Here is a 102,324-nt window from a genome sequence, read left to right on the forward strand (position 1 = left end):
ACCACCGATCAAGCAACATTATCGACAAACTTTAAAATCCCGTTGCCGCAGTAAGTAGCTATACATGCTCTCTCTCTTCTCTCTCTCCTCTCTCTCTCTCTCTTCTCTCTCTCTCCTCTCTCTCTCTCTCTCTCTCTCTCTCTCTCGTCTCTTCTCTCTCTCTCTCTCTCTCTCTCTCTCTCTCTCTCTCTCTCTCTCTCTCTCTCTCTCTCTCTCTCTCTCTCTCTCTCTCTCTCGGAGAGGATGAGGAGACAGGAGGAAGAGGAAAGAGATAGACAGGAGGATGAGGAGACAGGAGGAGAAGGTGAGAGAGGCAGAGTAAGTATATTTTAGTTGTTATAATCATCAACATTACTCTCTCAGCCACACACAACAACTCTCTCTCTCTCTCTCACACAACAACTATCTCTCTCTCTCTCTCTCACACACACACACACAACAACTCTCTCTCAATTCAATTCAATTCAATTCAAGGGCTTTATTGGCATGGGAAACATGTGTTAACATTGCCAAAGCAAGTGAGGTAGACAACATACAAAGTGAATATATAAAGTGAAAAACAACAAAAATTAACAGTAAACATTACACATACAGAAGTTTCAAAACAGTAAAGACATTACAAATGTCATATTATATATATATACAGTGTTCTAACAATGTACAAATGGCTAAAGGACACAAGATAAAATCAATAAGCATAAATATGGGTTGTATTTACAATGGTGTTTGTTCTTCACTGGTTGCCCTTTTCTCGTGGCAACAGGTCACAAATCTTGCTGCTGTGATGGCACACTGTGGAATTTCACCCAGTAGATATGGGAGTTTTTCAAAATTGGATTTGTTTTCTAATTCTTTGTGGATCTGTGTAATCTGAGGGAAATATGTCTCTCTAATATGGTCATACATTGGGCAGGAGGTTAGGAAGTGCAGCTCAGTTTCCACCTCATTTTGTGGGCAGTGAGCACATAGCCTGTCTTCTCTTGAGAGCCATGTCTGCCTACGGCGGCCTTTCTCAATAGCAAGGCTATGCTCACTGAGTCTGTACATAGTCAAGGCTTTCCTTAATTTGGGTCAGTCACAGTGGTCAGGTATTCTGCCGCTGTGTACTCTCTGTGTAGGGCCAAATAGCATTCTAGTTTGCTCTGTTTTTTTGTTAATTCTTTCCAATGTGTTAAGTAGTTATCTTTTTGTTTCTCATGATTTGGTTGGGTCTAATTGTGCTGCTGTCCTGGGGCTCTGTAGTGTGTGTTTGTGTTTGTGAACAGAGCCCCAGGACCAGCTTGCTTAGGGGACTCTTCTCCAGGTTCATCTCTCTGTAGGTGGATGGCTTTGTTATGGAAGGTTTGTGAATCGCTTCCTTTAGGTGGTTGTAGAATTTAACAGCTCTTTTCTGGATTTTGATAATTAGTGGGTATCGGCCTATTCTGCTCTGCATGCATTATTTGGTGTTCTACGTTGTACACGGAGGATATTTTTGCAGAATTCTGCGTGCAGAAACACACAACAACACACACACAACATCTCTATCTCTCTCTCACACACACACAACAACTCTCTCTCTCTCTCCTCTCTCTCTCTCTCTCACACACACAACACAACTCTCTCTCTCACCACACAACTCTCTCTCTCTCTCTCTCTCACACAACAACTCTCTCTCTCCCCTCGACACACACACACAACAACTCTCTCTCTCTCTCCTCTCTCTCTCTCTCACACAACAACTCTCTCTCATCTCACACACACACAACAACTCTCTCTCTCTTTCACACACACACACAACAACTCTCTCTCTCTCTCACACACACACAACAACTCTCTCTCTCTCTCTCTCTCTCTCTCCTCTCTCACACACACACAAACTCTCTCTCCTCCTCTCACACACACACAACAACCTCTACCTCTCTCCTCACACACAACAACTCTCTCTCTCTCTTCTCTCTCACACACAACAAACTCTCTCTCTCTCTCTCTCACACACAAACAACTCTCTCTCTCTCTCACACACACACAACATCTCTCTCTCTCTCTCACACACACACACACACAACAACTCTCTCTCTCTCTCTCTCTCTCTCTCTCTCTCTCTCCTCTCTCCTCACACACAACCTCTCTCTCTCTCTCTCTCTCTCTCTCTCTCTCACACAACAACTCTCTCTCTCTCTCTCTCTCTCACACACACAACAACTCTCTCTCTCTCTCTCTCACACACACACAACAACTGTCTCTCTCTCTCTCATACACACAACTCTCTCTCTCTCTCTCTCTCTCTCACACACAACAACTCTCTCTCTCTCTCCCACACACACAACATCTCTCTCTCTCTCTCTCTCACACACACAACACTCTCTCTCTCTCACAACCTCTCTCCTCTCTCACACAACCACTCGCTCTCTCTCTCTCTCTCTCTCTCTCTCTCTCTCTCTCACACACAACAACTCTCTCTCTCACACACAACAACTCTCTCTCTCTCTCTCTCTCTCTCACACACACAACATCTCTCTCTCTCTCGTCTCTCACACACACACAACAACTCTCCTCTCTCTCTCACACACAACAACTCTCTCTCTATCTCTCTCACACACACAACCTCTCCCCTCTCTCTCTCCTTCTCTCTCTCTCTCTCTACACGAACAAACTCTCTCTCTCTCTCTCTCACACAACAACTCTCTCTCTCTCTCTCTCTCACACACACACAACAACTCTCTCTCTCTCTCTCACACACACACAACAACTGTCTCTCTCTCTCTCACACACAACAACTCTCTCTCTCTCTCACACACAACAACTCTCTCTCTCTCTCTCTCTCTCACACACAACAACTCTCTCTCTCTCAGGAGAAGTAGAGGATGAGCAGACAGGAGGAAGAGGAGGGAGAGAGACAGGAGGATGAGCAGACAGTTGTTATAATCATCAACATTACTCTCTCAACCACACAACAACTGTAACGATTTCCCTTCCAACTACATTTTTAAAAACGTAAATATAATTACTGCACGTTGAGTAGAACTAGATTAGTGTGGTAAAACATGAGTATACATACTCACCCGACAGACATGTCCCGTCCTCTAACAACGATTCTGTACACAATAATACACATCATAGAGATATAATTAATTATTAGCAATGTGCACTTCCTGTACGGCAGACAGTTGATTCCAACATTTACTATTAGCAATGTGCACTTCCTGTATGGCAGACAGTTGATTCCTACATTAACTATTAGCAATGTGCACTTACTGTATGGCAGACAGTTGATTCCTACATGAACTATTAGCAATGTGCACTTACTGTATGGCAGACAGTTGATTCCAACATGAACTATTAGCAATGTGCACTTCCTGTACGGCAGACAGTTGATTCCTACATTAACTATTAGCAATGTGCACTTACTGTACGGCAGACAGTTGATTCCTACATTAACTATTAGCAATGTGCACTTACTGTATGGCAGACAGTTGATTCCTACATTAACTATTAGCAATGTGCACTTACTGTATGGCAGACAGTTGATTCCAACCTGAACTATTATCAATGTGCACTTCCTGTACGGCAGACAGTTGATTCCTACATTTACTATTAGCAATGTGCACTTCCTGTATGGCAGACAGTTGATTCCTACATTAACTATTAGCAATGTGCACTTCCTGTACGGCAGACAGTTGATTCCAACATTTACTATTAGCAATGCGCACTTCCTGTACGGCAGACAGTTGGATCCAACATTTACTATTAGCAATGCGCACTTCCTGTACGGCAGACAGTTGATTCCTACATTAACTATTAGCAATGTGCACTTCCTGTACGGCAGACAGTTGATTCCAACATTTACTATTAGCAATGCGCACTTCCTGTACGGCAGACAGTTGATTCCTACATTAACTATTAGCAATGTGCACTTCCTGTATGGCAGACAGTTGATTCCAGCATGAACTATTAGCAATGTGCACTTCCTGTACGGCAGACAGTTGATTCCTACATTAACTATTAGCAATGTGCACTTACTGTATGGCAGACAGTTGATTCCTACATTAACTATTAGCAATGTACACTTACTGTATGGCAGACAGTTGATTCCTACATTAACTATTAGCAATGTGCACTTACTGTATGGCAGACAGTTGATTCCTACATGAACTATTAGCAATGTGCACTTCCTGCATGGCAGACAGTTGATTCCTACATTAACTATTAGCAATGTGCACTTCCTGCACGGCAGACAGTTGATTCTTACATGATCTATTAGCAATGTGCACTTCCTGTATGGCAGACAGTTGATTCCTACATGATCTATTAGCAATGTGCACTTACTGTATGGCAGATGGTTGATGCCTACATGAACTATTAGCAATGTGCACTTCCTGTATGGCAGATGGTTGATGCCTACATGAACTATTAGCAATGTGCACTTCCTGTATGGCAGATGGTTGATGCCTACATGAACTATTAGCAATGTGCACTTACTGTATGGCAGATGGTTGATGCCTACATGAACTATTAGCAATGTGCACTTCCTGTATGGCAGATGGTTGATGCCTACATGAACTATTAGCAATGTGCACTTCCTGTATGGCAGATGGTTGATGCCTACATTTTCCTAAATTCATTGCACTTTTTTAAAACCAACCATAAAACCAACATCCCCATTAAAATCTCAATTTAAGCTAGACATATATGTTTTTTGTGTGCATTGGATGCGTCTCAAACCACCTATATTCTCCTGTCACGTTTAAAGATAGAGGTGCTTTTATAAGATCTAGAAAACAGTGGTTAGAAAAGAACAGCAGGTATATATTTAATTTGTAAAAGAGAAGAGGTCATCTGAATATGGTTAGGAGACTCAACATTGATGAGAAGATATGAACTGAACATGGTTAGGAGACTCAACATTGATGAGAAGATATGAACTGAACATGGTTAGGAGACTCAACATTGATGAGAAGATATGAACTGAACATGGTTAGGAGACTCAACATTGATGAGAAGATATGAACTGAACATGGTTAGGAGACTCAACATTGATGAGAAGAGGTGAACTGAACATGGTTAGGAGACTCAACATTGATGAGAAGATATGAACTGAACATGGTTAGGAGACTCAACATTGATGAGAAGAGGTGAACTGAACATGGTTAGGAGACTCAACATTGATGAGAAGAGGTGAACTGAACATGGTTAGGAGACTCAACATTGATGAGAAGAGGTGAACTGAACATGGTTAGGAGACTCAAAATTGATGAGAAGATATGAACTGAACATGGTTAGGAGACTCAACATTGATGAGAAGAGGTGAACTGAACATGGTTAGGAGACTCAACATTGATGAGAAGAGGTGAACTGAACATGGTTAGGAGACTCAACATTGATGAGAAGAGGTGAACTGAACATGGTTAGGAGACTCAACATTAATGAGAAGAGGTGAACTGAACATGGTTAGGAGACTCAACATTGATGAGAAGATATGAACTGAACATGGTTAGGAGACTCAACATTGATGAGAAGATATGAACTGAACATGGTTAGGAGACTCAACATTGATGAGAAGATATGAACTGAACATGGTTAGGAGACTCAACATTGATGAGAAGAGGTGAACTGAACATGGTTAGGAGACTCAACATTGATGAGAAGATATGAACTGAACATGGTTAGGAGACTCAACATTGATGAGAAGAGGTGAACTGAACATGGTTAGGAGACTCAACATTGATGAGAAGAGGTGAACTGAACATGGTTAGGAGACTCAAAATTGATGAGAAGATATGAACTGAACATGGTTAGGAGACTCAACATTGATGAGAAGAGGTGAACTGAACATGGTTAGGAGACTCAACATTGATGAGAAGAGGTGAACTGAACATGGTTAGGAGACTCAACATTAATGAGAAGAGGTGAACTGAACATGGTTAGGAGACTCAACATTAATGAGAAGAGGTGAACTGAACATGGTTAGGAGACTCAACATTGATGAGAAGAGGTGAACTGAACATGGTTAGGAGACTCAACATTAATGAGAAGATATGAACTGAACATGGTTAGGAGACTCAACATTGATGAGAAGAGGTGAACTGAACATGGTTAGGAGACTCAACATTAATGAGAAGAGGTGAACTGAACATGGTTAGAAGACTCAACATTAATGAGAAGAGGTGAACTGAACATGGTTAGGAGACTCAACATTGATGAGAAGAGGTGAACTGAACATGGTTAGGAGACTCAACATTGATGAGAAGAGGTGAACTGAACATGGTTAGGAGACTCAACATTGATGAGAAGAGGTGAACTGAACATGGTTAGGAGACTCAACATTAATGAGAAGAGGTGAACTGAACATGGTTAGGAGACTCAACATTGATGAGAAGATATGAACTGAACATGGTTAGGAGACTCAACATTGATGAGAAGATATGAACTGAACATGGTTAGGAGACTCAACATTGATGAGAAGATATGAACTGAACATGGTTAGGAGACTCAACATTGATGAGAAGAGGTGAACTGAACATGGTTAGGAGACTCAACATTGATGAGAAGATATGAACTGAACATGGTTAGGAGACTCAACATTGATGAGAAGAGGTGAACTGAACATGGTTAGGAGACTCAACATTGATGAGAAGAGGTGAACTGAACATGGTTAGGAGACTCAACATTGATGAGAAGAGGTGAACTGAACATGGTTAGGAGACTCAAAATTGATGAGAAGATATGAACTGAACATGGTTAGGAGACTCAACATTGATGAGAAGAGGTGAACTGAACATGGTTAGGAGACTCAACATTGATGAGAAGAGGTGAACTGAACATGGTTAGGAGACTCAACATTAATGAGAAGAGGTGAACTGAACATGGTTAGGAGACTCAACATTAATGAGAAGAGGTGAACTGAACATGGTTAGGAGACTCAACATTGATGAGAAGAGGTGAACTGAACATGGTTAGGAGACTCAACATTAATGAGAAGATATGAACTGAACATGGTTAGGAGACTCAACATTGATGAGAAGAGGTGAACTGAACATGGTTAGGAGACTCAACATTAATGAGAAGAGGTGAACTGAACATGGTTAGAAGACTCAACATTAATGAGAAGAGGTGAACTGAACATGGTTAGGAGACTCAACATTGATGAGAAGAGGTGAACTGAACATGGTTAGGAGACTCAACATTGATGAGAAGAGGTGAACTGAACATGGTTAGGAGACTCAACATTAATGAGAAGAGGTGAACTGAACATGGTTAGGAGACTCAACATTAATGAGAAGAGGTGAACTGAACATGGTTAGGAGACTCAACATTAATGAGAAGAGGTGAACTGAACATGGTTAGGAGACTCAACATTAATGAGAAGAGGTGAACTGACCATGGTTAGGAGACTCAACATTAATGAGAAGAGGTGAACTGAACATGGTTAGGAGTCACTGAGGATAATAAATCAATATTAGACTTCATTGCAAACGTTTAGAAGAATTGATACTAATATGATTCTTGCCTGATTTAATTCAAATCAATTATTCAGCTCCATTCCTGATGGCAATTCTGTTGATGAGGAATTCAATAATGTTTGCTGCGAAGATTTGACCACAAAGGAGATCAGATTTGATATCACACAGTTAAAAAATACCACATCCCCTGGTACTGATGGGCAAACCTCTAATTCTTACTTGTCACATTTAAGAAAGCCTTCGAAAAACGAGAGCTTCCAGCATCATTAAAATAAGGTGTTATAACTCTTATCCCTAAACTACATGAGGATACATTCTTTATTGATACTTGAAGCCCAATTACACTCAAAAACAAAGATAATATACTAGCTTCCATTCTAGCAAAATGCAAGATATCTGGATTTTTGAAAGAGCGTCAAACTTGATGGAATATAACGATTAATTAGATGACAACCCTGTAATTCTATTATTGGATTTCAAAAATGCATTTGATACTGTTAGTCATCATGAGTACATTTTTTAAACATTGGGACGCAGGCCATTTTTTAAACAAAGACCAGACATACGCTCTACAGTGAATTTTAAGACCACACATACGCTCTACAGTGAACTCTAAAAGACCACACATACGCTCTACAGTGAACTCTGTAAGACCACACATACGCTCTACAGTGAACTCTATAAGACCACACATACGCTCTACAGTGAACTCTAAAAGACCACACATACGCTCTACAGTGAACTCTAAAAGACCAGAAAGAGGGGAAGTGTCTAAAACAGGAGCTTGTTTACAAGAAAAGGTCCCTCAGACTCTGGTCTGTGTAGCCAGGGCTTCCCTATCTGTCTGCTCCTCAAGACAGGAGCACTGGGACCCTGTTCATTTGATCGGGTCCCAGAAATGTGATAGAAAGGGCCACTCCTCTCCACGCCCACGAGCAAAAGCTGAAGAATTTCGTTTTTTTTATTTTACATTTCAAAAATATGGCATCATAATTAGCACACATAAATAAACCATAACTGGCCTGCAGTATTTCTTATTGTCCTGTAGATGGTGTTGAAGAGATGAGGAGAGAGGTGGTGGAAAATAATAGGTGGAAGGGAAGAGAAGGGGAGAGAGGTGGTGGACAGAATAGGTGGACGAGAAGACAAGGGGACAGAGGTGGTGGACAGAATATGGAGAGAAGAGAGGCGGAACGGAGGGAGGTGCTGGATGGAATAAGAGGGAAGAGAGGAGGAGGGAGGTGCTGCAAGGAATAAGAGGGAAGAGAAGAGAGGCGGCGGGAGGTGCTGAATGGAATAAGAGGGAAGAGAAGAGAGGCGGAGGGAGGTGGTGGACAGAATAAGAGGGAAGAGAGGCGGAGGGAGGTGGTGGATGGAATAAGAGGGAAGAGAGGAGGAGGGAGGTGCTGGATGGAATAAGAGGGAAGAGAGGCGGAGGGAGGTGCTGGATGGAATAAGAGGGAAGAGAAGAAAGGCGGATGGAGGTGCTGGACAGAATAAGAGGAAAGAGAAGAAAGGCGGATGGAGGTGGTGGACAGAATAAGAGGGAAGAGAGGAGGACGGAGGTGCTGGATGGAATAGGAAGAAGAGAAGAGGGAAAGAGAAGAGGGGAAGAGGGAGGTGGAGGTGGAGGTGGAGGACAGAATAGGCGGTGCTGGTTTCAAAAAGGCCCACACTTCTGAAGGGGGATCTCAGTTACATTGCCTTGATTACCTGAGTCCTCCACTGAGGGAGTTTGATTAACCTGAACCGTGGTGCACCGGGCTTTGTCCCGTGACGTGAACGGATAAAAGGGGGAAATGAGGGGCATCTTTCTTAACTCTACGTGCATAACTTTCGTCACTTTTGTTGAAAGTGAGTCCCAGGAAGCAGCCTATTCCAAAACGAAAGCAATCACTTTTCACGCATGTTAACATAATTTTCATTAGCAGGTGGCTGAATCTCAACAGAGAAACCATCCGAGCGAGGAAAACACCCCTCTGTCTCAGGATGTGTAGCCCATGTGTCTGATGCCGTCTGGACCAGAATAGAATATATAACATGTTGCCGCCATAGCAGTTGATTGATGCCAGCAAGCATTTAGCCTCTCTTGATAAAAACATTATAAAATAATTAGCTAATCAGCGTTGAGCTGAAATGTGGGTTGTCCTGGTGCAGCAAAACAGCCCCAAGGGATACCCCAATCAAATCACATCCTAAGAAAAAGGTAATCTTCATTAAAAACGTGTCTGTTTCTGGTCTGTTTGTGTTGATGTCCTGCAGTAGCTAGCTTGTGTTGATGTCCTGCAGTAGCTAGCTTGTGTTGATGTCCTGCAGTAGCTAGCTTGTGTTGATGTCCTGCAGTAGCTAGCTTGTGTGGATATCCTGCAGTAGCTAGCTTGTGTTGATGTCCTGCAGTAGCTAGCTGGCTAACTTGGTCTGTTTGTGTTGATGTCCTGCAGTAGCTAGATTGTGTTGTTGTCCTGCAGTAGCTAGCTTGTGTTGATGTCCTGCAGTAGCTAGCTTGTGTTGATGTCCTGCAGTAGCTAGCTTGTGTTGATGTCCTGCAGTAGCTAGCTTGTGTTGACGTCCTGAAGTAGCTAGCTTGTGTTGATGTCCTGCAGTAGCTAGCTTGTGTTGATGTCCTGCAGTAGCTAGCTTGTGTTGATGTCCTGCAGTAGCTAGCTTGTGTTGATGTCCTGCAGTAGCTAGCTTGTGTTGATGTCCTGCAGTAGCTAGCTTGTGTTGATGTCCTGCAGTAGCTAGCTTGTGTGGATATCCTGCAGTAGCTAGCTTGTGTTGATGTCCTGCAGTAGCTAGCTGGCTAACTTGGTCTGTTTGTGTTGATGTCCTGCAGTAGCTAGATTGTGTTGTTGTCCTGCAGTAGCTAGCTTGTGTTGATGTCCTGCAGTAGCTAGCTTGTGTTGATGTCCTGCAGTAGCTAGCTTGTGTTGATGTCCTGCAGTAGCTAGCTTGTGTTGACGTCCTGCAGTAGCTAGCTTGTGTTGATGTCCTGCAGTAGCTAGCTTGTGTTGATGTCCTGCAGTAGCTAGCTTGTGTTGATGTCCTGCAGTAGCTAGCTTGTGTTGACATCCTGCAGTAGCTAGCTTGTGTTGATGTTCTGCAGTAGCTAGCTGGCTAACTTGGTCTGTTTGTGTTGATGTCCTGCAGTAGCTAGCTTGTGTTGATGTCCTGCAGTAGCTAGCTTGTGTTGATGTCCTGCAGTAGCTAGCTTGTGTTGATGACCTGCAGTAGCTAGCTTGTGTTGATGACCTGCAGTAGCTAGCTTGTGTTGATGTCCTGCAGTAGCTAGCTTGTGTTGATGTCCTGCAGTAGCTAGCTTGTGTTGATGTCCTGCAGTAGCTAGCTTGTGTTGATGTCCTGCAGTAGCTAGCTTGTGTTGATGTCCTGCAGTAGCTAGCTTGTGTTGATGACCTGCAGTAGCTAGCTTGTGTTGATGACCTGCAGTAGCTAGCTTGTGTTGATGTCCTGCAGTAGCTAGCTTGTGTTGATGTCCTGCAGTAGCTAGCTTGTGTTGATGTCCTGCAGTAGCTAGCTTGTGTTGATGTCCTGCAGTAGCTAGCTGGCTAATTTGGTCTGTTTGTGTTGATGTCCTGCAGTAGCTAGCTGGCTAACTTGCCATTTCCTAAGCCATGGATGGAGACTTAGTTTTGACTTAATTCTCTGTACAGGTATGAGGATTCTGTGTTATGCACTATAGCCCATTACCATATATGTGATTGAATATTATCTGCTGTTGGCTTGTTTGGATGTATGTATGTGTTATGCAACATAGCTGACTTGAAACATTGTTAACAGTTTCAGGGCAATGGGCCTTTCTCATGATGGAAAAATACAGAATAACATGAAGACAGGAACTGTGCAATGAGTTGGGGGGCACATTCAGAACGTAGTGTTGCGAGAACAAACTGTGTTTTGTTAGATAACAGGAACCAGGTGCCTGATAACTGCATATTCTACACAGCTACAGCGACTGACCGCTGAAGCGCTTAGGGGGCTGGGACCAGCCTCTGTGCCAACAATCAACGATAGGCTGGGTGAGTCTAAACCCCGCCCAGTCTCTACTCTGACAGGCCGGCTCGGAAGCAGGACCTTTTTCTGTCAGAGTATATTTATAATATATTTGTCAAGAACAAGTTAGTTCTCTGTTTGCCCTGCGAGGTGGGACAGAGAGCCCGTATATACGAAAATTGCATTTACCACTTATTGCTTAGCTAATAAAAAATACATAGCATACAAGCGGTGACTCATTGTCATATTTATCCTGATACCAGATTCGAATTGACGCAACTCTAACACAGATCAATGATTATGACAGCATTCTGATCTAACCATAAATTAATATGTTGTGCCACTTGGCCTGAGAATATTGGTCCTGCTTCCGAGCCGGCCTGTCAGAGTAGAGACTGGGCGGCAGGGTAGCCTAGTGGTTAGAGCGTTGGACTAGTAACCGGAAGGTTGTCAGTTCAAACCCCCGAGCTGACAAGGTACAAATCTGTCGTTCTGCCCCTGAACAGGCAGTTAACCCACTGTTCCCAGGCCGTCATTGAAAATAAGAATGTGTTCTTAACTGACTTGCCTGGTTAAATAAAGGTAAAATAAAAAAATAAAAAATAAAAATTGAAGTTCTATCTTAGCCTAGATGTAGCCTAGTAGGCTCACTTTAACTAGCTAGCTAACTTAGCTGGTTCATTGTTGCCAATGTGAGGAATTTAAGCTAGAAAGCATTTTAGCTAGGTAGCCTATGACAACAAAAAATGAAAGGTGTACTGTATGACAGAGTCATAGACCGTTTAGCCAACATGAAAGAGAGGAGGATGGCGTTGGCCTTCAACTAGTCTACAAGTAGGGCGAGTCAACATGTTTGTTTTACTTGTGCACACAGACAGAAATCAGTACCAAGGGAAGCCACGTGATATTTAGCAACCTTGATTGGACTAAATTGTTTTTGGTATCTTTAAGTGTGTTTTCTGTGTATTATACTATGCAGATGTAGTTTTCTTGATTTGATGATATTTAAATGTTTAAGTTAAAATGGTGCTGGAATAGCGGAGGCGGTGTTCCTGTTGTCTTTGTGTTGACTTGAGGTAACTTCATGGTTCTAAATCAGTAGTGGTTTAGTAAACTGTAGAAAACATGAACTTGCTGTACACTGTAAGACTGTTCTGTAATTTCAACAGTAAAACACTGTAGAATGCACAGTAAAATAACTTAAATGTGTTTTACAGCATTAATGCTGTAGATTGCACTGCATTTATTTCATTAAAAAAAAAACTTTATCTAACAAGGCAAGTGAGTTAAAGAACAAATTATTATTTTCAATGACAGCCTAGGAACTGGGTTAACGGCCTTGTTCAGGGGCAGAACGACAGATTTGTACCTTGTCAGCTCGGGGATTTGATCTTGTAACCTTTTGGTTACTAGTCCAACGCTCTAACCACTAGGATACCCTGCATCATGGGTAAAATTCTACTGTTGTTAACTGTAAATGTAAGCCTCCTATAAAAATGACTCTAACGTACTGTATTTCTTTACAGTAGTACCCGAACACTGCTGTAGTTGGCGGCGCCAAACGGTCTGTGGTTTGTGTGTCTGTGTGAGAGAGAAAGAGAGCTGAATCTCATAGATGAAACCAAGACTGTTCTCAGGGCAGCTCTGCCGGTTTTGACGAGCAGAAGATACTTTTCGTAGCAGGTTACGAAAATTAACGCAGCAGGTTAGGATAATTAGGTAAAGGTTAGGGAAAGCTAAAATACTAACAATGTCCCCGACGCGACTCGAATCTATTTACAACCAGGCCTGCCCTGAGAATAGACTTGATTTCCACTAATGCGATGCTCCTCGCCAAACGGTCTGTGAGGGAAGACTCATAAGAAAATTAGCTTTCTGTTCTACTCTAGCTATTTTATTGTTGTGGAAAAGTCGCCTAAATATTTTTGTGCAGCTGATTAGTATGTAGTAATTCCATATACTATATTCTTCTATATACGTACTGCAGGTTTTCTTAACTAAGCTACTAACTAGCTAGCTAACGATAGCTTGTTTGGATTGTGTTAGCTAACAGTAGCCAAGTTGAAATGTCAGTCTGTTGCATTGATCTTTCTTGTTGATCTTTCAGGTTTCTCTGTTGTTTCCCTGAATCACCCAGTGTGTTCTTCTTAAACCAGGCATGGAGGGTCTTCAAGATGCAATTCAACACCAATTGCCCGAGTTGGAGCATTTGGTGAGATCTTTGTCAGAGCATCTGAGGGCAAATGTTGTAGTGGAGAATATTAAAGACCTTGAATATGTTCAACCGGAAGATATAACAGACCATTTGACGCCGATATAGTGTCAGGAATTTCAACCAAAGAGGTGAGATCTTGATTGATGAATGTAACATATTTACATAATTGTTATGAAAAAGGGTGCCATCTAGAACGTAACATGGTTATTTGTCTGTCCCCATAAGAGAACCCTTTGAAGATCCCTTTCTGATTCCAGGTAACGTTACGTATAACCCTTTTGGTTCCAGGTAGAACTCTTCTGGGTTCCATGTAGAACCCTTTCCACGGAGGGTTCTACATGGAAACAAAAAGGGTTCTCCTATGGGGACAGCCAAAGAACCCTTTCGGAACACACACACACACACACACACACAAGGTTTAAAAGGTTCTGTAAATAGTTCATTTTTCCCCCCTCAAAATAAATGGTTTATGCTATGAGGGAGCGAGACAAATGTCATGGTCATTGTGCTGGTATGGAGTGCAGCACATAGCCTAAAAAAATGTATGTAATTTTTTTTAAGAAAATGAAGAAAGGATATTATCTGTAACAATGGATAGGACTCTTGTCCTCCTCCAAGCATCAGTGACCTCCAGGAACAGTGGCCTTTCCGTTTCACCAAGTTATGGCTCTGTGACCACTTCAAAACCCTCCCTGGCGTCGTGATTGACAGACGCCTGACTCAAGCTCTCCCGAACAAGAGTAAGAGAATTGTCAACATTTTTAAAAGCCAAAAGACCATTCTGCCATTCTTCTGTTGATGACCCACTTCAGAGAGGAGGACCAATCTCTGTTTCTCTTGGCAGATGTAAAGAATAGTGTTTTTAGACTTATAAAGTCGATATGATTAATGGTGTTTATACTCTACTATTACACATGATATGAATATTTTTAAGATGTATGTTTTGTGATTTTAGGTCACTGTAACTCTGGTTGATGTCGAGGTGCGAATTCCTTTGATTTCATATCCAACATTTTTATGCAAGTAAAGTCCAGGTCAGATAAAGAATGTTATGACAGGCATGGAAACAAACCAAATTCAAACAGAATTTGGGCAGGTAGTGTTCTCCTGGCATCCGCCAAACTCATATTCATCTGTCGGACTACCAGATGGTGAAGCTTGATTCAACACTCCAGAGAACGTGTTTCCACTGCTCCAGAGTCCACTGGCGATGAGCTTTACACCACTCCAGCCGACACTGTGCGTATGGTGATCTTAGGCTTGTGTACGGATGCTCGGCCATGGAAACCTATTTCATGAAGCTCCCGACGAACAGCTCCTGTGCTGACGTTGCTTCCAGAGGCCGTTTGGAACTCGGTAATGAGCGTTGTAACCGAGGACAGAGACGCAGCTCAGCTGTTGTTGCTCCTAGACGTTTCTACTTCACAATAACAGCACTTACAGTTGACCAGGGCAGCTCAAGCAGGGACGACATTTCAAGAACTGACTTGTTGGAAAGGTGTCATCCTATGACAGTGCCATGTTGAAAGTCACAGAGCTCTTCAGTAAGGCCATTCTACTGCCAATATTTGTCTATAGAGATTGCATGGCTGTCTGCTCGATTTTATAAATCTGTCAGCAATGTGTGGCTGAAATAGCCGAAACCACTAATTTGAAGGGGTGTCCACATACTTTTGTATATATAGTGTATATTTATTGAATATCTTATCAATTAGAATAGCCAATTTGGGTGCAATCAATTAGCTTAATTTCTCAGTGATCAAATTATATTCCCACCCCCCCCAAAAAGAAATTTGCCTGAAAACTAATCTTAACTTCAGAACAATCTGAGATGGTGAAATCCTATTCCTCGTGCTCTTTTGGGTCAGAACCACCCCAATTGAAATAAGCATCCATGCATTGATAACCTTCAAAAATGGCTGATACAGATCCTGCTGCTAACCACAATGGAGATGAGAATTTGTATCCCCACCCCAATACAGCCGAACTGACCAATGCTGATATCTTGCATCGAGACAATATTTCTTCTCTTCTGATCCTTTCTCTCTCCTTCTGTTGCCTCTCTTTCTCTCTCTTATCCTCTTCCTGTTTCTTCCTCTCCTCCTCCTCTTCGATCTTCATCTGGGCCTCCTGGTACATCTCATTGGTGTAGTGTTGTCCTCCATTCTTCTTCACCATCTCCTCTATCTTCTTCAGCAGCTCTGGGACCTGAGTGTTGTGTTTTCTCTTGTCATTGATTAGGGAGTGATATCTGCCCCCACAGATATTGATGAGTTTCCGTAACTCTTTGCTCTCAGCCAGAAACTCCTCCACTGATTTTCCCTTCAGTTGATCTCCATGAGTGAACAGCAAGATGGTGTACATTGAGGCTTCTTCTCCAAAGTTCTCCTGGATCCACTTAACAGTGTCCTGCTCCTCCTCTGTGAACCTTACCCCAAGTCTGATCACCAGCAGGAAGACGTGGGGTCCCGGGACTGACATGTAGATGGCCTTTTCTATTTCACTTTTCATTTCCGTATCAGTCAATTTTGTGTCAAAGAGTCCTGGTGTGTCAATCACATTGATCTTCTTTCCAGCCACCATTCCACTCTGCTTCATACAGTGTGAGGTAACAGACTCAGGGGAGGAGTCTTCTTTAAACCCCTCCCTCCCCAGGATGGTGTTTCCTGTTGCACTCTTCCCTGATCCAGTCTTCCCCACCAGAACTATCCTCAGGTCAGAGAGCTGCCCTGAAACTGGAAACAGACAAGAAGTGCTTGAGTTGATAGTGGCTTGATTAAAGGCTTCTGAAAACTGTGTGTGTGTGTGTGTGTACCTTGGCCTTGACCAGTGAGTGTCAACAGGAACAGAATCTTCAGAATCCTTCCTCTTCCTCGTTCCATTTCTATTACTGCAGCCAATCAAAAACATGGAAACAGATGATGACCTCATTACAAAATACAAAGTCCACATTTCTTCAGTGACTCATCTGGGAGTGTTTGGCAGAGGTCCAATGTTTACAGATGAGAATAAACTAAATTATATTGTTTTCTCAGCTATTTGACTTTCAAATGATAAACTATGAAACTACAAACTATAAAAAGAGTAATGTTATGTGGTATAACTGTTGTAAGACAAATTACATTCCTTAACAACGTAGCCTACATCAGGTGAACATAATGTAATGTACTATGGGGCGTATCAAATGACATTCTAAACATGGTTATTATTCTACCGCTGCCTGTCTGCTGCTGTTAAGACCAGATAAACCAGTTAGAGGTCGTGTTCCCATTACCATCAAACATCACATCTACTGTGTAGACAGACAGGAACAGTTCAGACAATAATTAAGTGGAATCATTATAACTGAAAACAGTGCTAAATGTGTAAATCAGGAGGTGTCAGAACACAAAGCATAGTGTTCCTCTGCTCAGATGTTGCTGACACCAGATCTTACAACACCTGGATAGGTATTTTACATATCCGCTAACCACATCATATGTTTAAGCAATCTATCAGTCAACCAATGGTTGATGCATGCAACCTCTAAGCAGTGGAATGTGACCTTAGTCAGTACTGACAAAAACCTGCAGGTGTTTCCCTCACAGCAACAACCTGCTATAAGATGGGTGTTGACCCAAGATCAGCCTCATTGAACAAGGTACAGTATACTACACTATCTCTGCACTAAACAAGGTACAGTATACTGCACTAATCAAGGTACAGTATACTACACTATCTCTGCACTAATCAAGGTACAGTATACTACACTATCTCTACACTAAACAAGGTACAGTATACTGCACTATCTCTACACTAAACAAGGTACAGCATACTACACTATCTCTGCACTAAACAAGGTACAGTATACTACACTATCTCTGCACTAATCAAGGTACAGTATACTACACTATCTCTACACTAAACAAGGTACAGTATACTGCACTATCTCTACACTAATCAAGGTACAGTATACTGCACTAATCAAGGTACAGTATACTGCACTAAACAAGGTCCAGTATACTACACTATCTCTGCACTAATCAAGGTACAGTATACTGCACTATCTCTGCACTAAACAAGGTACAGTATACTGCACTATCTCTACACTAAACAAGGTACAGTATACTGCACTATCTCTGCACTAAACAAGGTCCAGTATACTGCACTATCTCTGCACTAAACAAGGTCCAGTATACTGCACTATCTCTGCAATAAACAAGGTACAGTATACTGCACTATCTCTGCACTAAACAAGGTACAGTATACTACACTATCGCTACACTAAACAAGGTATAGTATAGTGCACTATCTCTGCACTAAACAAGGTACAGTATTCTGCACTAAACAAGGTACAGTATACTGCACTAAACAAGATACAGTATACTGCACTATCTCTGCACTAAACAAGGTACAGTATACTGCACTAAACAAGATACAGTATACTACACTATCTCTGCACTAAACAAGGTACAGTATTCTGCACTAAACAAGGTACAGTATACTGCACAATCTCTGCACTAAACAAGATACAGTATACTGCACTATCTCTGCACTAAACAAGATACAGTATACTGCACTAAACAAGATACAGTATACTGCACTAATCAAGGTACAATATACTGCACTAAACAAGGTACAGTATACTACACTCTCTGCACTAAACAAGGTACAGTATACTACACTATCTCTACACTAAACAAGGTACAGTATACTACACTATCTCTGCACTAAACAAGGTACAGTATACTACACTATCTCTGCACTAAACAAGGTACAGTATACTACACTATCTCTACACTAAACAAGGTACAGTATACTACACTATCTCTGCACTAAACAAGGTACAGTATACTACACTATCTCTACACTAAACAAGGTACAGTATACTACACTATCTCTGCACTAAACAAGGTACAGTATACTACACTATCTCTACACTAAACAAGGTACAGTATACTACACTATCTCTGCACTAAACAAGGTACAGTATACTGCACTATCTCTCCACTAAACAAGGTCCAGTATACTACACTATCTCTGCACTAAACAAGGTACAGTATACTACACTATCTCTACACTAAACAAGGTACAGTATACTGCACTATCTCTGCACTAAACAAGGTACAGTATACTACACTATCTCTATACTAAACAAGGTACAGTATACTACACTATCTCTACACTAAACAAGGTACAGTATACTACACTATCTCTACACTAAACAAGGTACAGTATACTACACTATCTCTACACTAAACAAGGTACAGTATACTACACTATCTCTACACTAAACAAGGTACAGTATACTACACTATCTCTACACTAAACAAGGTACAGTATACTGCACTATCTCTCCACTAAACAAGGTCCAGTATACTACACTATCTCTGCACTAAACAAGGTACAGTATACTACACTATCTCTGCACTAAACAAGGTACAGTATACTACACTATCTCTACACTAAACAAGGTACAGTATACTACACTATCTCTGCACTAAACAAGGTACAGTATACTACACTATCTCTGCACTAAACAAGGTACAGTATACTGCACTATCTCTACACTAAACAAGGTACAGTATACTACACTATCTCTGCACTAAACAAGGTACAGTATACTGCACTATCTCTACACTAAACAAGGTACAGTATACTACACTATCTCTGCACTAAACAAGGTACAGTATACTGCACTATCTCTGCACTAATCAAGGTAAATGTTTCAGGTAAAAGTCTAACCATGTTTCTCCTTTCACTGTTCTACAATGTTAAAACGTGTATAAATACAAACATACTGTAATCACATTATTAATTACACAAATGTTAACAGACCTGTTATCAATAAAATGTCTACTTAATATTGTACTACAGTTATTCAAGTAATGTTGAGTAGATTGTTGTACAACATTTAATTAGTAAGGTAGTTAAGTTGAATACTCACTTTTAGTGTTGCACAGATCTGTATATTGTTGTCACTGAGAGACCTGAAGCAGTGGTCCTGCTGGTTTTGCTTAGCAGATGCCCCAGGTGGGTGGAGATTTACCTTGAACTAATGGAATGGTCTAAAACTCATGCAAAACTAAAGTGCTGCACCTTACAATACCATTGTGCTGCAGTTTACGTTCTGTTAAGTTTCATTTTCCCAGCGCGTACTCAATTCTAGCCAATGAGAGAATGTTGCTAGGCAAACATTATTCTACTCAGGATAGGCTAAATCTGAATTTTGATTGGGTATCGGCTGTTCAACCTTGGCTGCTTGCCAGAATCATAAGATAGGCCACATCTTTGGATAAAGTGAAATGTGTTGGACACAGAAGTCTCCTGGGAGAAAAAAGGTTAAAAATGAATTTTGAATAGTAACTGTATAATGTAGTTGTAACTTTATAGTTGCCTAACCTGGTCCCAGATCTGTTTGTTCTCTTTCCAACTCCATTGATCACTATATACTGTAGTTGTCTAACCTGGTCCCAGATCTGTTTGTTCTCTTTCCAACTCCATAGATTACCAGAGCATGAGTCACAATACCCATAAAACCCAGTCAAACAGGGAAACGGTTCCAATCATTTTTCCACCATTCATTTTTCACATAGAGGATTTCAGAAACACTTAAAATGGTAACACTATACGGTCATAACCGTGTCAAAATATGTCTTAACAACTGACATAACCTGCCACAATATGGTCATTACACTGTCATACATATATATAGACCTATTGTGACATATCTTACATTATTTTATGACTGGTTATGACACCTACATAAGAGACAAACCCCACAGAACCTACCATTGTGCTGCTACAGTACCACCTTCTGATCTACCACTGGAGCTGCTACAGTACCACCTCCTGCACTACTACTGGTGCTGCTACAGTACCACCTTCTGAACTACCACTGGAGCTGCTACAGTACCACCTTCTGAACTACTACTGGTGCTGCTACAGTACCACCTTCTGAACTACTACTGGTGCTGCTTCAGTACCACCTTCTGAACTACTGCTGGTGCTGCTACAGTACCACCTTCTGAACTACTACTGGTGCTGCTTCAGTACCACCTTCTGAACTACTACTGGTGCTGCTACAGTACCACCTTCTGAACTACTACTGGTGCTGCTTCAGTACCACCTTCTGAACTACTGCTGGTGCTGCTACAGTACCACCTTCTGAACTACTACTGGTGCTGCTACAGTACCACCTTCTGAACTATTACTGGTGCTGCTACAGTACCACCTTCTGAACTACTACTGGTGCTGCTACCACCTTCTGAACTACTGGTGCTGCTACCACCTTCTGAACTACTGGTGCTGCTACCACCTTCTGATCTACTACTGGTGCTGCTACAGTACCACCTTCTGAACTACTACTGGTGCTGCTACAGTACCACCTTCTGAACTACTACTGGTGCTGCTACAGTACCACCTTCTGAACTACTACTGGTGCTGCTACCACCTTCTGAACTACTACTGGTGCTGCTACAGTACGACCTTCTGAACTACTACTGGTGCTGCTACAGTACCACCTTCTGAACTACTACTGGTGCTGCTACAGTACCACCTTCTGAACTACTACTGGTGCTGCTACAGTACCACCTTCTGAACTACTACTGGTAGGAATGGGAAAAAATTTCAGTCTCTCGATGTGCAAAACTGATAGAGACATACCCCAAGCGACTTACAGCTGTAATCGCAGCAAAAGGTGGCGCTACAAAGTATTAACTTAAGGGGGCCGAATAATTTTGCACGCCCAATTTTTCAGTTTTTGATTTGTTAAAAAAGTTTGAAATATCCAATAAATGTCGTTCCACTTCATGATTGTGTCCCACTTGTTGTTGATTCTTCACAAAAAAATACAGTTTTATATCTTTATGTTTGAAGCCTGAAATGTGGCAAAAGGTCGCTAAGTTCAAGGGGGCCGAATACTTTCGCAAGGCACTGTACATAAGAGGCTAAACCCACTGCAACAGGAACTACTACTGGTTCTGCTACCACCTTCAGAACAACTGCTGTTGCTGTCAACACACCATCTTAAACTCATTCTGCCTCCTGTTCCACTTCCCTGAACAAACAGACTTTAGCAGGAAAGAAAGAGTATATACATGAAGTGTAGAACAAGATCAATTCATTTTTGTATAGTCTTGGATGTCATGGTCGTTCACTGTATCAACAGATATGAGAACAAACCAAAACAAGTCTGGTGACTATAAACCTGCACCTTGAGTGTCACATGTAGAAAGTACACTGTATATCATGTGCATTACAGAAACTCTAAATAGTAGTGAACTAGGGTCCTGGTTAAAGTAGTGCACTAGGGACCTGGTTAAAGTAGTGCACTAGGGTCCTGGTTAAAGTAGTGCACTAGGGTCCTGGTCAAAGTAGTGCACTAGGGTCCTGGTTAAAGTAGTGCACTAGGGTCCTGGTTAAAGTAGTGCACTAGGGTCCTGGTTAAAGTAGTGCACTAGGGTCCTGGTTAAAGTAGTGCTATAGGGTCCTGGTTAAAGTAGTGCACTAGGGTCCTGGTAGAAAGTAGTGCACTAGGGTCCTGGTAGAAAGTAGTGCACTAGGGTCCTGGTTAAAGTAGTGCACTAGGGTCCTGATTAAAGTAGTGCACTAGGGGCCCGATTAAAGTAGTGCACTAGGGTCCTGATTAAAGTAGTGTACTAGGGTCCTGATTAAAGTAGTGCACTAGGGTCCTGTTAAAGTAGTGCACTAGGGTCCTGATTAAAGTAGTGCACTAGAGTCCTGATTAAAGTAGTGCACTAGGGTCCTGATTAAAGTAGTGCACTAGGGTCCCGATTAAAGTAGTGCACTAGGGTCCTGTTAAAGTAGTGCACTAGGGTCCTGATTAAAGTAGTGCACTAGGGTCCTGTTAAAGTAGTGCACTAGGGTCCTGATTAAAGTAGTGCACTAGGGTCCTATTAAAGTAGTGCACTAGGGTCCTGATTAAAGTAGTGCACTAGGGTCCTGTTAAAGTAGTGCACTAGGGTCCTGATTAAAGTAGTGCACTAAGGTCCTGGTTAAAGTAGTGCACTAGGGCGTTGATTAAAGTAGTGCACTAGTGCCCTGGTCAAAGTAGTGTACTAGTACCCTGGTCAAAGTAGTGCACTAGGGTCCTGATTAAAGTAGTGCACTAGGGTCCTGTTAAAGTAGGTCACTAGGGTCCTGATTAAAGTAGTGCACTAGGGTCCTGATTAAAGTAGTGCACTAAGGTCCTGGTTAAAGTAGTGCACTAGGGTCCTGGTAGAAAGTAGTGCACTAGGGTCCTGGTCAAAGTAGTGCACTAGGGTCCTAGTAGAAAGTAGTGCACTAGGGTCCTGGTAGAAAGTAGTGCACTAGGGGCCTGGTAGAAAGTAGTGCACTAGGGTCCTGGTAGAAAGTAGTGCACTAGGGTCCTGGTAGAAAGTAGTGCACTAGGGCCCTGGTCAAAGTAGTGCACTAGGGTCCTAGTAGAAAGTAGTGCACTAGGGTCCTGGTAGAAAGTAGTGCACTAGGGTCCTAGTAGAAAGTAGTGCACAAGGGTCCTGGTAGAAAGTAGTGCACTAGGGTCCTGGTAGAAAGTAGTGCACAAGGGTCCTGGTAGAAAGTAGTGCACTAGGGTCCTGGTCAAAGTAGTGTAAAGGGAATAAGGTGCCATTGGGAGAAACATCCCACATGTGCTGACGTGTTTCAGACAGTCCTTCCTATTTAGATACATGTCTCTTACCACAGCTGTATGAAACGTCTGCTTTGTTCTGAAGTCACCACCATGATGCACTGACTTCCCTCACAGTCCTTGTCATCACGAGTTGTGTTTTAATGAAATGACGTCCTTCTCATCACAAGGTGTGTTTGTAATGTGATTTCCAGTAAAAGTTGTGGCAACGTAGCCTGTGTACCCGGATCCTATTTCTTTGTGTGTAACAGTCAGTTTAGTTTATGAAACATTTGCTTAGTAACCGGACACCCACGTGATCTGTTGGACAAAACGTGATCTGTGATAGAGTTACTATATTTACACAACCCTTGTGATAAGGATTTATGTGAGGGTTTTTGAATCAGGAAAAATCCTCTTATCTTTTCAAGCTCATTAGTGATAGAATGTTCATATGTGACCCGATTCAAGAAGCTAGGCACTACTTCACAACTTCACTACTTCACCGCTTGTTTGGCAGAAATGCCTTAAAAACAAACTTGAATGCCATACGAGCCCAGTTGGTTTAGCCACGTAAAGAGCGAGGAACCTTCCCGCTAGTCATCATTGGCTGAGATAATGGATGGGCTGGATATGCCAAGAGATGAGTTCGGATTGGTCTGCCATGTAGCACCCTTCTGTCTATAACATGAGCTGCTCAGTATGTGAAGATACTGAGCAGATTTTTTTTAAAGATATGACGTTAGCAATGGGTTGATCTCAACAACATTGCTGCCTTGAATTCAGCAGGCGCTATAGACAAAGATCAGTGGGAAAAAGTTGTGATGGACTACTACTACGCTCATTGTGAACTGGAGTGACTTGACACAGGTTGTGATAAGAGTCACAGTGATAATAGTCATTGACTCAAAGCAGCATTTCAAACGTTGCTTGTTAGGGAAGGTAGTGGCAGGAACGTTGGAATGGTTTAGTCGGCTTCCTCAATAGTTGGTCCAGATGATTCACCGCCTGCAGGATCGGAGCCACCAGCACCAGGGAATCCACCAGTCATGCCTTCGGGCATACCACCAGCACCGGGGAATCCACCAGTCATGCCTTCGGGCATACCACCAGCACCGGGGAATCCACCAGTCTTGCCTTCAGGCATACCACCAGCACCGGGGAATCCACCAGTCTTGCCTTCAGGCATACCACCAGCACCGGGGAATCCACCAGTCTTGCCTTCAGGCATACCACCAGCACCAGTGAAACCACCAGCCTTGCCTTCAGGCATACCACCAGCACCGGGGAATCCACCAGTCTTGCCTTCGGGCATACCACCAGCACCAGTGAAACCACCAGCCTTGCCTTCAGGCATACCACCAGCACCGGGGAATCCACCAGTCATGCCTTCGGGCATACCACCAGCACCAGTGAATCCACCAGTCATGCCTTCGGGCATACCACCAGCATCAGTGAATTCACCAGTCATGCCTTCGTTCATACCACCAGCACCCTGGTACAACTTGGTGATGATTGGGTTGCACGCAATGTATAAATTGATGGTTCAGATTACAGGATGCCATATTTTTCCATATTCTGTTCCAGTTAAAGGGTTGTTCAGATTCAAATAGATCTGTGGACCATACTTTTTGAATGGTTAGCTCAGAATATGAGCTTTCCAATAATTGTTTATACATTTCTTATTTTTTAACTTTAACTTATTGAGGGTAGCCCAAATGAGACCAGGGTCACATTCCCAACGGTGCCTTGAATACAAACATTTTCTCCCAAACAGGAAGAAAAACTAACATGACAAATAGAACAAGGAGAATAAATATAAGCACAAAGAACAACCTCAACACCACAATGTCACCATACAAACCACCACAATCAATCGAAAGAACTGCAATCCGCCCACCGAGTGGCACAGCGGTCTAAAGCCCTTTATCACAGTGCTAGGGGTGTCGCTACAGACCCGGGTTCAATCCCAGGCTGTATCACAACTGGCTGTGATCGGGAGTCCCCATAGGATGGCACACAATAGGCTGGCATCGTCCGGGTGAGGGGAGGGTTTGGCCAGGGGGGGGGCTTTACTTGGCTCATCACGCTCTACTGACTCCTTGTGGCGGGTCGGGCGCATGCAGGTTAACCCGGTGGTCAGTTAAATAGTTTTTCCTCCGACACGTTGGTGCGGCTGGCTTCCGGGTGTTAAGAAGCGCGTTTTGGTGGGTCATGTTTCAGAGGACACATGACTCAACCTTTGCCTCCCGAGCCCATTGGGGAGTTGCAGCGATGAGACAAGATCGAAATTGTGGAGAAAAAAATTGTAAAATACAATCTTCATTGAAATAATTCAACACCAGAGTCCTAACCTGCACTAGACGCTCCAGGGAAACAAAATGCAAGGAATGTTGTGCTCTGTGCTCTGTGCTCTGTCCAGGTCTAAAACCTGATTGGTTCACATTAAGAATAGATGGGATTCTAAAACCTGATTGGATCACATTAAGAATAGATGGGATTCTAAAACCTGATTGGTTCACATTAAGAATAGAGTGGGAAGTTAAAAATGTTCTTAGTTGACAGTTGGCCAGGGATTATAGTACTTTGTGAAGGCAAGATCATTTTCAAATTGTTCGGTAGTTATGTAAGTCAGAAGGATGTCCTCCTTTATGTAGGGGGAGGACATGTCCTCCTTTATGTAGGGGGAGGACATGTCCTCCTTTATGTAGGGGGAGGACATGTCCTCCTTTATGTAGGGGGAGGACATGTCTTCCTTTATGTAGGGGGAGGACATGTCCTGCTTTATGTAGGGGGTGGACATGTCCTCCTTTATGTAGGGGGAGGACATGTCCTGCTTTATGTAGGGGGAGGACATGTCCTCCTTTATGTAGGGGGAGGACATGTCCTCCTTTATGTAGGGGGAGGACATGTCCTCCTTTATGTAGGGGGAGGACATGTCCTCCTTTATGTAGGGGGAGGACATGTCCTCCTTTATTTAGGGGGAGGACATGTCCTCCTTTATTTAGGGGGAGGACATGTCCTCCTTTATGTAGGGGGAGGACATGTCCTCCTTTATTTAGGGGGAGGACATGTCCTCCTTTATTTAGGGGGAGGACATGTCCTGCTTTATTTAGGGGGAGGACATGTCCTCCTTTATTTAGGGGGAGGACATGTCCTGCTTTATGTAGGGGGAGGACATGTCCTCCTTTATGTAGGGGGAGGACATGTCCTGCTTTATGTAGGGGGAGGACATGTCCTGCTTTATTTAGGGGGAGGACATGTCCTGCTTTACAGATCATAAGGACACCACCAGAAACAACTGTCAAGTTAAAATACATCGGTCAATGGTTCTGTGATAAGTGGTGCAGAGAGTAAAAAGGGATTATGTGAATCAGCTACGGATATTTTTTGTTTTTTCTTCAACTCTTTAACTTAGTACATCATAGACATTAAATGGGGAAATGAAGATAAAGTCTGTGAGTCTGTTAGTGTATCGTTCTCTACAAGGTCATGTGACCAGGAGACTCTCTATAGTAGAATGATATGCATTTTCAGAGATGATCCTTTCTAATAATTGAAGCAACATGGTTATTATGTAAATGTCGTCTAGTATGGGACCAGAGGCGGTCAAAATCTGCTGGCACAACAAGGGAGGGGGGGGGGGGTTGTTTACAATGTTTTACCACTTTACAGAAGTTAGCATATATAACATGTATGTTATAGAGATCAGTCCTTTCAGAAGTTAACATATATAACACGTATGTTATAGAGATCAGTCCTTTCAGAAGTTAACATATATAACACGTATGTTATAGAGATCAGTCCTTTCAGAAGTTAGCATATATAGCATGTATGTTATAGAGATCAGTCCTTTCAGAAGTTAACATATAACATATATAACACGTATGTTATAGAGATCAGTCCTTTCAGAAGTTAGCATATATAGCACGTATGTTATAGAGATAGGTCCTTTCAGAAGTTAACATATATAACACGTATGTTATAGAGATCAGTCCTTTCAGGAGCCCCAGATCATTTATTTATAAATCCCAACATTGGATGGTTCGGTAGTTGGGTTTCCCAAGGGACTCTACAGGCCACCATACCTGACCTGAGTTGTAAATATAAACAAAAAGAGTTGCCTGGTAATGGGAATGTTCTCAAACCATTACAGTCCATGATATCGGCATGGTTACAGATTCCACCCTCCAGATTCCACCCTCCAGATAACAAGTCATTAGTGTGAAATAATACCCAACATCTGATCTGAGGCTTTTGACCATTATTTGTTCTTAGTCATTGTTGGGTTAAAATTGGATCCAGATCACATGTTTGGTACTATATTTATTGAATAGTATATGAATCCTAAAGAGCTGCCTGGTAATGGGAATGTATCTGGTAATGTGTGTGTATCTGGTAATGTGTATGTATCTGGTAATGTCTATGTATCTGGTAATGTGTATGTATCTGGTAATGTGTATGTATCTGGTAATGTATATATATCTAGTAATGTGTATGTATCTGGTAATGTGTATGTATCTGGTAATGTGTATGTATCTGGTAATGTCTATGTATCTGGTAATGTGTATGTATCTGGTAATGTGTATGTATCTGGTAATGTGTATGTATCTGGTAATGTGTGTGTATCTGGTAATGTGTATGTATCTGGTAATGTGTATGTATCTTCCAAATCTTGGAATGTTCTCAAACCATTACTGTCCATGATATCGGCATGGTTACAGATTCCACATTAGGACCATTGGGGAGATGCAAATGGCCGCCCTCCAGATAACAAGTCATTAGTGTGAAATAATACCCAACATCTGATCTGAGGCTTTTGACCATTCTTTGTTCTTAGTCATTGTTGGGGAAAAATTGGATCCAGATCAGATGTTGGGTACTATATTTATTGAATAGTATATGAATCCTATCAATTAAAATGTCAAATTTGGGCACAATAAATTTAATTTATTTATTAAATGTCTCAGAGATCAAATTCTATGTATATTATATAACACAATAATTCATCTTAATTTCAAAACAATCTGAGATGGTGGATGTGGACATCTTATTTCTCCTTGTCTTCTGAGGTGAAATAGGTGTCCATGCACTGATAGCCTTTAACAGCGGCTAATGCAGCCCCTGCTGTTAACGACCATGGAGAGCTGAACATGGCTCCCAACCCCAATGCAGCCATACTGGCAAACGCTGACCACTTGCACTCATTCAATTTCTCTTCTCTTCTTCTTCTTTCTTCCTCCTCCTGTCTCCTCTCTCTGTCTCTCTCCTTCTTCTCCTGTTTCTTCCTCTCCTCCTCCTCTTCGATCTTCATCTGGGCCTCCTGGTACATCTCGTTGGTGTAGTGTTTTCCCCCATTCTTCTTCACCATCTCCTCTATCTTCTTCAGCAGCTCTGTGACCTGAGTGTTGTGTTTTCTCTTGTCATTGTTTAGGGAGTGATATCTCCCCCCACAGATATTGATGAGTTTCCGTAACTCTTTGCTCTCAGCCAGAAACTCTTCCACTGATTTCCCCTCTAGTTGATCTTCATGTGTGAACAGAATGATGGTGTACATTGAGGCTTCTTCTCCAAAGTTCTTCTGGATCCACTTCACAGTGTTCCTCTCCTCCTTTGTAAACCTCCCCAGTCTGATCACCAGCAGGAAGGCGTGAGGTCCTGGGACTGACATTTCTATACACCTGACTATTTCACTTTTCATCTCTTCTTTAGACATTGTTGTGTCATAGAGTCCCGGGGTGTCGATGACATCAATCTTCCTCCCATCCACCACTCCACTCCGTTTCTCACTCTGTGCAGTCACAGACACTGGAGAAGCCCCTGCTTTAAACACCTCTCTCCCCAGGATAGTGTTTCCTGTTGTACTCTTCCCTGATCCAGTCTTCCCCAGCAGAACTATCTTCAGGTTAGAGGGCTGCCCTGAAACTGTGGAAACAGACAAGAAATTGTTGATTTTGCAATAATATGTTAAGATAAATGCACAACACAAAGGACTAAAGGTCAAGAGGACTAGACGTCAATAGAGTTCCAACGATCAATGGAAATAGTGTTTTTTCTGTAATAGGGGATTATTTATCAATGGGTCAGAGACATGGGAGGAATTTGTCTCGACATCGAGCCTGAAATAGGCCATTGGCCCAGTTTTATAGCAAGGAATTATAATTGGTCAACTGTAGGCTAGGGTAGGTTTATACAATTACATCCTGTCCCTTTGTTCTGTGGAAAGAATCACGGAGGAGAGAATCACTGAGGACAGGGGAGAATGAACATCTACCTCTCAGCAAAACATATATGATTTGTCCTCTTTGAATAAACTTATTTTTCTCCCCCTCATTTGCTTTGGGGTCTGTGTGATTGAAGAGTAACATCAATTGCTAACACTTGGTGCCGTGACCCAGATGAATTGGTCGTAACCAACAACAAGGAAAGACTCAACTGTGTATTGATCCAGGGGAAAGAGAGAGAGAGAGTTTTGAGCTCAACCCATTGGATTCAACTCTTAATTTCCCGATTGACTGCTAACATATTGCTGGGTGAGTCTAGAACGATTTATTTTTATTATTTTTATTTTACCGTTATTTGACTGAGCCTATTGTTAGCTGGTAATGATTAGGTGATCATGATGGTATGAGGGACAGCTTGAGAATTTAGCCAGGACACCGGGGTTGATGTATAAGGTTCAAGTCCTTTATTAAAAAGGGTTGAGTCCTTTTTGTGAAACCTTCTTTTTGCAAAGAAGTGAGTTGCTAGTTGAGTAGCAATTTTTGACACGTGGGTAATGTAAGACTTCAACAAGCTTTTGAAGTGAACACAAGTTATGGGTAACCAGGCCCTACAGTTTTGAAAAATAAGAGGTTATAATCCTTAACGGAGGTTATAAATATATACACTGCTCAAAAAAATAAAGGGAACACTAAAATAACACATCCTAGATCTGAATGAATGAAATATTCTTATTAAATACTTTTTTCTTTACATAGTTGAATGTGCTGACAACAAAATCACACAAAAATGATCAATGGAAATCAAATTTATCAACCCATGGAGGTCTGGATTGGAGTCACACTCAAAATTAAAGTGGAAAACCACACTGCAGGCTGATCCAACTTTGATGTAATGTCCTTAAAACAAGTCAAAATGAGGCTCAGTAGTGTGTGTGTCCTCCACGTGCCTGTATGACCTCCCTACAACGCCTGGGCATGCTCCTGATGAGGTGGCAGATGGTCTCCTGAGGGACCTCCTCCCAGACCTGGACTAAAGCATCCGCCAACTCCTGGACAGTCTGTGGTGCAACGTGGCGTTGGTGGATGGAGCGAGACATGATGTCCCAGATGTGCTCAATTTGATTCAGGTCTGGGGAACGGGCGGGCCAGTCCATAGCATCAATGCCTTCCTCTTGCAGGAACTGCTGACACACTCCAGCCACATGAGGCCTAGCATTGTCTTGCATTAGGAGGAACCCAGGGCCAACTGCACCAGCATATGGTCTCACAAGGGGTCTGAGGATCTCCTCTTGGTACCTAATGGCAGTCAGGCTACCTCTGGCGAGCACATGGAGGGCTGTGCGGCCCCCCAAAGAAATGCCACCCCACACCATGACTGACCCACCGCCAAACCGGTCATGCTGGATGATGTTGCACTCCAAGACTGCTTCCATCACGTGGACTGGGAGATGTTTCGTATTGCGTCAGCCAACAACATTGACGAATACGCTGATTCGGTGTGCGAGTTCATTAGAACGTGCGTTGAAGATGTCGTTCCCATAGCAACGATTAAAACATTCCCCAACCAGAAACCGTGGATTGATGGCAGCATTCGTGTGGAACTGAAGGCGCGAACCACTGCTTTTAATCAGGGCAAGGTGTCTGGTAACATGACTGAATACAAACAGCGCAGCTATTCCCTCCGCAAGGCTATCAAACAAGCTAAGCGCCAGTACAGAGACAAAGTAGAATCTCAATTCAACGGCTCAGACACAAGAGGCATGTGGCAGGGTCTACAGTCAATCACGGACTACAGGAAGAAACCCAGCCCAGTCACGGACCAGGATGTCTTGCTCCCAGGCAGACTAAACAACTTTTCTGCCCGCTTTGAGGACAATACAGTGCCACTGACACGGCCTGCAACGAAAACATGCGGTCTCTCCTTCACTGCAGCCGAAGTGAGTAAGACATTTAAACGTGTTAACCCTCGCAAGGCTGCAGGCCCAGATGGCATCCCCAGCCGCGCCCTCAGAGCATGCGCAGACCAGCTGGCCGGTGTGTTTACGGACATATTCAACCAATCCCTATACCAGTCTGCTGTTCCCACATGCTTCAAGAGGGCCACCATTGTTCCTGTTCCCAAGAAAGCTAAGGTAACCGAGCTAAACGACTACCGCCCCGTAGCACTCACATCCGTCATCATGAAGTGCTTTGAGAGACTAGTCAAGGACCATATCACCTCCACCCTACCTGACACCCTTGACCCACTCCAAGTTGCTTACCGCCCAAATAGGTCCACAGACGATGCAATCTCAACCACTCTGCACACTGCCCTAACCCATCTGGACAAGAGGAATACCTATGTGAGAATGCTGTTCATCGACTACAGCTCGGCATTCAACACCATAGTACCCTCCAAGCTCGTCATCAAGCTCGAGACCCTGGGTCTCGACCCCGCCCTGTGCAACTGGGTACTGGACTTCCTGACGGGCCGCCCCCAGGTGGTGAGGGTAGGCAACAACATCTCCTCCCCGCTGATCCTCAACACTGGGGCCCCACAAGGGTGCGTTCTGAGCCCTCTCCTGTACTCCCTGTTCACCCACGACTGTGTGGCCACGCACGCCTCCAACTCAATCATCAAGTTTGCGGACGACACAACAGTGGTAGGCTTGATTACCAACAACGACGAGACGGCCTACAGGGAGGAGGTGAGGGCCCTCGGAGTGTGGTGTCAGGAAAATAACCTCACACTCAACGTCAACAAAACTAAGGAGATGATTGTGGACTTCAGGAAACAGCAGAGGGAACACCCCCCCATCCACATCGATGGAACAGTAGTGGAGAGGGTAGCAAGTTTTAAGTTCCTCGGCATACACATCACAGACAAACTGAATTGGTCCACTCACACAGACAGCATCGTGAAGAAGGCGCAGCAGCGCCTCTTCAACCTCAGGAGGCTGAAGAAATTCGGCTTGTCACCAAAAGCACTCACAAACTTCTACAGATGCACAATCGAGAGCATCCTGGCGGGCTGTATCACCGCCTGGTATGGCAACTGCACCGCCCTCAACCGTAAGGCTCTCCAGAGGGTAGTGAGGTCTGCACAACGCATCACCGGGGGCAAACTACCTGCCCTCCAGGACACCTACACCACCCGATGCTACAGGAAGGCCATAAAGATCATCAAGGACATCAACCACCCGAGCCACTGCCTGTTCACCCCGCTGTCATCCAGAAGGCGAGGTCAGTACAGGTGCATCAAAGCTGGGACCGAGAGACTGAAAAACAGCTTCTATCTCAAGGCCATCAGACTGTTAAACAGCCACCACTAACATTGAGTGGCTACTGCCAACACACTGTCAATGCCACTGACTCTACTCCAGCCACTTTAATCATGGGAATTGACGGGAAATGATGTAAATATATCACTAGCCACTTTAAACAATGCTACCTTATATAATGTTACTTACCCTTATTCATCTCATATGCATACGTAGATACTGTACTCTATATCATCGACTGCATCCTTATGTAATACATGTATCACTAGCCACTTTAACTATGCCACTTGGTTTACATACTCATCTCATATGTATATACTGTACTCGATATCATCTACTGTATCTTGCCTATGCTGCTCTGTACCATCACTCATTCATATATCCTTATGTACATATTCTTTATCCCCTTACACTCTGTATAAGACAGTAGTTTTTTTTGGGAATTGTTAGTTAGATTACTTGTTCGTTATTACTGCATTGTCGGAACTAGAAGCACAAGCATTTCGCTACACTCGCAATAACATCTGCTAACCATGTGTATGTGACAAATAAATTTGATTTGATTTGATATTTGCAGGCAGCAGAACGTTCTCCACGGCAACTCCAGACTCTGTCACGTCTGTCACATGTGCTCAGTGTGAACCTGCTTTCATCTGTGAAGAGCACAGAGCGCCAGTGGCGGATTTGCCAATCTTGGTGTTCTCTGGCAAATGCCAAACGTCCTGCACGGTGTTGGGCTGTAAGCACAACCCCCACCTGTGGACGTCGGGCCCTCGTACCACCCTCATGGAGTCTGTTTCTGACCGTTTGAGCAGACACATGCACATTTGTGGCCTGCTGGAGGTCATTTTGCAGGGCTCTGGCAGTGCTCCTCCTGCTCCTCCTTGCACAAATGCGGAGGTAGCGATCCTGCTGCTGGGTTGTTGCCCTCCTACGGCCTCCTCTACGTCTCCTGATGTACAGGCCTGTCTCCTGGTAGCGCCTCCGAGGTTTAGAGCAGAGGTGGTTAGACACAGTAGGTTACCCAACATGGAAGATGAAGGTGCTCCATTTTTGGAGGAATTGAGTGTAATCACCCAGCAGTGAAAAACTTTTGTTTCCACAACTATGGACTGGGAAAGACAAAACTACGACGACATCATCGACAGGCTGTCACGACTGGACAGAGACATCAGTCAACATTATAAACCGGCTGTTAACTAGTGATTATGTTAAGATTGATTGTTTTTTCTAAGATAGTTTAATGCTAGCTAGCATCTTACCTTGGCTCCTTGCTGCACTCACGTAACAGGTGGTCAGCCTGCCATGCAGGCTCCTCGTGGAGATCAATGTAATCGTCCATAATCGGCGTCCAAAAATGGCGATTACCGATTTTTATGAAAAATTGAAATCGGCCCTAATTAATAGGCCATCGACCTCTATTTGGGACACATTGGTGTGGACAAGATAGTTTATCGTTTTGTGGGCAAACGGTGAAATCCTGGTGTGCGGAAAGAGTCTGAGGCTGTTGTGGCAAATTGCAACTTTGTATGGAAAACAACACCAAGAGACGTGTGGAAGTACAGACACAACGAGCCCCTCCAGGACCCTGCAGACATCTACAGCTTGACTACAATACGCTGCCCAAATGTAAAGGACAGGAAGATGTGCTGGTCATTGTTGATCGTTTCTCACGATGAGTTGAAGCCCATCATACTGAGAACGGAAACGCACAAAACACAGCTGAAAATCTGATTGGTGAAATCAGACAGACAAGTAAAAAGAGACGTGAGACTCCTGAAGGGGGACGTGACGTAGTACCAGGAGGAGTGGGTGATGGTAACAAACACATGTAACAGAGACGTGAGACTCCTGAAGGGGGACGTGACGTAGTACCAGGACAGTGGGTGATGGTAACAAACAAAATGTAACAGAGACGTGGGACTCCTGAAGGGGGACGTGACGTAGTACCAGGACAGTGGGTGATGGTAACAAACACATGTAATAGAGACAATATGGCCAGAATGGGAAGGTCATTATCAAGTGTTGCTCATAATATGGTCAGCAGTGAAAGTCCAGGGAAAATCCCGATGGATACATGTCACTCATTGCAAGGTTTTCCATGTTGATGACAAAGCGGAGACTGGAGAATAAAGAACTGATTGATTAGCAATCGGGGGACAATCTCAGGTGAAGAAGTATACTAAGATGATCAGAACCTGATAAGCTTTTATGTTGTATATGTTGTACTCCGCAGTCGTCGGGAAATCTAGGTGAAATGTCTAACGTTTTCATGAAAATCGGGACATGCTTACTCTATGTGAAATATACATTTCTCTTGAAACCAGGACGTTACTTTCATTATTGTTTCCTTCGTTACAGGTTATGAGAATCTAACGCCGGAAGTTGCAGCAATATCCCTTGACCCAACGACTGTACCTGAAATGATACAAGATCACCGGTGAAGTGTTCATTAGAGACGTCCTTATCAACCAGTGGAACTCAAGAAGAATTCCTCACTACTGGCAGACTGTCAGAACATCATCTCTAATAGTTATCTATGTTGGACTGATACCAGTGTGGAAGAGCTGGTCACTTTGGTGAATGATTACCTTGTCAATAGGACAATTGACTATTGTTGTCTTGTAGACAATTATTTTTTCTTGTGAGTTTCCTCAAATTCAGGATGTGGTAGGAATCGTAAGGGACATCATCATTACACCTGTTAATACTTATTTTCTATAACTTTGTTTGAAATCTATTTCTTATTGTAACATCAAGTAAAACATTGTCACGCCCTGAACCTTAGAGATCCTTTTTATGCCTCTATTTTGGTTTGGTCAGAGAGTGAGTTGGGATTCTATGTACATGGTCACACCCTGACCTTAGAGATCCTTTTTATGTCTCTATTTTGGTTTGGTCAGAGAGTGAGTTGGGATTCTATGTACATGGTCACACCCTGACCTTAGAGATCCTTTTTATGTCTCTATTTTGGTTTGGTCAGAGAGTGAGTTGGGATTCTATGTACATGGTCACACCCTGACCTTAGAGATCCTTTTTATGCCTCTATTTTGGTTTGGTCAGAGAGTTGGGATTCTATGTACATGGTCACACCCTGACCTTAGAGATCCTTTTTATGCCTCTATTTTGGTTTGGTCAGAGAGTTGGGATTCTATGTACATGGTCACACCCTGACCTTAGAGATCCTTTTTATGCCTCTATTTTGGTTTGGTCAGAGAGTGAGTTGGGATTCTATGTACATGGTCACACCCTGAACCTTAGAGATCCTTTTTATGCCTCTATTTTGGTTTGGTCAGAGAGTGAGTTGGGATTCTATGTACATGGTCACACCCTGAACCTTAGAGATCCTTTTTATGCCTCTATTTTGGTTTGGTCAGAGAGTTGGGATTCTATGTACATGGTCACACCCTGAACCTTAGAGATCCTTTTTATGCCTCTATTTTGGTTTGGTCAGAGAGTTGGGATTCTATGTACATGGTCACACCCTGACCTTAGAGATCCTTTTTATGCCTCTATTTTGGTTTGGTCAGAGAGTGAGTTGGGATTCTATGTACATGGTCACACCCTGAACCTTAGAGATCCTTTTTATGCCTCTATTTTGGTTTGGTCAGAGAGTGAGTTGGGATTCTATGTACATGGTCACACCCTGACCTTAGAGATCCTTTTTATGTCTCTATTTTGGTTTGGTCAGAGAGTTGGGATTCTATGTACATGGTCACACCCTGAACCTTAGAGATCCTTTTTATGCCTCTATTTTGGTTTGGTCAGAGAGTGAGTTGGGATTCTATGTACATGGTCACACCCTGAACCTTAGAGATCCTTTTTATGCCTCTATTTTGGTTTGGTCAGAGAGTTGGGATTCTATGTACATGGTCACACCCTGAACCTTAGAGATCCTTTTTATGCCTCTATTTTGGTTTGGTCAGAGAGTGAGTTGGGATTCTATGTACATGGTCACACCCTGAACCTTAGAGATCCTTTTTATGCCTCTATTTTGGTTTGGTCAGAGAGTTGGGATTCTATGTACATGGTCACACCCTGAACCTTAGAGATCCTTTTTATGCCTCTATTTTGGTTTGGTCAGAGAGTTGGGATTCTATGTACATGGTCACACCCTGAACCTTACAGATCCTTTTTATGTCTCTATTTTGGTTTGGTCAGAGAGTTGGGATTCTATGTACATGGTCACACCCTGACCTTAGAGATCCTTTTTATGCCTCTGTTTTGGTTTGGTCAGAGAGTGAGTTGGGATTCTATGTACATGGTCACACCCTGAACCTTAGAGATCCTTTTTATGTCTCTATTTTGGTTTGGTCAGAGAGTGAGTTGGGATTCTATGTACATGGTCACACCCTGACCTTAGAGATCCTTTTTATGTCTCTATTTTGGTTTGGTCAGAGAGTTGGGATTCTATGTACATGGTCACACCCTGAACCTTAGAGATCCTTTTTATGTCTCTATTTTGGTTTGGTCAGAGAGTTGGGATTCTATGTACATGGTCACACCCTGACCTTAGATATCCTTTTTGTGTCTCTATTTTGGTTTGGTCAGAGAGTTGGGATTCTATGTACATGGTCACACCCTGAACCTTTAGAGATCCTTTTTATGTCTCTATTTTGGTTTGGTCAGAGAGTGAGTTGGGATTCTATGTACATGGTCACACCCTGAACCTTAGAGATCCTTTTTATGTCTCTGTTTTGGTTTGGTCAGAGAGTTGGGATTCTATGTCTGGTGTTCTATGTTTTCTATTTCTGTGTTTGGCCGGGTAGGGTTCTCAATCAGAGGCAGCTGTCTATCGTTGTCTCTGCTTGAGAACCATACTTAGGTAGCCTTTTCCCACCTGTCTGTTGTGGGTAGTTGTTTTCTGTTTTGTGTGTCTGCACCAGCCAGAACTGTTTTGTTTCGTTCACTCTCTTTGTTGTTTCAGTGTTCAGTTTATTTATTAAATTACAATGAACACTTACCACGCTGCGTTTTGGTGACCTTCTTTCCAGGGCGAACGTGTTTTATAGAAATGTAATGTGTTTAATGTGAATGATTTTATGCTTAATGCTAATGTTTTCTATTATTTTTCCAAAAATACATTTTAAGTATATTTCTTTTTAAAATGGTCTAGGGGGGAGTGTAAGAATATGTTACGATAACTACACAACGCAGAGGACGAGAGGTTAATCGATTACTTATGATCAATAAAAATAGTGTTTTTTCTGTAATTGGGAATTATTGATCAATGGGTCAGAGACATGGGAGAAATTTGTCTAGACATTGAGACTGAAATAGGTTACTTGTTATTTTGCCATTGGCCCAGTTTTATTGCAAGGAATTCTAACTGGTCAACCACAGGCTATGGTTGGGTTATAACACTACATCCTGTCCCTTTGTTCTGTGGAGAGAATCACTGAGGAGAGAATCACTGAGGACAGGGGAGAATGAACATCTACCTCTCAGCATAACATCTATGATTTGTCCTCTTTGAATAAACCTATTTTTCTACCGCTGATTTGCTTTGGGGTCTGTGTTATTGAAGAGTAACATCAACTGCTAACACTGATAGTGGGTGTCTTGATAAAAGGCTACTGAAAACTCTGTGTAAGTCCATGCATATATATATGCGTGAGTGTGTGTATTGTGTGTGTGTATTGTGTGTGTGTGTGTATTGTGTGTATTGTGTGTATTGTGTGTGTGTGTGTGTGTGTATTGTGTGTGTGTGTATTGTGTGTGTGTGTGTGTACCTTGGCATTCACCAGTGAAGTCTTGCAGACAGAGTGTCAACAGGAACAGAATCCTTCCTCTTCCTCGTTCCATTACTAAAACTGCAGCCAATCAAAAACTTGGAAACAGACGATGACGTCATTGCAAAAAACAAAGTCCACATTTCTTCGGTGCCTCATGCAGTGTTCTGCAGAGTTTCTACTTTTACAGATAATAATTTTAAAAACTATGAAACTATAAACTATAAAAAAGTAGTGATATGCTGTATAACTGTGGATAAACACAGTACATTCCCTAACAACGTAGCCTACATCAGGTGAACATAATGTACTCATATGGGGCGTGTCAAATGACATCCTAAACATGGTTATTATTCTACCGTTGCCTGGCTGCTGCTGTTAAGACCAGATAGACCAGTTAGAGATCGTGTTCCCATTACTATCAAACATCACATCTACTGTGTTGACAGACAGGAACAGTTCAGACAATAATTAAGTGGAATCAGTATAACTGAAACCAGTGCTAAATGTGTAAATCAGGAGGTGTCTGAACACAAAGGATGTGTTCCTCTGTTCCTCTGCTCAGATGTTGCTGACGGCAGATCTTACAACACCTGGATAGGTATTTTATATATCAGCTAACCACATCATGTGTTTTAGCAATCTATCAGTCATCCATTGGTTGATACATGCAACCTCTAAGCAGTGGAACGTGACCTTGGTAAGTACTGACAGGTGTTGACAGGTGCAGGTGTGTCCCTCACAGCAACAACCTGCTATAAGATGGGTGTTGACCCAAGATCAGCCTCCTTGAACAAGGTAAGTATACTGCACTATCTCTGCACTAATCAATGTACAGTATACTACACTATCTCTGCACTAATCAAGGTACAGTATACTGCACTATCTCTGCACTAAACAAGGTACAGTATACTGCACTAAACAAGGTACAGTATACTGCACTAATCAAGGTACAGTATACTGCACTAAACAAGGTACAGTATACTGCACTATCTCTGCACTAAACAAGGTACTGCACTATCTCTGCACTAAACAAGGTACAGTATACTGCACTATCTCTGCACTAATCAAGGTACAGTATACTGCACTATCTCTGCACTAAACAAGGTACTGCACTATCTCTGCACTAAACAAGGTACAGTATACTGCACTATCTCTCCACTAAACAAGGTACGGTATACTGCACTATCTCTGCACTAATCAAGGTACAGTATACTGCACTATCTCTGCACTAATCAAGGTACAGTATACTGCACTATCTCTGCACTAATCAAGTTCCAGTATACTGCACTATCTCTGCACTAATTAAGGTACAGTATACTGCACTATCTCTGCACTAAACAAGGTACAGTATACTGCACTATCTCTCCACTAAACAAGGTACAGTATACTACACTATCTCTGCACTAAACAAGGTACAGTATACTACACTATCTCTGCACTAAACAAGGTACAGTATACTACACTATCTCTGCACTAAACAAGGTACAGTATACTACACTATCTCTGCACTAAACAAGGTCCAGTATACTACACTATCTCTCCACTAAACAAGGTCCAGTATACTACACTATCTCTCCACTAAACAAGGTACAGTATACTACACTATCTCTGCACTAAACAAGGTACAGTATACTGCACTATCTCTGCACTAAACAAGGTACAGTATACTACACTATCTCTGCACTAAACAAGGTACAGTATACTACACTATCTCTGCACTAAACAAGGTACAGTATACTACACTATCTCTCCACTAAACAAGGTACAGTATACTGCACTATCTCTCCACTAAACAAGGTACAGTATACTGCACTATCTCTGCACTAATCAAGGTAAATGTTTCAGGTAAAAGTCTAACCATGTTTCCTCTTTCACTGTTCTACAATATTAAGATGTGTATGAATACACACATATAGCAGAATGTGATTGTTAACAGCTACATGATTATATTGTTTTGACATTTTGATGTTAAGTGATGCAATCATATGACTATTTATGCATACATGTTAACAGACCTGGTATCAATAAAATGTCAACTTAATATTGTGCTACAGTTATTCAAATACTGTAGAGTAGATTGTTGTACAACATTTAATTAGTAAGGTAGTTAAGTTGAATACTCACTTTTAGTGTTGGACAGATCTGTATATTGTTGTCCCCTGTTGTCACTGAGAGACCTGAAGCAGTGGGCCTGCTGGTTTTGCATAGCCAGGACCTTAAGGACCAATGGAATGGTCTAAATCTCATGTGAAACTAAAGCACCCAACGTGTCTCACATTACATTCTGTTAAGTTTCATTTTCCCAGAAACTAGTAATTTCTAGCCAATGAGAGAGTGTTGCTAGGCAAACATTATTCTACTCAGGACAGATAGGATCTGAATTCTGATTGGGTGTTGCTTTTTAACCTTGGATGCTTGCCAGAATCAGAAGATAGGTGTCACGTTCTGACCTTAATTCCTTTGTTTTGTCTTTGTTTTAGTATGGTCAGGGCGTGAGTTGGGGTGGGCAGTCTATGTTTGTTTTTCTATGTTGGTTTTTGAGTTTGGCCTGGTATGGTTCTCAATCAGAGGCAGGTGTCGTTAGTTGTCTCTGATTGAGAATCATACTTAGGTAGCCTTGTTCCACCTGTGTTTCGTGGGTGTTTATTTTCTGTTTTGTGTGTCATCACCAGACAGGACTGTTTCGTTTGTTCGTTCTTCCTAGTTGCTATTTTATTTTGTGTTCAGTTTTGATTATATTAAAACTCACGAACACTTACCACGCTGCACCTTGGTCCTCACCTTCTTCCACCGACGACGGCCATTACAATAGGCCACATCTTTGGGTAAAATGAAAGACATAGACTTAGTCTCCTTCTGGGAGAAAAAGGTTACAAATTAAATAACAAATAAAACTACATTTTCAAATGTAATGTTATATTTGTCTAGCCTGGTCCCAGATCTGTTTGTTCTCTTTCCAACTCCATAGATTACCACAGTATGAGTCACAATACCCCAAAAACCCAGCTGTCAAACAGGGAAATGGTTCCAATCGTTTTTCTACCATTCATTTTTCATATAGGTTCTGTTGGTTCTGACTCTTATGTAGGTGTCATAACCAACCATAAAATAACTACAGCGGTAGGTTCTGTGGGGTTTGACTCTTATGTAGGTGTCATAACCAACCATAAAATAACTACAGTGGTAGGTTCTGTTGGTTCTGACTCTTATGTAGGTGTCATAACCAACCATAAAATAACTACAGCGGTAGGTTCTGTGGGGTTTGACTCTTATGTAGATGTCATAACCAACCATAAAATAACTACAGTGGTAGGTTCTGTGGGTTTTGACTCTTATGTAGGTGTCATAACCAACCATAAAATAACTACAGTGGTAGGTTCTGTGGGGTTTGACTCTTATGTAGGTGTCACTATTATTTACATAATAGCACATATTTAATGAGGTTTTCATTTAAAAACAAATAAAAACTTCCATATGTGTTTACTTTGAACTTGTAAAGTGTCAGCCTGATGAGAGTAAACAAACAAAAATCCCTATTAGCCTGTGGTGCCTTGCCTTAAGACATGATTGACGTGTTATAACCTGTTATGACATATTAAGACATTATTATGATGTGTTATAACCTGTTACGACATATTAAGACATTATTATGATGTGTTATAACCTGTTATGACATATTAAGACAATATTATGATGTGTTATAACCTGTTATGACATATTAAGACATTATTATGATGTGTTATAACCTGTTATGACATATTAAGACATTATTATGATGTGTTATAACCTGTTATGACATATTAAGACATTATTATGATGTGTTATAACCTGTTATGACATATTAAGACATTATTATGAAGTGTTATAACCTGTTATGACATAATAAGACATTATTATGAAGTGTTATAACCTGTTATGACATATTAAGACATGATTATGACATGTTATAACCTGTTATGATGCTGGATGTCAAGTAAAGTGTAACCAATCATGTTGTATGTAAAAAGAAAGGACGTGTGTCTGCACTCAGATACACGAAAGGACGTGTATCTGACGTCTGTTGATTCTCATTGTACAGTATTAATCTACTCTACTGCTACACTTAAATCACTCTGAGTGTTTTTCCCACTCCAACCTCTTGTCTTCCACATCTTTATATGCCAGGGTCTTTCAGTGTTTTTAAAGGCATTGGACCATGAAAATACCCCGTTAAAACACCTGTAACAGGAACTACTACTGGTGCTGCTACAGTACCACCTTCTGAACTACTACTGGTGCTGCTACAGTACCACCTTCTGATCTACTACTGGTGCTGCTACAGTACCACCTTCTGAACTACTGCTGGTGCTGCTACAGTACCACCTTCTGATCTACTACTGGAGCTGCTACAGTACCACCTTCTGAACTACTACTGGTGCTGCTACAGTACCACCTTCTGAACTACTGCTGGTGCTGCTACAGTACCACCTTCTGATCTACTACTGGAGCTGCTACAGTACCACCTTCTGAACTACTGCTGGTGCTGCTACAGTACCACCTTCTGAACTACTGCTGGTGCTGCTACAGTACCACCTACTGATCTACTACTGGAGCTGCTACAGTACCACCTTCTGAACTACTACTGGTGCTGCTACAGTACCACCTTCTGAACTACTACTGGTGCTGCTACAGTACCACCTTCTGAACTACTACTGGTGCTGCTACAGTACCACCTTCTGAACTACTACTGGTGCTGCTACAGTACCACCTTCTGATCTACTACTGGTGCTGCTACAGTACCACCTTCTGATCTACTACTGGTGCTGCTACAGTATCACCTTCTGATCTACTACTGGAGCTGCTACAGTACCACCTTCTGAACTACTACTGGAGCTGCTACAGTACCACCTTCTGAACTACTATTGGAGCTGCTACAGTACCACCTTCTGAACTACTACTGGTGCTGCTACAGTACCTCCTTCTGATCTACTACTGGTGCTGCTACAGTACCACCTTCTTAACTACTACTGGAGCTGCTACAGTACCACCTTCTGAACTACTACTGGTGCTGCTACAGTACCACCTTCTGAACTACTACTGGTGCTGCTACAGTACCACCTTCTGATCTACTACTGGTGCTGCTACAGTACCACCTTCTGAACTATTACTGGAGCTGCTACAGTACAATCTTCTGATCTACTACTGGTGCTGCTACAGTACCACCTTCTGAACTACTACTGGTGCTGCTACAGTACCACCTTCTGAACTACTACTGGTGCTGCTACAGTACCACCTTCTGAACTACTACTGGTGCTGCTACAGTACCACCTTCTGAACTACTACTGGTGCTGCAACAGTACCACCTTCTGATCTACTACTGGAGCTGCTACAGTACCACCTTCTGATCTACTACTGGAGCTGCTACAGTACCACCTTCTGATCTACTACTGGAGCTACTACAGTACCACCTTCTGATCTACTACTGGAGCTGCTACAGTACCACCTTCTGAACTACTACTGGAGCTGCTACAGTACCACCTTCTGAACTACTACTGGTGCTGCTACAGTACCACCTTCTGATCTACTACTGGTGCTGCTACAGTACCACCTTCTGATCTACTACTGGTGCTGCTACAGTACCACCTTCTGATCTACTATTGGTGCTGCTACAGTACCACCTTCTGATCTACAACTGGAGCTGCTACAGTACCACTTTCTGATCTACTACTGGAGCTGCTACAGTACCACCTTCTGATCTACTACTGGAGCTGCTACAGTACCACCTTCTGAACTACTACTGGAGCTGCTACAGTACCACCTTCTGAACTACTACTGGAGCTGCTACAGTACCACCTTCTGAACTACTACTGGAGCTGCTACAGTACCACCTTCTGAACTACTACTGGTGCTGCTACAGTACCACCTTCTGAACTACTACTGGTGCTGCTACAGTACCACCTTCTGATCTACTACTGGTGCTGCTACAGTACCACCTTCTGAACTATTACTGGAGCTGCTACAGTACAATCTTCTGATCTACTACTGGTGCTGCTACAGTACCACCTTCTGAACTACTACTGGTGCTGCTACAGTACCACCTTCTGAACTACTACTGGTGCTGCTACAGTACCACCTTCTGAACTACTACTGGTGCTGCTACAGTACCACCTTCTGAACTACTACTGGTGCTGCAACAGTACCACCTTCTGATCTACTACTGGAGCTGCTACAGTACCACCTTCTGATCTACTACTGGAGCTGCTACAGTACCACCTTCTGATCTACTACTGGAGCTACTACAGTACCACCTTCTGATCTACTACTGGAGCTGCTACAGTACCACCTTCTGAACTACTACTGGAGCTGCTACAGTACCACCTTCTGAACTACTACTGGTGCTGCTACAGTACCACCTTCTGATCTACTACTGGTGCTGCTACAGTACCACCTTCTGATCTACTACTGGTGCTGCTACAGTACCACCTTCTGATCTACTATTGGTGCTGCTACAGTACCACCTTCTGATCTACAACTGGAGCTGCTACAGTACCACTTTCTGATCTACTACTGGAGCTGCTACAGTACCACCTTCTGATCTACTACTGGTGCTGCTACAGTACCACCTTCTGAACTATTACTGGAGCTGCTACAGTACCATCCTCTGATCTACTACTGGTGCTGCTACAGTACCACCTTCTGAACTACTACTGGTGCTGCTACAGTACCACCTTCTGAACTACTACTGGTGCTGCAACAGTACCACCTTCTGAACTACTACTGGAGCTGCTACAGTACCACCTTCTGAACTACTACTGGTGCTGCTACAGTACCACCTTCTGAACTACTACTGGTGCTGCTACAGTACCACCTTCTGATCTACTACTGGTGCTGCTACAGTACCACCTTCTGATCTACTACTGGTGCTGCTACAGTACCACCTTCTGAACTACTATTGGTGCTGCTACAGTACCACCTTCTGAACTACTACTGGAGCTGCTACAGTACCACCTTCTGAACTACTACTGGTGCTGCTACAGTACCACCTTCTGATCTACTACTGGTGCTGCTACAGTACCACCTTCTGATCTACTACTGGTGCTGCTACAGTACCACCTTCTGATCTACTATTGGTGCTGCTACAGTACCACCTTCTGATCTACTACTGGAGCTGCTACAGTACCACTTTCTGATCTACTACTGGAGCTGCTACAGTACCACCTTCTGATCTACTACTGGAGCTGCTACAGTACCACCTTCTGAACTACTACTGGAGCTGCTACAGTACCACCTTCTGAACTACTACTGGAGCTGCTACAGTACCACCTTCTGAACTACTACTGGAGCTGCTACAGTACCACCTTCTGAACTACTACTGGTGCTGCTACAGTACCTCCTTCTGATCTACTACTGGTGCTGCTACAGTACCACCTTCTTAACTACTACTGGAGCTGCTACAGTACCACCTTCTGAACTACTACTGTTGCTGCTACAGTACCACCTTCTGAACTACTACTGGTGCTGCTACAGTACCACCTTCTGATCTACTACTGGTGCTGCTACAGTACCACCTTCTGAACTATTACTGGAGCTGCTACAGTACCATCCTCTGATCTACTACTGGTGCTGCTACAGTACCACCTTCTGAACTACTACTGGTGCTGCTACAGTACCACCTTCTGAACTACTACTGGTGCTGCAACAGTACCACCTTCTGAACTACTACTGGAGCTGCTACAGTACCACCTTCTGAACTACTACTGGTGCTGCTACAGTACCACCTTCTGAACTACTACTGGTGCTGCTACAGTACCACCTTCTGATCTACTACTGGTGCTGCTACAGTACCACCTTCTGATCTACTACTGGTGCTGCTACAGTACCACCTTCTGAACTACTATTGGTGCTGCTACAGTACCACCTTCTGAACTACTACTGGAGCTGCTACAGTACCACCTTCTGAACTACTACTGGTGCTGCTACAGTACCACCTTCTGAACTACTACTGGTGCTGCTACAGTACCACCTTCTGATCTACTACTGGTGCTGCTACAGTACCACCTTCTGAAGTACTACTGGAGCTGCTACAGTACCACCTTCTGAACTACTACTGGTGCTGCTACAGTACCACCTTCTGAACTACTACTGGTGCTGCTACAGTACCACCTTCTGAACTACTACTGGAGCTGCTACAGTACCACCTTCTGAACTACTACTGGTGCTGCTACAGTACCACCTTCTTAACTACTACTGGAGCTGCTACAGTACCACCTTCTTAACTACTACTGGAGCTGCTACAGTACCACCTTCTGAACTACTACTGTGGTACAATCAATCGAAAGAACTGCAATCCGCCCCCCGAGTGGCACAGCGGTCTAAAGCCCTTCATCACAGTGCTAGGGGTGTCGCTACAGACCCGGGTTCAATCCCAGGCTGTATCAAATCAAATCAAATCAAATTTATTTATATAGCCCTTCGTACATCAGCTGATATCTCAAAGTGCTGTACAGAAACCCAGCCTAAAACCCCAAACAGCAAGCAATGCAGGTGTAGAAGCACGGTGGCTAGGAAAAACTCCCTAGAAAGGCCAATACCTAGGAAGAAACCTAGAGAGGAACCAGGCTATGTGGGGTGGCCAGTCCTCTTCTGGCTGTGCCGGTTGGAGATTATAACAGAACATGGCCAAGATGTTCAAATGTTCATAAATGACCAGCATGGTCGAATAATAATAAGGTAGAACAGTTGAAACTGGAGCAGCAGCACATTCAGGTGGAAGTTGAAACTGGAGCAGCAGCATGGCCAGGTGGACTGGGGACAGCAAGGAGTCATCATGTCAGGTAGTCCTGGGGCATGGTCCTAGGGCTCAGGTCAGTTGAAACTGGAACAGCAGCATGGCCAGGTGGACTGGGGACAGCAAGGAGTCATCATGTCAGGTAGTCCTAGGGCATGGTCCTAGGGCTCAGGTCAGTTGAAACTGGAACAGCAGCATGGCCAGGTGGACTGGGGACAGCAAGGAGTCATCATGTCAGGTAGTCCTGGGGCATGGTCCTAGGGCTCAGGTCCTCCGAGAGAGAGAAAGAAAGAGAGAAGGAGAGAATTAGAGAACGCACACTTAGATTCACACAGGACACCGAATAGGACAGGAGAAGTACTCCAGATATAACAAACTGACCCCAGCCCCCCGACACATAAACTACTGCAGCATAAATACTGGAGGCTGAGACAGGAGGGGTCAGGAGACACTGTGGCCCCATCCGAGGACACCCCCGGACAGGGCCAAACAGGAAGGATATAACCCCACCCACTTTGCCAAAGCACAGCCCCCACACCACTAGAGGGATATCTTCAACCACCAACTGAGAGACAAGGCTGAGACAACTCCTGAGACAAGGCTGAGTATAGCCCACAAAGATCTCCGCCACGGCACAACCCAAGGGGGGGGCGCCAACCCAGACAGGATGACCACAACAGTGAATCAACCCACTCAGGTGACGCACCCCCTCCAGGGACGGCATGAGAGAGCCCCAGCAAGCCAGTGACTCAGCCCCTGTAATAGGGTTAGAGGCAGAGAATCCCAGTGGAAAGAGGGGAACCGGCCAGGCAGAGACAGCAAGGGCGGTTCGTTGCTCCAGAGCCTTTCCGTTCACCTTCCCACTCCTGGGCCAGACTACACTCAATCATATGACCCACTGAAGAGATGAGTCTTCAGTAAAGACTTAAAGGTTGAGACCGAGTTTGCGTCTCTGACATGGGTAGGCAGACCGTTCCATAAAAATGGAGCTCTATAGGAGAAAGCCCTGCCTCCAGCTGTTTGCTTAGAAATTCTAGGGACAATTAGGAGGCCTGCGTCTTGTGACCGTAGCGTACGTGTAGGTATGTAAGGCAGGACCAAATCAGAGAGATAGGTAGGAGCAAGCCCATATAATGCTTTGTAGGTTAGCAGTAAAACCTTGAAATCAGCCCTTGCTTTGACAGGAAGCCAGTGTAGAGAGGCTAGCACTGGAGTAATATGATCAAATTTTTTGGTTCTAGTCAGGATTCTAGCAGCCGTATTTAGCACTAACTGAAGTTTATTTAGTGCTTTATCCGGGTAGCCGGAAAATAGAGCATTGCAGTAGTCTAACCTAGAAGTGACAAAAGCATGGATTAATTTTTCTGCATCATTTTTGGACAGAAAGTTTCTGATTTTTGCAATGTTACGTAGATGGAAAAAAGCTGTCCTCGAAATGGTCTTGATATGTTCTTCAAAAGAGAGATCAGGGTCCAGAGTAACGCCGAGGTCCTTCACAGTTTTATTTGAGACGACTGTACAACCATTAAGATTAATTGTCAGATTCAACAGAAGATCTCTTTGTTTCTTGGGACCTAGAACAAGCATCTCTGTTTTGTCCGAGTTTAATAGTAGAAAGTTTGCAGCCATCCACTTCCTTATGTCTGAAACACATGCTTCTAGCGAGGGCAATTTTGGGGCTTCACCATGTTTCATTGAAATGTACAGCTGTGTGTCATCCGCATAGCAGTGAAAGTTTACATTATGTTTTCGAATAACATCCCCAAGAGGTAAAATATATAGTGAAAACAATAGTGGTCCTAAAACGGAACCTTGAGGAACACCGAAATTTACAGTTGATTTGTCAGAGGACAAACCATTCACAGAGACAAACTGATATCTTTCCGACAGATAAGATCTAAACCAGGCCAGAACATGTCCGTGTAGACCAATTTGGGTTTCCAATCTCTCCAAAAGAATGTGGTGATCGATGGTATCAAAAGCAGCACTAAGGTCTAGGAGCACGAGGACAGATGCAGAGCCTCGGTCCGATGCCATTAAAATGTCATTTACCACCTTCACAAGTGCCGTCTCAGTGCTATGATGGGGTCTAAAACCAGACTGAAGCATTTCGTATACATTGTTTGTCTTCAGGAAGGCAGTGAGTTGCTGCGCAACAGCCTTCTCTAAAATTTTTGAGAGGAATGGAAGATTCGATATAGGCCGATAGTTTTTTATATTTTCTGGGTCAAGGTTTGGCTTTTTCAAGAGAGGCTTTATTACTGCCACTTTTAGTGAGTTTGGTACACATCCAGTGGATAGAGAGCCGTTTATTATGTTCAACATAGGAGGGCCAAGCACAGGAAGCAGCTCTTTCAGTAGTTTAGTTGGAATAGGGTCCAGTATGCAGCTTGAAGGTTTAGAGGCCATGATTATTTTCATCATTGTGTCAAGAGATATAGTACTAAAACACTTGAGCGTCTCTCTTGATCCTAGGTCCTGGCAGAGTTGTGCAGACTCAGGACAACTGAGGTTTGGAGGAATACGCAGGTTTAAAGAGGAGTCCGTAATTTGCTTTCTAATAATCATAATCTTTTCATGTTCATGAATTTATCACTGCTAAAGTGAAAGTCATCCTCTCTTGGGGAATGCTGCTTTTTAGTTAGCTTTGCGACAGTATTAAAAAGGAATTTCGGATTGTTCTTATTTTCCTCAATTAAGTTAGAAAAATAGGATGATCGAGCAGCAGTAAGGGCTCTACGGTACTGCACGGTACCGTCCTTCCAAGCTAGTCGGAAGACTTCCAGTTTGGTGTGGCGCCATTTCCGTTCCAATTTTCTGGAAGCTTGCTTCAGAGCTCGGGTATTTTCTGTGTACCAGGGAGCTAGTTTCTTATGAGACATTTTTTTTGTTTTTAGGGGTGCAACTGCATCTAGGGTATTGCGCAAGGTTAAATTGAGATCCTCAGTTAGGTGGTTAACTGATTTTTGTCCTCTGGCGTCCTTGGGTAGGCAGAGGGAGTCTGGAAGGGCATCAAGGAATCTTTGTGTTGTCTGTGAATTTATAGCACGACTTTTGATGTTCCTTGGTTGGGGTCTAAGCAGATTATTTGTTGCAATTGCAAACGTAATAAAATGGTGGTCCGATAGTCCAGGATTATGAGGAAAAACATTAAGATCCACCACATTTATTCCATGGGACAAAACTAGGTCCAGCGTATGACTGTGACAGTGAGTGGGTCCAGAGACATGTTGGACAAAACCCACTGAGTCGATGATGGCTCCGAAAGCCTTTTGGAGTGGGTCTGTGGACTTTTCCATGTGAATATTAAAGTCACCAAAGATTAGAATATTATCTGCTATGACTACAAGGTCCGATAGGAATTCAGGGAACTCAGTGAGAAATGCTGTATATGGCCCAGGAGGCCTGTAAACAGTAGCTATAAAAAGTGATTGAGTAGGCTGCATAAATTTCATGACTAGAAGCTCAAAAGACGAAAATGTCATTTTTTTTTTTGTAAATTGAAATTTGCTATCGTAAATGTTAGCAACACCTCCGCCTTTGCGGGATGCACGGGGGATATGGTCACTAGTGTAGCCAGGAGGTGAGGCCTAAAACAGTAAATTCATCAGGCTTAAGCCATGTTTCAGTCAGGCCAATCACATCAAGATTATGATCAGTGATTAGTTCATTGACTATAATTGCCTTTGAAGTAAGGGATCTAACATTAAGTAGCCCTATTTTGAGATGTGCGGTATCATGATCTCTTTCAGTAATGACAGGAATGGAGGTGGTCTTTATCCTAGTGAGATTGCTAAGGCGAACACCGCCATGTTTAGTTTTGCCCAACCTAGGTCGAGGCACAGACACGGTCTCAATGGTGATAGCTGAGCTGACTACACTGACTGTGCTAATGGCAGACTCCACTATGCTGCCTGGCCTGCACCCTATTTCATTGTGGAGCTAGAGGAGTTAGAGCCCTGTCTATGTTGGTAGATAAGATGAGAGCACCCCTCCAGCTAGGATGGAGTCCGTCACTCCTCAGCAGGTCAGGCTTGGTCCTGTTTGTGGGTGAGTCCCAGAAAGAGGGCCAATTATCTACAAATTCTAACTTTTGGGAGGGGCAGAAAACAGTTTTCAACCAGCGATTGAGTTGTGAGACTCTGCTGTAGAGCTCATCACTCCCCCTAACTGGGAGGGGGCCAGAGACAATTACTCGATGCCGACACATCTTTCTAGCTGATATGCACGCAGAAGCTATGTTGCGCTTGGTGATTTCTGACTGTTTCATCCTAACATCGTTGGTGCCGACGTGGATAACAATATCTCTATACTCTCTACACTCGCCAGTTTTAGCTTTAGCCAGCACCATCTTCAGATTAGCCTTAACGTCGGTAGCCCTGCCCCCGGGTAAACAGTGTATGATCGCTGGATGATTCGCTTTAAGTCTAATACTGCGGGTAATGGAGTCGCCAATGACTAGAGTTTTCAATTTGTCAGAGCTAATGGTGGGAAGCTTCGGCGTCTCAGACCCCGTACCGGGAGGAGTAGAGACCAGAGAAGAATCGGCCTCTGACTCCGACCCGCTGCTTAATGGGGAAAACCGGTTGAAAGTTTCAGTCGGCTGAATGAGCGACACCGGTTGAGCGTTCCTACAGCATTTCCTTCCAGAAACCGTGAGAAAGTTGTCCGGCTGCGGGGACTGTGCCAGGGGATTTACACTACTATCTGTACTTACTGGTGCCACAGACGCTGTTTCATCCTTTCCTACACTGAAATTACCCTTGCCTAACGATTGCGTCTGAAGCTGGGCTTGCAGCACAGCTATCCTCGCCGTAAGGCGAGTACAGCGGCTGCAATTAGAAGGCATCATGTTAATGTTACTACTTAGCTTCGGCTGTTGGAGGTCCTGACGAATCGTGTCCAGATAAAGTGTCCGGAGTGAAAAAGTTGAGGAAAAAATAAATAAATATATGAACGGTAATTAAAAAGTGAAAACCGTAAAGTTGTCAGGTAGCAAAACAGGTTGGCAACAAAACGCACAGCAACTCGAAAACAAGCCTGCAAGTTGTGACCGGAAATGACGTCAGACGTTCACACACGTATCACAACTGGCTGTGATCGGGAGTCCCCATAGGATGGCACACAATAGGCTGGCATCGTCCGGGTGAGGGGAGGGTTTGTAGTTATGTAAGTCAGAAGGATGTCCTCCTTTATGTAGGGGGAGGACATGTCCTGCTTTACAGATCATAAGGACACCACCAGAAACAACTGTCAAGTTAAAATACATCGGTCAATGGTTCTGTGATAAGTGGTGCAGAGAGTAAAAAGGGATTATGTGAATCAGCTACGGATATTAGTTTTTTTTTCTTCAACTCTTTAACTTAGCACATCATAGACATTAAATGGGGAACTGAAGATAAAGTCTGAGTCTTTTAGTGTATCGTTCTCACAAGGTCATGTGACCAGGAGACTCTCTATAGTAGAATGATATGCATCTTCAGAGATGATCCTTTCTAATAATTGTCCAGCTGAAGCTAAATGGTTATTAAAAGTACCACACATGTAAATGTATTCTAGTATGGGACCAGAGGCTGTGAAACCCTGCTGGGACAACAAGGGAGGGGGGGGGGGGGGGTTGTTTAAAATGTTTTACCACTTTACAGAAGTTAGCATAGCATGTATGTTATAGAGATCAGTCCTTTCAGAAGTTAGCATATATAACACGTATGTTATAGAGATCAGTCCTTTCAGAAGTTAGCATATATAGCACGTATGTTATAGAGATCAGTCCTTTCAGAAGTTAGCATATATAGCACGTATGTTATAGAGATCAGTCCTTTCAGAAGTTAGCATATGTAGCACGTATGTTATAGAGATTTATTTTTTTATTTTTTTATTTTACCTTTATTTAACCAGGCAAGTCAGTTAAGAACAAATTCTTATTTTCAATGACGGCCTGGGAACAGTGGGTTAACTGCCTGTTCAGGGGCAGAACGACAGATTTGTACCTTGTCATCTCGGGGGTTTGAACTCACAACCTTCCGGTTACTAGTCCAACGCTCTAACCACTAGGCTACCCTGCCGCCCCAAGAGATCAGTCCTTTCAGAAGTTAGCATATATAGCACGTATGTTATAGAGATCAGTCCTTTCAGAAGTTAGCATATATAGCACGTATGTTATAGAGATCAGTCCTTTCAGAAGTTAGCATATTGTTCGAGGAATTCTAAATTCCTATATGTTTTGTAGCTAAAACCAAATTCACACTGTATCTATTCCATAATAATTTGTAGGATTATCATTTGCATGAAATAGCGAGAGACCAGTCTTAAAAACAAGTTCAGCATTTATTCTTAATGAGTACTGGCCCAAAATACAAAGAACATTACATTTTAAAGAGAAGATAAAAATGACGTCATCAGTTCTCACACTTTCTCCGATCAACACAATAGCGCAGTGTCTTCAGGTCTGGAGATTGTCTCCTACTCTCCTCATAAAGCAAACATTCCAATCTGTCTAAAAGATATACTCTTCTCCACTAATGGAACATCAAAGAACATTCTTATCTGTCTAAAGAGATATACCCTCCTTCTCCCTTAAACCCGCAGGGTACAGACAATTCATTCGTTTTACCTACATTTTCAGTCCTAGTTTAACCAAAAACCCATACTCATACCACAACATAATAGTATTAAAATTAATGGTTCTAATTAATGTATACATAATTAATCATTTCAACTATAATTTCCTCCAACACATATATAACACTTATGTTATAGAGATCAGTCCTTTCAGGAGCCCAGATTGTTTATTTATAAATCCCATCATTGGATGGTTTGGTAGTTGGGTTTCCCAAGGGACTCTACAGGCCAACATACCTGACCTGAGTTGTAAATATAAACAAAAAGAGTTGCCTGGTAATGGGAATGTTCTCAAACCATTACAGTCCATGATATCGGCATGGTTACAGATTCCACATTAGGACCATTGGGGAGATGCAAATGGCCGCCCTCCAGATAACAAGTCATTAGTGTGAAATAATACCCAACATCTGATCTGAGGCTTTTGACCATTCTTTGTTCTTAGTCATTGTTGGGGAAAAATTGGATCCAGATCAGATGTTGGGTACTATATTTATTGAATAGTATATGAATCCTATCAATTAAAATGTCAAATTGGGGCACAATAAATTTAATTTATTTATTAAATTTCTCAGAGATCACATTCTATGTATATTATATAACACCATAATTCATCTTAACTTCAAAACAATCTGAGATGATGGATGTGGAAATCTTATTTCTCCTGGTCTTCTGAGGTGGAACTACCTGATTTGAAATAGGTGCCCCAGCATTCATAACCTTTAACAGCGGCTAATACAGCCCCTGCTGCTAAGGACCATGGAGAGCTGTGCATGGCTCCCAACCCCAATGCAGCCGTACTGGCATACCACTTGCAGTCATTCAATTTCTCTTCTCTTCTTCTTATTTCTTCCTCCTCCTGCATCCTATGGTAGATAAATTACAAGATTATGTTTTAATAATGTTTATGCATCGAATAAGGTTCCTTAGTACTGTCTCATCTGTGTCTGTGGAACTGAGTTGTGCCTCTGAAGCTTGGGCTGGCAATTGATTTGGTGATAAAAACCTAAAGACTGCATTCCATTCCATGATTAGTGTCTGTGTGCCTGTCTACCGGTGCCAGGCAGACCCTCCCTCCAGTTTATTTCTCCAAAATGACAGATTAATTCTGGACCTCATCATTTGAGGGAAGGACCTGGTGTCTATGTTACATTAGTGATTATGTATAAACAAGCAGTAAATGACCTAGAGACCTGGTGCAATGTAAATCCTGCTGTCTGTTGCTTGATATCACAATGTACCTTTTTATAATTCTACACATCTGTTTGACTGTCATGCACATCCAGGAGGATGAACTACAACATATTGTAGCTCTGTTCTGCTCATGGATCCCACTTCAGAGTCTGCGGTCGACCAGCTTCATTATTGCAATGATGAAACAATATTTTAAAAAGATAACTGTTTGAAGAAATTAAAGTCTCTCTCACTTGATTAGAATTTCCTCCACAGTCCTCTCTCTCTCTCTCTCTCTCTTGTTCTCTTCCTGCCTCCTCCTCTCCAGCGCTTCTGCTTCGATCTTCCTCTGGGCCTCCTGGTACATCTCAGTGATGTAGTGTTCCCCTCCATTGTCCTTCACCATCTCCTCGATCTTCTTCAGCAGCTCTGTGACCTGAGTGTTGTCTTCTCTCTTGTCATTGATTAGGGAGTGATATCTGCCCCCACAGATATTGATGAGTTTCCGTAACTCTGGGCTCTCGGCCAGAAACTCTTTGACTGATTTCCCCTCCAGTTGATCTTCATGTGTGAACAGAATGATGGTGTACATTGAGGCTTCTTCTCCAAAGTTCTCCTGGATCCACTTCACAGTGTTCCTCTCCTCCTCTGTGAACCTCACCCCCAGTCTGATCACCAGCAGGAAGGCGTGAGGTCCTGGGACTGACATGTAGATGGCCTTTTCTATCTCACTTTTCATCTCTTCTTTAGACATTGTTGTGTCATAGAGCCCCGGGGTGTCGATGACATCAATCTTCCTCCCATCCACCACTCCACTCTGTTTCTCACAGTGAACAGTCACAGATACTGGAGATGACTTTGCTGTAAATGCATCTCCTTCCAGAATTCTGTTTCCTGTTGCACTCTTCCCTGATCCAGTCTTCCCCACCAGAACAATCCTCAGGTCAGACCGCTGCTCTGAATCTGTGAAAACAGACAAGAAGTGCTTGAGTTGATAGTGTCTTGATAAAAGGCTAATGTGTGTGTCTGTGTCTTTCCTGGTTGAGGGTTGATGAGACATTGACTGTCTCTCTTCTAGTCAAATAATCAAATACCATTCAGCTTATTCACCCATATAGACCCCACAAGACATGCCACCAGAGGTCTCTTCACAGTTTCTTCATTTAACCTTTTTTTTAACTAGGCTCAGTTAAGAACAACTCCTTATTTACAATGACGGCCTACCGGGAACAGTAAATTAGCTGCCTTGTTCAGGGGCAGAATGACAGATTTGGACCTTGTCAGCTCGGGGATTCGATCCAGCAACCATTTGGTTACTGGCCCAACGCTCTAAACACTAGGCTACCTGCTGGTTACTGGCCCAACGCTCTAAACACTAGGCTACCTGCTGGTTACTGGCCCAACGCTCTAAACACTAGGCTACCTGCTGGTTACTGGCCCAACGCTCTAAACACTAGGCTACCTGCTGGTTACTGGCCCAACGCTCTAAACACTAGGCTACCTGCTGGTTACTGGCCCAACGCTCTAAACACTAGGCTACCTGCTGGTTACTGGCCCAACGCTCTAAACACTAGGCTACCTGCTGGTTACTGGCCCAACGCTCTAAACACTAGGCTACCTGCTGGTTACTGGCCCAACGCTCTAAACACTAGGCTACCTGCTGGTTACTGGCCCAACGCTCTAAACACTAGGCTACCTGCTGGTTACTGGCCCAACGCTCTAAACACTAGGCTACCTGCTGGTTACTGGCCCAACGCTCTAAACACTAGGCTACCTGCCATCCCAAATAAATAAAATAAAAGACTAAGCAACTTGTCATTGAATGGGACTGTGAAGGGACACAAACACATCAATATTTTTATTGTATGTCACGTTCTGACCATCATTCTTGTGTGTTTTCCTTGTTTTAGTGTTGGTCAGGATGTGAGCTGGGTGGGCATTCTATGTTGTGTGTCTGGTTTGTATATTTCTATGTTTGGCCTGATATGGTTCTCAATCAGAGGCAGGTGTTAGTCATTGTCTCTGATTGGGAACCATATTTAGGTAGCCTGTTTTGTGTTGGGTTTTGTGGGTGGTTGTCTCCTGTGTCAGTGTTTGTACCACACGGGACTGTTTCGGGTTTTCAGGTTTCTTGTTTTGTAGTTTATTTCATGTATAGTTTTCGTTATTAAAAGTACCATGAATTATAACTACGCTGCGTCTTGGTCCGATCCCTGCAGAGGAAGAGGAAGAAGAGAACCGTTACATTGTATTGTATTACAGTTTTTTCCAACTGCTTACACACAATCTTTTCATGTCACACGATTTTTGAAACCTCTTACTTAAAGTGCAAAACTACACACCAAATATCCAAAACCATAAGCTATTTCTCAGCCTTTGACTCAGTTGTCAATTGCATAAAACACTTTTTTCAAAACACTACACACAATTCTCTACCTAAAACACAAAAATCTAACAGGAAGGGACTTGCTTTCCTTTTCCAAACACAACCAATCAAAATGCTACACTTATTCACCACACACACTCCTCACATGTGCATACACTAATAGCTTAACTGATCACTAACCAATCACTGCTTTACTGTAAAATAGGCCTATAAATAGGTTATAGGTCATATTACCGGTTTTGAACAATTATGGCCAACAATGGACAGAGAGCAAGAGGAGTAGGAGGAAGAGGAAGAAGAGGATGAGGGCAAAGAAGAGAAGGAAGGAGAGCCATCTCTGAGATTAGGGCAACACTTGTTGATCATGTGATCAACCACGGTTTGACCATGAGAGAGGCTGGACTGAGAGTCGAGCCCAACTTGAGTCGATTTACAGTGGCGTCCATAATTCGAACCTTCAGAAATGAGAACAGGTATGCAACTATATAATGACTATTTTAGCATTACAGTAATGTACTGTAAAATACGTATGACTGCATAGTATTGTGTACGCATTTGTAACTCTAAGCCATCCATTTACTGCACTGCATTGAATGAATGAGGTTGGTTATCATGCTGTACTACATTTTTTTGTACATTGTTTACAGTTCCTATGCTGAACACATACTGTGTTTGAATACAGAGTGGAAAGGCAAAGACATCATGGAGGACGAGGACGCTTGTTTACAGATGTACAAGAGACTGCAATTATAAATATGGTTTTGGCCAACAATGCAATTAGGATTCGAGAGATAAGAGAGCATATCTTGAATAATGACACCATATTTAACAACATCAATGCTGTAAGCCTGTCGACCATACAACGCATCCTCCAACGGCACCGAGTGACGATGAAACAACTTCACAAGGTGCCATTTGAGAGAAACTCTGACAGAGTCAAGAATATGCGACATGACTTTGTAGAGGTATGTATGCAACACTACTTCCAGTACTTCAGACATACCATATTTACTCATCTGTATATCCTTTTGTCTGTTACAGAGAGTATTGGAGCTGGATGCCCATGTAATTCACCATGAATTTATTTATGTGGATGAGGTTGGCCGCAGAAGAAATGTAATAGGACAGAGGGCATTTACCAATGTCCCTGGACAGCGTGGGGGTAATATAACTATGTGTGTTGCCATCACTCAAAACGGGGTCCTCCATCACAATGTCACACTGGGTCCGTACAACACCGGCCATATGCTCACTTTTCTGGATACAATTTACACAATGTTTGTCCCTGATCCAGATCAGGAGCCTGCTAGATTTGTGGTTTTATGGGACAATGTTAGTTTTCACTGGGCCGTTCTGGTCCAAAACTGGTTTGCCACCCATCCACAATTTGTAGTTTTGTACCTACCCCCATATTCACCTTTTCTAAATCCCATAGAGGAATTCTTCTCAGCCCGGCGCTGGAAAGTGTATGATCGCCAACCCTATGCCCGCATGCCGCTTCTCCAGGCAATGGAGGACGCATGTGGGGACATAGAGGTTGCCTCTGTCCAAGGTTGGATACGCCACACTAGGAGATACTTCCCTCGATGTTTGGCAAGAGAAAGCGTATCTTGTGATGTGCACGAAGTATTGTGGCCAGACCCAGGCCGGAGAAGAGATGAAGGGTAGCTTAGCACTGGTGACTCCCCCTGGGACCCCACACACACAATTGTGTTCTTTACTGTATTCTAAAGAATATACTTTTGGTTTACATATGTTTATGGTTTTGTTGTATGCTACTGTATACAACAGTAATGTTTGGCCTAATAAATATTTTCTGTTTCTACATTGCATTGGTGTTTACAGTGTACTTGTTACCCCTCTCAGCAGATGACTTTCACTGTAGAACATTGTATTGAAATGTAGATATAAGCCTATGAAAGACCAAAGAGCTTTAGATTTAGAACAACAGTGTTTACATGGTATATCCAAAAATGTACTATTATGAAAGCAGTGTTTGCCATTTGATGCAAATGCTTCATTCTGACATGTGTTTGTGGCATTTTGAAGTAGATGTGAGGCATTTTGTGTGTGCAGTTTTGGGAATTGTGTGTAGTTTTGAAAAAAAGGAGACAGTTTTGAAAACGTGTGTAAGCAGTTGGAAAAAACTGTTATTATTATATCTATTTATTTATTTGTGTGACTGTCCTTGTCTATCAGTGTTTAGTTACTTGTCATGTTTTGTGTTTTCTGTTGACCCCAGGAAAATCATCTGCTGCCTCTGGAAAAGACAATGGGATCCAAATAAACAAACAAGTGTGTGTGTGTGTGTGTGTGTGTGTACCTTGGCATTGACCAGTGAAGTCTTGCAGAAAGAGTGTCAACAGGAACAGAATCTTCAGAGTCCCTCCTCTTCCTTGTTCCATTACTACAACTGCAGCCAATCAAAAACATGGAAACAGACGATGACCTCATTACAAAATACAAAGTCCACATTTCTTCGGTGACTCATGCAGAGTGTTCGGCAAAGTTCCAACGTTTATAGATGAGGAGGGACTAAATTATATATTTTTTCTGCTACTTGACTTTCAAACCACAAAAACGATTAAACTATAAACTATAAAAAGAGTAATGATATGTGGTATAATTGTGGATAAACACAGTACATTCCCTAACAACGTAGCCTACATCAGGTGAACATAATGTACTCATGTATCAAATACCATTCTAAACATGGCCATTACTCTACCGTTGCCTGGCTGCTGCTGTTAAGACCAGATAAACCAGTTAGAGGTGAACATTTAAACAATGTGGAAGTCGGGAGGTGTCAGGACACAAAGGGTGTGTTCCTCTGTTCCTCTGTTCCTCTGTTCCTCTGCTCAGACGTTGCTGACGTCTGTCTGCTATGAATTATAGGTGACCCATTCTATAGATCATCTGAGGGTGATTCGTCGACCAGCCAACATTATCGTAGAGACTCAATCGATTCACTTTATATGTGTGCGTTGTATTGACCTGCTCCCTTATTAATAAGTCATTAAAGATTTAGTTTAAGTATAACTCTGACTTGTGTGATAAGTTTGTCTCTCCACCTTTGATAGTAAAGAAATGAACCACCACACGCTAGATCTTACAATGCCTGGATAGGTATTTTACACATCAACAAATCCGATCATGTGTTTTTGCAATCTGTCAGTCAACCATTGGTTGATGCATGCAACGTCTAAGCAGTGTGACCTTAGTCAGTACTGACAAAAACCTGCAGGTGTGTCCCTCACAGCAACAACCTGCTATAAGACTGCTGTTGACCCAAGATCGGCCCCCTTGAACATGATACAGTATACTGCACTATCTCTGCACTAAACAAGGTACAGTATACTGCACTAAACAAGGTACAGTATACTGCACTAAACAAGGTACAGTATACTGCACTAAACAAGGTACAGTATACTGCACTAAACAAGGTACAGTATACTGCACTAAACAAGGTACAGTATACTGCACTAAACAAGGTACAGTATACTGCACTAAACAAGGTACAGTATACTGCACTAAACAAGGTACAGTATACTGCACTATCTCAGCACTAAACAAGGTACGGTATACTACACTATCTCTTCACTAAACAAGGTCTGGTATACTACACTATCTCTGCACTAAACAAGGTATGGTATACTACACTATCTCTGCACTAAACAAGGTACGGTATACTACACTATCTCTGCACTAAACAAGATACAGTATACTACACTATCTCTGCACTAAACAAGGTCCGGTATACTACACTATCTCTGCACTAAACAAGGTCCGGTATACTACACTATCTCTGCACTAAACAAGGTACGGTATACTACACTATCTCTGCACTAAACAAGGTACGGTATACTACACTATCTCTGCACTAAACAAGATACGGTATACTACACTATCTCTGCACTAAACAAGATACAGTATACTGCACTATCTCTGCACTAATCAAGGTACAGTATACTACACTATCTCTGCACTAATTAAGGTACAGTATACTGCACTATCTCTGCACTAAACAAGGTACAGTATACTACACTATCTCTGCACTAAACAAGGTACAGTATACTACACTATCTCTACACTAAACAAGGTACAGTATACTACACTATCTCTCCACTAAACAAGGTACAGTATACTACACTATCTCTACACTAAACAAGGTACAGTATACTGCACTATCTCTGCACTAAACAAGGTACAGTATACTACACTATCTCTGCACTAAACAAGGTACAGTATACTGCACTAAACAAGGTACAGTATACTGCACTATCTCTGCACTAATCAAGGTACAGTATACTACACTATCTCTGCACTAAACAAGGTACAGTATACTACACTATCTCTGCACTAATCAAGGTACAGTATACTGCACTATCTCTGCACTAATCAAGGTCCAGTATACTGCACTATCTCTGCACTAAACAAGGTACAGTATACTACACTATCTCTGCACTAAACAAGGTACAGTATACTGCACTATCTCTGCACTAATCAAGGTAAATGTTTCAGGTAAAAGTCTAACCATGTTTCCTCTTTCACTGTTCTACAATATTAAGATGTGTATGAATACACACATATAGCAGAATGTGATTGTTAACAGCTACATGATTATATTGTTTTGACATTTTGATGATAAGTAATGTAATCATATGACTATTTATGCATAAATGTTAACAGACCTGGTATCAATAAAATGTCAACTTAATATTGTACTACAGTTATTCAAATACTGTAGAGTAGATTGTTGTACAACATTTCATTAGTAAGGTAGTTAAGTTGAATACTCACTTTTAGTGTTGCACAGATCTGTATATTGTTGTCCCCTGTTGTCACTGAGAGACCTGAAGCAGTGGTCCTGCTGGTTTTGCTTAGCCAGGTGCCCCAGGTGGGTGGAGATCTACCTCGACCAATGGAATGGTCTAAAACTCATGCAAAACTAAAGCGCCCAATGTGCCTCACCTTACATTCTGTTAAGTTTCATTTTCCCAGAAACTAGTCATTTCTAGCCAATGAGAGACTCTTATGTAGGTGTCATAACCAGCCATAAAATAACTACAGTGGTAGGTTCTGTGGGTTTAGACTCTTATGTAGGTGTCATAACCAGCCATAAAATAACTACAGTGGTAGGTTCTGTGGGTTTTGACTCTTATGTAGGTGTCATAACCAACCATAAAATAACTACAGTGGTAGGTTCTGTGGGTTTTGACTCTTATGTAGGTGTCATAACCAGCCATAAAATAACTACAGTGGTAGGTTCTGTGGGTTTTGACTCTTATGTAGGTGTCATAACCAACCATAAAATAACTACAGTGGTAGGTTCTGTGGGGTTTGACTCTTATGTAGGTGTCATAACCAACCATAAAATAACTACAGTGGTAGGTTCTGTGGGTTTTGACTCTTATGTAGGTGTCATAACCAACCATAAAATAACTACAGTGGTAGGTTCTGTGGGGTTTGACTCTTATGTAGGTGTCATAACCAACCATAAAATAACTACAGTGGTAGGTTCTGTGGGTTTTCACTCTTATGTAGGTGTCATAACCAACCATAAAATAACTACAGTGGTAGGTTCTGTGGGGTTTGACTCTTATGTAGGTGTCATAACCAACCATAAAATAACTACAGTGGTAGGTTCTGTGGGTTTTGACTCTTATGTAGGTGTCATAACCAACCATAAAATAACTACAGTGGTAGGTTCTGTGGGGTTTGACTCTTATGTAGGTGTCATAACCAACCATAAAATAACTACAGTGGTAGGTTCTGTGGGGTTTGACTCTTATGTAGGTGTCATAACCAACCATAAAATAACTACAGTGGTAGGTTCTGTGGGTTTTGACTCTTATGTAGGTGTCATAACCAACCATAAAATAACTACAGTGGTAGGTTCTGTGGGGTTTGACTCTTATGTAGGTGTCATAACCAACCATAAAATAACTACAGTGGTAGGTTCTGTGGGTTTTGACTCTTATGTAGGTGTCATAACCAACCATAAAATAACTACAGTGGTAGGTTCTGTGGGGTTTGACTCTTATGTAGGTGTCATAACCAACCATAAAATAACTACAGTGGTAGGTTCTGTGGGTTTTGACTCTTATGTAGGTGTCATAACCAACCATAAAATAACTACAGTGGTAGGTTCTGTGGGGTTTGACTCTTATGTATGTGTCATAACCAACCATAAAATAATGCAATATATGTCACAACAGGTCTAAATATATGTATCATGACAGTGTTATGACCATATTTTGACAGGTTATGACACATTATGTCAGCTGTTATGACATATCATGACATAGCTATGACTGTAAAATATATGCAAAATATGCACCCGTCATGCATGTGAATTGTGTTTTTAACTAATTCCATGAAATTACTAATGTTTGATAAACTGTTCTGTAAAAGTCTGACCATTGAGAGTCTCCCAATAGAACGAAACAACAACATTATGCCTTGAAGCAATGTGTTGAGAAACGGATTCTCGTCATTTACATAATAGCACATATTTAATGAGGTTTTCATTTAAAAACAAATAAAAACTTCCATATATGTTTACTTTGAACCTGTAAAGTGTCAGCCTGATGAGAGTAAACAAACAAAAATCCCTATTAGCCTGTGGTGCCTGGCCTTAAGACATGATTGACGTGTTATAACCTGTTATGACATATTAAGACAATATTATGATGTGTTATAACCTGTTATGACATATTAAGACATTATTATGATGTGTTATAACCTGTTATGACATATTAAGACATTATTATGATGTGTTATAACCTGTTATGACATATTAAGACATTATTATGATGTGTTATAACCTGTTATGACATATTAAGACATTATTATGAAGTGTTATAACCTGTTATGACATATTAAGACATTATTATGAAGTGTTATAACCTGTTATGACATATTAAGACATGATTATGACATGTTATAACCTGTTATGACGCTGGATGTCAAGTAAAGTGTAACCAATCATGTTGTATGTAAAAAGAAAGGACGTGTGTCTGCACTCAGATACACGAAAGGACGTGTATCTGACGTCTGTTGATTCTCATTGTACAGTATTAATCTACTCTACTGCTACACTTAAATCACTCTGAGTGTTTTTCCCACTCCAACCTCTTGTCTTCCACATCTTTATATGTCAGGGTCTTTCAGTGTTTTTAAAGGCATTGAACCATGAAAATACCCCGTTAAAACACCTGTAACAGGAACTACTACTGGTGCTGCTACAGTACCACCTTCTGATCTACTACTGGAGCTGCTACAGTACCACCTTCTGAACTACTACTGGTGCTGCTACAGTACCACCTTCTGAACTACTACTGGTGCTGCTACAGTACCACCTTCTGAACTACTACTGGTGCTGCTACAGTACCACCTTCTGAACTACTACTGGTGCTGCTACAGTACCACCTTCTGAACTACTACTGGTGCTGCTACAGTACCACCTTCTGAACTACTACTGGTGCTGCTACAGTACCACCTTCTGAACTACTACTGGTGCTGCTACAGTACCACCTTCTGATCTACTACTGGTGCTGCTACAGTACCACCTTCTGATCTACTACTGGAGCTGCTACAGTACCACCTTCTGAACTACTACTGGAGCTGCTACAGTACCACCTTCTGAACTACTACTGGTGCTGCTACAGTACCACCTTCTGAACTACTACTGGAGCTGCTACAGTACCACCTTCTGATCAACTACTGGATCTGCTACAGTACCACCTTCTGATCTACTACTGGATCTGCTACAGTACCACCTTCTGATCTACTACTGGTGCTGCTACAGTACCACCTTCTGATCTACTACTGGTGCTGCTACAGTACCACCTTCTGATCTACTACTGGTGCTGCTACCATCCAAAATAACTACTGCAGTTGCTGTCAACAAACCACCTTAAATCTCCTCCTTCCTGACTTCTTGACTTCTATATATGGATATTCATATTCATATCCACTCATTCTGTCTCCTGTTCTTTCCTCCACTTCCCTGAACAAACAGACTTTAGCAGGACAGAAAGAGTATATACATGAAGTGTAGAACAAGATCAATTAATTTTACTATATTTTTATTGACAATATGGAAACGTCATACAACACTAGATACAACTGTCACCTCAAATCATCAAAGATACTAAAATCAAAACAGCTTCATTGATCTAAAACACTTTTATTAACAATACTTAAGTAATCAACCATAACATACAGATGGCTAACTGGTAAATGAATGTTATTTTTAAATAGATTATTATCATAGAATTATTGAAGACATAATAAAAGTATATATGTGAAATAAAGTGGAACTGATTGATGAAAAAAAATACTCCCAATAAACAAACAACTGTGTGCTGGAATAAACCCATTGGAATGTAGATACTAGTAATAAAATGGCTGATCTTCCCATGTCAAATTATAATTGTCCTGCTCTCTGACTTGTTTGAAAGGATGCATCCTATGATGGTGCCACATGGAAAATCACTGAGCTTGTCTATGGAGATTGCATGGCTGTGTGCTCAATTTTATTTAAATTGTCCTTCTCTTTGATGAGCCTCTACCCCATACAGTACACTATAACATTACTACTAGAGACCACATGCAGTACACTATAACATTACTACTAGAGACCACATGCAGTACACTATAACATTACTACTAGAGACCACATGCAGTACACTATAACATTACTACTAGAGACCACATGCAGTACACTATAACATTACTACTAGAGACCACATGCAGTACACTATAACATTACTACTAGAGACCACATACAGTACACTATAACATTACTACTACAGACCACATACAGTACACTATAACATTACTACTAGAGACTACATACAGTACACTATACCATTACCACTACCACACGTTACTACTAGTGACCACATGCAGTACACTATAACATTTCTACTAGAGACCACATGCAGTACACTATAACATTACTACTAGAGACCACATGCAGTACACTATAACATTACTACTAGTGACCACATGCAGTACACTATAACATTTCTACTAGAGACCACATGCAGTACACTATAACATTACTACTAGAGACCACATGCAGTACACTATAACATTACTACTAGTGACCACATGCAGTACACTATAACATTTCTACTAGAGACCACATGCAGTACACTATAACATTACTACTAGTGACCACATGCAGTACACTATAACATTTCTCGCTACAGTACTCTAATCAACTCCATCACTAAATTATCTATAGTGGATTTCTCAACCTCCCCTATTTATTGGTACTTCTGACTAATCAACATTAAGCCTGTATATACTGTAAATATACAGGGCATTCATAAATTATTCATGCCCCTTGACTTTTTCCACATTTTGTTACGTTACAGCCGTATTCTAAAATGGATTAAATTATTTTTTCCCCCTCATCAATCTACACACAATACCCTCTTCATGACATCACAATACCTCATGACATCACAATACCCTCTTCATGACAAAGCAACAACAGTTGTGTAGATTCTTTTTCAAATGTATAAAAAAGATACACTGAAATATCACATTTCCATAAGTATTCAGACCCTTTACTCAGTACTTTCTTTAAGCACCTTTGGCAGTGATCACAGCCTCGAGTCTTCTTGGGTATGATGTTACAAGCTTGGCACACCTGTATTTGGGCAGTTTCTCCCATTCTTCTCTGCAGATCCTCTCAAGCTCTGTCAGGTTGGATGGGGAGCGTCACTGTATAGCTATTTTCAGGTCTCTCCAGAAACGTTAGATCGGGTTCAAGTCCAGGCTCTGACTGGGTCACTTAATGACATTCAGAGACTTGTCTTGAAGCCACTCCTGTGTTGTCTTGGCTGTGTGTTTACAGTCGTTGTCCTGTTGGAAGGTGAACCTTCTTCCCATTATGGTAGAAAAATACAAGATTATGATTTAATACTGTTTGTGGATCGAATTGCTTTGATGGGAACTCTCTCTTCTGTGTGAGTGTGACTTAGTTGGGCCTCTGGGGCTTGGCGCTAAAAATGTATTTATGATGGCTTGGTGATAAAACCTAGAATGAGTTGGTGTTTGTAACCTGAGATAAAGTTAGCCTGTAGGAGTATAACAAATCTCTCTTTGTTTCTAATCGTCTTTGCATCTGAGAAATGTAGGGGGGGGGGGGGGGGGGGGGGGGTTAACAAAGTCTCTCTCACTTAATAAAGAATTCTCCACAACATTCATGGTGACGAGGATGGGATCCTTATCTCTGTCTGCTGACGACTCCTGGGGACCAGGGTCAACCGTGCATGGGAATCACTCTAGGTGTGATTCAAGGCAACCCTCCCAGGCTCCTCCAGATGGGGCCGGCGGACGGATACAGGATCCCAAACAAAGACAAATCGAATAGGGTGAGACTAATATTTCTTGAAAACAATTCAATAAAAACTAAGTCGTGAACGTACTGACGTTTTAGAGATGTTATCCTGATGGTATTGTCATAATAAAGAGGGAGTCGTGACCGTACTGCCCTAGAATAGAAGACCTGACCGTACTGCCCTAGAGTAGAAGACCTGACCGTACTGCCCTAGAGTAGAAGACCTGACCGTACTGCCGTGCTTACGATGATAAGATTTGTGTGAGGGAAGAAATCGTCATAATAGAAAGGAAATCGTGACCGTAGTGTCCTGAGAAAATAGACATGTAGTCGTGAACGTACCTCTGCTTTCAGGTTATGAGATTCTGATTTTTTTTTTTTATAACAAGGAAGTTCTGATGATACTGTCCTAAGAGGAGAAAACACGGAGTCGTGAACGTACTGTCGTTGTAAGGAGAGGGGTGAAATGCATTATAATGCCTTGGGTTTGTATGGTAAGATGCAACTGTGCAAATTTTGTAATTCCAGGAACTAGTCCTGAAGTGGAAACTCATAGAAGTAAGAACACATATTGATTGAGTATGTTTGGGAACAGTACTGTGTGAATGTGGTATGAGAGTTGTGTGACCGTGGAAATAAGTGTTAACCTGGAGTTTGGGTAATAAAATATTGAAATTTGGATCATCAGAAATATGGATAATAAGATATAGAAATGTACATAATAACTTCATTGAAATTTGGATAATAAGTTTTGATTTATAACGTTACATGGAGATTCTGTGAAGATATGAACACATGAGAACTTGTACGTGGGTATAATTGATTACTAGAGATTTGATAAAGTAACAAGGGGGAACGTATAATAATATAGAACTGGAACATCCATCCAGACCTACGTGAGGGGTGTGAAAGTATTCAGTGTGGTCCCTTTATGAATCATTCGATAAAAATAAGGTTTTACATTCTACGACTGTCTGAAAAGGTCTGGGAAATATGCTCAGAAAAAGATTGGCGTATATCCAGTTTAGGTACCCCTAACTAAAACAAATATAAACGCTTATGGTATTTTCTCTGTCCTGGTTATACATGTCGGGGAAAGAAAGCCTGCCCATGAAGCCTGAAAATGTGTTTATTTATTCCCGCAGCAAGAGAGGAAAATGTGTTTATCAAATAAACCCTTTTCCCATAAAGTTAGAGCGAATTAACACAGAATAAAGACGTAACTTGAAATGACGTAAGAAGCCAAATGAGGTTTTCCATCAAAATAATAATCTTTGAGGAGAAAAGACATCCACTTTTATTAAACTCAGCAGATCTGTTTCCAAACCAATGAATGTCAATTCAACTCGTTGACTGCTAAATCCCATTTGCACATGTGAAATCTTTGCAAAGAAACACTTGGATGAACTTTAAGGCTATTTTCTGGTAATTGTGTTGTTATTATGGGCCAGATGTTAAAACTACAAACCATTATAATTGGTCTATTTGCAGGATTTGTCATTTTGACTTGATATTTCTATAGGCATAGGGTCTATGTTACTAAAATCTGGGTTTCTGATTGTAACTCAACTATTGCTATGGTTTGCTGTTAGGAATTTTATGAATAATGACTAAACAATAATTCAATTATACCAACATTTGCTTAGCTAGATACAGCAGCCAGTTTGTTTTAAGATGTCAACTGAATGATTTAGCAGCTTGCTTAGTTGAAATTGAAGGACTAATTTAGAACTGTGAACATGATCACAATTGATAACTTAAAATGTAATGATTGTTGACAGTATGTGAATGGGAATATGTTATTAGTGGTTTTTGAATAGACTCTAATAATGAAACGTTTTAGTCTGCGGGTGAAAGCGAGTGGTGCCCGCTAGGCTCGAGTGGGCTGTAAGTGACACAGTGGGACATTTGGTGCAGAAGAATGGGAGATGATTTTTACAACTCCACCAGTGATTTAAGCAAGAAGGTAATGTAATCTAAAACGATAATTGGTTTCCATTATGTGCAACAGTGTTTCAAGTTAAAGTAGATCCAAGTAAATGTTTTAGTGCCGAATATTAAGCTGATAAGACCGCCCCAACGTTTTTGAAGGTCCTAGATTTGTTAAACAACAGGTTTTATATTTTGACCAAATGAATGCAACAGGTTGGAAAAAATTTCAGGAGGATGATTGCACTACAGAAAATATGTATATACTGTGATTACTTGAAAGGGGCTCTAAGATGGTTTTTTTTCTAGAAGGTGTTTATTCCACTTAAAAGGGACACTGTATCATCTGATCTATTTGAATCAGAATTGCCCTAAACTAAACTGTTTTTCTGGTTATGGCGATAGGGACCCCAGGTGGTATCTAGATGCATGGCCGGGATAATTTTGCCTAGAACAGTGTGAGCCTCAAACCCCCTCTAACCGGCTGAAGTAACGGCAACAATGGCGTTCACTACGGCCTTGTCCTTCACCACTTCTACCATGAGACCTGAGTCAGAGCCAGCAACCCGTACACAGTATCCAGTTGAAGGTATCAACTGCCTTTTCTCTCAAGAGTGCGACAGGAGTCCACGTGGAGGGAGCATGGAGAGAGATCCGTTCCAAACTTCTCTCATGTTGCTGGTGTACTGATTAGCAAATGGAAAATACATAAGGTGGTGGCGGTCCAAGTGAGACATTGGAATTGGGACATTATCATGGGCCATCCACTTTGAACTGTGAAGCTATCTGAAGAAGACAATGAAGAGACGCCAGAAGAATGAAGGGGGGGTTGGCCAACTGTACCCATCATTGATTTAGACTTGTCTAAAATTGTATATTTTGGGGTATCAGGTTGATTGTGGAGGTCTACACACTTTATAATGTATAGTCATTTAGACTAAGAATGCATTCAGATACTGATCTGATGAGAAAGTTCATGCTAGAATTATAAGAGGAATATATTGTATGTTAATATAAATGTTTGCCTTTTACTGAGGAGTGTCTTCCATCTGGCCACTCTACCATAAAGGCCTGATTGATGGAGTGCTGCAGAGATGGTTGTCCTTCTGGAAGAATCTCCCATTTCCACAGAGGAGCTCTGTCAGACTGACCATCGGGTTCTTGGTCACCTCCCTCACCAAGGCCCTTCTCCCCCGATTGCTCAGTTTGGTCATGCGGCCAGCTTTAGGAAGAGTCTTGGTGATTCCAAACTTCTTCCATTTAAGAATGATGGAGGCCACTGTGTTTTTGGGGACCTTCAATGCTGCAGACGTTTTTTTGTACCCTTCCCCAGATCTGTGCCTCGACACAATCCTGTCTCTGAGCTCTACGGACAATTCCTTCAACCTCTTAGCTTGGTTTTTGCTCTGACATGCACTGTCAACTGTGGGACCTTATATAGACGGATGTGTGCCTTTCCCAAATAATGTCCAATCAATTGAATTTACCACAGGTGGACTCCAATCAAGTTGTAGAAACATCTCAAGGACGATAAATGAAAACAAGATGCACCTGAACTCAATTTTGAGACTCATAGCGAAGGGTCTGAATACTTATGTAAATATAATTTTTCACACATTTGCAAACATTTCTAAAAACCTGTTTTCATTTTGTCTTTACGGGGCATTGTGTGTATATTGAAGAGGAAAATTGTTTTTTTAATCCATATTAGAAACTGGCTGTAACGTAACAAAATGTGGAATAAGAGAAGCGGTCTGAATACTTTCTGAATGCACTGTATCTATTGTAACTTCTAACCCATCAAAGATAGACCTACAAATACTGCAAATATGCAGACTACAACAGCTCCCACTATCAGATAGAGAGATGCATTTGCAAGTGGTGGAATGGTGATTGTAAAGGTGGATGACATGGTGAAGGCTGGGATAGGGGTGGCCGGAATAGAGGAGGATGGGATAGGGCTGGCTGGGGTAGGAGTGGCTAGGATAGGGGTAGCAGTGGTGGCTGGAGTTGAAACAAGAACATCAGAACCTGTATTTGCTCCTGAGTCCACTATATTATCTTGATTCGATAAATCTGCCCTTTCTCTGATCTCATCCCTGATCTTATCTGTTCCCCATAGAAGATCAGAGAGCTTTTTTTTCATGTCAATTCTTTTTTTTTTCTGATTCAGAACAAAAGGGATCCATAATGGTGTTGTCACTATTTTTAAAGGTACAGGCCACGATTTTAAAAATTTCACAACCGTAGTATTTTCCCAGTCCATTATTTCCTGGGCCTTCTCGAACATCTCATGGGTGTAGAATTTTTCTTCATTCTCCTCCACCATCTTCTCCATCTTCTTCAGCAGCTGTTTGACCTGAGGGTTGTCAACTCTATTAACGTTATTGAAAAAGTGGTATCTGCCGCCACATTGAGCGATGAGAGCCTGGAGCTCTTCACTCTTATTCACAAAGTCCTCAGCTGTTTTCCTCCCCAGCTGATCTTCTCCAGTGAACAGCACCATGGTGTAATTTGAGGCTTCTGCTCCAAAGTTGTCCTGGATCCACTTCACAGTGTTCCTCTCCTCCTCTGTGAACCTCCCCAGTCTGATCACCAGCAGGAACACATGGGGTCCTGGAACTGACATCTCAATACACTTGTCTATTTCTCCTTTCATCTTCACTGCATCCACTGATGTGTCAAAGAGCCCTGGGGTGTCGATGACTTCAATCTTCCTCTCATCCACCTTTCCTATCTTCTTCTTAGTCTCTGCAGTGACAGACACTGGAGACGCCTCTGCATTGAACGCATCTTCCGTCCCAAGGATGGTGTTTCCTGTTGCGCTCTTCCCTGCTCCAGTCTTCCCCACCAGAACTATCCTTAGGTCAGAGTGCAGCCCTGAATCTGTTGAAACACACAGGTTTTAAAATAGTCTTTAAAATTATAACAGTTAGATAAAATATTTAACAAGGGCATGATTGCACAACAGAAAATATGTATATACTGTGTTCCAGGTGATTGGTGATTCCATGTAATACCTGTTTACTATGTGGTTGATGGGCTATTGAGTGGAGACCGAGACCAATAAAACAAGCCAAATGGTCAGTTGAAAATGTCATAATTGTTTTTACAGGAAATTTGAGAAAGGGAAATGTCTTTTGTTAATCATAATTTAGTTTTATTCAATTATTGTTGATTGAAATTACAGACACCGAATAAACACTAACATCAATTAAATCTCAACTAAGCTACTAAGATAGAAACATCTAAAGGAAAACAGCTTATAGTAAACAGTACATGACAACAAAACATAATCCCTCTCTGAATAGTCAGTTACTGTACATCTGGCAAACTCATAAAAATGACAACTTTCAATGTAAATCTTTTAGAAAAAGCTTAAAGACAAACCATAACTAATACAAGGCAACTCACAATATTACAATGAACAAAAATATAAATGCAACATGTAAAGAGTTGATCCATGTTTAATGAGGTGAAATAAAATATCACAGAAATTGTACATAAATGAACAAAAAGCTTATTTCTCTCACATTTTGTGCACAAATGTGTTTACATCCCTGTTAGTGAACATTTCTCCTTTTCCAAGATAATCCATCCTCCTGACAAGTGAGGCATATCAAGAAGAAGTTTAACCACCATGATCATTACACAAGTGCACCTTGTGCTGGGGGCAATAAAAGGCTAGTCTAAAAAGTGCAGTTTTGTCACACAACAAAAGTTAAGGGAGTGTGCAATTTTCAATAGACGGATAACCAAATTTAATCGGTAAAACATTGGCCTACTAAAAAGATTACAAGACAACGTAAAAGAAGAAAGCCCTAACACAGAGGAAGTGATTATTCACCAGGAAGCCCTGTGTAACAGTGTGTTAAAGCTGGAAAATGTTGTCAAAGTGCTTGTAAAACTTGTTAACTGTATATGGGCAAAGGGGGCTGAACCATCGTCAGTAAATTCAGCTGCTCAATGACACAGAGGCACCAGGACCATTCAAATGAGCGCTGGCTAAGCCTGGGGAAAGTATTTCACCGTGTGTGTGAACTGAGAGGGGAGATGGGTATGTTCCTTGATACGGTTGGTAAAGCTGATGACTTCTCTGAGTTGAAAGACACAGACTGGCAGAGCGACTTTGCCTTCGTTGTGGACATTATTGGGGCACCTAAATGTGAAACTGCAGGGAAATTGTCAGGCACCAAGAGTCAGGCTAATGTTTTCTTTGCCTGTTTTCAACATTATTTTATTATTATTATGGTGGGTGGGTGGTCGAGGACGTGTTGAACCCTTCAATGCTGCAGGAGTTCCACCGTCTCCATCCGGATTGCCCTAGGCCTCGCCCCCCGGGTCGTCCCCGAGGCCGGTGTCGGAGCCGCGCGTTAAGGGGTGGGGGGGATACTGTCATGACTTCCGCCGAAGTCGGTTCCTCTCCTGGTTCGGGCGGCGTTCGGCGTCACCGGTCTTCTAGCCATCATCGATCCACTTTTCATTTTCCATTTGTTTTGTCTTGTCTTCCCACACACCTGCTTTCATTTCATTCATTACATGTTGTGTATTTAACCCTCTGTCCCCCCCCCATGTCCCAGTCCGGAATTGTTTGTTGTAATGTTTTCTGTTGTGCGTCGGGTTTTGTACCCATGTTTGATTATTTCTGTATGCCGTAGTTTTTTTTTAAATATTAAACTGCTCCGGCTATTTCATAGTTCTGCTCTCCTGCGCCACAGTTACACACGCCTTTACAGCCACTGTCAGCGCATCCCACCTATCACCATAGACCGCCCTTGTTTGGTTTCCATATGCCATATTTTTCTCATTAATTAAATAAAAAATGTCATTGATTAAATCTAGTGGCGATCCGCCCTTAACAACCTAATGGTAGAGTTTTCACTGTTTGAAAGCATGTTTTAAAGTTAGTTTGGTATCTCTGTTCAGATGCCTGACTCCCTGAGCAGAGGTGAAGAAAGGGTTCACACATCAAAAAAACTAGTAACACTTTCCAAATTACTGACAGAATAGACAAGTACAATAGTAGTACTCACTTTGCTCACATATTGACATTATCTTTCTTGTGTATGCACTTGGAATAGCTACAGTCTATATTTTTCCAGCTCCAGGGGTTTTTCTGTAACTAGAAATAGTGGAAGTCTATAGTTTTCCAGCTTCAAATCAAATAAAAGTTTATTTGTCACATGCGTCGAATTCAAATGTAATTTCATTACAGTGAAATGCTTACTTACAGGCCCTGACCAACAGTGCAATTTTAAAGTAAAACATAGGTATTAGGTGAACAATAGATAAGTAAAGAAATAAAAACAATAGTAAAAAGACAGGCTATATACAGTAGCAGAGCTATATACAGTAGCAGGGCTATATACAGTAGCAGGGCTATATACAGTAGCAGGGCTATATACAGTAGCAGGGCTATATACAGTAGCAGGGCTATATACAGTAGCAGGGCTATAACAGTAGCGAGGCTACATACAGTAGCAGGGCTATATACAGTAGAGAGGCTATATACAGTAGCGAGGCTATATACAGTAGCAGGGCTATATACAGTAGAGAGGCTATATACAGTAGCAGGGCTATATACAGTAGCAGGGCTATATACAGTAGCAGGGCTATATACAGTAGAGAGGCTATATACAGTAGCAGGGCTATATACAGTAGCAGGGCTATATACAGTAGAGAGGCTATATACAGTAGCAGGGCTATATACAGTAGCAGGGCTATATACAGTAGCAGGGCTATAACAGTAGCGAGGCTACATACAGTAGCAGGGCTATATACAGTAGAGAGGCTATATACAGTAGCGAGGCTATATACAGTAGCAGGGCTATATACAGTAGAGAGGCTATATACAGTAGCAGGGCTATATACAGTAGCAGGGCTATATACAGTAGCAGGGCTATATACAGTAGCAGGGCTATATACAGTAGCAGGGCTATATACAGTAGAGAGGCTATATACAGTAGCAGGGCTATATACAGTAGCAGGGCTATATACAGTAGCAGGGCTATATACAGTAGAGAGGCTATATACAGTAGCAGGGCTATATACAGTAGCAGGGCTATATACAGTAGAGAGGCTATATACAGTAGCAGGGCTATATACAGTAGCAGGGCTATATACAGTAGCAGGGCTATATACAGTAGCAGGGCTATATACAGTAGAGAGGCTATATACAGTAGAGAGGCTATATACAGTAGCAGGGCTATATACAGTAGAGAGGCTATATACAGTAGAGAGGCTATATACAGTAGCAGGGCTATATACAGTAGGGAGGCTATATACAGTAGAGAGGCTATATACAGTAGCAGGGCTATATACAGTAGAGAGGCTATATACAGTAGAGAGGCTATATACAGTAGCAGGGCTATATACAGTAGAGAGGCTATATACAGTAGCAGGGCTATATACAGTAGGGAGGCTATATACAGTAGAGAGGCTATATACAGTAGAGAGGCTATATACAGTAGCAGGGCTATATACAGTAGGGAGGCTATATACAGTAGAGAGGCTATATACAGTAGCAGAGCTATAACAGTAGCGAGGCTATATACAGTAGCAGGGCTATATACAGTAGCGAGGCTACATACAGTAGCAGAGCTATAACAGTAGCGAGGCTATATACAGTAGCAGGGCTATAACAGTAGCGAGGCTACATACAGTAGCAGAGCTATAACAGTAGCGAGGCTATATACAGTAGCAGGGCTATAACAGTAGCGAGGCTACATACAGTAGCAGAGCTATATACAGTAGCAGAGCTATAACAGTAGCGAGGCTATATACAGTAGCAGGGCTATATACAGTAGCGAGGCTACATACAGTAGCAGAGCTATAACAGTAGCGAGGCTATATACAGTAGCAGGGCTATATACAGTAGCGAGGCTACATACAGTAGCAGAGCTATATACAGTAGCAGAGCTATAACAGTAGCGAGGCTATATACAGTAGCAGGGCTATATACAGTAGCGAGGCTACATACAGTAGCAGAGCTATAACAGTAGCGAGGCTATATACAGTAGCAGGGCTATATACAGTAGCGAGGCTACATACAGTAGCAGAGCTATAACAGTAGCGAGGCTATATACAGTAGCAGGGCTATATACAGTAGCGAGGCTACATACAGTAGCAGAGCTATAACAGTAGCGAGGCTATATACAGTAGCAGGGCTATATACAGTAGCGAGGCTACATACAGTAGCGAGGCTATATACAGTAGCGAGGCTATATACAGTAGCAGAGCTATATATAGTAGCAGAGCTATAACAGTAGCGAGGCTATATACAGTAGCAGGGCTATATACAGTAGCGAGGCTACATACAGTAGCAGAGCTATAACAGTAGCGAGGCTATATACAGTAGCAGGGCTATATACAGTAGCGAGGCTACATACAGTAGCAGAGCTATAACAGTAGCGAGGCTATATACAGTAGCAGGGCTACATACAGTAGCGAGGCTACATACAGTAGCGAGGCTATATACAGTAGCAGAGCTATAACAGTAGCGAGGCTATATACAGTAGCAGGGCTATAACAGTAGCGAGGCTATATACAGTAGCGAGGCTATATACAGTAGCAGGGCTATATACAGTAGCGAGGCTATATACAGTAGCGAGGCTATATACAGTAGCAGGGCTGTAACAGTAGCGAGGCTATATACAGTAGCGAACATGTAACAGTAGCGAGGCTATAACAGTAGCGAGGCTATATACAGGCACAGGTTAGACAGGCTAATTGAGGTAATATATACATGTAGGTATAGTTATGGAGACTATGCATTTTTGATAAACAGAGATGTAAACAGAGGTGTTGGCAGGTGGGGGGTGTCGGGACGCAATGCAAATAGTACGGGTAGCCATTTCATTACCTGTTCAGGAGTCTTATGGCTTGGGGGTAAAATCTGTTGAGAAGCCTTTTGATCCTAGACTTGGCACTCCGGTACCGCTTGCCATGCGGTAGCAGAGAGAACAGTCTATGACTGGGGTGGCTGGGGTTTTTGACCATTTTTAGGGCCTTCCTCTGACACTGCCTGGTGTAGAGGTCCTGGATGGCAGGCAGCTTAGCCCCAGTGATGTACTGGGCCATACGCACTACCCTCTGTAGTGCCTTGTGGATGGAGGCCGAGCAATTGCTGTACCAGGCAGTGATGCAACCAGTCAGGATGCTCTCGATGTTGCACCTTTTGAGGATCTGAGGACCCATGCCAAATCGTTTTAGTTCCCTTGGGGGGGGAATAGGCTTTGCCATGCCCTCTTCATGACTGTCTTGGTGTGTTTGGACCATTCTATTTTGTTGGTGATGTGGACACCAAGGAACTTGAAGCTCTCAACCTGCTCCACTACAGCCCATCGATGAGAATGAGGGCCTGCTCGGTCCTCCTTTTCCTGTAGTCCACAATCATCTCCTTAGTCTTGGTTACGTTGAGGGATAGGTTGTTATTCTGGCACCACCTGGCAAAGTCTCTGAACTCCTCCCTATAGGCTGTCTTGTCGTTCATCAGGACTACCATTGTTGTGTCGTCTGCAAACTTAATGATGGTGTTGGAGTCATGCCTGGCCACGCAGTCGTGGGTGAACAGCGAGTACAGGAGGGGACTAAGCACGCACCCCTGAAAGGCTCCAGTGTTGAGGATCAGCGTGGCGGATGTGTTGTTACCTACCCTCGCCACCTAGAGGCGGCTCGTCAGTAAGTCCAGGATCCAGTTGCAGAGGGATGTGTTTAGTCCCAGAGTTCCTTATCTTTCTGATGAGCTTTGAGGGCTCTATGGTGTTGAACGCTGAGCTTTAGTTTAGTCCAGGTGGGAAAGGACAGTGTGGAGTGCAATAGAGATTGCATCATCTGTGGATCTGTTCAGGCAGTATGGAAATTGGAGTGGGTCTATGGTTTCTGGGATAATGGTCTTAATGTGAGCCATTACCAGCCTTTCAAAGCACTTGATGGCTGAGTGGTTTTTCGGTAACTCACAATTTTATTCGTATTTACAGATGGCATACAAGTTTGTTATTATTAAGCTACATGAAAAACATGTAAATGTTCAAATGCCTATTCTGTGATGTAGTAACGTGTGACGTATGCCTAGCTTCTTGGAACGGGTTACATATAGTGATGCAGTGGAGGGGCATGTCTCTCTGCCTCCTTCCATCCCGTGGACATACAATCATAAATCACCAACCAAATATGAAGGCAGGGATGGCCCTAAGCATAAGCGACATAGGGCCCGTGTTAATTTATTTTAATCAAATTAAACTAGGAACTCAGTCGGGGTCTCAACTTACTGTGGAGAGTTATAATAGCAGAATACAATTTCGAAATTTGGTTGCTCATCAGCAGTTTCCCTCTTGTTATGTCAGTCACTGACAGTCACTCATTGAGCCAATGTCAGCTAAAAAATATATACGCTACCGGTCAAAGGTTTTAGACCACCTACTCATTCAAGCGTATTTCTATATTTTTTATATTTTCAACATTGTAGAATAATAGTCAAGACATCAAAACTATGAAATAACACAAATGGAATCATGTAGTAATTAAAAACGTGTTAAAACTTCTTATGGCTGGGGGCAGTATTGAGTAGCTTGGATGAATAAGTTGCCCAGAGGTGCCCAGAGGTGCCCAGAGTAAACGGCATGCTCCTCAGTCCCAGTTGCTAATATATGCATATTATTAGTACATCTGGATAGAAAACACTCTGAAGTTTCTAAAACTGTTTTAATGATGTCCGTGAGTATAACAGAACTCATAAGGAAGGCAAAAACCTGAGAAAAAATCTAAACGGGAAGTGGGAAATCTGAGGTTGGTTGATTTTCAACTCAGCCCCTATCGAAAACACAGTGGGATATGGGTCAAATTGCACTTCCTAAGGCTTCCACTAGATGTCAACCGTCTATAGAAACGTGTTTCAGGCTTCTACTGTGAAGTCTGGCAAGATGAGAGCTCTTTGAGTCAGTGGTCTGGCAGAGTCATGCGCTGGTCATGTGCATTTCACATGAGAGCGACCTGCGTTCCATTGCTTTTCTACAGACAATGAAATTCTCTGGTTGGAACGTTATTGAAGATTTATGATAAAAACATCCTAAAGATTGATTCTATACTTAGTTTGAAATGTTTCTACAACTTGTAATATAACTTTTTGAACTTTGTCCGACTTTCGGCTGGACCTGCACGTGCGTTTGGATTTGTGTACTAAATGCCCTAACAAAAGTAGCTATTTGGACATAAATTGACATTATCGAACATATCAAACATTTATTGTGGAACTAGGATTCCTGGGAGTGCATTCTAAAGAAGATCAAAGGTAAGGGAATATTTAGAATGTTGACTCCAACATGGCGGATAAATGTATTTGTTTTCTGAGCGCCGTTCTGCATGGTTTGCTTTTTCCGTAAAGCTTTTTTGGAATCTGACACATCGTTTGCATTAACCTCTCTGAACCAGCTGGGGGAGTGGGCGGAATTTCAACCTTGGGCTGAGTACGCGCAGAACTTCCTCCGCCACATCTCAACTAACCTCACTCCTTTCCAGTGTGTGTTGGGGTATCAGCCGGCCCTGGCACCTTGGCATCCGAGCCAGACCGAGGCCCCTGTGGTGGACAAGTGGTTTCAGCAAGGGGAGGAGACCTGGAACGCTGCGCAAACTTGTCTCCAGTGGGCTGTGCGTCGGCACAAGGAATAGGCCGACAGCCACCACAGTGAGGTGCCTGTCTTCTCTCCAGACGACCGGGTCTGGCTCTCCACCCAGAACCTGCCACACCGCCTGCCCTGCCGGAAGCTGAGCCTGTAGTTTGTGGGGCTGTTTAAAGTTTTGAGGGAGCTTATGGGGTAACGTATTGTTTGCATCTCCCTGCTGATTACCACATTAACCCGACTTTTCATGTGCATCTCCTCGGGCCACTAGTGCCTGGTCCCCTCGCTGAGGCTGGACCCAGTGACGCCCCGCCTCGTCCTCTGGACATCGAGGGAGGTCCGGCGTACTTGGATTCGAGGCGTCGGGTGGGGCGTCTCCAGTACCTCATCGACTGAGAGGGGTACGGCCCAGAGGAGTGGTGCTAGGTTCCTGCGGTGGACATCCTGAGCGCTTCACTGACCAGGGATTTCCACCTTCGGCGCCCTGACCAACCCGCACCGCATCCCTGGGGTCGTCCCCGAGGCCGGTGTCGTCCCACTGCTAGTGCAGCGCGTCGGGAACAGGAGTGGGGGTGGGGTGGGGGGGGGGGGGGTACAGTCACGGATCCCCCCTGTATTGTTGCTCATACCGATCACCAGCTCCAGGAGATGTACTTCACCAACCTTCTAGGCGTCACTGAACTGGATTCATTACCACCAACCCCGGACTGTCTTGTCATTACACACACCTGGTTCCCATTCCCCCTGATTAGTATGTTATACATGTGCCCTCTGTTACCATGTCCGTTGGTCATGTGAGTACCTGTTTTTTTTGTATCGGCTTCCATGCTACGTGTATTTGTGCACTTGTTTTACAGGTCTCGTCCTGTGTATTATTTAGAGGTCTACACCTTGCTCTTTTGTTTGGGTGTAGATTTTTTTTTTTAACTATTACGTATTCCTGCTCCTGTCTACAATATTTAGACAACGTGACAACCTACGCAGTGTGTTAAATGTTAGAATGTCTAATAAAACAACTATATTGTATACATTAGCAATATTTTGGGGTCAAAATAATATAAATATAATAATAATAATAAACTGTTATCTGCTGATCATGCTCTATCTGAACTACATGGAAATTCCTTTGGTCTGTACAGAGTTAGGTCAATCAGCTCTTTGCACCTTACTTGTGGAATAATCTCCAAGCTTCTCTAAACATTTATGTTTTTGTGCCTATTTTTCATTTTACCTCTGTAGGCTTAAGAGGTTAACTAGGCAACTCAGATAAGAAAAAAGATTATTTACAATGACAACCTAAGCCAGACAACCGCCAAACCCGGGCGACGCTGGGCCAATTGTGCACCGCCCTATGGGACTCCCAATCATGGCCGGATGTGATACAGCCTGAAATCGAACCAGTGCCTGTAGTGACATCTCTGGCACTGAGATGCAGTGCCTTAGACCGCTGTACCATTTGGGAGCCCTCAATTAATTCAGATGAATTCAGACTGCTGAATATTTTATTTGATTTATTTAACTAGATACATGTAACGCAATGCTTTAAAAAAAATCAAGCCTATGTCACACTTCCGCATCTGTTGTGAAATGTGACACAGTCTATAGCGTCCGACCAAACTGCAAACTATTATGACCCCTTCTATGGAAAGATGAGACTCACACGGCGAACAAATGGTGTTCTCTGTTTTGCTCTACAACCTCCATAAGCGTTTTGGGACCCGTCTGACCTTGGTACAGCTGATCTGCCAACTTCTGTCTGTAGCGTCCGAACAGTTTGGCTACACACTAATATGACCTCTCAAATCAAATCAAATTAATTTGTCACATACACATGGTTAGCCGATGTTAATGCGGGTGTAGCGGAATGCTTGTGCTTCTAGTTCCGGCAGTAATAACCAACGAGTAATCTACCCTCTGAACAGGTGCATGTTGGTAGGGTTGCTCTAGGATGCCCACAGGCCTCACAAACCTCATCTGAACGTTCACCGGTATCAGTTGAAATAATTAATAGAAGTATATTATTATTTTGTTTAGATCCAAAAATAAAGGGTTCAATACATGTAGAACAAAATCTGAACAACTTTTTCTGATCTTTCTCATACGTCTCAGATACAGGACAGACACTTCAGATCTAACTTCGTTTAGATTTTTAGGGGAGATCCATGTAGTGAATCAGTTATTCAATGCCTATGTATGGGCTAATCATTTATTTACATTGTTTGGTATACTTCAACGGTTTTTGAAATTCTAAATCAAGTGAATGATATTCTTAAAACAATTTCATATAGTAGATAACTATCTCATTCTAACAACACAATAACAACTATGTCATCATAATAACACAATAACAACTTTGGCATCATAACAACCCAGGTCTCTCTCTGGTTGGAAGGTCACAGAACATCTCTCACCTTAATGTCAGGTGGGGGTTTCTAGCGGTTGTTTGGTTCCTCTAAAAGACCACTCATACGCTCTACAGTGAACTCTAAAAGACCACTCATACGCTCTACAGTGAACTCTAAAAGACCACACATACGCTCTACAGTGAACTCTAAAAGACCACTCATACGCTCTACAGTGAACTCTAAAAGACCACTCATACGCTCTACAGTGAACTCTAAAAGACCACACATACGCTCTACAGTGAACTCTATAAGACCACACATACGCTCTACAGTGAACTCTAAAAGACCACACATACGCTCTACAGTGAACTCTAAAAGACCACTCATACGCTCTACAGTGAACTCTAAAAGACCACACATACGCTCTACAGTGAACTCTATAAGACCACACATACGCTCTACAGTGAACTCTAAAAGACCACACATACGCTCTACAGTGAACTCTAAAAGACCACTCATACGCTCTACAGTGAACTCTAAAAGACCACACATACGCTCTACAGTGAACTCTATAAGACCACACATACGCTCTACAGTGAACTCTAAAAGACCACACATACGCTCTACAGTGAACTCTATAAGACCACACATACGCTCTACAGTGAACTCTAAAAGACCACACATACGCTCTACAGTGAACTCTAAAAGACCACACATACGCTCTACAGTGAACTCTAAAAGCCCAGAAAGAGGGGAAGTGTCTAAAACAAGAGCTTGTTTACAAGAAAAGGTCCCTCAGACTCTGGTCTGTGCAGCCAGGGCTTCCCTATCTGTCTGCTCCTCAAGACAGGAGCACTGTTTCTGGGACCCTTTTTGGCTCATAAATCCCCGACCAAATTAACAGTCACAGAAATTGGGCATTATTGGAGAGAAAGGGCACACCTCTCCACGCCCACGAGCAAAAGCTGAAAATGTAGGTTATTTCTTTACATTTGAAAAGTATGGCATCCTAATTAGAACACAAAAATACCTGAAACCATAACTGCCCTGCAGTATTGCTTATTGTCCTGTAGATCAGGACATGAAGCATATTCTTGATACCTTTTGAAAATAAACATGTTGATGTTTGTGGAAATGTGAAATGAATGTAGGAGGAAATAACACATTAGATCTGGTAAAAGACAAAACAAAGAAATATAATGAATTAGTCGACCCCAGATGCAATTTAGACTTTGGCCACTAGACGGCAGCAGTGTATGTGCAATGTTTTAGACTGATCCAATGAACTATTGCATATCTATTCAAAATGTTGTATCAAGCCTGCCCAAATGTGCCTAATTGGTTTATTAATACATTTTCAAGTTCCTAACTGTGCACTCTCCTCCAACAATAGCATGGTATTATTTCACTGTAACAGCTACTGTAAATTGGACAGTGCACTTAGATTAACAAGAACTCAAGCTTTCTGCCCATATCTGCCCAGTCTACGTCCTGGGATTTTTTTTTATTCTTACAACCTCATGCTAATAACATTAGCCTAAGTTAGCTCAACCATCCCGAGGATGGGACACCGCTACATCACCTTTGTTGGAAGTGAGGCCCGGGAGGCAGCCGCTTCCAAGACGAATGCAAACGCTTTTTACCTGGCTCAAACACTGGCCAGATAATTTAATCCCCTTACTGATAAGTGAGAAAAACTCATTTGATGAGAAAGTTAAAGGTCCCTCCCCTCTGGCCATCTCATCTAATGGGTTTTGAGAAGGAGGAGAGAGCGTGCGAGGAAACAAAGACATATCATTAAGATTCTCCCTAAGGGCTATGAGTACATGTGATTAAAATGACACAGAAGAGCAGAATACATACCAGCACATGATCACCTCCACTATCTTGTCTGGATACTAACTATCTATGAGGAGACCACCGTCTGTCTAGATACTAACTATCTATGAGGAGAGACCACTGTCTGTCTGGATACTATCTATCTACACCTGAGGAGTGACCACTGACAGTGATTACGAACTTTTGACTCTTTGACCGTTAGTACCCTGACTCCTGACCTCTCATTGGATTGCCGTGTTCATGTTCCAGTCAGAACTAGTAAACTTTGCTAACCTAGGCAGAATTCCCAGATCCCAAGTTTCCCCGTTGGAGGAATCATCTTGCTGTAGGCAAATAAGCTAGTGTGAAAAAATTATATGAATCATTAAAAAGGCCATAGTAGCGTTGTGATTAGAAAACATTTTTAAACCTAAAACGTTTAATTTTCTGTCCAACAAGGTCTTCCTTATCTTCTTTTGTTCAGAACAAGTTGGTTGACAAAGTCATGGAAGTTTTTAACAATTGAACAACTGAACAGCTCTGCCACCTTCCTCTGTGGATGACGTGTATTGAGAAACAGATCTCTACCTTAAGCAGAAAGGTTTTAATGGGGGATTTTGTATTATTATGCTAATTAGATCATATAAAATAAATGTGTGAAGCTTGAATTCAATTGCACACACTATGCATCCATTCTCCCTGTCACAAAGGGATTCATGGCTGATTTAAGATGAAATCGTCAACCCTGTTTTAGTCAACCCTGTTTTAGTCAACCCTGTTTTAGTCAACCCTGTTTTAGTCAACCCTGTTTTAGTCAACCCTGTTTCAGTCAACCCTGTTTCAGTCAACCCTGTTTCAGTCAACCCTGCTTCAGTCAACCCTGCTTCAGTCAACCCTGCTTCAGTCAACCCTGTTACTTTATTTGGCACTTAATAGGCCCTTTGAATGTTAAAATTAGGTGAAATATTAAGTAGTTTTCTTTTACCAAGTTGCACTTCTCAAAAGGCTCCAAATTGGTAGAACTACACAGTTACAGTTTCAAGTCATAAAGATTGAATGAATTAATTGATTTTATTTGACAAATGTAAAATATATTTAATGTTTCCTTAGCCGAGTAGAATACATGTATATAAAGAACCATGCTTAACATTCATATTGTAAATATTACACCATCTTCTTCAGGGTGATGTCAGGACCATGCTTAACATTCATATTGTAAATATTACACCATCTTCTTCAGGGTGATGTCAGGACCATGCTTAACATTCGTATTGTAAATATTACACCATCTTCTTCAGGGTGATGTCAGGACCATGCTTAACATTCGTATTGTAAATATTACACCATCTTCTTCAGGGTGATGTCAGGACCATGCTTAACATTCGTATTGTAAATATTACACCATCTTCTTCAGGGTGATGTCAGGACCATGCTTAACATTCATATTGTAAATATTACACCATCTTCTTCAGGGTGATGTCAGGACCATGCTTAACATTCGTATTGTAAATATTACACCATCTTCTTCAGGGTGATGTCAGGACCATGCTTAACATTCGTATTGTAAATATTACACCATCTTCTTCAGGGTGATGTCAGGACCATGCTTAACATTCGTATTGTAAATATTACACCATCTTCTTCAGGGTGATGTCAGGACCATGCTTAACATTCGTATTGTAAATATTACACCACCTTCTTCAGGGTGATGTCAGGACCATGCTTAACATTCGTATTGTAAATATTATACCATCTTCTTCAGGGTGATGTCAGGACCATGCTTAACATTCGTATTGTAAATATTACACCATCTTCTTCAGGGTGATGTCAGGACCATGCTTAACATTCGTATTGTAAATATTACACCATCTTCTTCAGGGTGATGTCAGGACCATGCTTAACATTCGTATTGTAAATATTACACCATCTTCTTCAGGGTGATGTCAGGACCATGCTTAACATTCGTATTGTAAATATTACACCATCTTCTTCAGGGTGATGTCAGGACCATGCTTAACATTCGTATTGTAAATATTACACCATCTTCTTCAGGGTGATGTCAGGACCATGCTTAACATTCGTATTGTAAATATTACACCATCTTCTTCAGGGTGATGTCAGGACCATGCTTAACATTCGTATTGTAAATATTACACCATCTTCTTCAGGGTGATGTCAGGACCATGCTTAACATTCGTATTGTAAATATTACACCATCTTCTTCAGGGTAATATCATGAATGCTTGAACCAGGTTATGTAGACAAACAGTGCAATTAGTAGCAACCAATAACAGTGAAGGGTGTTTCATAATTATTATGTTAAATATAAATAATTGATTGAAACTGTCAAAGAAACAATAGTTTATGGTATATTAAATATATTAGGCTATTGTTATCATATGGAAACATAATTGAATATTGTACATAATATTAGCATCAACATACATTATTGTTTAAATCAATTTCACATATTTAATTGTTTCGTATTTCATTTATATTTGTAATCTTTTGGTTAAACCTTAATGCATAATAAGCATCATCAACAGGGGGAACATATTAGGTGTACGCTGAAAAGCCGTAGAAAGAATATATCCATTTATATGACTTGTTCATGAAAGAGAGAATTGTTCATTAAAAGGGCCTGAGATCAAAGTTAATATTCAGGCCACTAGGGGTCAATGTTTTTAGAGAGGATATCCAGTAAGCCTCCCTTTGTAGTAGTAGGATCTCCATGTTACCTCCTCTCCTTGGCAGAGCAACATGCTCAATGCCTGTGTATCTACAGACAGCTATTACTCTGGCTCCTCTACCAATGGTGAGCGTTTTTTCTACAACAGAGGGCGGGGACACCGGGGACAATGTTGAGGACAACACTCCCAGCATGTACGAGGGTTCGGCTCATACGTCAGGGGACGAAGATATCCACTACCACCCCCTGCGACACCGACCAATTGAGACCCAGGACGGGTTCTGACCCTGACATCAGCTCACCTCAGTATTCTCTATAAGGGGTTATGACCCTGACATCAGCTCACCTCAGTATTCTCTATAAGGGGTTATGACCCTGACATCAGCTCACCTCAGTGTTCTCTATAAGAGGTTATGACCCTGACATCAGCTCACCTCAGTGTTCTCTATGAGGGGTTATGACCCTGACATCAGCTCACCTCAGTGTTCTCTATTAGGGGTTATGACCCTGACATCACCTCACCTCAGTGTTCTCTATAAGGGGTTATGACCCTGACATCAGCTCACCTCAGTGTTCTCTATAAGAGGTTATGACCCTGACATCAGCTCACCTCAGTGTTCTCTATAAGAGGTTATGACCCTGACATCAGCTCACCTCAGTGTTCTCTATGAGGGGTTATGACCCTGACATCAGCTCACCTCAGTGTTCTCTATAAGGGGTTATGACCCTGACATCAGCTCACCTCAGTGTTCTCAATAAGGGGTTCTGACCCTGACATCACCTCACCTCAGTGTTCTCTATAAGGGGTTCTGACCCTGACATCAGCTCAGTGTTCTCTATTAGTGGTTATAACCCTGACATCAGTTCAGTGTTCTCTATTAGTGGTTATAACCCTGACATCAGCTCACCTCAGTGTTCTCTATGAGGGGTTATGACCCTGACATCAGCTCACCTCAGTGTTCTCTATGAGGGGTTATGACCCTGACATCACATCAGTGTTCTCTATGAGGGGTTATGACCCTGACATCAGCTCACCTCAGTGTTCTCTATGAGGGGTTATGACCCTGACATCAGCTCACCTCAGTGTTCTCTATAAGGGGTTATGACCCTGACATCAGCTCACCTCAGTGTTCTCTATAAGGGGTTCTGACCCTGACATCAGCTCACCTTAGTGTTCTCTATAAGGGGTTCTGACCCTGACATCAGCTCACCTCAGTGTTCTCTATAAGGGGTTCTGACCCTGACATCACCTCACCTCAGTGTTCTCAATAAGGGGTTCTGACCCTGACGTCACCTCACCTCAGTGTTCTCAATAAGGGGTTCTGACCCTGACGTCACCTCACCTCAGTGTTCTCTATAAGGGGTTCTGACCCTGACGTCACCTCACCTCAGTGTTCTCTATAAGGGGTTCTGACCCTGACGTCACCTCACCTCAGTGTTCTCTATAAGGGGTTCTGACCCTGACATCACCTCACCTCAGTGTTCTCAATAAGGGGTTCTGACCCTGACATCACCTCGGTGTTCTCTATTAGGGGTTATAACCCTGACATCAGCTCACCTCAGTGTTTTCTATAAGGGGTTCTGACCCTGACATCAGCTCAGTGTTCTCTATAAGGGGTTCTGACCCTGACATCAGCTCACCTTAGTGTTCTCTATAAGGGGTTCTGACCCTGACATCAGCTCACCTTAGTGTTCTCTATAAGGGGTTCTGACCCTGACATCACCTCAGTGTTCTCTATAAGGGGTTCTGACCCTGACATCAACCTCAGTGTTCTCTATAAGGGGTTATCATTGTACCCACTGCACACATTGATGACTTTGACGTCCAGATAGATGTATTCAAGTTTTTCCGTAGTCTGAGATTACGTGTGTTCTTTGATAAGCGTGAAACTTACATGACTCCACGTGAAATGTCATCCTCAGTGAGATGTATATATAAAGTTGAAGTCGGGAAGTTTACATACACTTAGGTTGGAGTCATTAAAACTCATTTTTCAACCACTCCACAAATTTTCTTGTTAACAATCTATAGTTTAGTCAAGTCGTTTAGGAATTCTACTTCGTGCATGACACAAGTAATTTTTCCAACAATTGTTTACAGACGGATTATTTCACTTATAATTCACTGTATCACAATTCCAGTGGGTCAGAAGTTTACATACACTAAGTGGACTGTGCCTTTAAACAGCTTGGAAATGACTTTAGATGCTTCTGATATGTTAATTGACAGAATTTGGATCAATTTGAGGTGTACCTGTGGATGTATTTCAAGGTCTACCTTCAAACCCAGGGCCTCTTGGTTTGACATCATGGGAAAATCAACCAAGACCTCAGAAAAACAATTGTAGACCTCCACAAGTCTGGTTCATCCTTTGGAGTAATTTCCAAATGCCTGAAGGTACCACGTTCATCTGTACAAACAATAGTATGCAAGTATAAACACCATGGGACCACGCAGCTGTCATACCGCTCAGGAAGGAGACTCGTTCTGTCTCCTAGAGATGAACGTACTTTGGTGGGAAAAGTGTAAATCAATACCGGAACAACAGCAAAGGACCTTGTGAAGATGCTGGAGGAAACAGGTACAAAAGTATCTATATCCACAGTAAAACGAGTCCTATATCGACATAACCTGAAAGGCCACTCAGCAAGGCAGAAGCCACTGCTCCAAAACTGCCATAAAAAAAGCCAGACTACGATTTGCCACTGGAGATGGGGACAAAGATCGTACTTTTTTGGAGAAATGTCCTCTGGTCTGATGAAACAAAAATAGAACTGTTTGGCCATAATGACCATCATTATGTTTGGAGGAAAAAGGGGGAGGATTGCAAGCCGAAGAAAACCATCCCAACCGTGAAGCACGGGGGTGGCAGCATCATGTTGTGGGGGGTGCTTTGCTGCAGGAAGGACTGGTGCATTTGACAAAACAGATGGCTTCATAAGGAATGAAAATTATGTGGATATATTGAAGCAACATCTCAAGACATCAGTCAGTAAGTTAAAGCTTGGTTGCAAATGGGTCTTCCAAATGGACAATGACCGCAAGCATACTTCCAAAGTTGTGGCAAAATGGCTTAAGGACAACAAAGTCAAGGTATTGAAGTGGCCATCACAAAGCCCTCAGTCATGTGTGTAAGTGCTGTGCTTGTAGAATGTCCTTCGCTGTAAGCGTGCTGAAATGCTGTTGTCAATTTGTTTACTGTAAAATAGCATTGTATCTGGTCAAACACCATGTTTTCCAAATGTTTACTAAGGGTAGGTAACAGGCTGATTGGTCAGCTATTTGAGCCAGTAAAGGGAGCTTTACTATTCTTAGGTAGCGGAAGGACTTTTGCTTCCCTCCCGGCCTGAGGGCACAAACTTTCTAGTAGGCTTAAATAGATAATATGGCAAACAGGACTGGCAAAATGGTTTGCTATTATCCTCAGTAATATTCCATTTAAGTTGTCAGACCTCGGTGGCTTGTCATTGTTGACAGACAACAATAATTGTATCACCTCTTCCACATTCACTTTATGTAATTCAAAATTGCAATGATTGTCTTTAATAATTTGGTCAGATATACTTGGATGTGTAGTTTGCTACTCTTGTCAATGAAATAATCATTTAAGTATTTGGCAATGTTGGTGGGTTTTGTGATAAATGAGACATCTGATTCAATGAATGATGGAGCTGAGTTTGCCTTTTTTCCCAAAATGTAATTTAAGGTGCTCCAAAACCTTTTACTATCATTCTTCAGGTCATTTATCTTTGTTTCATATTGTAGTTTATTCTTCTTGTTATTCAGTTTAGTCACATGATTTCTCAATTTGCAATACGTTTACCAATCGATTGTGCAACCAGACTTATTTGCCATTCCTTTTGCCTCATCCCTCATCCTGCAGGTGTCGATGTCTCTTTAGATACATATCTTATCTTTCACCACGTCTATTATTATCCAATGGAACGATGATGAACTAGTTCTGCATGTTACCACATGTCTATTATTATCCAATGGAATGATGATGAACTAGTTTTGCATGTTTCCAAAAAGGGAAAGAGAAACCGTAGATAACTGCCATGATTAAAAACGGCATCCCTGGAGAAATTGAGGTTAAGTGCCTTGCTCAAGGGCACACGGACAAATGTTTCACCTTGTCTGCTCCTGGAGTTGAACCAGCAACCTTTCGGTTTCTGGCCCAATGCTCTGACCTCAGGTTGCAGTACAGAACAACACTAAGGTGTGTTACAGAGCAGTGCACTAGACAGCTGATGATGCCCGCAAGGCAATTTCCCCATTCACAGAGATCACATTTATAGTAAATACATACGAATGTCTGCTGAAGTTGCATTGTCAGCTGTCTAGTGCTCTAGACCACGTCTTGTATTGAATCCCAGCCTGTGTTTGTCTATAAAGTACAGGATTGAATCCCAGCCTGTGTGTGGGTATACGGTATTGGATTGAATCCCAGCCTGTGTGTCTGTCTATACGGTATTGGATTGAATCCCAGCCTGTGTGTCTGTCTATACGGTATTGGATTGAATCCCAGCCTGTGTGTCTGTACAGTATTGGATTGAATCTCAGCCTATGTGTCTATACGGTATTGGATTGAATCCCAGCCTGTGTGTGTCTATACAGTATTGGATTGAATCCCAGCCTGTGTGTCTGTCTGTACAGTATTGGATTGAATCCCGGCCTGTGTGTGTCTATACGGTATGGGATTGAATCCCAGCCTGTGTGTGTCTATACAGTATTGGATTGAATCCCAGCCTGTGTGTCTGTCTGTACAGTATTGGATTGAATCCCGGCCTGTGTGTGTCTATACGGTATGGGATTGAATCCCAGCCTGTGTGTGTCTATACAGTATTGGATTGAATGTTTTCCAGTCGATGACAGTTGGTGACGTGGCACGCAACCATTGGTTGTTACGTCGTCTCGCTTTAGCTGTGTCTCGCATTAGCTGTGGAACGCACCCTTCCTCACTCACACATTCACACACAGCTTCCAGCGCCGCCACCTTCTATTACAACTGTTGTATTTTCAAATCCAAACAATGAGAGCTTTCAACCCCCCAGAAAAGAAAATATTTGAGAGAACCAATCAATGCGTCTGCTCAATTTCTGAGAGAATATTGCTTTAACGGCTTCTTGTCCAGAACAGTGAGTTACAGTTCTTCCTCGTTGTACAGTTTACCACATTGTTTGTGTCAGCCAGGCTGCCTGAAATTTACCACAGGAGAGATAAATTGCACAGTAAACTAATTCATTCTGAATATCTTTTTGACTTGTTGTTTTTCTTGGTCCTGTGCCGTTCTAAATCAAACACATACGTGTGAACACCAAAAGTTTTTTCAATTTCAACCTAATTAGAACAAGTATTAAATCATGTAAGTGTGCCAATATTAATGACAGCAACTTGCAACTGCACTGTCATTATGGTTTTGTTATGGTGTTATACAATAGTTATCTGTTTTGCCCTACGACCCCCACAAGTGTCATGGGACTCGTCTGAAGGTAACCCGGTACCGGTAAAAATAATGAATGGAGGTATGGAGGTAGTTCTGTACCTATCCAACATAATGTATGGAGGTAGTTCAGTACCTATCCAAAATAATGAATGGAGGTAGTTCTGTACCTATCCAAAATAATGAATGGAGGTAGTTCTGTACCTATCCAAAATAATGAATGGAGGTAGTTCTGTACCTATCCAAAATAATGAATGGAGGTAGTTCTGTACCTATCCAAAATAATGAATGGAGGTAGTTCTGTACCTATCCAATATAATGAATGGAGGTAGTTCTGTACCTATCCAACATAATGAATGGAGGTAGTTCTGTACCTATCCAAAATAATGAATGGAGGTAGTTCTGTACCTATCCAACATAATGAATGGAGGTAGTTCTGTACCTATCCAAAATAATGAATGGAGGTAGTTCTGTACCTATCCAACATAATGAATGGAGGTAGTTCTGTACCTATCCAAAATAATGAATGGAGGTAGTTCTGTACCTATCCAACATAATGAATGGAGGTAGTTCTGTACCTATCCAAAATAATGAATGGAGGTAGTTCTGTACCAACAAAAAAAAACAGGCTAAATATGTGTCAAAAATTATTATTGAATATTTTTTTGTATATTTTTTTTCCAGCTTTCTTATATGGCCTAGATATAGGACATACTTCGAAATCTTCTCCTTATCATTTATTTTATGTCTGTCTGTTTTGACTGATAGCCTGAACATCATGGTCACAGATCTGTTCGTGCTCTTTCCAACTCCACTGATCCAGAGAGTGTTGTGTTCAAGGTCACCACTAGAGGGCCCCACAGCCCAAGAACATCGAGTTCAGTTGTTATCAGGTATTTAATACAAACTCCCCACACATACACATACAAACTCCACACACACACACATATATATGCCTTACATATAGGATTATGAAATACAGTAGAAATAAAGTAAAGAGGTACTGTCGAAATACAGTAATGAGGTACAGAAGAAATACAGTAATAAAGTACAGTAGAAATATAGTAACGAAGTAGTGATTTGATAATTCCCGTGAAGCCAGTGTTAAGAGGATACTGGTACGGGTGTTAGGCTCGAGACAAACCATGCACTTGCTGTTTATATCCTCCAAACACTGTCTTAGAGGGCATTATCACTTTTATAACATCAAAGTAGCTGCATATGCATTTGTTTAAACTGTTTTCTTGTGATATTTATTGGATACATCCATAACAATGAGCTAATGAGGCAGGATTTCGCCTGGCATAGTAAATGTGCTCTCTCATCAGGACACTGTTGTTCAGAAGGGCCAACAACACAGCTAACACAATTACTTCAAACTGAAGCTGGAAAGACTGCAAACTAGCTGTACTTCGTTTCATTTGACATTTTTTGGTTTATATAGATATATATATATCCATAAAAATGTTGCGGTTTCATGATTTTGACTGGCTGAGAAACACTGCCTATCTGTCTCATCCCGACCCCCGAGAGTTTCAATTTTTTTGTCTGTTTGTTATCTCTCGTCCTATAGCTGTTCCTATAGTTTGTAATGCACGATTGCCTATTGAGATCTTTATTGGTTATTTGTAGCACTACTTTGAATGAAATAATAGTATGATGAATGCCCTAATTACTGTGCTTTGGCCCTGGTGCTCCTTACTGAGTGTTAAGTCAGTGATTATTTGAAAGTTAGGTTTAACTTAGGTTAAAGTGGCAATATGTAACTTTTAGGTGACCCGACCAAATTTACATAGAAATGTCAGTTGTAGATCCAGAAGCTTATAAGAAATCCTGCTACGCCCTCCAGTGAACCATCAAACAGGCAAAGCGTCAATACAGGACTAAGAGCGAATCCTACTACAATGGTTCTGACACAAGTCGGATGTGGAAGGGTAAACTATCACGGATTACAAAGGGAAAGTGTTTTCTCCAACTCTTTAGCTGTCATACTATAATTCCACCGATTTCAAAACTTGATCCTCCAGAAAGTTTCCTTCTAAACTGTGCTTGTGTGTAGGTGTGCGGTAGCCACACAGCTCCCTCTGGACTGCCATGCAGAGCACAGAAGAAATATCAGCTCACAGAGAGAAGCACGACGAGATAAAACTTCACTCAACTTTCTAGAGTTTTCCCTGTTAGTTTACACTGTTAAAGTTTACCTGTACTGTGGCAATTGTGATCGAATCAACGCAATATTAGTCACTTTCAATGTAACACACCGAAACAATACAAACTATGCAAGAGATTTAATTGTAGGCAGAACTCATAAGAGTAGGATATTATTGCGCATGACTCAGACCGTTCTCTACACAGACCAGTGCGGCTTAACCAATCAGAGCTGCAGTGGGCCTATATGCAAGGAGACCTTGTTTATGCAGATCTTCCAGCACTACGGGGTGCCTGAGGATATAGTGTCTGATTGAGGTCCCCAGTTCACTTGGAGGGTCTGGAAGGCGTTCATGGAACATCTGGGGGTCTCGATCAGCCTTTACCTTGAGGCTTCATCCCGAGACTAATGGGCAGGTGGAGAGAGTTAACCAGGATGTTGGCAGGTTTCTGAGGTCGTATTGCCAGGATCGGCAGGGAGAGTGTACAGCGTTCGTGCCCTGGGCCGAGATGGCTCAGAACTTGCTCCGCGACTCCTCCACTAACCTCTCCCCCTTCCAGTGTGTACCAGTCGCTCCTGCGGTGTACAACTGGTTCAGGAGCACGGAGGAGACATGGGACGTGTCCATGTTCACCTCCAGCGGGCCGTGCTGCGCCAGCACAGACCATCACCGCAGTGAGTCCCCGGTGTTGACACCGGGGGACCGGGTCTGGGTCTCGACCCGGATCCTACCCCTCCGCAATCCCTGCCGGAAGCTGGGTAAGTGGTTGTGGGGCCATTTAAAGTCCTGAGGAAAGTGAACAAGGTTTGTTATAGGTTACAGCTTCCTCCTGATTACCGTATAAACCCTTGTTCATGTGTCTCTCCTCAGGCCGGTGGTGGTTGGCCCGCTCCAGGAGGTGCCCACATTGAGGGGGCCCCGGCGTACTCTGTTCGCTCTATACTGGATTCGAGGCGTGTCGGGCGAGTGGCCTTCAGTACCTCATGGAGTGGGAGGGGTACGGTCCGGAAGAGAGATGCTGGGTTCCAGTGGAGGACGTGTTGGACCCTTCAATGCTGCAGGAGTTCCAAGGGGGGGGAGCCGCGCGTCAAGGGGAGGGTACTGTCACGACTTCCACCGAAGTCGGGTCCTCTCCTTGTTCGGGCGGCGCTCAACATCGATCCATTTTTCATTTTCCACGTGTTTTGTCTTGTTTTTCCTCACACCTGGTTTCAATTTGTTGTTGTGTATTTAACCCTCTGTTCCCCCATGTTTTTGTGTGGGATTGTTTATTTGTAATGCTTGTGAACGTTCCCCGCGAGCGCACGACAGGTTATTTATGTGCCCATTTATCTTGTTGTTCTGGATTCCGTTGGTTTTGTTCAATAAATCTCCGGTTATTACCCAGTTCTGCTCTCCTGTGCCTGACTTCTCTGCCGCCAATTACGCACCCCGCTACACAACCAGCTTTTTGGCTAAAATGTCTTGGTACAAGGTTTTCATGCTACCGTTGACTTTAACCCTTTACACTCGTGGGAATTGGCTTTTATGGATAGGGCTAAATTGAAATGTTTCTTACAGAATAAATATGGAAGGCATAACCATGGGATCATTAAAAGGGAAGAGTTTTGAGATTCTGAAAAAATTATTAGACTTAAGGTGAGGACACCTGACACAAGACTTAATCCAAACGTCAGCCTGGGTACACACTGGTTTAATCAATGTTTCTATATCATTTCAATTAAATTCAATATTTTCAAAAAATAATTGTTTTATATTTTTTTAGGTGACTTAAAGGCAATCTAAAATTCTAAATCGAATAGCTAATTGATCCATAGTATGACATCTTAAAACAATTCAATGTCAGCTTAGAGAGATGATGAAAGTAGAGATAAGAAGTAAGAAACTAGCAGAAAGGTTTCATTTCATCAACCAACTGATAAGACACAGCATTGTAGATAACTAGACCATATACAAGTTGAACAGGGCAGAGTCACGGCTTTGTAGATAACAACTAGACCATATACAAGTTGAACAGGGTAGAGACACAGCATTGTAGATAACTAGACCATATACAAGTTGAACAGGGCAGAGTCACGGCTTTGTAGATAACCACTAGACCATATACAAGTTGAACAGGGTAGAGACACAGCATTGTAGATAACATCTAGACCATATACAAGTTGAACAGGGTAGAGACACAGCATTGTAGATAACATCTAGACCATATACAAGTTGAACAGGATAGAGACACAGCATTGTAGATAACATCTAGACCATATACAAGTTGAACAGGGTAGAGACACAGCATTGTAGATAACATCTAGACCATATACAAGTTGAACAGAGCAGAGTCATGGCTTTGTAGATAACAACTAGACCATATACAAGTTGAACAGGGTAGAGACACAGCATTGTAGATAACTTCTAGACCATATACAAGTTGAACAGGGTAGAGACACAGCATTGAAGTAACATCTAGACCATATACAAGTTGAACAGGGTAGAGACACAGCATTGAAGTAACATCTAGACCATATACAAGTTGAACAGGGTAGAGACACAGCATTGAAATAACAACTAGACCATATACAAGTTGAACAGGGTAGAGACACAGCTTTGTACTTCATGGATTTGACTACAGGTGTGACCTGAAATACAATAAACACTGTAGCTGGTGTTGATGGAATGACTCCCTCTAGACTCACAGTCCTTCTCCTCGGGAGATGCATTTCCAGTATGGCTCAATGTAAGCTGTGTGTGTAAAAGTCAGTTTAGCTTACAAAACATTTACTTTGCAACCGCACACCAATGTGATCTGTTGAACTAAAAAAAGGTGATAGTTGTAATATTTGCATAACCCTTGTGATTTAAGGGTATCGATGAGGGTTATTGAATCAGGATCAAATCCTCTGATCTCTTCCAGCTCATTAATGATAGAATGTTCATATGTGAAGGTTACTGAAAGGCCAGTGTGTTTGGCAATGACACAGATTATAAACCGGCCTCCTTCAGCTCTCTCGTCTGCCTCACAGATACCCAGGTGAAGTTCACTCATGCTAAAGGATTCACTCTCTTGCCTTTCAAAAGGATGTTTGTGTTGTGGGAGGTACATGTGGGGTTCTTCTTCTTCCCTATTCCCTTTATAGTGCACTGGGGTTCTGGTAGAAAGTAGTGCACTATTGAGGGAATAGGGTGCCATTTGTGACTCATCGTACATGTGCCAATGTCTCTTTAGATACATATATTTTACAACATGTCTATTGTTATCCAATGGAACGATGATGAACTAGTTCCGCATGTTTCCAAACAGGGAAAGAGAAACTGTAGATAACTGCCATGATTAAAACAGTCATGAGATGTGCAGGGGTTATTTCAGGTCAGACTCACTAGATGGTGACTATAGTATCTGCTGTTATTTATCCTGTTTCACACTTGTACGTGTGTTTCTCACATGTCCCAACACCCACAGAGAGCTGGAATCTTTAGACAGGGTCAGACATTATCAACACCCACAGAGAGCTGGAGTCTTTAGACAGGGTCAGATGTAATTAACACCCACAGAGAGCTGGGGTCTTTAGACAGGGTCAGACATTATCAAACACCCACAGAGAGCTGGGATCTTTAGACAGGGTCAGACATTATCAACACCCACAGAGAGCTGGAGTCTTTAGACAGGGTCAGACATTATCAACACCCACAGAGAGCTGGAGTCTTTAGACAGGGTCAGACATTATCAACGACATCCCTGGAGCAATTGAGGTCAAGTGCCTTGCTCAAGGGCACAATTTTTAAAAAATCAGGTAGTGGTTTATTATTATTTATTTTATTTATCCTTTATTTATCTAGGTAAGTCAGTTAAAGAACAAATTCTTATTTACAATGACGGCCTACCCCGGCCGCCTATTAGACTTAAGGTGAGGACTCAACACCTGACACAAGACTAAATCCAAACGTCAGCCTGGGTACACACTGGTTTAATCAATGTTTCTATATAATTTCAATGAAATTACTATGAACCAACGTGGTGTAGACGTTGACATGTTCCCAGTGAGATTACTCTGTTGATTTGAAGTGCGTTTTACATTTACTGCACTTTTCTAAGTCTGAAAATACTCTGGATACATTCAGTAACGTAAGAATATTATTGGAAATTGGGTTAGATGCAACATAAGATAAAACATTACAAGGGTTTGAGTGAGAGGTCTAACTGGTGTTTCCAAGCGGCAACACACCTCTCCAAAATGTGAGAGAAAGCTTATTCCATTGCCAAGCTACATGATAAAATACGATCTTAGTGTTCGGGTTTCACAAGGCAATTCAGAGAAGGAGATCGTCATTTTGGGGCTCATATAGAATGGAGTCGAGTTCATTCAGAATACTCTCAAAACTGACATTATAGACAGGTATAAAAGCACAATAGTAGTACTCACTTTGATGATCACTTCTTGCCTTTCTGTTCATCTTCTTCCTTGCGTTTGCACTTGAAATAGCTGCAGTCTGTAGTTTACCAGCTCGTGGTTTTTCTGTAACTCTTGAAATGGCTGCTCTCTATAGTTCGTATTGGCTACTTTACAGGTGTGGCCTGAAGTACACCATCTTGTTTATATAATATTCTGTTCTCTTTTTGGCCAGCCTACTTCAACGGGTGTGGCATGAAATCACACAACAAAAAAGGTTAGTGAGATATACATGGCGGAGGCTCAATCAAGCTCGTCATCTTGACAACTTTCTTATGTCATTCTCGCTGCCACCAAAAGTTAAGTGTTGATAGCAGACAGAATGCGGTCGGAACATAAAATAATTGGCATAAATATTACTCTTACAGAATTTCCACGTGCGCAAGGATATTGGAAATGTAATCAAAGCCTATTGGATGACAAAACATTTTACCACGACAGATTGCTGACTTTTCCTGACATAACATCGGTACAGCAGATCCCCTTATTTGAAAGGGACACTTTTAAATGTGCCTTTAGATGCCATGCAATTCAGTACTCATCTCTGTTCAGGGGTTATTTCAGGTCAGACTCACTAGATGGTGACTACAGTAGCTGCTGTTATTTGTCCTATTTCACACTTGTCCAGGTGTGAGTTGGACATGTGTTTCTTGCAAATCCCAACACCCGCAGAGAGCTGGGGTCTTTAGATAGGGTCAGACATTAACGGCATCCCTGGAGCAATTGAGGTTAAGTGCCTTGCTCAAGGGCACAATGAAAAAAAAATCAGGTAACAGTTTATTATTTTTTATTTTGTATTTATCCTTTATTTATCTAGGTAAGTCAGTTATAGAACAAATTCTTATTTACAATGACGGCCTACCCCGGCCAACGCTGTGCCAATTGTGCGCCGCCCTAACAGTACAGAACAACACTCAATCCAAGGTGTATTACAGAGTAGTGCACTAGACAGCTGACAATTCACCCAAGGCAATTTCCCCAATCACAGAGATCACATTTATAGTAAATACATACGAATGTCTGCTGAAGTTGCATTGTCAGCTGTCTAGTGCTCTATAACACTCCTTGTATTGAATCGCAGCCTGTGTGTCTACACAGTATTGGATTGAATCCCAGCCTACAGTATGTGTATCTATACAGTATTGGATTGAATCCCAGCCTGTGTCTATACAGCATTGGATTGAATCCCAGCCTGTGTGTCCATACAGTATTGGTTTGAATCCCAGCCTGTGTGTCCATACAGTATTGGTTTGAATCCCAGCCTGTGTGTGTCTATACAGTATTGGATTGAATCCCAGCCTGTGTGTCTACACAATATTGGATTGAATCCCAGCCTATGTGTGTCTATACAGTTTACCATCGTTTCTTATTTTGATAGTGGCGTCTCTTCTAGTTCTAAAGTACAGTTGTGTTCTAATATAATGGAACCCTTCTACTTCACAATGGGAGTGTAACAATGGAGGTACAGTATAAATACAGTAATGAGGTACAGTAGAAATACAGTAATGAAGTACAGTATAAATACAGTAATGAAGTACAGTAGAAATACAGTAATGAGGTACAGTAGAAATAGAGTAATGAGGTACAGTAGAAATACATTAATGAGGTACAGTAGAAATACAGTTGTGACATACAGTACATTACAACATTACTGTTTAACACTAGAGGGAGAACACAGACCAGGGAGGGAGGGTAGAGAGAGGCTAGAGGGAGAACACAGACCAGGGAGGGAGGGTAGAGAGAGGCTAGAGGGAGCACACAGACCAGGGAGGGAAGGTAGAGAGAAGCTAGAGGGAGAACACAGACCAGGGAGGGAGGGTAGAGAGAGGCTAGAGGGAGCACACAGATCAGAGAGGGAGGGTAGAGAGAGGCTAGAGGGAGAACACAGACCAGGGAGGGAAGGTAGAGAGAGGCTAGAGGGAGAACACAGACCAGGGAGGGAGGGTAGAGAGAGGCTAGAGGGAGCACACAGATCAGAGAGGGAGGGTAGAGAGAGGCTAGAGGGAGAACACAGACCAGGGAGGGAGGGTAGAGAGAGGCTAGAGGGAGCACACAGACCAGGGAGGGAGGGTAGAGAGAAGCTAGAGGGAGAACACAGACCAGGGAGGGAGGCTAGAGAGAGGCTAGAGGGAGCACACAGATCAGAGAGGGAGGGTAGAGAGAGGCTAGAGGGAGAACACAGACCAGGGAGGGAAGGTAGAGAGAGGCTAGAGGGAGAACACAGACCAGGGAGGGAGGGTAGAGAGAGGCTAGAGGGAGCACACAGATCAGAGAGGGAGGGTAGAGAGAGGCTAGAGGGAGAACACACACCAGGGAGGGAGGGTAGAGAGAGGCTAGAGGGAGAACACAGACCAGGGAGGGAAGGTAGAGAGAGGCTAGAGGGAGCACACAGATCAGAGAGGGAGGGTAGAGAGAAGCTAGAGGGAGAACACAGACCAGGGAGGGAGGGTAGAGAGAGGCTAGAGGGAGCACACAGACCAGGGAGGGAGGGTAGAGAGAGGCTAGAGGGAGAACACAGACCAGGGAGGGAGGGTAGAGAGAGGCTAGAGGGAGAACACAGACCAGGGAGGGAAGGTAGAGAGAGGCTAGAGGGAGAACACAGATCAGAGAGGGAGGGTAGAGAGAGGCTAGAGGGAGAACACAGACCAGGGAGGGAGGGTAGAGAGAAGCTAGAGGGAGAACACAGACCAGGGAGGGAAGGTAGAGAGAGGCTAGAGGGAGAACACAGACCAGGGAGGGAGGGTAGAGAGAAGCTAGAGGGAGAACACAGACCAGGGAGGGAGGGTAGAGAGAGGCTAGAGGGAGCACACAGACCAGGGAGGGAAGGTAGAGAGAGGCTAGAGGGAGAACACAGACCAGGAAGAGAGGGAGTCCGCACCTTTGGGGGGGGGGGTACTGTCACGCCCTGGCCGTAGTTATCTTTGTTTTCTTTATTATGTTGGTTAGGCCAGGGTGTGACATGGGGGATTTATGTGTTTTGTCTTGTCTAGTTTTTTGTAGATTCATGGGGTTGTGTTCAGTTTAGGTAAGTCTGTTTGCCTAGAGTGGTTCTCAATCAGAGGCAGGTGTTTATCGTTGTCTCCGATTGGT

At 42.4% G+C, this 102,324-nt stretch overlaps 3 protein-coding genes, 1 long non-coding RNA gene and 1 pseudogene across 7 annotated transcripts; 1 reads left to right on the top strand and 4 right to left on the bottom strand.

Annotated features, from left to right (window-relative positions):
- The first annotated feature begins 8,800 nt into the window (after nt 1-8,800).
- On the top strand, nt 8,801-14,335 carry LOC116358879 (uncharacterized). Its single transcript, XR_004206506.1, has 4 exons — nt 8,801-9,648; nt 11,407-11,479; nt 12,980-13,796; nt 14,230-14,335. It is a non-coding gene; the product is annotated as an uncharacterized LOC116358879 (long non-coding RNA).
- LOC109882404 (GTPase IMAP family member 7-like) lies at nt 13,771-20,043 on the bottom strand. Its single transcript, XM_020474502.2, has 3 exons — nt 19,595-20,043; nt 16,484-16,558; nt 13,771-16,403 (listed from the first exon to the last, which is right to left on the bottom strand). The coding sequence occupies exons 2-3, from the start codon at nt 16,548-16,550 to the stop codon at nt 15,511-15,513; spliced, it is 960 nt and encodes a 319-aa protein (XP_020330091.1). The 5' UTR covers nt 16,551-16,558; nt 19,595-20,043; the 3' UTR covers nt 13,771-15,510.
- A 7,899-nt stretch (nt 20,044-27,942) lies between these two features.
- Nucleotides 27,943-62,308, bottom strand: LOC109882405 (GTPase IMAP family member 7-like). Of its 3 annotated transcripts, none has more exons than XM_031811149.1 (3): nt 62,245-62,308; nt 38,495-38,592; nt 27,943-29,203 (listed from the first exon to the last, which is right to left on the bottom strand). In XM_031811149.1, exons 2-3 carry the CDS (start codon nt 38,565-38,567, stop codon nt 28,329-28,331), a joined length of 948 nt encoding a protein of 315 aa, XP_031667009.1. In that variant the 5' UTR covers nt 38,568-38,592; nt 62,245-62,308; the 3' UTR covers nt 27,943-28,328. The 3 variants fall into 3 exon arrangements, with proteins under 3 accessions (XP_031667009.1, XP_020330092.1, XP_031667008.1); XM_020474503.2 differs by lacking the exon at nt 62,245-62,308 and adding an exon at nt 40,622-40,795; XM_031811148.1 differs by lacking the exons at nt 38,495-38,592; nt 62,245-62,308 and adding an exon at nt 40,622-40,718 and having other exon boundaries at nt 28,208-29,203.
- On the bottom strand, nt 53,571-62,328 carry LOC109884511 (GTPase IMAP family member 7). Of its 2 annotated transcripts, XM_031811147.1 has the most exons (5): nt 62,245-62,328; nt 59,768-59,857; nt 57,236-57,271; nt 55,313-56,021; nt 53,571-54,751 (listed from the first exon to the last, which is right to left on the bottom strand). In XM_031811147.1, exons 2-5 carry the CDS (start codon nt 59,847-59,849, stop codon nt 54,541-54,543), a joined length of 1,038 nt encoding a protein of 345 aa, XP_031667007.1. In that variant the 5' UTR covers nt 59,850-59,857; nt 62,245-62,328; the 3' UTR covers nt 53,571-54,540. The 2 variants fall into 2 exon arrangements, with proteins under 2 accessions (XP_031667007.1, XP_020332064.2); XM_020476475.2 differs by lacking the exon at nt 57,236-57,271.
- Nucleotides 62,329-72,064: 9,736 nt separating this feature from the next.
- On the bottom strand, nt 72,065-100,006 carry LOC116359002 (GTPase IMAP family member 4-like; annotated as a pseudogene).
- Between the last annotated feature and the right edge of the window lie 2,318 nt (nt 100,007-102,324).

This window comes from Oncorhynchus kisutch, unplaced genomic scaffold (genome assembly GCF_002021735.2).
Source record: "Oncorhynchus kisutch isolate 150728-3 unplaced genomic scaffold, Okis_V2 Okis01b-Okis20b_hom, whole genome shotgun sequence".
Classification (NCBI taxonomy): domain Eukaryota; kingdom Metazoa; phylum Chordata; class Actinopteri; order Salmoniformes; family Salmonidae; genus Oncorhynchus; species Oncorhynchus kisutch.

Coding starts and splice junctions, on each gene's coding strand:
- LOC109882404 (XM_020474502.2), bottom strand. CDS start 16,550: ATGGAACGAGGAAGAGGAAGGATTCTGAAGATTCTGTTCCTGTTGACA. Junction 16,404..16,483: donor ACTCACTGGTCAAGGCCAAG/GTACACACACAC, acceptor GTCTGTTTCCAG/TTTCAGGGCAGCTCTCTGAC.
- LOC109882405 (XM_031811148.1), bottom strand. CDS start 40,703: ATGCAAAACCAGCAGGCCCACTGCTTCAGGTCTCTCAGTGACAACAGG. Junction 29,204..40,621: donor AGATCTGTCCAACACTAAAA/GTGAGTATTCAA, acceptor CTGTTTCCACAG/TTTCAGGGCAGCCCTCTAAC.
- LOC109884511 (XM_031811147.1), bottom strand. CDS start 59,849: ATGGAACAAGGAAGAGGAGGGACTCTGAAGATTCTGTTCCTGTTGACA. Junction 57,272..59,767: donor CTTCACTGGTCAATGCCAAG/GTACACACACAC, acceptor CTTCCTCTGCAG/GGATCGGACCAAGACGCAGC. Junction 56,022..57,235: donor CAGCGTAGTTATAATTCATG/GTACTTTTAATA, acceptor CTGTTTTCACAG/ATTCAGAGCAGCGGTCTGAC.